The 142944-nt window shown below is 49.1% G+C and overlaps 2 protein-coding genes across 3 annotated transcripts; one reads left to right on the top strand and one right to left on the bottom strand.

The window, feature by feature from the left end:
• Positions 1-42135: 42135 nt before the first annotated feature.
• LFNG (LFNG O-fucosylpeptide 3-beta-N-acetylglucosaminyltransferase) lies at positions 42136-52758 on the top strand. Its single transcript, XM_050906166.1, has 8 exons — positions 42136-42534; positions 49893-49941; positions 50888-50987; positions 51139-51292; positions 51401-51486; positions 51773-51938; positions 52228-52313; positions 52404-52758. The coding sequence occupies exons 1-8, from the start codon at positions 42139-42141 to the stop codon at positions 52468-52470; spliced, it is 1104 nt and encodes a 367-aa protein (XP_050762123.1). The 5' UTR covers positions 42136-42138; the 3' UTR covers positions 52471-52758.
• An 8297-nt stretch (positions 52759-61055) lies between these two features.
• Positions 61056-141082, bottom strand: TTYH3 (tweety family member 3). Of its 2 annotated transcripts, XM_050905814.1 has the most exons (15): positions 140865-141082; positions 100053-100222; positions 92406-92517; positions 91545-91765; positions 90629-90724; positions 87999-88071; positions 87573-87648; positions 79879-79934; positions 78533-78625; positions 78320-78412; positions 77632-77768; positions 75434-75610; positions 74421-74496; positions 72171-72272; positions 66706-66766 (listed from the first exon to the last, which is right to left on the bottom strand). In XM_050905814.1, the coding sequence occupies exons 1-14, from the start codon at positions 140985-140987 to the stop codon at positions 72192-72194; spliced, it is 1584 nt and encodes a 527-aa protein (XP_050761771.1). In that variant the 5' UTR covers positions 140988-141082; the 3' UTR covers positions 66706-66766; positions 72171-72191. The 2 variants fall into 2 exon arrangements, with proteins under 2 accessions (XP_050761772.1, XP_050761771.1); XM_050905815.1 differs by lacking the exon at positions 72171-72272 and having other exon boundaries at positions 61056-66766; positions 140865-141081.
• Between the last annotated feature and the right edge of the window lie 1862 nt (positions 141083-142944).

Genomic DNA, 142944 nt, shown 5'->3' with positions numbered 1-142944 from the left:
ATGCCTTTTTCCTCTCTTTCTTTCTTTTTCTCCCTTTTTCTCTCTTCCCCCTCTAAAACAAAGATGTTTCCCCAGATGCACTGGTCCCCATCCAACAGATCCCTTTGTCTTGTCTCTTTGAATTATTTTTTCTTTGTACGCATTCGCCATCCTCGCAGGCTCAGCACTGGATGTCTCATTATAAGGGACATACTGGTCAGTGGTGCCAAAACTCCTCACAATGCTGACACAGAGGGATCCTTACTAGAGCGACGACGCTAAAAGCTAAATCTCAGCCAAGGGAAGACTGTAGCGTGAAGTCAGAGAGGAGAGATACCCAAAGGGGATTCAGAAATTTTGGGGTGATTTTAGGATTATAAAGAGTAAAAGGGATGAAGAGAAACTGCAGGAGCAGAGCCAGAAGACTTCCCACCCCAAGCGTATCATTTCTTGTGCCAAATGCAGCACCGTCCCCCGGCTCTGCGGGGCCACGTGAGCCTCCTGTGGATGCCGTACCCCAGGGAGGAGTGCAAGGGCTGCTCTGGCACAGGCCACACGCAGCCTTGCGTGATGACAGCTCCTGCTGTCCCTTGCTCTAGGGCAGGACCCCAAAGTGGACATCCCGGGTGTGATGTCCTGGGCTGCCTGTGTCTCCCAGGCAAGCAGGTCCTGCTGAGCAGCCCGGCTGCTTGGCCAAAGCCGCTCTGCGGTGACTGAGGGCTGGCCCTGTACCGGACCAGGGCTGCCCTTCTGTTCCAATAACACCATTTGCTTTTGCAAACTTGCCGTTGGTTTTGACCCATCTCCAGCCACGCTCCGGCCGCCCCACGCTGGTGGACGTTCGGGCTCCTGTTGTTTCCCGACTCTTTACCCCAGACTTGAAAGAGCACTGGGGGCTCAAACCCAGTCCCGTCTCTCCCAGCTGGCTCGAGCTGGTCTAGGAAAAGAAATGAGCTCTCCCTGCAGGCCTGCCCTCACTTAACTTTGCAAGAGGAAATTTTCTCCCAAGCTCTAGGGATTGCAGGACATTTTTGATGTGAGGGAGATATGGAAAGCAAACTTGACCTTTTCAACCAGAGAAAGGCTGTTTCCCCACAAGTCTGTGTCGCAAAAAATGTTGGGTTTTATTTTCCTCCCAACACAGCACTGAAAACAAACATCCAAACCTCAAACTTTGCTACAAAGCACAATTGTCTCTCCAGACCAACTCTTACACATTTCTATCCGGCCCTGCCTCCCCGTGCTGCTCCCCACCTCTCTGCAGGCTCAGGGACTGCAGTGGGATCAGCCTGGGAAGTTATTTTGTTCCCACCAAACACCTTGGCTAGCAGTGGAGTCCTTTTATTGCCGGGATGTCATTCACACTGTGCTTGTTTAACACACATACCAGCTGCCTCTTTTCATGCTACTGCTCTGAGAACGGAGATTCACGAGGACTGAGCTCATCCTAAGTTCACAGGAAGATGGGCTCAGATGGGGACGTGGGATGTAAATCCCCTTGAACGCTGCATATATTTGCATCTGCATCTGAATTTACATCCTCTCTCTCATCGCAAGATTCCCCTGTCATGGCGCGTTGGGCAAATACAATGCATCCCTCACAGGTTGAGTTTGGGAATTTTTTTTCACTGTTGGTGACTGGTTTACTTTGCATTGATTTTTAGGGTCATACAATGACCAACAAGGACTTTTTTCCATTGGACAAAGTGACTGCTGCCTAACCACCACATGGCCCCCAAACTTGCAGCATCTGGAGTGTCACCATCTCCTTGGGCAGCCACAACGTGGCACATGCATGGAGCAAGCTCTTCCTCAGTCACTATGACTGTTTTCCCACTTTAGGACATAACAGAAGATCCTTTCAACAACATTTCCTTTGAAAAATAATCCATCTAACTCTGTTTTTGGAAAGTGCTCCATGCTCTGCACAGGAAGAAGTTAATTACTGTCCGGGGGGTGAGGGCGTGTGTTCTCAAATGTTTTAAATGTTTAATTTTCTTGAAAGAAAAACCATCTCTGATCTCTGTTGGATCCTCTCCCTGTTTATACAGAGGGTTTCTATTAGCAGGGCCAACAGTACATCCCTGACCGCCACGTCCGTGTCCTTTTCTTCTTCCCTCAAAACAGGAACCCCTCCCAAGGGGTGTGTGTCCCACCTCTCCGTGCACCTCTCTCCAGGGAGTGGGGGTGGCCCGAGCCCTCCTGACAGCATCTGCTTCTGAGGGCTGCTCTGTCCAGACCCTGAGCTGGGGTGAAACTATCTCTAACTGCTGCAACTTTTCCTTTTCTGCCCATTTTCCAGAAAGATGAAGAAGGAGGGGCAGTTACCCCCTTCACAGCCCCTTCCGACAAGGGGCTCCGAGCAAAACGTCACCGAGACCTTTGCTGGTGGGTTCAAGCCAACTCCTGCTCACGTCAGCTGGGGATGGGCCATGATGATGAGGCATCCACAGCTATTTCAGACGCGGTTTCCAGGCAGAGGGTGTCCCGCAGACATCCCTGTCTCCCTGTCATGGAGAAGAGTGCTTGCTGTAAGGACATCATTAGCTTTGCTTAGTCCCAACCTCCTCTAATGGGAATTGGGGTCTCTCTTCCATCCCATTTGCAGCACGGAGGGGCACAGGCTCCCAGGCCCGCCCAGGGGGTCCCAGTTGCTGGTCCCCAGCTTGTTGGGTTCCTTTATGGGCTGCTGAGCATCCCTGGCGTGGAGGCCATGGGGAGATGGGCTCTTTGGTGGGACAGCCCTGAATGCCTGGCCGTGCATTGCCTGCCAGGACACCCCGAGCCCCACGGGCTGCCATGGAGGATTGATTTCCTTTTGTTATTGCTGCTTATCTCAGCCCTACTGGTGCCGCTATGAGGGCATTGTTGAGGTCGCTAATTTAATGCTAATGAGAAGATAATGAGGACGGCCATCAGTGCTGTAATACCCATTTGATTTTTAATTTGTTACAGTAAGGAAGAGGTGACTAAGAGGAAGTGCTGGGGAGCAGCGGTCAGGGTGAGCTGAGCATGCCGCCTGCATGCTGTGGCATTTCCAGATTGTGCTGGACTCTGAGGTGGGCAAACCCTCCTGATTTCAGATGTTGTTCCCTGAAGAGCTCAGGACTGGGGCTGTCATCTTCCAGGGAGCCTTCTATGACACCATTGCATTGGGGTGGATGAGTCTCAGGCTCCTACCCACTTCCAGGACCTCTAGGACAGCATGGGCTAGTGTTAAATGAGTGGGTTCCCATGGGAGAGCAGATGGACAGGATTTGCTCTTCATCCATGTGTGTGGAGATGGAGGTGATTAGCTATGGGGCTGCTGAGGGGTGGAGAGGGGCTTTTGCACTTGATTGTGGGCCTGGAGCAGGGGGGACGTTGGACAGGCTGAGGTGAACAAGGGGGACTTTGAAGGCTCTGCAGGCTGGGCCTCATGGCTCTATCTCCTGGGGTGTCTTCAAACCTCTCCCAGCCTTAATTTTCCACTCTCAAGTTCCTCTGGAGCCCTCTCCCAGAACAACTAGTATCTCACACCTGTGGCTTGCATGCTCAAAAGTGTCCTACTTCCCCAAGTGACTGAAGCCCACAGACCCCATCTTCCAGCAGGCTGGATATACTGTGTAGCACTGCGAGCTGAGGAGCAGGCTCAAAACCAACCTCTGAGCTGCCCTTCTACAACGCCAGCTGTATTTGGGCCCAAAACACCCAGCCTGTGCTCAGGATGAGCCGAGCTCAGTTTGCAGGAAGCAAACCAGGCTGGTGCACAGACTGCATCCGCGTCCCATCGAGCGTGTGCGGATGTACCCAGCAAGGAAAGGAGCAATGCTGGGGGAGAAATGGGAGATGGAGAGACTGGGAGGGAGAGGAGATGGGGTGGAGGGCAACGCAGGATCGCTGGGGAGGCTGCGGGGGCTGCAGGCACGTCCAGCCAAGCCCACGTGCTGCTCTTTGCACTGAAAACTGCCGCGGCTGGAGGAGGGGACTGCCTAGGGAGCACTCAAACGCGTCTCTGCTGGGTCAGGGCTCCTCACAGCTTTATTTTGGCCGTGGGGGCAGCAGCGATGCTTTGCAGCAGGCTGTTGGGTGGCTGGTGATGCTGGAGGAGCACCAGAATGACTTTATTTTGGAAATATGTCCCTGCGGAGCACTCAGTGTCCCTCAGCCATCCTGGCCCAGAGCTGGCTGAGCCGCTGGGACCTGCTCTGCTTGTGATTGCGCTCGCCCTGTCTCTTATCGCTCTGCTGGGAAAAGAGCTGGTGAGAAAGCGAGCCAAACCCGCGCGCGCTGTCGCTCCCTTCAGCACACTTGAGCCAAAGGCTGGTTTCTTTCTTCCTTTCTTTTTCCTTTCTTTCTTCTTTCTTTCCTAGGCACATTTTTCAGGTCGATAGCGCGGGTGGAGAGGGTGATAACATAGTGGGGCTTTGGCTGGGGGTGGGAAGCGGGGACGGTGTCATGGCACTCAGCAGCACCGTCTCTGCTGTCGGGCCAGCCGGGTGCCAGGCAGGAAAGGGCGTCCCCAGCCCCGCGCAGAGTGGGACGGGGAGGAAAGGAAAGGGACGGGGACAGGAAGGGCAGAGCGGCGCCCGGGGGGGTCACGCCAGGCGGGGAGAGCACCCGGCTCCCCCCGGGCAGGTTGTGCCCTTCAGCCTCCCTGTGGGCTGGGACTTGGGGCCGGGGGGGACACGCAACGCGCCGTTGAATCTAGCCCAGAATAAACAGCGTTCTGCCACTGGAGAAAACAGCCAACCTGTTTTCCAGGCAGACAGGGAAACGGTGGAGCCTTTTTCCTCTGGCCCCATTCCAGCGGGGAGGCACAGCAGCGTTAACCCGCTCAGCCTGGGTGGGAGTGGGGAGCTTGTCCCGGGGCTGCTGCTGGCGTCCCTGGTGATGGGACTTCTCCCATTTGGCTTGTGCATTGCAGAGCAGTGAGGTTTGGCATTGCCACCAAGTTTCCTGCTCTTACTGTGTCAACCGTGGGTCCCCTTGGATGCTATGGATTAGGGACCTCCTGCCTTGAGTCCTGCTGCTCTGCCGGCAGTGGTGGTGATCTGCCGGGAGGATGGAGGGAGCTGGAGCTGGGTCAGGCTGGATATTCTCGCCCAGCTTCCCACACACCAGGGATGAGCTGACATCGCAAACCACAGGGGGAAGGACAGCAAAGAGCAACCCACACCTTCCCGAAGGACTTGATCTTTAAGGAAGACACCCAAAGAACCACCAAGTCCATTACCTAATAGTATTCTTGGTGCCAAAACCAGAGCCTTCCCCTCCCTACGGGACATGGCAGCCCCATGAAGTCCCTGCGTGTTTGCACTCCGGAGCGGAGCTGAGCTGAGCACAGGCACGTGAGTGAGCTGGCCACAGAGGCCCGGGAGCCAGCGATAGGATGCCTCCCCATGGGAGGAGCAGCTTAGCATAAATATTTAATGGCTCCAGTAAATATTTAACTTCTCCAACATGAATGAGAATGGAAAAAACAGACCCTGGCAGGCAACCTCGCAAAGCCCCTGGGTGAGATGCTTCTAAGCGCTCTTCCCAACTCTCAGCCCATTGTATGGGCTTCTAGGCAGGACCTGGCTTTCATTAGATGTATGTGCAGAGCCTAACATAAGGAGGCTGTGATCTGAAATCAGCTCATTATAAAAATAGCATGCCCTTTGCATGAGTCAAAAAAACACCCGCTCCCAATTAAACAGGAACGTCATCCATCTGAAGTTTAGACCGGCACTTCAGCTGGCTCATGCTCGGCATTAAAATCATCTCTTTGGGCATTTCTAGCTTGAGAGAGTGCTCCTGGGAGGATAAGTTTTTTAGAGGATGTGCAGAAACTGTGCAGCAGAGGAAATTCTGCTCTTCTTTGCTCTTGAAGCTGCTTAATACTGATGTTAACGTTAACAGAAGGGTTTCTGCCCTCCCCAGCTGTGGACAGCACACGGCAGATTGTGGTCAATGCAAAACACCTCCTCTCTGCTGAGGGATCGGGTACTCCCAGAGCAAAGGGAGACCTGCACACCCATGCTGCAAACACATGCAAGCCAACCCTCTTATCTGACACACTGAACCTCAAAATTTGATTGTCAGCACCATTTCCTCTCTTTTTAGATGAAACGCCGCTTGCTGAGGGGATGTCCCACATGTGCAAGATGCTAGAAAGCCCTTGTCCCATGTGTCCTGCTGCCTCGGCACAGTGGTCTGGGATCTCAGGGAGCGGCGGGTGATCCCGGAGCTCCGTCCCAGCCTGTTTTATTCTGAAGAGCCAGTTTTGCTCAGCAAGACCTAGAAATGTTGCCATCTGGTTGGATGTTCCTGTGCTAATAATAGTGCGGCTAAATACTTGCATGTGGGCTTCTTTTAGCACTGGGGCTCCCAGAGGAATATGGGCCACATCTCTGGGGTTTTTAATAGAAAGTGAGCAAGGCCATGAAGTCAGAGGAAGAAAAGGTGTCAGAAAACACTGGGTCAATGGGATGGGGCAATGGGGGGGCCTCCAGCATGAAGAAGAGTCCTCCAAAGCTCTGCGTGACCAGCGACGGTATGGGACTGGTGTGGTGCCACGTGGGTCTGGGCTTGGGTGAAGGTCTGCCTCGTGCGAGGGAGGAAGCTTGACAGGTCAGCAAGCTAAAACCACTCAGACTCATCCTTCCCGAGACACATTGCCCGATACTGGTTCTCTGAACTGTGGTTTCCTGATGCAGCTGTTTGATAAATATTTATCTCTGCTCTATTGCAAAGCAATTAGGACAGCCTCAGAAGTGGGTTTACTCAAGAGGCACCACAAAAATAAGACAATTTGGATAATGAATGTATCTATTTATTTTCCACTCATAAGGACTCTCCTGAAAGCTCCTGCGGAAGCAGGCATTTCCCAAAGCTTCATGTATATGTCCGGTGCCTCACAAAGGTTAAAATTCACATCTCTGTTCTCACTCGTCTCATACTGGTTTTACCCCAGTATCCACCCACTGAAGCTGCCAGCTTGCACCAGTATAGGGGAGCGCCAGACGGACTTTAATCAGGCCACTGGCTGCAATTGGGGTGGCTTATACTTCGGTGTCCACACGTGCTCCCATCTTCAGCCTGAGGAGGGAGGACCTTCTCCCAGTGCAGGCTGTTGGGTATCGCTGTAGGTAAACACCCAGTAACAGCAGTCAGGCTGCAAGGGCTTGGTTTTCACTGCAGAATGAAGATGTGGTGTTGTCCCAGGGTAAGGGCTGAGGGTCTCATACGAGGTGCTTGGTCATGGGGAAGACAGTGGAGGGATTTAGTCTTCAATTCAAGCGGTGAGCTCATGAGAGAGATGGTTTTTAGCTTTCTACTTCAAGCTTGTTTTTAACTTTCTACTTTTAGCTTTGCCCAGGACAGAGAAGGCACTGGGGCCATTCCCAGGCTGCAAACCCATATGGTATGGGGCAGACGCAGGCAGGTTATACTAAGTGCTGCGGGGTTAGCTCAGGGGTCAAGCCCCAATTTCCTGCTCATGCCTACGAGGAGCCTGATATCATTCCAGCCCCAGGCCACCGCTGCTGGGCTGCACCATGGCGTTCCTCAGGTCTTGGTGTCAAACGTGGCTGTATTGCACCCATTCCTGGGCATCAGCCTCAATGTCCCATCCCTGGAAGAGGTGTGGAGGGACCAAAGGGTCTGCACACCCTTCGTGGAGGGACCAAAGGGTTTGCACACCCTTCATGGAGGACTCAAGGGTGCTGCTTGCAGAAGAAGGAGCTCTTTTTATGGACTTGTAGCACAAACCAAGTGAATCCTCCACTTGTCGTGGCCAGAAGATTAACTGGGGCCCATCCCTGGGAGGGTGACAAAGGGAAAGAAGAGGCTGCTTTGATGGATTTGGGAAGAGGCAGCCCCTGCACTCTCCTTTATGGGATCACCGCCTCTTGCATTGCTTTCTTCCCCTCTCCCTTCAACCGGTTGCTCGACACAAGCCTCCCTGGCATTCGGGGCCATCCCACCCCCTCCATAGCGCCCATCACCATCTGCTCGCCACAACCCCGCACAGCCCGGCCCCAATCCCTCGTCCACCACAGCTCCACCACCCTTTGTGCCATTTTATCCCCTCGGCCGTAACTCCACCGCTTGCCCCTCGCTCCCTCCTCCTCACCCGGAAAGGCGAGAGGTGGGGAAGGGAAAGGTTTCCCGAGCTCTGTGCAGAAATGTTCGAGTGTGTCAAAAGACAAAGCCTGTCCCCTTTGCAACCCACCAGCTGCTGCTGCCACAAAAGCAGGGAGAGGAGGGGGGCTGGGAGCGTGGGGGGCACTTTGTGACCCGAAAGGAAAAACCTTGAGAAAAGAACAGAATAAATATCCCCTCCTTCCGCCCCTTCTTAACAAGAGGGGACAGAATTAAACACTTTTGTTAAGTGAGGGGCTGTCCCCCACACCAGTTAACACGGCTCCTGCGCCCTGTCCTGGTGTCGGACTTTAACTCACTCTGTGTCGTGTCTTTCTCTTCACGGGCAGAAAATTCAATTAGTCTCGAGCAAATGCCTTCCTAAAGGACACAGAAAACGAAAATAAAGAGGAGAAATCTGCTTTCATCCTGTACAGAAAGAGGCTTTGGGGGGGAAATACAGATTAGGGAGATAAAGAGGCAGGTTTAAGGCTTTCAAAAGGGTTTTTCTCTCTCTCTCTTTTTCTCTTTTTTTCTCTTTTTTTTTCTTTTCCTTTCTTTTCCTTTCTTTTCCTTTCTTTTCTTTTCTTTTCTTTTCTTTTCTTTTCCTTTCTTTTCTTTTCTTTTCTTTTCTTTTCTTTTCTTTTCTTTTCTTTTCTTTTCTTTTCTTTTCTTTTCTTTCTTTTCTTTTCTTTTCTTTTCTCCTCTCTTCTCTTTTCTTCTCTTTTCTTCTCTTTTCTTTTGGTTTGCTTTCTTTCTCTTTCTTCTTTCTTCTCCCTCTCCTCTCTTTCACTCTCTCTCTCTTGCTCTTTCTCTCCTGCAGCCACCTGATGACCAAAGCCTGTTCCCACACACACCACTGCTGAATCGATCCAAACCCCTACATAAGCGGAGCTGTGTTTGTCTTGCTGTGAGTAAGACTCCAAACCAGCCCTGAGTTTTTGCCTGTCTCCTCCATCCAGGTACAATGATACCCCACTGCCAGGGAAAGGGAAGGACTGATGCTGGGAACACTTCCCTGCTGGGACACCCCTCCTGCAAGCCAACAGGCTTGGGGATTTCTGTAGGAGTCCTGGCAATTAGTGGCCACTGGAAACCAGGGGAAACGTTGCCAGTGGCTCAGCAGCAGGGACCGGCTCCCTGCATACGCAGGGCTTGGGCACTGCCCGCCAGGCACTGCGCCAGGGGGGCACGGAAGGGCTGGGTGCCTCCTCCGCGAGGCACTCGGCAGCTTATCGCGCATGGTCATTTCCCGGCGATCATGCTTCCTGCCTCTTGATTGCAGATGCTGGTGTCTAATCACCGCTTCCTCCTCTGCCTCTCGCTCTGCGCCAGGGCTCGGGGCTCCCTTGCAGCCCAGGGCAGGTTGGCATCATCCCATCCTCCAGGTTCACCTCCCACAACTGGTTTTCCCCGTGTTGTTTACCTCCTCCTCTTCCAACAAGTTCATCTTCGTGTGCTGGGCTGGTCCTCGGCTGCCAACGCTCTGGAGCGAGGGCTGGTGCCTGATATTGCTGCCTGCCAGAGATAAGAGCTAATCTCTGTTTTATGGTCGCGAGTACAACTTGCAGATCAGAGTCTCTGTGCGGAAATCAGGACCGTACAAACACTCGTGGGAGAAGGGAGGCGGGGGCTGGCAGCACATCCCTTTTATTGAAGCTGTTTGTTGTTTTCTTGCGGGCCTGCCCCTACAAAGTACCAGGCTTCATTAGCAGGGAGGTACAACTCCAGCAAGCACTGGGTGAGAGGGACCAAACACATCGGTGAGGCAGAAGACTTCATTTTTTGACTCATCAGAGGCTGGGCATGGGGAGTTCACCCATGAGCTTCCCCTGAACACAGCCTTCTCAAAGGTATGAGGGGGAGAAGAGAAGAGAGGCACAGTACTATATGATAACCTGATCACAGGCTGAAATAGCTCGCAACAGTCCTGCACCAATATTTTAAGGCATTTATAGTGTCTTTCAAGGTCAAGCCTTGGGAGGGAAAGAGACTCCACAAACAACGTAGGAATTGCCTGGAAGGGAGAAAAGCTGGCTGTCCTTCCTTCCAGTATCAGCCACTGCCATCCCTTTAGGTCCCCACATCTGGCAGGATACTTTGGGTTTTTAGCTTGTATCCTTCTCCCCCAACGTCTCTCTCTCGCAAGCTCCCTGCCACACAAGCAATGGATACGCTTGGCTCTTTCTGCTGGTACTGGCTCCATTGCCCAGACCACAGGGGATGATGGACTGGACCATTTTCAGGTTGCTTTTGGAGATGAATGCGTAGCTGTGGTCTCCCAACATTTGCCAGTCGGCAGGAGGATAAGCCAAGTCTCTGAAGTGCCAAAGGACAAAACCACGTGGGATGGAGTGAGGAGATGGCGGAGTCCCAAAGCAAAAGGGTGGAAGGAAAGGAAAAAGTAGAAAAAAGACAGACTGCAGAATCAGAGGGACAAAATCAGCTTGGAGACAGAGGTTTGTGTCTTGGCTTTTCCCTACGTGCAGGTCCCCTCAGTCTCGTCTCGCTCTGGCCGAAAGCTGGAGAGGGACTGGTGAAAGAGCTGTGCAAAAACAGTGCAGTGGCTCTTGCAGCATCTGCGGGGCCCGGCGGCTGCAGCACTGGTTAATCAGTTACTTGCTCATAGCCCCGAGCTCCTGTGAGCTGCTTTCATCTCCAAGCCAAAGGAAAGGATGGATCATTCTTCAGCAGCTTCCTCTGCAACATCTGGGCTCTGCGAGAGCCGGCTCTGCCTTGCCGGGAGCAGTGCAGCGACTGCAGCCTCCCTGGGCACAGGATGCTCCCACTGTCCAGCACCATGGATGCATCCAAGAGGGCTGCTCGATCCTGGGCATAGTCTTGGTGCCACCAACAGCTGTTGTTCTGGCCGTGATTCAAGCTGTGGGTCTCTCCAGCGTGGACAATCCAGTGCACTCCAGCCTCCTGCCCCCCTGCTGAGGTCTCAGGCCATGCACTCTGCACGGCATAAATATACTAAAGAGAGGGGATGGCAGACACTACCTCATGCCGAGTCCCTCCTGGCCATCCATGAGGTCATTGTGGCCTTCTTGTCCATGGCCCTGGACTCTTGTTCTCCCAAGGTCCTTGTCTTCCCTCCCTTTAAATAACACTTTTTTTTCCTGCTCTCCCTCCCGTAAACAGGGCTACCAGGCTGCACACTCCCAGGAAAAATTCCCACTCCTGTTCCCCTCATGGTCTGATGAGACAAAGTAGAAAAAATGATCAGAAGGGAGAAGAAAGGAGCTGGGTTTGAAATGAATAGAAGCTGCTGGTCAGGCTGCCACCGAACAGACAAAGGCTTTCCAGCGTGTAACTGCTTGTCTATGCAGGGAAATTAATTGGAACAGCTTTTCCAAATTAGCTGCATCTGATGATGATAAAAATAATAAAAACAAATAGTGGATTAAGTTAAATTAGGAAAAAGCAGCTTTATTCTGGAATAGGCGTGTCCACATTCCAGCATATTTTATTCCACAATAGCAGCTTTGCTATGCTCCTCTGTGCCGACAAGCCCTGACACCGGCCCCGTGCACACTCCCGCTCCTCCTCTGCAGGGCAATCCTGCCTGCTCGCTCTCCCTTCCTGCTGCCAGAGGCTCCTCCAGACTTTTGCCTTCAGGCTGCCATTTTCCAGCACTTCTCCCTGCCTGAAAGTCCTCCAGAAACCTGGCCCAGGCTGTCTTGTGGACTTGGGTGTTTCTCATCCCAGCGAAAGCTGCCCTCAGCCTTTCCCAAGCATGTGTATGACCCTGCCCTCCTGCTGCCCCTGCTCCCTGCAACAGCCTCCCGGCCAAATTCGGCATCATTCCCACTTTGAAAATTCATTTGGGCCCTTCGCTTAGCACCCAGTCCTTTCTGCTTTGCCTGCAGCCCTGAAAGCTGGCTCCCCTATTGCACAGGCAGCTTGTCTGCCTTCAGCTTAGCTCCTAAATGACATTTCACACACATACAAAAATCCCGGAATTATTTTGGATGGGGAAAGATGAGAATTTGGCACATACAACCAAACAGCGACCTCTCTGACCACACTGCATTCACAGAGCCTGGTTGCTGGATCCCATTTCATTGCTGCCAATTCCGTGGGCTCAGACTCCAGTGGGGCGAGCAGGAGTGACTCCACTGACCGTACAGAGCTACAACAGCTTGCATCAGCTGAGGATCTTGCCCTTTCTGTTAGAAGAAAGACATAATTTTAATTATCTTGACATGTTTATCACTGTGAGCCTGGGCCCGTTATCTCCACGGGTTCGTTCTCAAATGTGCAGAGCCGCAAGAACGTGATTGTCTTTTATTAAAATCCCGGTTGAGGTATTCCTGCAGCTGCACTTTGTGTCAAAGGATAAAAAATGTGCAGAGTGACTTTCCTCACATTGTTAACCAGGAGTAGCTGTTGTGTGCTGTGAGCCATTGCCTACACAATGGGGCTTCAGCTATTACAGCTAATTTATGGGTCTGCATGTGTTTGTCCTGTCAAACCTTCTTGCAGGGAGGGTTTAAAGCCATTAAAAAAATGTTTTGTGTTAGTTTCCCTAAAAGTTGCTTCACTGCGCAGACTGAAATGTAAGAGCTACTGGTTTGCTGTGAATCATGTTGACTCTAGGTCCCTCCTGACCCTGTGCAGCAAAGCTGGGATGCATCCCGGGGGGCTGGCTGTGCCCTGCGAGAAGGGCAGCATCGCTGGTGCCCCCCGTCCACCCATGGGAGCATGTGCGGTTTAATGAGTTGCCCATCATCACTCAAACCCAGCTACCCCATCTCCCTCTCCAGTGTGTCCACAGAAAGACCCTATCCCCTCTTCTTCTTCTTCTTTGACCCTCATTTCACTTCCACAAAGGTTTTTTTTTTTCCATTGACATTGTCCGTGCATATTTGGAGAAGACTTTAAACATCTGCCTTGTTGTCTGATGAGTTACCTGCCCGATTCGGCATCCATCTCACTCTTAGACTGACCAAAGTCATCCCTGCAGATTTCTCTCTCCCCATTTGAAGAGCTGGATAGTTTGTATCAGACATAGTAAATTCTTGCTGAATCATTAATTGTATTTATTATTTGCCACACCAAAGGGCTTAAGCATCCTAAGTACGGGGTCCTTGACCAACGCACAGAAATTATTCTCTCTCTTCCACCAAGTTTTATGATAGAAGGACAAAACACAAGATAACTGGGGCTTAGTTAGAGCCCCAGACCACAGTGTCAGCCAGCCTCTAAATAGTCCCAGCATCATCATCAGGGCTAAAAATAAGCCTAGTGAGGTTTATTTTCATTATTATTCTGCCAGAATATGCCTTCTCCAGCGCATGGCCTCACGCCAGCCCCGCTCCCAAAGCTGCCAGGAGCAGCTTTCCCTCCTCCTCCTCTTCCTCATCCCTGTCCCGCCATCCCCATCCCCTCGGGGACCCCCACACGCAGCCTCCCACCGGCCCTGGGGGACCCGCAGGTTGCAGGAGCAGATGGCAGCCGCGGGGGCCGGGTGACCTGTTAAACCGCCACCGGTCACTGCCTGCGAGCCCCCGCCAGCCCGGGGCTCTGTGTTTATTTGTCTAATGTGGCCGAAAGGGCTGGTCCCCGCCGGCCCCGCTCGACTGGCAGCCTTCATCCCAGCGATGCTCGTGCTTTCCCGCCCGGATCATGCTGTCGATCCCCAGGACCGGGAGCGTGCTTTCCCCAGACAGCAGCTTTCTCTGCATTTTTCTGCCAGGATCTATATAGTGCAATGCAGGGCTGCCAAGGCAGAGCCCAGTCAAACCCAGCTCCAGCAACATGGGAAGGAATAAAGCAGCAATAACTCATCCGGGATAACAGCTCTGCTCCTTGGCAAGCCCGGGAGAGCATCACATGGAGATGGCTCTGTCCCCTCCATACCTGTGCTCGCTCATTTAGGGCAACGTGGGCATCCGTCCCTGCCCTGAGTTGGTCCATGGGGACCCATCTTGGCCTCCCAGCCCAGCGCTGGGGGACGAGGGACCCTTGCTCAGGCAGGTGGGTGAAATGCTACCAGCAAATGGTGGAGTGAAAAGCAAGAGTGGCAATGAGAAAGAGCCCACGATCACAGGGAACGTGCAGGACCGTAACAGCACACTGCGTCGTGTAATTATCAGGAGGAGGTTGGGGAATCAAATAAAGCAAGTGGGTTATGAGAAGGTGAAAAGGAACAATGTGGCCAACAATTTTTAATTATTCCTACAACAATAAGGGGAAGCTAATCTCCAGGCTCAGGGTGCAAATTTCATTTTCCCCTTCGCTCCCCTTCCCATCATTCAGCTGAGCACAATGGCACAGATGCAGCCTGGGATGTTTCTCCTTCCCCTGAGGGATGCCTGCCTGCTCTGGTGTGGCAGAGCCCATATCCTCTCCTAGAAGAGGAGATTCCCTTGGTGGGCTCCTGTCTCATGTGCTTTTCAATTCACTGTTATAAGTTTAAGTGGGAGTATTGCAAGTCTCACTAGCACACTATGGTGCAAGGCGCTGTACAGAGCTGCTCTGCCAAAAAACTGTTTAGAGTTTATATACAGCAGGCAAAAGGCAGAGAGAAAACTAAGGCACGGAGCAGGGACACGACATGCCCAAGTCCGCTTGGCAAGGAGGGGGCAGAGGCTTGGTATCGGCTATAACTCACTCTCTGCTGCAGTGACAAACCCTACGGCAGCACTGAAGCTGAGCTCAGCCCCGCTCACATCATCAGGGATGATTGTCAGAAGGAGTATGGGGAATGCCACGGCGGGCACGGAGCAACCCTGCCAGCCCCAGGGCTCGCCCCACGGCCAATGCAAAGCATGACACCGTGGTGAGGGAAAGCCTTCAAGAAGCAAAACCCTTTTCCCATTGGAGCAGAATAGCTTTCATAGCTGCACCCCAGCACATCCCAGCCTCTCTGTCCTTTGCTTAATTAACTCCAGAGCCTGTATGGTTTTCTTTTTTTTGCGGGGGAAAAAAAAAGTAGAAAGAAAAGCAGAGAAGAATGCAATTTTTGAAAATGCTCCCTGCCTCCGCGGGATAGCATGGGTCTGCAGCCCCGCGGCTGGCTTCCTCCACCGCCCGCCCCCGCAGGACACCGGCGCTGGCCCAGCTCCCCCGCACACAGATGTGGGCTTCCCCCGGGCCCCCGGCGCTGCGCTGGGAAAGGCCAAACCTGCCATTGTCCTTTCGCAGCTCTGCCGAGGGCGTCACTCCCCCCGCCGGGGCTTCCCCCGCACCCCGCGTCGTCCCTGGAGTGGCAGCCCCGAGGGACTGGGAAGCACTTTGTCCCCCACTCCATCTTGCCTTGGTAGGAAGGATCCTGGGTAAATAAACAGCAGCTGCTGGTGAACTGGATCTGACGGCTTTTTCCCATTCTCCGGCTGGCTCTGTGATTGCGTCCAGGTGCGGGGAGCCGAGGCCGGAGGCTGAGCGCTGAGATGCTGGGACAGATTTGGCATCGTTCTGCTTGAACAGCGTTGGCTACGGCAGGATGACTTCGGGCTGACCCTTGATACATACACTGAAAGACAAGACCCCGTTGGGTGAGAGCGACTGTGCCTCGAGCCCACGGGCTGTCTGCAGTAGGGAGGTGTTTTTGGGGAGCTCACGAGGCTGATCACCATCCCCAATGCCCTCTCCTCCCATTGACCCATCTCTCACGCCCCTCTCCACGGAGGTGGTCCCCATCACATCAGGCTGTGCCGAAGCCAGCAGTGGCCCTCAAGCTCAGTGGAAAGTTGGTTTGAGACACAGGAAACCAAACTCAGTTTCACTTTGGGTTGTTATTTTTTTTTAAATGCTGAGCTAGACCTACAGATCTGAGAGCAACCCAAGTTCAAGGGCCTTTGCGGTCTGGTCTCCATCCCTGCCTGGGGAGCCCCCAGGGCAGTCTTGGTGTTGCCCCCCGGTGCGGGTGGCAGACCCGGACCTCCCAGAGCAGCAAGGATGCTGATTGAAATGAGGAGTGAAAAGGCTCATCATAACTCGCCCTGCACACGGTAGCTTTGTGCTCTCCCGTGGGGACCCACAGCACCCACGGGTGAAAGTGCAAAGTTGCATTTTTGCTCCCTGGGGTGGGAGCTCAGTCACAGGTGAAAGGAGCTGGGGTGACACAGGACGCAAGCGTCCCATGGCTGCACCCGATGCCACCTCCTCTTCCGACACCCACGAACTGCCCGTCTTGGTCATGCTGACTCCTCCAGCCGGGACTTTCCCATGCTGGGGTGCAAACCAAAGCCGTTCTCCCTCTGCAATTCCAGCGTTCTTGCCGGACCCTGGCAAAACCCAATGCGTCCCCATGCCCGCTGTTCTCCCACTGTCCAGGGGACACATTGCATTCTGCACCCGTCCTGGCAATGGCACGGCGCCTCTCGGTAATGAATCACTGTCTGGCGTGGACAGCATCCCTCTCCATACCACACCTGCCACGCTTTGGTTCGCCCTTCCCTTGGACAAGTTTTTCCCCCTCCCTTTGAGAGTGGCTCTTTTCAGCTTCCCATGGAAGGAGCCTGTTCGCTGGTGATGGATTGCACCTGATTTCAATATCAATGAGGGCATCGGCTCAGCCTGCACAGCCCCAAGCAGCCTGTTTAGCCGAGATTTGTTAACAGGGTCACCCTCCTCCTCCCTTCCCTCCCTGCCGCCTCCTCCTCTGCACCGAGGAGCCGAGGCAGTGGCGGATCCCATCCTTGGGAATGGATTCTCCTGCGAGCCCGGCGGGCAGCACCAGCGATGGGTGCATGATGCACGGGGCAGCAGAGGCAGGGATGGCGTCACAGTGGGGTTTGCTGAGGGTTGTGCGATCAGAGAAGGGTGGTTAGCACGGGGCCTCCACCACTGAGCATCCCGCCCGAGGAGCTTGGCGTTGCCATGGTGCCTCCTCTCCCTCTGCTGATTTAAAAAAAAAAATGAAAGAGGAGAAAAAAGATGATCCTTTCTTTTCTCCCAGCCTTTTATCTCCCCTTCTAAGGCTGTCGCTTTGAGTCCTATGTCGAAAGCATCCATTGCTAAAGGAGCCAGAGAGTGCCATAAATTCAGGCGGCCCCGAGCGATGCCTCTTGTCCCCCACCCCATCCAACGAGGCGCCTTTGTTTTTCCCACTGGCTGCGATTTATGGCCCTCAAGCCAGGGCTGTTCCCAAGAGTGCTGTTCCCCTTGTCCCCAAGCTGGTGGACGAGCCACTGAGGAAGCACTGGGTGTGTTTTGGCAGTGCAATACCTGCCCCAAAAACAGCAGCCTTGCTACGCGCCAAACCCAGCCTGAACGGATGCCTGCTGCTCCGCATGTTGCATGTCCCACAGCGATCAGAGTCATGATGACAGCCCCCTGCTAACCAGCTTTTTAAAGCTATCCTGTGTTTTGGAGATCCTCGGCTCAGTTCCCATCACATGGGCCAAATGGGTGTCAGCTTCCCAGTGAGGTGCAGCATAGGAGGTGCGGCTGTGTGGTGTTTAGTTGCTGACTGGGGTTAAACCACGACAGCCGGCAACCTGGCGAGGCTGTGAACGGGCTTCCTAACTGCCAAGCTGCAGTTCATTGAGAGCATCTTACGGGTTTCTTCAGCAATAAAAATCCCCTGCTATACTAGTATCTTACCTGATGAGAGCAGAAAGGGCAGAAACTCTATTGATATCGACCTCCTGCACTGAGAAAGTGCAAGTGAAACCATCGCAGAAAAACGCATCCTTCCAAGCCATCCTGGCTGCTGTGCATGGTCAGACCAGAGCCCAGATGAAGAGACTGGTAAGTCCCATGGAAAAGGTGAAGAAGAGCGATGCAAATTTACTCAGCCAGCTCTGGCTGGCCCAAAGGGCAGTCCCCCGGCTCTCCCTCTGCCTGCACCCTGCAGGGCACTTAAAACCATGCCTGTATCTCTGCGGATCTTGCAGAAATGCTGAGCCAGAGTTAGCATCTTGTTCACCCCTCTTGTCTCCCCTCCCCGGAGTTTAGTTAAGCTTCGTGTCACGGAGAAGAGGAAAAGGAAAACAGAGGGCAAGGGGAAGCAACGCAAACTGTAAAAACAGTGAAGGACCTCTCCAGCACCCCGGGGAGCTCAGGAATGGGAATGAGGGTCTAAATTTTCCAACAAGAAAAATAAACCCTCTCGATGGGCCGGAGAGGTGAGTCCCTCCGGATGAGGTCAAGAGGATCTGAAAGTTTGGAGCACCCAGACGGTTCATCCTCCTCTGCAGTCCCCCCGGCTTTGTCCCTTTGGGGCCTGGGCTTGTGTCTCCCATGTCTTTGACTGAGTTTTGGGTTTCTGCGGTCGTTTCTGTGCTAATGTTGCTCCCAGGGATGCGGGCAAGTGCCTGTGGCAATGCCTGTGTAGCCCATGTGGATTCTATTGCTGGGATAACAGCAGAGCTATCCTGCACCAGCTCTCACCAGGACCCAGCTGGTTAAATTTGACCCCATAAACACCCTGCCTGTTGCCCTTCTTTTATTTATTAACTGGCATCTGTTGTCACACACAACACAACGTGCCAGCACAGTTGATGGCGTTGCCTCCAAGCCCTGTAGTGACACCCCATGACAGCACCCTACGTGATGAGGGCACAGCTCAGCCTCCCACCATGGTGCACCTTCACCGGAGTCCCCGTGACAGCAGCCGGGGTGGCCGTCCAGGCTTAGCTCTCGCTCTGCTGATAGCAGCTGAGATGAGTTTTCCTATTCTCCTTGCCTCACATGGTGCCAGCAGCTGCGAGGGCACGGGGACGGGTCTTTCATATGGCTCATCCCTCCTTCTCTCGACTGATCAAGTCAAGCCTTTACCTCTGGACTTCTCTCCCCGGAGCAGAAGGTGGCTTAGGCTGGCTTTTATTGAGATTCACTTTCAAGGCTGGGGCTGAGCAAAAAGCTGGGGAGGTGCCAAAGCTCCTATTTCGGAGACCCGGTCTCCGGCAGAGCCGCGGGGGCTGTTGGCAGCGAGGCGAGCAGCTGCGCAGCAAGACGTTGCATCACGGAGGTGGATATAGGTGCGGCCCCTATGGCGGGCTGTTCGTGCCTTGGGGCTACTCTTTACTGCGGTGTCTGACAGATGCTGGCAGGTAAGGGCTGGCCGGCAGGATCAGCGCTGTCTGGAACGCAAATGCACACCAGAAAAAGGTGCCAGGAGGCAGGGATGGGTAAGCACACTGGAGTCTTCTTGACAGCTGGATTTCCTGTGCCTGTGCCAGCTCCCTGCCTCAGGTCTCTCCCCAGTCCCCGTGCAGCTCCTGGGGCCGCTGCTCCCCTGGAGACGAGGAGATGGAGAAATCCGGGGTGCAGCGAGGGGTCTGCAAACCTCCTGTCATGCAGGCGGCTTTCCCAATGGATTTGCCCCGGTGCTCCCTGCCGGGGAGGGACTGCAGGGGGGTAGGGGCTTGGAGCAGAGCAGCTTCAGCCCTCAACTAGAGATCGGGTGTGATGGAAATACTCCAGCAGGTCTCTGGTAGGAAGGTAAAACCCCTTCCCAGCCCAGCTCCTTGCAAAGGTTGCCCGAGGGCCCAGGTGGAGGCTGTCTCAGGAGCTAATCTTGCATGGGTGAGATGTGCAGCCGCCTTCTGCACCCACTCCACTGCCTCCCGCCAAGCCGCAGTCCACAAGACAGAAGTAACTGGGATCACATGAGCTGTATCTCCATGGGTTTTCCAAGTGAAGTCCTGGAAAAACTAAATAAGGTTGATCTCTCCCCGTTCTTCTCCGGAAATTCCCTGTGTGTATGGGTTTTTCCATCCAGCCTGCACACTGTAGCAAGGAATCTGGTTTTGGTAGCTCCTGCCCTCCCGGTCCATCCCTTGTGGGAAATGTGAGCATGACTTGTACGACGATGATGCTAGGTTGCACCACGTGCCCACTGAGTACTTTTGGCAAGTTCTGGAAGTGAGTAAAACCAAGAAATAAACGTAGGACTGACACGTATAGAAACATCCATAATATTTTCCCGGGCAGCTTTGTGGCGTGCAGGGCATCAGCGTTGTGGTTAATTAAACTGTGGTCTCCATAGCAACCGGGCAGGAATAGGAGGAATTATATATTTACTTTCATTTATAGTGGCAGCCTTCATCCGGAGATTAAATGGGAACCAGCCCCTCTCCCCGCAAACACAGCAGCTCCGGGGCAGCTTCTGCAGCGGGAGAGGGAAGAAAAGGCTGCTTGTTTCTCAAGATGCCCTTTACTATTCAAGCTCCTTCTACGTGGTTTTATTCAGCTGCGTCTTACACCAGGCATCAAACAAGATCTAGACTATTATGTGCTGAAAGCTTTCCCCATGGAGAAAGCTACTTGGATCTGCCTTGTGTTTTCCAGTCCATCTCCCCAGTGAGACACACAGACAAGTTAAAACAGGCAGATTTCGACAGGGCCCAGAAAGAGAACGGTGGAGGATCTGCCAGGCGTGGAAGGGCTGCCTCCCCTCGCTCCCCGCCCTTCCCAGTGGAAATTGGGAAGGTCGCTGCTTTCCCAGCTCCCGGCACAGGGGTTTTCTTCCCCATCGTCACGCACCAGCCCCGATATGAAGGAGCCGGTGCCCGGCAAGGAGGAGGAAACTCATCCCACTGGTGGCGGGGTGGGGAGGTGATGGGGAGCTGCATGAGAGGGCTCCAAGCAAGGGTGGGGACTTTGCTGCTAATGTGAGCTGAAGGGTGATTAGGCGAGGGTTGCTCGCAGCCCTGGCATCCCCATGTGTGCAAGCCCGCCTGCCCCGTTGCTCCCTCGCACCCGGCCCCGAGGCATCCCCAGGGCTCAGGGAGGGGGGGCAGGGGTGGGGCACCTCTTTCCCAGGGGGAAATTTTCCCTTATCCAGGGCTGGAGAGTTTCTCCGGTGGCCAAGATTGGTCCCCAAGGGGAGATTACCCCATCCTGGAGTTGGGCTTTATGATTTTCTGGGCTCTCTGGGGCTCCAAGAATTTGCATTCAAGCCTGGCAGCAGCGTTTATTCACTAAATGACCCAAAAAAAAGGGAGTTTGCAGAAGAAAGAGGTTTAGGTGAGATGTTGATCTAAGCATGGAGGCAAAAAGAGAAGAGACAGTGCAGGAAAAAGGGGAACAGGAAAGGGGAACTTTGTGGGGCGAAGAGGCACGTTTTAAGGTTGTTTGGAGAAAAGGAACTTCACCTTTATCCAGACCAGCCACTTAGTCCATCGTTTTGAAAATTTCTGCTTACAGAAGCTTGGCCCTGGAGCCGAGCTGCTTTTTGGTGAACAGGATTGAGTTCACCGAAAAATGTGCCCTTTTGTGGGGAACCAACAATGTGCAAATCCAGGTCAAATGCAAATGCAGGGCTTCAGCCAAAACAAGTGAGGGAGATCATTTGGAAGATGTCGAAACATCTTGTTTCAACATTTTTTCAAAACAAAACATTTTTTTGGCTTCTTTATTTCAAAACAGCTTTTCCTATTTGAACAGTGCCGCGATCCGAAAGGAGAAGAAGGGTTAAAAAGGTGCAAAAAAGACCCCAAAAAAGGAAGAAAACATTGTGGGCTTGGTTGAAGGGAGGTTTCAGGTTGAGCTGAACTGACTTTTTTTTGATGTCTTGCCAACTTTTTTCCCCTTGGTATTTTTTTTGATGCGGAGAGTGAGCGGAGAAATCCCGTCCCGCAGAGCACCCCTGCGAGCCAGGTATGGAGTTTGCCATGCGGCCACACCAAAATACCCCTCTGCTGCTTAGAAAACCCCATTTTTCCCTTCTCTCTGCCAAATTTTCAGAGCTGTGAATGCAGCATCACACAGTCCTGTCTGCCTGGTGGGGACACACATCAGGCGAAGAGCAAACCCTCCCCGGGGTCAGAAATCCCCCCGCGTCCCCGAGGGGAGCCAGCTGCTCCATCTCAACGGTCTCCCCTCTTCCCTCACCCCCGGCACCGCTCTGTTTTTCCACTCGAGCATGTGAAGCCCGAGCGGCGAGGAAGAATACGGCCCTTTGTGTGAGCTGAATATGGGCCATGTGCTGCGCTAATGCTGCCGGCGAGCCCACCCCGAGCTGCACATTCAGCCCTAGATTAGCGCAGCTATCAGGACACATTTAGATATGGACGATTTCCTCCACCGTCGCCGGCGAGGGGGGACAGAGTGTGGGAAAGCTCTTCTCCGGGCATGGGGCCCTTCTCTCGCCCATCGTTGCCCAATCCCAGAGCCGGGGGCCGGTTGTTAATCGGATTCCCACCGTGCCGGGTGAGATACAGCAGCGGCGTGTGACCTTCCTGGAGGTGCGGGGCGGCTGAGGAGCCCTGTGGGAACCAGGGCGAGGAAGGCTCTGGTAGAAAGGAGGAGATTTTTCAGGGTTCAATAGTCAAGGTCTTTTCCAGCAGGCCAGCGTGCCTTGCAAGCTCCTGTCCCACCTGTGATGTCCCCAGTTCTAGTCCCCCCGCCCAGACAGCCCACCGGAGCGGGGTGGCATTAACCCTTGGTGGCCTGGGTGACTGGAAATGAATTTAGAGGGGCAGAAAACACATCGGGGAGGGAGGGGAGAGGCAGTTGCAGCACCGCGGTAGAAGCTGCATCACCCTGTGTCTGTTAATAGGTTGAAAGCCTCCCTGTCCAGGCAGGAGGGTTGGATCCAGCCTGGATCAGCAGTTGCTCACCTGCTATGTCATGGGCTTCATAGCCCTGAGCAGTACGCAGGTGGTACATCCCCACAGTCCAGATGCTTGTCAGCCCTGCCCAAACTGGGGTGCTGCATGGGAGCACCCTGCCAGGTGGGACCGATACCCCCTTTCTGTCACTGGAAGGAACAGAGGCAATATAGAGTTTATGTGGCTTCTTCCCAATTAGCAGCATGACAGGGGCTACCAGGCAGGACTTCTGGGTCCCTCTCTCCCCTAAAACCGTGCTGTTTGGTGCAAATGTATGTCGTATGCTGTTGCAAATATACGCTATTGCTAGCAACACTGTGCAGGCAGGACATCAGCTGTGACCGGCAGGGCAGACCCAGGCCTCGACCGCGGCACCCAGCTCCCCACGCTGAGCTGTGTGTCTCCCCCTCCCAGCAGCTGGCTGTGGTGTGACTGGTGCAGGGATGGGCTGTGATGGGGACTGCAGCCACAGAGACCTGCGGGCAGCCACGGTCTCTCTTGTCCTCTCCACTAGAGCCAAAGCACCCGGAGCAAACACCGGGTGCCTTCATTCTTGCCCTAAGGATGGGGACCATCAGGATGGTTCATGGAAACCTTGGGACAGGCTTTGGGGGATGGGGCTCAGTCGGCTCGTGGGAATCGGCTGCAATGGAGAGCAAACCCCTGCAGGGACACTTCCAAAGCAAGTGCCAATCCTGCCACCTCCTCCTCCCACCCCTGCAGTGCCTCCGCACCCGCTCCCGTGCTGCCTGCGGCCTCCCCGCCGGGAAGGGGCTCTCATTCCCCACCTTCCCAAAGCAGGGAGGAAGGATGGCAAACTTCACACCACCGTGTCAGGCAAGCTCCCAGCACACCTCCGCAGCATCCTGCCCCTCCGCCCCCGTGCCTTCTCACCCACCTCCTTCTCCTCCCTCAGATGTTGCTATAAAGACATCAGTGGCAGTAAAGAGGTTAATGTATGTGGGAGGAGGAGGCGGGGGAGAGTGAAGCGGTTCCCATGAACGGGGTCCAAGGCTTTTACAGCCTCCTCAGCAAAGCAGAGCATCTGGCCATGGGGTTCATTTGCCCTGGAGCAGATGGTCCTGTCCTCCATCCATGCAGCCGGGCAGGCAGGCGATGGGCTGTGGCTGATGCTGAACCTAAAGAGCCTTTTGTCACTTGGAGATTTCACAGGAGACGAGGCTGAGCCGCATGGGGGGAGGGAGAGGGGCAGGAAAGAGGTGCCTGGGAGAGCTCTGAAATGCTCAATCTGAACAGGCTCTTGTAGGTGGTTTTTTTTAATATAAAAAGCCTCCAGAGCTCAGTGCTGACCCCTTAACCCAGAGCCCCCATCTTTAGCAGTGCCCCCCACCCGCTCACTTCTCGCCCAGGGGACCGGTGTCCCAGCCACAGAGCAGCACTGGGACCTCCTGGCTCTCATGCCATGGAGTGCGTGGGCACTGGTGCAGGGAGGAGAGACTGCTCTGGCTTTGGTCAGCCTGCCTGGGCACGTCATCTCGCTGGAAGGAGGGATGGCACGTTCAGAGCCGCGTGTCCGGCACTCTCTGCCTTGTCACGCTGCCCAGGGAGGCTCAGCTGGGAAAGGCTGGGAGCTCCTGCTGGGAGAGGCCTTGGGGAGGCTGGAAAAGTCACATCTTCTGTCACCTCCCCAGGGCCACGATGCTGGGCTCCTGAGGCCCGAGCGTACCCTGAGGCCTACTTTGGGGCTGCTCTTCCCATAGCAGAGAGATACACCCCCAAAAACAGCTGCCACGTTCACCACACTGCTGAGCAAGGTGTTTGGTGAAGAACACCCTTGCCAAGGATGCCGCAAAAAAGATTTATGACATGATGGTTTAAGGCTGTAACCAGAGCTGAACTTAGCAGGTTCCTGGTTTCCTAAGAGGAGTCTTCTTCCAGTACGCAGGAGGTTTCCATGCCTGGGGCTGCTGGGCAAGGCTGGAGCACAGTCCTGGAGCGGGACCTCAGCATCACATTCAATGTACTGTGAAACATGCCTCTGGTTTGTTTTCTTTCATGTGTGACATCTATCTGTGGTGCCTGGAGGGAACACAGGGCTCCACGCTCATCTACACTGGAGAACAAACTCCTTGCTTATCCCCCTCTGAAGACAGAGCTGAGCTTCCTGATTTACCCATATCTGGGCTTACAATCTCTAACAAAATAGCTCTGGGCCGTCTCCTCGGCAGCTGTGACATAATTATTGTTACCGGAGATTTAAGCAAACCCTCCCTTTGCTCTCCAAGCACTACAGCACTTTCTCACCACTTCTCCCTGCACTGGAGCAGGAGCCCTGAAATAGCCCCTTCCAAATTTCTGCTCCGGGGCTGAGGACCTGAGGTCCTTCTCTTGGATCCTTCCCCTTCCTTGGAGGACTTCATACCATGGCACCATTTCTTTTCTCACCAGTCTCTTAAAACAATAACCCATCCTCAGTGATGCTGGATGTTATGCAATGATTTTTAAAGATACCACATCACTGAGGGTTCCTGAGACCTCTTCTGCTCAGGAGGAGGAGTATCAGCTGTGCTGGCTCCTCCAGGCTTTCTCCTGAGCCTGGCCTGGAGACTCACTGTGCTGCTGCTCCTCTGGGTCTATGGAGGTGGGAGAAAAGGCTGAACTCAACGGAGACTCCAGATCGACCTCCAACAGCCCTTGCCGTCCTGCGGAAACCGTGTCTTCCCCTGGCCCTTTGCCAAGAATAAAGATAATTGATGAAGTCTGTGACTTTGCCAACACACTCCTCAGCCCTCCAGGTCTCCGAGCTTCCAGGACAGCTGTAAGTTATTCTAGGAGAGCCTATATCCTCCCATCCCACTGGATTTTCCTACCTTGGCTCCACCATGTCCCAAAGGGACGACAACACTAGCACAGACCTTCCTCTGGAAGCCTGTTTACCAGAGGATGGGAGCAATTTTCCAGATGTGCTGGAGGGAAGTGGCTTCATCCAGGGACCTGCCCATCGTGCGCTTTGTATCCCTGCTAAGACATCTTTTCCTTGCATGGAGGATGCGCGTGTTCGGCAGCCAGCCTGACTCGCATAAGCCTGGACCTGCTCCCAAACACCTCGGCCAGGGCCACGTCCGACAGGCTGCACGCTCGTGCATGCTGCAGCGGCTCGGTGGCTGTAGGCAGCCAGCCCCGCGCAGCGTTGGGGAGAGACCAGCCTTGTGCCAGCCTTGCTACTGTGCTCCCCAGCTGCTGCACGGACATTTCTACTCATCCAAGAACATCCCTCCCCATCCAGGGACATGGCAGCAGGTCACGTCCCCTCCCCAGCCAGCCATCCTGGACGGCAGCCACCCTAGCAGCATCTCCCACCTGCCTGTCTCATCATCCCCAGAAATGCTCATGATTTCCCACCAAACTCAACGTGCTCAATCACACCGAGCCGCTGAGGGCTGCCTCATGGCCTGGCAGAGGATTGTTCTTCCCAGAAGACGTAGTAAGGAGCCAGCTTGCTTTAGAGAACTGAGAATAATAAAAGGAAACGCAACGAGCTGAAGTGCAATAGGAACCGAATGGCTGGGTGCTAAAGACAACAGGGGAAAGTCAATGGCAAACAGCTGTAGTGCAGATGCTGAGCAGAACTGAAAGCCTCGGCTCCGAGGGTAGACTGTGACTAACCAGCAGATGCAGTCTGGGATGAGTAAATCGGTTTATCGCTAAGGCAGGAGGTCATTTGTCACCTTAGGCAAAACCAGTGTGTCACAAATGGGAAACTGCAAATTCTCCATGACATTGCACTGTAGTGGAGAGAAACCACAGACGATGCCGAGGAGAGCAGCCAGGACACTGGAGGAGGAAGCATTGGGCAGGAAGAGAAAGGTCTTGATCCAACTACATCCCATGTTTAGGTTTAAGCAAGTAAACAGTCCCATTCATGTTCAAGTGCCTTAATGTTTTATTGGGCCAGGATTTTAAAAGTGATGAAAAGTCTGTATGAATCCAAAGCAGAGGCTCAGCTGAGAGAAGATGGAGGAACCGATCAGTCAGCACGAGAAGGCTGGAGATAAGGGATCAGTCAATGACTGGTTTATATCAGCAAGGCTTCACCAGGGTTACGCAGCTCCTTAGCAGAGAGGAGCCAGAAGTGGCTTTACATGGCCTAAATGCAGTTAGTATCTGTACTAAATCAGGCTTTTTAATGGGATCGGGGAGGGGCGAGTGCTGAGTTCTTTGAGAAGAACAGACACTGCAGTCTCCTTGGATTTGTCAGTGCTCTAGGTCATCCCATCCCAGGATGGGCAGGGTCATGCAGCAGCCAGGCTCTGTCTATGCTGGATGGGGCTGGACATCCTCAGATGGGACACCCGGCAGCATGAGCTTGTGCTGCGGCAGAGGCTGAGGACCAATATCCCTTCTTATGTCTCTGGGAAGCATTTAGCATCCCTGCAAATCCCTAAGTGCAAAAGATAGTTGGAGACAGGCACACGTCTCCCACTTTTTGCGAGAGGCTGTAGGTGCTTTGTGCCCAGGACCAGCTCTGCCTGGCCATGCCAAAGGGTGCATGGGAGGAAACGGAGACAGCCCTGGGTTTTCCTCTGCATTTTCCCACTCGCTGCTGAGTTTTTGAGGTTGTTGCTGCTCCCCCAGCGCAGAGCCAGGGACGACAAGATGGTTTCCTTGCGTTGCCTCCTCCTTGCAAATCCAAGGCACAAACCCAGATTTGTACGTGGTCTACCAGTCACCGTCCATTCCCTGGTTGCGCGTGGCTTGGGGACGCTTGCCAAGGGCACAGGGCTTCCATCCATACCTGCTCTTTTGTGGACATCTGAGTACAGAAGAGAAAGCGCCGGGAAGCAGATGTCAACACAACCTCCTCGTTAGAGATCAGTCCCTCTGGACCGCAGGAAGAGCCGCCCATCGGATAGGTCAGGAGCGCTGGTGCCTTTCGGCATTGTCCTACCGCTCCAATGCCAAGCCATGCCACGGGTTCCCACAGCTGCGCTACAATGGAGGCACAACAGGCTCCTCTGGGGACAAAACCTAATCTGAGAGATACCAAGGCTGAGAAAGCTCTTCCTAAAAAAGACGCAGTCAAAAGCTCTCAGATGCCCTGCGTCCACGGATACCCGATACTCCTGCCTGCGGTATGATTACCTCCAGGCAGGCTTTGTCTGCTCTGTCTCCCCTGAATGTCACACTTGTTCCCAAATACCAGTGGGGAACAATGTGGGGGCAACGCAAGGAAAAGCCTCCTCTGTCCCTCCCAGCCTGAAAGTAAATATCAAATGCCGGTGCAGAAGGGGAGGGAGGGGAACGGCGAGAGAAGAGACAAAAAGGAAAAAGCCTGGGGCTGAGAAATGCCTCAGTGAAACTGGGTCATGGCTATAGGGTGACAGGCAGAAAAGGGTCCCTGTTCTCAGGGAGGGTGAGCAGACGCCTCTGCCCAGCGGCTCCTCGCTGCTGGTGGCCTCACGAGCAGACACGGCTGGAGGGTGCCCGAGGAGAAGGGGAAACGCACGGTTATTTCTGCATCTCTCTCCAGCTACCCTATATGGTATTTCGTACGGGGTGAGATGCTTTGATGCTCTCCATAAAATCCTTTCTGGACTCTGAGAAGGGCAACCGTGATGAGATCCAGCAGAGATTGGAGGGCAGTGGGTGGTGGTGGGGTTGGGTTCACTCTGCCACACTCAGACCCTCCTCGTGCCACTGCCACCGTGGCAAGAGACATTACCTTCCTGGGGACAAAGAGGCTTCGCAGGGTCTCCTGGAGGCTCTCCCAGATCCCCCCAGCTTCCAGCCCCTTCACACCACACGTGGATCCAATAGCCTCTTCCCCATGGACTGCCCGGACGTGAGCTGGAAACAATCTGATTTTCCATCCTTATCTTCCCTCCTTGCTGCCAGTGAAGTCAAGTCCTCTTCAGCCCCCTCCTTCCTGTAGGCCACACATGGTTTCTTCCTCTCTCAACGAGTCCCTTTGTCCCTTGAAAGGGATGTGTGTCCAGCTGAATGTGCTGCTGGGCCAGCAGGCTGGTTCCTGACTCTCCTGTGTCCTCTCCCAGACGGGGAGATGGTCCTCCCGGCGTTCCCATGGTCCCTGGAGCTTGGGCAGCACAGGCAGGAGCCGGGCTTTATCAAAGGCTTGCTGGAAATGCAAATAAACACTGTCACGAATGCAGTCACTATCAGCTGTGCGTCCTCTTCAAACAGCCGCAGAACAGCCCCATCCTCTTGCCTGCTTGAGGGTGGAAGGGAAAATTGTCTAAAAACATGTGTTTGTGTTGGCACGGCCGCCCTCACCCCCGGCAGCCCTGGGCCACGGGCCCCAGCAGCAGGTCCATGCCTGGGCCAGCGCAGCCAGGGCAATGGGGCAGGAAAACAGGTTTTTCTACGAGTTCAAGCTCAAAGTCTGACCCAAACTCATTGACCTTAGAGGCAGTTTTTGTCAGGCTTTGGTGCAATCTTTTAACAAATGACTGGGAACATGGGAGGAGGCAGAGCAGCAGGAACAGCGGGCTAATGAGATAGAGAAGCAAATACGACCAAGCACAAGGGACTGTAATGCATGGCCTCCTCCTGAAAGAGATCCGTCGTTCTACAGGTAACTGAAAAAACCAGTCATATTTCAAAGAAACTGGAGAAGTTACTCAATACTGTGTAGGATCCTAATGGGAGATCCCCTAGTGAGATCCTGGGGGCAAGACTGGAGGCATGCCATATAGTCTTCTTTGAGCAGGATGGATTGGTAGGTGGGACCATAAGGAGAAGTCCTCTGCTTTGAGCAATGCCCCTCTGAGTAAGCCACAGCAGGGCCAACTGCTGAAACTGCATTTTGGACATATATAAAGGTTCATGCGTTGCAAGAGTTGATGGAAGACTTCCTGCAAAGAGAAGACAACCCAAGGAGCAGCCCCATCTGTTGCCAGACGGCCACACAGGGAGTGTGACCTTGTCTCACAAGATAATGAGATTTATTCTGCTCCTTTTGATAGGACATCGATTAAGGCTTCCATGCTTGTCAGGGCACCAGGGGTTCAAAGGGCTGAGGGGACAGCATGGAGCAATGAAAGACAAGATTCTCTTGGCTTCACCCAGAGATTTATGGATGCCGTTTGTCTTAGAGCAAGATTGGTATGAACATCCAACTGCTTGTGACCAGACCAGAAAGGCAGAATCCATCAAAATCGCCAAACTGAGATGAACTCAAAATAATCCTCAAGACCCCTGGCATATCAGGAACCCAAACAAACCATGCTGCCAGTGTTCGCAGGGCCACAGGTCAGCTGGCTGCTCTCCCAGCAGTGTGCCTTGCAGTCCGGAAGAGATGAGCTCAACACACAGCGGGGCTGGAGATCAAACCCAAGCCGGGAGGGCGGTCTGTCTGTCTCATGCTCACTCTGACAGTAAGCCGGGGCCAGTTTTGTATTTATTTAAGAAAAATGGCTGTTTTGAGTGGATGCAGCCGCTCGTTCCTCATACTTTTTGGGTGACAGCCTCAACTAGGGCAACTCAACAGGACTTTGCCAATAGAGCAGCATCAATCTGGAAGTACTCCCTTGGAAATAAAGCTCAGCTGCAGGTGCCGTGAAGTGAGATTTGCAGCTTAGGAGCCTTCGATGGACTGAACTCACCACCACTGAGCGATTTTAACCTGATATCGGGCTAGTAAGCCCTTGCCACCTGTGCATCTAAGGCAGGAGGACCAGTGGGGGCACGTGTGCTCTGCCGGCTCGCTGCCTCCAGGAAGCCTTCCCGCACTATTTTTGCAGCGCTGACCTCATTGCTCGTATCAGCCTGCCCTTTTCCAGCTTCCTCTCCCTGATATCTGGCTTTTGCCCTGTATTTCCTTGCACGTTGAGCAATCACCTCAAGCCTCTCTCCACATTTCTAGGATTCTTGTTTATCTCCCCGTGTGGCGTGGGGTTCTGACAGGGCCCTGCCTTCCTGTCCTGCCTGGCCAGTTCCTCTGTTTACCTATAACACAAATTATATTTGTTTGCTTTCTTTTTTTCATGCAGAGCAACAACTTGGTATGAGGAGAGATGTTTTCTTCTCTCCTTTCTACTAATTTCTCCATGGTCCCAGCCATCTTCTCCAGTTCTTACCACCTGCAAAGAGCATTTCTTCTGCCCTCACCACGGGCAATGTTTAAAATCCCTGCTGCAAACAGAAATTCCCAGCTCGGGGAAGCCTGGAGTCTCCCAGAGCCTCTAACTGGTCCCATACTGGCCACTATTGTTTGCAGGGAGGTAAAAACTTCGATCCCAATGGGACACAGAGGGGAAATGAAAATCCCTTTGCCACCCCCACCTCCCTGTGCTCCCCCACTGACCCCTCTCCCCTCTGTGATCCCACACTCTTCCCTCACAAAGCAAATTCTTCCTGGATTATATTTTAATATCTGCAAAGCCTCAAGTTTGAAAGAAAAACAAATGTGAAACCAGTTCATGAATTTTCTCGATGTGAAAAAAAGAGAAACGGCCTCCGTCGCTCCTGAGAGCCTGTACAGGAGCCACATGAACGGATTAGGGTGGGCAGAGCTGACAGCCAGGCACTCTGTTAGATCCCGGGATTGAGACATCAGGAGCTTAAACCGAAAAGAGACGGGACTGTTGCGCAGCGCAAGAGGAGAGCACAATGGCAACCATCTTGGGAGCTTAGTCTGTCTTTCCCCACACATTTCTGATTCATATCTCTGGCTAGTTTGGGCATTTATAATATATGTTCCCAGTAAAAGTGGTTAGGCGGCACTGTAGGGTCTTGGGGCTGGGGATGGTGCACCACCAGGAGCACAGTCCTGCCTCCTGGGGAAAGCCCATCTGCAACAGCATCCCACCCTGCAGAGGCTGGAATCGAGCTGGGAAACAAAGTCTTGCTGTTCCCTGAGCTTTTCCCTTTTGCATTTGACCCAGTTTGGGCTTGGGGAAGTGACAGCTTGTCTGTGCACGGCCCTCGGTGAGGGAAGCTGCAGCCCTGGCTGGCCCCAGCTCAGCGCGTGGGCTCTGGCAGCCCCTACAAAGCCCCGGTGTGTTTTTCTGTTTTGCAAAGGGATGGGGTTGTTACAAAAGGGAAGCAAGGTGAGAGATAACGATATAATATGGTTTCCTCTTCCCTCTCAGCTGCCAGTTTGAATCCAGCCCAGGTCAGTAGTGGAGGATGCCGTTGCCACTGGGTGCCTGTCCAGCGGTGTGTGCAAACCGTGCTGTCTGGCTGCAGTCCCACTTCCTACGGGGCAGGTGGCTGCATCCCCTCCGTGGGCTTGGCACGCTCCCTGCGCCCTGTTCCAGACGAGGAGCCAGTGACCAGCTTATTCCAGAATAAAAGTCATGTTATTCTGAGTGTAAAAACCAAGGTAACTATTCTTGAGTAACGTTCTTTCTCCACCAGAGTGGACAACCCACGCCCAGGATGCCATTCCTAAATGGAGATTGCAGTTACTTCTCCAATTGGGCAACACTTGAAATAAAAGAAATCCCCTTGTCATCCTTAGATGTGGTCCTTCAAGGTCAGGGAACAGGGGACAAAGGCGACTGCCGCGGGGCAAAGGACAGAGGCCGTTCTGCAGCAATGAGAGGAGCGATCACTTTGTCGAGGACGCCTAGTCCCTTCCAAGAGTACAAAACGCGTCGCCTCCACCCTTCCTGATGCAAACCTTTCTGAGCCATGGGGAACAGGAATAAGGAGTTTCCTCATTTTTTGCTACCAGATTTTGATGATGGTCACTGACCTAAGTTTTTCCCAGGTGACAGGGAGTATGCAGAAATACTGCATGGTTCTCCACTACATCTTGGTTTCCCCGTCTACAGTACACTTGCTCTGCTTCTTGGATCACCTTGTTACAGCAGGATAACAGGTGACACAGGCTGCCCAGGAGTTCCGGGGTACCTCACAAACCAGGGCAGCTGCTCCCAGAGCACCCGGTGCAGTGGCTAGGCTGGGTTATTATCTCCCCTCCCAGATGGGAAATTTAATTCTCAGTATTTTGACTCTGTTTCCTCTTTTGTGTAAATACATCCAGGTCTGAAGAAAGGCTCTTGGCCTCTCTGGTGTTGGGAGCATCTTTCCACATCCCTTGGCTGGGGAATTCCCCACTGGGCTCCGTGTGTGGGACAGGCATAGGGGACTGAGGCAGGGACGTTGGCTTGCAATACCCATGGGCTGGGCCTTGCCAGTAGGTCCTAATGTCACCTGGGCTTCCCAGGCACCCTCCTCATACACATGTGACAGTAACTTCAAGGGGACTGCTCAAAACCTCAAATGAGTGACCAGTGCTGAGCGCTTTGGTGTGAGGTTCCAGCACATGGAGGGAGCTGGAAACGTGCGTGGGGTGGGGGGTTAGTCCCAAGCTAAATATCATCTGGGGGTTTGTCTATGACCAACCAATCTGGGAAGAAATGTTCTCAACTCTCTTGTTGCCACATGGATTCGTTCTGACTTGTCTATGTTTTGGGGTTTTAAATATTCTCTTCCCAAAGGGATCATCTGTTCTTGGTTAGCTACCACAAGGCCACCCCATGGCGCTGGTGGATTTCAATGGCTAGAAGGACTTGTCATAGAAGACTCTTAGCTCCCCAAAGGCTTTAAAAAAACACATTTTAAATGAAGTTTAAGAAGTGGATCTGAATGCTTCTGAACAACATGATCCTGGAGCAGCTGGGCTGAAACCGATTCATGTTGGAAAACTGTTTCTGCGTGTGCCAATATTGCAAGAGCAAATATTGACTTACAAGTATTGCATTTGCATCTATGAGGAATTCTTTCTCTCTTTTTTAAGTATCAGTCCTTTTTACCTGGAGCCTTTCTTCTGAATAAATTGCTGTCGTAAATTCCAGTGTTGGTTAACATCCTTGTCCTCAGGGTGTGGGTGTGCTCTTATGGGCTTTCATGGAAACACAAAGAGAAGATCACCCTTGTTATACTGGGGCAGAGAATTGCAGATTTTCTGGGGAATGTTTGAAGTTTGGGTTCCCCGTTTTCAGCGGTTTCCATACCTGCTCATGGTTGAGCTCTGTGTGGCTAATTCCTCCTTCATCTGCAGTTGGGCAAAATGCTTCCTATTTTCAAGAGACCTGAAAGCTGAGGGCCTTGGGTTGGGAGGGATGCAGAGTCCAAGCACATCCCTCGCCTCCGGGACAGCTGGAAGAAAATGCCTCCAGCCACAGATATCGCAGCTCCTCTGCCCGCAGGGGTGTGACAGCCCATCAGCAGAGATCCTGGGGCTATTCTGCAGCACTAGTGGAGGCTGGAGCCAGGCTCACTTTGAGATTTGCACTTTGAACTGTGCTACAATCTTTTCACACCGATCTGAAATGATTGTGCGGAGTGCCCAAACCCACCAGGAGTATTGCTTATAAGGCCAAGAGCTGTTCTGACATGGAGGCCACCGAGCAATTAAACTTGCCAAGTGCAAATTGTATTGCTGTGATCCTAAGTGCTGGGAGCACTTGTGGGAGGATGAAGGATGGTACAGGCTGCTGTGAGACCAGTGAATCAGACCCCTCTTGCATGAACAAGGCTGGTGGCTTCTTGCTGGTTGCTCTCACCAGAGGAAGATGTGTAGATGAGCAACGGAAGAATCCCTGGCTGTTTGTATTCACAGGGACATGAAATGCCTCCAGGAGTTACAGATCAGCTCCATCAGGGTCCACCCTAGAAGATGCTGCATATCAGTGTCAGATCATGTATATTAAGCAGCTTTCTCTGCCTACGAAACCACGCAGCCTGGATGAAGGCTTCCCAGAGGATGCTGTGGAGCAAGTGGCGCTCTGTAAGATGGATGGGGAGAAAGGGAAGGAAGTGCTAATATTAAACTCTGTGCACCCACCCCTGTTTACAACATGGGGAGTGGCATCCCCTGCAGCGCAGAGGTGGGGTGAGAGGCAGCAGAGATGCTGTGCTGCACCTTGGAGGAGACAGTGGCACCCGTAAGCAAACCCTTCTCCCCCGGAGGGGATGTGCTGGCACCCTGCAGTGTTTCTGGGTCGCTGCAGTCTCAGAGGAGCTATTCAAGGGGAAAACCACATGCACATTCCTCAGCACAATGGAGCCCAGCGCCAGACGATGCTGTGGTCCAGGCGCATCCTCTGAGGATGAAGCCGTACAGGAATACCTGAAAGAGGAAGACTATAGTTAAACTTCCAGTTCCCCCAGAAGGTGGAAGACAATAAGCAGCCACCAAAAGGCATTTCCTGCCCATCTATTGTTTCCCTCTCTGAGTCCTGATCAAGCTTTGCACATGGTCTGCAAACAGACAGACCTTCTAATTACAGCACCAGGTGAAGAGCTATGCACACCCTTGTTGTGTCCATGAGCCCTGGAGCAGTCACCGAGCAGCTGGATGAAGGTGTTTCTTGCGAACATTTGCTGCTGACGGTGTTTCTCCATCTCACGTTTGGTCTCACCAGCCTCAAGAGCCATCCCAGCCTCCCACTCCTATCCCGGGTGCCTGCACAGCTTCAATCCCGCTGGAGGCTGGTGTGGTGTAGAGGCTGTTCTCTGCCCGCTCGCCTGCCGGAGCACACATAGCACATCTCCTCTCCAGGTTAGGGCACTCGACCTGTCCTCCATCTCTGCCTGCCTTTATGTCATCCCGTTTCCTGGCCCCAGCTTTTCTTTCCTAATTAAATGGTAAAAACACGTGGGATGCAGGCCAGGCAGAATGGTTTCAGCGAAGCAATTAGCCCGACGTGAGCGAGGAACAATTAGAGCCGCTCTCTGGAATTCGGCCATTGTGCGGCTCATTGTATATTTTTGCCTTAAAAGGGGGCCAGCGTGTTGGGAGGAGAGTGAGGGCCTCCGTTCGCAGAGCTGGGCTGACATTTGCACTATGTTAGTCATGCTACATGTCAACATTTTTGTGAGCTTTCCAAAAACAGAAATTCTAATGGGATGTTTTAATCCCGTCTTCACCCCCGCATGTCCCCCCCGCCCCCTTTCCTCCTTTCAACTCCCACCTCCCTCCTCCTCCTCCCTGCCTCGCACAGCGCTAATACCACCCTCTCTCAGCTTTGGCTCCCGGAAACCAGGCGAAGCCAGAGCAGCAAAATTCCTATTTAAACTAACATCAGATGAAAAATGAACTGTTGCTTTTAATCCCTTTTGCAGGAGGAATGGGAAGGGAGCGAACGATTTCCCAGGGGTGTAGTGGGGAAGGGGCTTTTGGAGACCACCAAGGCAAGCTGGGGGAAGCGGTGGGTGAATATTGACTCACTGATCTACCCTTGAAGAACCAGTCAGCAACTTCATCGGGACACCCCAGGGGCAAGGAAGAAGCCAAGAAGCTGTGGGGCCCAGAGAGAAGCCAAGTTCCCTGGGGGCAGCCAGCGTTTGGAAATAGTCTTGGCAGGAGCATATCGGGGCCGGGGTGACACACGTATCTGATCTGGGTTGGATGCAGAGGGTGTGCGCAGGGGGCTGTGGGAGCTACCGCTGCTCTGGGGCGAGCTGCAGGCACCGAGATGCTCAGGTCTGGGCAGGGAGTTAAAACGCGTCCCCGATCCTCTCCCTGGCACCCTCTCCCTGGGAGGTTTTGGAGACCTGGAGCTGTAGGTAGCTGTGGGCAGGAAAGGAGTGGCCGGTGTCCCATCGTGGGGGGCGACCAGCCGCTGCATCAAATGTGGACCTTAAAGCAGGAGATTTAGGGAGTTATTAAGGCAGGTGCTGAGCTGGAGGGGAGCCCCAGGGGCAAGCAGCCACCTGGGCTCATTTCAGCTCCCCGATGCAGCATCAGGGCTCTCCCCAGCAAGGAGGGTCCCGGCACTGCTCTTGCCCGTAGCTGCTGGCACAGCTGGGCACAGCTGGGCTCTGCCCTAAGCTGGGCTGAGGTGCGGTGTTTCGGGGCCAGACCTCACCTGCTCCCGCTTGCTGCCTCCCTCGGTTCTCGCCTCCGCTCCCGTCGCACAGGACCCACAGCGGCGGCTGCCAAACGGTGCGGGGCTTGGCTGGGATGGGGTCTGGGAGCAGCCTGCCTTTATTTGCTGTTCCTTATACTCCAGTTCTGCTGTTGCTGGAGATGGGACACTGGGTTCACTGGGCCTTCGTCCAGTCCAGTCCAGCCCAGTATGAGACTTGATTCCTGCCTCCTCCTTGGGGTAATCTCTAAATGCTTGCCCTGACATCAGCTCCTGGTGCATCTTCAGAAAGGCAGTGGGGAGAGGGACAGCTCAGGACAGCAATGTGAAAAAATTTGAGGCCGGAAAGAATGAGAGGCCAGAAATTAAAGGCCAGGAGCTGCAAGGTCCTCTGACCCCACCTCTGGATGGAAGGAGCTTGGGACAGGCGGGCTGTCATCTGCAGCAAACCATGACCTCAGCTTGTTGTGCTCTGGCCCTGCCTGTACAGATGGACACATACAGGCTCTGTGGACCGCCCATAAGGGAATCTCCCAAACAGGCAGCTGCCCAGGGGACAGGGACCATGGGATCTCTGCCGGAGGCATGTCACCTCTTGGGAAACTGAGGCACAGTGAGCTGGGCACAGTCGATGGGAGCCTTTTGCTGCCCCACTCGCCTCTGTCTGTCTTTCTGTCCACCTAGCTGACCACTGCTGAAAGCTCTGGCTCCGCAATAGCTCACACAGTGCAGGGTCACCAGTCACTTTTAAACTCTGCTTAATTAATTATTTTCTTTTACCATCTCAAACCCACACTGCCAGTTAAATCTAAGCAGTGTGCGACAGCAAGCCTCCAGCCCAGGACAGCTCTAAAGCTCCCTGGTTTGCTGTCAGGGTCAATACCAAACGAGAGACCTGTAGCCAGAGACAGCCTGCATCCAGCCCAGCATCCCTGCCGGCAGCAGTGTCCCCCACTCCATGGCCCTGCGGGTATACCCATGAAGAGGGGGTGCTCCTGCCCACCAGCCCAGGGATTTTGGGGTGGGAGAGCCAGATCTGTGAGGACAGTCCTCACCTGCCCCAGGAGCTGCTGTTGGGAGGAGAGAGATGCACAGGCTGCGGGAAAGTGGGGTTGGATCCAGCTGGTTTCACTAGTTCAGGTTCCCTTTCCCTCCTGTTTTTACCTTCATTCCACAGTTTTAACATTAAAAATTCACGCCCCAAAGGAAGGAGCAGAAAGCTCCCCTCACACACCTTACACTGCCGAAACTCCCCCGAGATCCACCTCGACCGTGAAGCCCCGAGAGAGGCATTAAATCAGCGGCGGCTGCCCCACTGCCCTCCCCTCTCCCCACATCTACCTCCCCTCCCTTGGGTTGAATAGGGAGCATGAGAAACCAGGCCGAGCGGGGACGGCCCCGTGCCCCTCGCTTTCTTTCAGGATCAGTGCGTCTACGGGGCCGCTTCTCTTCCCCAAGCCCCTCTCCCCCCACAACACTGGGGCTGTAATCTGGGGCAGCGGGCTTGGAGATGGAGAAGAATGCGGGAGCGGGGAGGGGAGGACGGGGACCGTCCCCTCCCGCCACTGCTACCGCCAAAGCCCCAAATTCTTAGACCTGGAGGAGTCACCACCAAATTCCATTCAACTGACAGAAAAGAAATCAAATCCTTTTAAAGAGAGCCCACTTTCCCCGCAAGAATGCTCCCTCGGCCTTTTGTTGCAGGGCTTTGCTTGCTCCCAGCAGCTCGGAGGAAGCTGCTCCAATACATTAACCAGTTTAACTTGCTCGTGACCCCCTCTGCCCAGCGCACAATGAAGCTCTTCGCCCGCTTTTTTCCCCGGCTCCTTTTCAGGAGCTAAATCCCCCGCTGTTCCCCACTCGCTGCCTCTCTCGCTCAACCTTTCTCAGGCCTCTGCTTCAGCCCCGGGAAAATAATAACGCTTTGCATTTGTATAGCCCCCTGGCCCCGTGAGATCTCAAAGTGCCCTGCACGGATCGCATCATGTCCCCCCCGCCCCGCTGAGGGGACTCGCAGTCCCCCGAGGTGGAGGGGGAAAGTGATGTAGGGTCTGAGGCCACGGAGGGTGGACGGGGTTTGCAGCAGGTCCCGGCATAGAGCGATACAGAGCTGGAGCACATCGGGGGACAATGGGGATGGGGACAGTTCAGCATCAGGAGATGCATCATGAGCACCCGTTGCAGGAGATTTGGGTGCTGGGCAGAGAGGCACCGATGTGCTCCACTCTCCGCAGCCACCCCGATGGCACTGCCAGACCCTCTGCTACAAGGGCAGGAAAGTTTTTTGTTTCCAGGGTGGTTAAAAAAACCAATAGATGAAAAAAATGAGCCCTCGAACTGGCCCTGAATAGCGGAGCCCGTCAGACAATGGGAAGTTAACCAAACCTGGGCTGGGGAGCGGGGAGCGCAGAAGTCTGCCGCGGGGCACTGCCATTTTCCTACCAGTAATTGATGCAAAGTCTCTTTTGTGCTCTCAGAAAATCCCAGAAAGAAAAAGCGAGGGGTGAGAGGGGGACCGCAGGCAGGATCCGGCTCCCGGGCTGCCCTTCTCCGACGTCTCCCTCGCACACCTCGGCTGCGCAGTTGGAGCAGCGGCCGCCCGGTCGCACATCGGGGCCGAACCCCATTAAATACCCACGACAATACGATGGCGGCAAAGTCAGCGCCTGACAGAGCTTTTAACCCCTGTCCGACGAAGCGCGTAAATCGTTCCAGGCGGACAATGCAGCTTTGCAGCCCGAGTGCGGCGTTTCTCTCGGATGACCTGAACACTTTATTGCTGGGGATTTATTAACCATTTTTAGCAGCCCTGAGAACCTGGGAGCCTCTTAGGGACCACCTATCGAGCGCCAGGGTCAGGCTGCGAGCGGGGGCGATGCGGAGGGTTTAAACCAATTTAAACCAACCTAATACCACGGTACGGCTGAAAGGGAGATGCCCCACGTGCAGCCCCAGCCCTGGGTCGGTGCGGGGCTGAATCTAGCCAGCTCCAGTGGAAAACTAGTATGGGGCTTCGGCGAGGTTAATTTGCAGTGGGAATGAGCTGGTGGGGTTCCTCTGCAAAGGGCATATCCCTGAGATTTGGGGGTCTTGGGCAGCGGGTTCTGGCTCAGACCCATCCCTGCGGAGCTGGGCAGAGCAGGGAGCACACCACCACCCCGCAGCCACAGCTGGGCTCACCCTGCGACATCTCGGTGGGGTGAGTTACGGGCCGTGTCCAAAATGGGATCCTTTTTGGGGGAGGAAGTGAGATGCCCCTCCCGGTCCAGCCCTGGCACCCCTCCTGCAGAGCAGACGTGACACTGTCGCTCTCCCCTGGCACTTGTATTTATGGGGCCCCCAGATTTGTCTGATGCTGGGGCCACCCCAGTTAGGGTTAGGCTCTTCGTACCCAGAAGAGTGGCTGAATGCCAACGAACCGGGCACAGGGCATTCCTGAGAGCATCCTCCCGACGGCAGCCTCCTGCTCCCTGCCCCTTGGGTACCATCCTGTGCCCACCGCGGGGTAAGCAGGGCGACCGCTTACCCCATCACCATTTCCCCAAGGGGGACAGTGCCTCACTGGGGACGTCCACGTGGCAGGCGAGGGCTGAGCCAGGAGGCCAGGCGCCTGGAGAGGAAGCCTGCAGGGACGAGGCCAGCGGCCGGACAATCTCGGAGGAGTCTCGCTCCGGCGGGACAATGCTGCCAAAAGAACGGCTTCCCCTCACCGCCGCAGCTCACTGACCCTGGGTGGCCGGGCTGAGCTGAGCGCCAGCTCAGGCAGCGCCGGGGGGCTGGGAGAGCCCTTGCGCCGGCGCTGGTGGCGGCACGGCGGCTCGGCAGACCCCGCCGCATCGTTCGGGGGCCAGCGGCACACAGAGCCCGTATTGTCACTCACCCCGCGGCGCCGGCCGGGACCCCAACATCTGGCCCCGGCGCGTGTCCCCGGCCAGCGCCGGGGCTGCGGGAGTGGGAGAGCAGCTGGTCGGGGGAAAAGTGCCTTTCCTTCTCTTTTGGCTCCTGGAGAAAGGGGCTCTTTCTTCATTCAGGGTTTTGCCGATCAGGCTTTTCAGCTGCCTCTTGAGCTGCGGTTGCTGTGCCATCGGGTTGGAGACAAAGGGTGCCCGAAAAAAAAAGCAAATTGAGACTGGAAGGCTGGGCTCTGCAGCAATAGCGGGAAGTGGGGAGTGTGGGATTCGGTTCCTGTGTTTGTACGGTCTAACTGCTTTTTTTTTCTTTTATTATGGGAGGCTTCTTTGGCAGCACAGGTCTCTCCCCAGCCACGGGCAGTGCCGTGCAAAACCAAACCCCACAGCCTCCCTGAGCATTTCTAGCCCAGGGCCATGGTTCAAGGGCTGGCCGGGGGAATGTATAGCCTAAAATCAGGAGAAGGCAAATGCTGGGGCTTGCCTGAGGAAGCAGCCTCCCTGCTTCGTCCTGCCTGGTATTATGGTATTGTTTATGCAGTGCCAGAGATGAATGGAGCACGTGACAGCAGGAAAAATGCAAGTTGGACAAGATCCCTGCCCAAAAATGCAGCAGCCCCTGATTATGGCATTACATTGCAGCCCAGGCCCAAACCCAAATCCGCCTCCCTGTAGCAGCACACACGCTGGGAGAGAAAACCCCAAGAGCTCCCTGCCTGCAGAGAGGGGTGGATAAGGGGGGAAAAGAGGCCCCGGGGTTTGGCGTCAGTAAAATAGCAGGTTGGTGGCACATCCAGGACCAGATTTCAACCCAGTTTTCCCTTGCAGCCGCCACTTCTCCCACTGCCTGGCTGGAAAAACGGTGTCTCATTTAACAAGGCATCGTTATCATGGTTAGCGATCACTGGGGGGGCTTGCTTGGCATCTATGTAGCAGTTATTTTCAGACACCCCTGCACTTTGGGGCTGCCCATCAGCACCAACTCCAAAGCATGGTGCTGCACCCGGGATGGGATTTGCCAGGTCTGGGAGTGTCTCCAGGTCTCCCCGAGCAGGGATGGGAACAGACCCCCCCCCCCCAGTGCCCCATTCCCAGCTTTACCCACCAGACTGGAGGTTGGTGGGAGTGAGAGGAGTGCTGTGGTTTTTTGAGGGGTTGTTTTGTGGGTTTTTTTTTTTAAATTATGCTTGGCCTCAGAAGAGACTGATGGGAAACTGCCTGGAGTTTGGTCAGGCTGGTCGGCTTTCTGGTAACCTCTTGGACACGGCTGTGAGAAAACCTCGGTGCAGGGCTCTGGGAAACGACAGCCCAGGACGAGCGGGAGGGGGAACGTGCCCGTTGCTGCTGCTGAAGCAGCGAGCGATGCTCCGGGCATGCTGGGGGGCTGCAGGGACCCGTGGACCCCCATCCCGCACCCTGCCCACCATCCCCCGGGACCTCGATGGGAGAGAAGGAGGAGCAGGCAGCCTGCCTGCACCCTGCCACGCACTCCCGGCCGTGGGCAAGGCAGGGCAGAGGCCAGCCACGGGCAGGGGCCGGGCAGGAGGGGGCCAAGGGGCGGGCAGGACGCGTGTAGGGGGCTGGCGGGCAGGACGCGGCGGGGGGGACAGAGCGGGAGCGGGCGCGGGCAGGCTGCGGGCAGGGCGCGCGCTGCCCACGCCCCGCGTGGGGGCGGCCCCGGGCCCGTCCCTCCCCGGGCGGGGCGGGGGCCGTTTAAAGGCGGCGGCGCGGCGGGGGCCGGCGGTGGGGCGGGCGGAGCGCGGCCGGTGGCGGCGGCGGGGCGAGGAGCGGAGCGGAGCGGAGCGGAGCGGAGCGGAGCGGAGCGGCGGGAGGATGCTGAAGAGCTGCGGGAGGAAGCTGCTCCTGTCCCTCGTGGGCTCCATGTTCACCTGCCTCCTGGTGCTCATGGTGGAGCCGCCGGGGAGGCCGGGGCTGGCCCGGGGGGAGGCCGGCGGGGCGCAGCGGGCGCTGCAGAGCCTGGGGGCGGCGGCGGCGGTGGCCCCCCCGGCGGCGCAGGGTCCCCCCGGTCTCCGCAGCTTCGCCGACTACTTCGGGCGGCTGAGCCGAGCCCGGCGGGAGCTGCCCGCCGCCCCGCCAAGCCCCCCGCGGCCGCCGGCCGAGGACATCTCCCCCCGCGATGTCTTCATCGCCGTCAAGACCACCAAGAAGTTTCACAAGGCGCGGCTGGAGCTGCTGCTCGACACCTGGATCTCCCGCAACCGCGACATGGTAAGGGGATGGGGACGGGGATGGGGACGGGGACGGGGACGGTCCCTGCCGCTGGCCGGGATGGAGCGGCATGGCCCGGGCTGCAGCCCACGGGTGTCAGCTGCGGTCCTGGCCCTTTGTCGTGTGGGGTCCGGGGGGGTGCTGTGACCCGGCAAATGCCACCTGCTCTTTCCACTCCCACCATATCGCTGAGCAGGATGGTATTTCGAGGCTGTCTGGGCTGTTCTGGAGCCAGCCATGTTTTCAGGAGGGTGAAATGCAGGGCTGCAGGATGAGTTTGGGATGGGCAAGTGATGGAGACAGCCTGACCTGGACTCCTCACTCAGCACCCCCCCCAAAACTCTGCTCTGGGGTCCTTCCTGCTGAGCGGCTCCCATTGCAGAACTTGCCCCGAGTTGCTTTCCACTGGGGAAACTGAGGCACAGTGTGGGGATGCAACCCAACCCACTGGTGCCACAATCAGGGCCAAGTCCCAGTGGGTGCCCTCCTGGGCTGCAGGGCCCAGCTGCGGGTGAGGTTTAGCAGGGCCCCACAAGGTGCCTGCGGTTGGGTTGCCCAAAGGACTCCCAGTTTAGCAGCCTAGGACTGGGAGAGCACTGGGACGTGCCAAGGCTCTGGGTCCCCTTGCCAGGAACTGGGCAGGACTGGAGTGGCTGGGAGCTCTTGCAGGTCTGCTCTGGCTCACCCACACCAGGGCAGTTCCAGCTAGTCCGATTCCTGACCTTACTGATGTCCTGCCCAGAGCCCTGGCAGTCCCTTACTCTGTCCTTCAAGTACTGAAGCAAAATTGAAAAGGAAAAAAAAGCTGTTTCCTTAGGAAATGTGCCTTGCCATCTGCTCTTAAGACACTTTTTCTATCCTTAGGCAGCTTCCAAGTAAGTTATGCTTGGTCCTAACCTTTCCATCCTACTGTCTTCACGTGTTTCCTCCTGGCCTGGAATCATGTTTCTTGCTTGCAAACTGTTTTGGTTTTTTTTTTTTTATCTATCTGGAGTGGCTGAGGGGGGAGGCGGGGTGGGATCGACCTGCCCCTGCCTCCTTCACCCGAGTCTGCCGGACCCTGTGGAGTCTTGGCTCCTGCAATTTACCCCAAGCATTATCTTGCTTTTTTTCCCCCCCCCTTGTGAATCTTGTCCCTTATTTCTGCTCAGGTCTCCTGGGCTTGGCAGTGGCCCTGCTGTCTCTCCTTGGTACAGTTATTTAATGGAAAACTCTTTTATGCTCTGCTGTCACTGCGAGGGGGTGGCGAGTGGTGGTGGTGGGGAAAATGCTCTTTGAGCACCTACAGATGATCCTGGGAATGGCTGCTCTTTTTTTTTTCCCCTCCCTCTTGTGAGCTCCGGCTTTCTTCTAGGTTTTTTTTTGTTGTGCTTCGTTTGTCCGTTTGGATTCCCAGAGACCCGAAGCTCGGCTCTCACGCTGTCCCCCTGGGCAAGCTAACAAAGCCCCTTTTCTCCTGGCGCAGAGAAAAGGCTTCGCAGCCTCTTGTGTGGCACTTTCCATGGGAACGGGGGAGCCGGAGCCGGCCGTGTCCAGGTCAGGTTGCCTAGAGATGAGGGCCACGAAGCCAGGGGGGCCGCAGCCCGGCGAGGTGCCCGCCTGACAAGCCAAGCCGCTGAGTGACGGCTCTTGTACAGCACTTGAGGACAAGGAGCTGCCGAGAGAGCCGGAGGCGGCGCAAACTCCTGCGGAGCAAAGCGAGGGCTGGGGGGGACATGTGGAGGCAGAGGGGATGAACCCGCGCTGCTGGTGGCCATCGGCTCCGGTCTTCCCCTGCTGACCTGGCAGCTGTCTCTGGGAAGCTTTGGGGTACTCCGGGCTCCCCTGAACTTGGCATCAGGTTGAGTTTTTTTTGCCTGCAGAGTGCAGGATTGGTGCCATGGGGCTCCTCTCCCTTGCTTCCCTGTCCCAGGGGGCTGTGCAGTTCCTGCATCCCCTTCTTGCCTGGCCCCATGGTTTCTGCCCCAGGAGGGTGGTTGGGTGACAGCGGGGTGCTGCCTCTGCTCAAACGTCTCTCTTGGTCTGAGTCAGGCCCGTCTCTGCTCATCCTGTCCCTCTCTCGCTCGCGTTTCACTAATGGTGCTCAGGCACATGTGCTGCCTCGCTGACACGGGGAAGTTCCTGCCCAAGGGCTGAGAATCCCCCATGCCCAATGCCGCATCTCTCCTTCCCCTGATCCTCCTCTTGCATCAAACCCCATCCTCCTTCTTGGCTGTTCATTAGCCAGGCAGCTCGCTCTCCGGGCAGGAGGGATGCAGGGACTGGTGAGAAGGGGTTAAATCCAGCAGGTAACTCCAGGCTGGACCCTGGCAGATAGGGAGAATAGCTATTGTGTCCTTCCTTGGCTGCTCTTTGTTCTGCCCACAATAGTCCCTGTTTCCTGCCCTCTGTCCCCTCTAAGACACTGCAAAGGGCACCCCCCTTCTCCTTCCTGCTTATCTCTGCATGGGGAGGGCAGATCCCTATTCCCTTCTAAATCTGCTCCTCGGGTTGCACAATCCAGGCTGGACAAGCTGCTGTTGGAGAGTTATGGGTTTTCCCCTCCTTGCTTTGGGGAGAGTTTCCAGCTGTCTCCGTACCCTTAGGATGCTGGAGTGTAGTCTAGGGAAACTTTACACTTGAAAGAAAAGAGAAGGGGGAGGAAAATGGCCATTAGGCAGAAATCCTGGACAGGAGCGAGTCCAAACCCCCTGCTTTCCTGCTGAGTCGGCTGATTTGCAGTGGCAGAGTTGCATAAGAAATGTCCCCTGTCCCCGGGGCACCCCGAAGGCGGCCGGGCGCCTCGGCACACGCCGCTGTGCCCACGACAGGGCTGGGCTGGGCTACCGTCCCGCCGGCGTGGGATCTGCTGGCTTCCTCCAGCTCGGCGTGGTAATTGTAGGCTTTGAACAATTCCTGCTCTCAGGGCAGAAGGAGTGGGTTTGCCTTCCGGAGAGCACGCTCCTCTGATGGCGGCTCCCAAATTTCTCTAGCACCTTGGCCAGGGTCCCCATCCTCGGAGCGTGCCGGCATGCGTGTCCCGCTTGGGCTCCCACCGGAGTGGCTGGGACCTGGGGGCTGCTGGTCCCAAACCAGCTCCACAGTGCAGCTGGCTCCCCCCAACCCTGGGCTGTGCGCCAGGTCCTGCTGAGCACTGCTGAACTCAGCTCATGTGTGAGGGTCCGTCCCTGCTGTCCCCCTGGGCAGCCTGTGTGGTTTTTGGCAATGGGGGCCCCTTAATTGCCTGCCCCAAACGATGCCGCTGTCCTTGTCCATAAAAGCCTCGGAGCCGGTGAGCGGCGCGCGTGGAGCGCCAGGCGGGAGGGTGGGGGACCCTTGCTGCACAATGAGCTCATTGTTTGCGAGGAGGTTATTAAAAAATTATAGCATTTAAAATTACAGTGAAAGATTCTTCCTCTTGCCGAAAGGAGCTGGGGGTGGAAAGGCCCGCAACCTTGCAAGCCCCTTCACCGCCTCTACAGGTCCCAGCCCTGGGACCCCTGTGCCAGCACAGACCCCCCAAGTCCTGAGGAAAGCCACCGCCACATGGGAGTGGGGATGCTGCCATCGCAGGGACGCTGCCATCGCACTGCTCCCAACCCGTTGAAGCCGGATGGGGATTTTCCCTCCTAACCCCCACAGGCTGGAGGGAAAACATCTGCTGCGGGGGACACAAATCTGGGCAGGGACCTGCTCTGGCAGCACCCTTGCCTCCCCCTGGAGCCCCTTGCTCAGCTGGAGGCTGAGCACACAACCCCCCCAGCACCTCTTTGCCTCCTTCCCCCTGCACCCAAGCGGGGTCACTGCTTCCCCCTTATCCTTGGGGTGAAAGGGGGTGCAGCCCCCCCCCACCCCTGGGTGCTGCGTAGGTGGGTGCCAGGGTGCTCCATCCTCTCCCAGCACGGGCAAGTAAGACAAGGCGCAGGGGCAGGATTTGTGCACCACAGGGTCACGGGAGTGTCTGCCTAGCCAAGGTTCCCCTTTTTGGCGGGTGTGCTGCCGGGGAAGGTGGGGATGGCGGCGGGCGCAGGGTCTGCTGAGCGTGTGTCACCCCGGGGAAGCCGGCTGGACCGCTCGGCCAGGCAGTGCAGAAGGGAGCAGGATGGCCCCGGCTGGTGGGACGCCTTGCGCAGCACCCGGGCATGAGCAACCCACGAGCTCGGTTGGTGGAGGGGGAAATGAGTCACCGTGAAAGAAGAAATGAAGGGGACGGCAAAAAAAAAAAAACAAACCAAAAAAAAAAACCCCAAGAAAAGAAGTGGGCCCTCCTCAAGGGTGAGGAGAAGGCAGGGGGCTGCCGGCAGCTGCCTGGCTCCTTGCACACAGTTGCGGGGGGCTGACCCCATCCCGGCCGTAGGGACCCCGGGTGCCTCTCAGTCCCTGTACGCAGAGGCTGTGCATTGTGCGGGGCTGTATGGAGCGGTGGCAGCTATTGTTCAGGAGGGATTTGGCATCCTGTGTTTCTTGAAACTGCAGTTTTGAGAACAATGAGGTTTCCTGCAGGGGCTGGGGGGGGGGGCAGCGGGCCTTTCCTCTCCTGCACCCCGCAGGAAAAGTTACTGCGGGGGGGCCCAAGAGGTCCTGGCACCCCTCAGTGCCATGGCTGACATGGGGGCCAAGTGGGAGAGAGGTGGAGAGGGGTGGGTGTAAGGGCTTTGGGTGCTTTCTGTCTGGGAGAGAGGCTGGCCCTGCTGCTGTTGGGTCTGGAGATGGTGGCTTGGTAGGTGACAGCTCAGGGACGCTGGCTGCAGTGTCCCGTCCCACTTGCACCACTGTAAACTGGGCACTGCCCTGATGCCCAGTGCCCCACATTGGGGATGCCGAAGGCTGATCTGTGGTTTTTCCTTGTCACACAGACACGGTGTTTTCTTGTCCCCCTCCTTTCCTGGCCTGTCCCCTCCCAGGCTCGGCTGGCACCTCTGCTCCTCTCCCCTGCAGCCCCAGGCGAGAGGGCTGTGCAGGAAGGCTGCAGCTCCCCTCCAAGAAATGCAGACAAATCAATTGAAAAATAAAGGCTTTAATTTTTTTAGTTTTAATTGAATGTCGTGGTGGGGCTGGGAGGGAGGTGGGGAACCTGTGAGGCCCCGATAGCCCCTATGAGGTGACTTGCAGGGCTGTGTGCCCCTGTCCTGGTCCCCAAGGTGCCACCTGGTCCACCCGCACCAGGAAAATTACGGGGATGTATGTGGGGAGAGGCCGGGGGGAAGATGCCTCGTTAGGATGAAGCCTTTCGGTGCGGGTGAGTAATAAACAATTGTCCCTGTGGTCTATTTATAGCGGCTGAGCCGGAGGATTAGTTGCGGGGTTATTTTTGGAGCAGCTGAAGGCAGTTGCTGGATGGCGTTTCTGAGCTAATCAAGCAAACATTTTCTGTCTCGCCTGTGCGGAGGCTGCGTGTCCCCCGCCTCCCCTGTCCCCCTCGGGCAGGGCTGGAGCCTGGGTGGGGGGTGCCGGGGCACCACATGGCTTGGGGTGGATGAGAAAGGGCTTGTGATGGGGTCGTCTTGGGTATCCTTGGATGGTCTCCTGCTGCCCTGGTTCAGCTCGTACCCCCAGCAGCTGCCTGACCCCTCCGTGAGCGCCTGGGGGAAACGGGGACCAGCAGTGAGGTGCTGGCTGGACCCCACGTTGGTCGGGGGTGACATCCTCCTCCTCCATGCACAGCACTGACCCTGTCCCACCCCAGCAGTGATGTGTCCCTGGGGTCACAACGATCACGGGCACCCTTGGCCCTGCAGCTGATGGGCTGAGGTCCCCATCTCCCGGCTGTCCCCTCCTCATCAGCGGGTCCCCCATCCCCTAACCCTTTGCTCAAGGCCATCCTGACCCCTTGGGGGGGCTGACCTCTGTCCCTCCCCAAAAGCTGGGCTGCACAACAGACTGTGTGTTTGTGAGAACTTGCCTTCCCACCTCCTCCATCCTTTTTTTTTCTTTTTCTTTTTCTTTTCTCCCCAAGGAGAAAAGCCCCAAAGGTCACTTGTAGCCCTGTCCCCAGGAACGCGCCCTCCTCCCCTCCCATTCAGCCTTCCTGCAGAACCGGGCTCTCCCCACCAGCCTCCCCGCTCGGGACCTGAGCAAACACAGGCCGGCCGGGTTAACCAGCGCAGCTGTATGCTAATGACCGCCGCTGCCCGCTTAACTCTCCTCCGCTGAGTAAAGTCAACCCCGCTATTGTACCCACCTCCTCAAATAAACCACAAAACCCCAGCGCGTTCCTGGGGCCGGCCGGCTGCGGGGTGGCACCCAATTTCCAGCTCACTTGTAATTCATCATCCCCAGTGCTCAGGCTCCATCGTCCCCCCTCCGCCGCCTCCTACCTCCCCCCCCCCCCCCCCCCCCCCCCCCCCCCCAGCCCTTTTGTCTTTCTTCCTTTGCCCTTTTGTGCACGTCTGGTTTTTAATAGCGCTTGGCAGCTGGTTGTGGTTTCTCTCCCCCAGCTTTGTTTGCTGCCCGCTGATTGATGGCAATGCCTTTCCCACCCCCTGCTCTCTCCTCTTGCTTCTCGCCCTTCCCCAAATCCCAGGCCAACAGCAGCCCCCTCCAATCCTCCTTCCTGGGCAGCATATGCCAGGAATTAGCTGTGTAAATAGAGGAGTGCAGCCCGGCGGGCAGCTCGGGTGCCCGGGGAGGAGGTAGGGTGCTGCCTGGCACCGTGGGGGCCATGCTGGGGTGGGCAGTGAGGGACCGTCCCCTCCGTGGGGCTGGCGAGAGGCACCCACTGGCACCAGCTCAGTCACCCTGAGGGGGGGGAACAGGGAGCAGAGAGGAGCCGTGGGGGTGTTGTGCAAGTGGCCGGGGACGGCCACGTGCTGTTGACACAGGTGGGGACGCGGTTGGCAGCCGGCGCTGCGGGCAAACACACCTGCCTGGACCGAGAGAGCCGCCAGGCAGCTGCTTTGGCATCCCCGACCGCACGTGCCGGCTGTGCCGGCTGAAGTCTGAAGTCCCCGCTCAGATCAAGCCGCGCTCTGCACCCGCTCCCCATCACCTGCTCCTCTCCGCGCACCCGCCTCGTGCTGGGGATGGCCCTTGCATCGCCCAAAATCCCCCTGCCTGCTACTGCCCCGTGGAAAAGGCGAGAGGATGGGGATGCTCAGCGCAGGCGCTGGGAGAGGGCTGGGGTTTGCACCCTGGTGAGGCACAGCGTTGTGTGCCGTGTCCAGGCGGGACGGCTTGGCACCCTTCCTGGTCTGAAGCTGAGTGTGTTGCGGGGATGCCCAGCTCTCTGGTGCCGCTTTGGGTTTTGGCGAGGGGGAAGAAGTCACCGCCGGCATCCCAGAGGGACTGATTCCTGGTGCTGCCCAGGGGTGCTGTGTCGCACCCAGAGCCACGTGGCTTCAGCCTCTTGGTCCTCAAAGGTGCCTCGTCTTTTCTTTCAGACCTTCATCTTCACGGATGGGGAGGATGAGGAGCTGAAGAAGCAAGCACGTGAGTCTGTGGCCCTTGTCCCTTTGCGTACAGGACCTGGCCAGGTCCCCTGAGGAGCCCCTGCCCAGGGATCATGGCTGGCATGGAGCCTGCCCTGGGAACTCCGAAAAAATGGTCAAAATGCCAGTGGTTAGACACTAATCTCAGGAGCCCTCGCCATAGGGACCCGGGCTGAGAACGAAGCAACTTGTTTCACTGATTGTGCCTAAAGCACCCTCTGCCTGGGAGGTTCCCACCTGGGGACAGGTTTCCCTCCCAGTCAGCCCAGCCCATCTCCTGCATGATGCTGCTGGGGAGCACGCTAACAGGGTGGGGTGCCTTTGCACCAGTTTGTCCCCAGGAGAGCTGGGATTGATGGGCAATGCGGCCAGGGTTTCACGGGAGCATTTCCCTGGCAGCCCTTCCCCGGGGCCAGGGTCAGTGTGGTCTATTCTCCCCATGCAAATGACTCCTTTTCAGGCTGGGAAGCGGTTGCCTTTGAGCTGGGCTGGGCGAGCAAATAACAGGAGTAAATAACAGGTGGCCGCTGCAGGAAAAGGCAGTGGGAATAGGGCAGGATTTTGGCTATCATGTCCTGGAGAAGCCAGCTCACGGACACCCCCTCACTCCCAGGGTGGCTGGTACATGGCCCCGGGACTGGCAAGGTGATGTAGGGTGGCATCATGCATAGCACGTGGGATATGGCTCAACCCTGGTGCATCTGCTGCATCTGCATCCCTTGCTCATCCCTTCCATTCTCTCACGTGGACCCAAAAGCCATTCCCCAAAAAATTCATTCTTTCCCCAAAACAACGTGGCACGGAGGCCACCGAGCATCAGGGACATCCATGGGGTTTCCACCCCCTTGGCACACCTGGGATGTGTGTGGTGAAGCATCGCCGTTCGAGTGTGTGGGGAGGCGCGGGATGCCCCGATGCCGGGATTTGACCCCCGTCTCTTCCCGCAGGAAACGTCATCAACACCAACTGCTCGGCCGCCCACAGCCGCCAGGCCCTGTCCTGCAAGATGGCCGTGGAGTACGACAAGTTCATCGAGTCCGGCAGAAAGTAAGCAGCAACCGGGGCTGCCGTGGGGGACAGTGGGGCTGCGAGGCAGGGGGGACGGTGCAAGCAGAGGCCGTACGCATTTTTGGGGCCGTATCTCAGCGTGGGGTGTGAGGAGCTGCCCTGGCCCAGTGTGACACTGCTGCCACCGCAGGTGGTTCTGCCACGTGGATGATGACAACTATGTGAACGTGCGGACGCTGGTGAAACTACTCTCCAGCTACCCCCACACGCAGGACATCTACATCGGGAAGCCCAGCCTGGACCGGCCCATCCAGGCTACGGAGAGGATCAGCGAGAACAAGATGGTGAGGGGGGGCCGGGGCGAGAGGTTGGGGCTGGCTTAATTTGGGCTGGGGTTTGCTCCCCGGTTGGTGGGAGGAGGTCTCACTGCCGTTGCTTCCCCTCTCACGCAGCACCCTGTGCATTTCTGGTTTGCCACGGGCGGAGCGGGGTTTTGTATCAGTCGGGGGCTGGCGCTGAAGATGAGCCCGTGGGCCAGGTAAGAGCGTTGGCGTCGCTTTCCCGTGGGGACTTGTCGTGGTCCCAGCGGGGCACAGAGCGGCGACATCTTTGGGGATGGACGTTGGACCGTGTGCCACCACCTTGCTCTCTTTGCCTTGCTGGGGCTGTCCGCAGGGCGCTTGCAAACAAGCTGGGAAGGACTTCGGTTCCCCCTAATTGACTTTTAATTAGAGCTGGGCACCCACTGGCCAAGCCCAGACCCCGCAGGGTGCCCACGTCCCCTGGGCTTTGCTCCTCTGCAGCCCCTCTCTGTCTCCCCGCAGTGGGGGCCACTTCATGAGCACCGCAGAGAAGATCCGCCTGCCTGACGACTGTACCATCGGCTACATCATCGAGTCCGTGCTGGGGGTGAAGCTCATCCGGAGCAACCTCTTCCACTCACACCTGGAGAACCTCCACCAGGTGCCCAAGACGGAGATCCACAAACAGGTATCCCTGTCCTGATGCCCTGGGGTGGGTGGAGGGGTTGGGGTGGGTGGTACCATCATCTGGTTTCATGTTGTCACCTAAAAATTGGGCATCGCGGCTAAGATATTGATTGACATGCGACCAAAAAGTCAGCAGAGGGGAAAAGCCCCGTCAGCCCATCCCTGCGGGGTGATGCAGAGCGTGACTGGAGGCTTTGGGAAATGGGGTGAATTTTGCAGCCCCCTCAGGCCCCTGCTTGATCCTTGTGGCCACTTTGGCCGCTTGACCCCCCTGTGCTTCCCCCCCCCAGGTGACGCTAAGCTACGGCATGTTCGAAAACAAGCGCAACTCCATCCACATGAAGGGAGCCTTCTCCGTCGAGGAGGACCCATCCAGGTGAGATGGGGGGCCCCTGTCCCCGCCACCAGCCGGGGTGCCACGGGGCTGCTGCCACCCCATGCTCAGCATCGCTCCTCTCCTCCGCAGGTTTCGCTCCGTGCACTGCCTGCTGTACCCTGACACGCCGTGGTGCCCCGCCAACGTGGTTTACTAGGAGGCGCGTGTCCCCTCCAACCTCGTCCCAAATTTCCCCGGTATCCGACGGGCGTGCGGGACCTGCGTGCGGGTGTGTCAGTCCGGCCTCGCCGTGAGGCGGACGGACGGACATCGTTGCTGTGGTATTGCACAGTGTGTGTGTACTGAAGGCTGCTGTGCGGCCCCTTGTCCCCTGCCCTGCCTGCCCTACCTGCCCGGCTGCCCGTGCCCGCTGCCTGCTCTGGCCGGGACGGTGGAGAGGGACGGGTCCTGAGCACTTAACCGTTGGGCACCCCCGTGGCGCTGGTGGGCCCCACGCCATGCGTGGGGAGCGACCGCAGGCACTGCGAGGCTCTGCCTCCCCCGGGCTTGCTTCTCCTCTTTTTTTTTTCCTTTCAAATGTTAAGTTTTTTGGTGTGTGCCTCCCCCCCGCTTCCCTCTGCCCCCCACCCCGCTCCTGTAACTCCTCACCCGCCCCATCCTCTCTCCCAGCCCCAAAATCTCAGCAGCGAAGCTCCGGCTCCCGATTCGGATGAAGGGTCACTGGCGAGTTTTGCTCCCCAGCTCGGCAGGCAGGCAGAGGGCAGGCAGAGGGCGGGCAGGGGAAGCCTCCCGGCCATGGCGAACGCTGCTCCAGGGTGCTGCAAAGCTGCTGGGTGCTCGATGGCTGCACTGGAGGGAGATGGTGGGGTGGGCTGTGAGCCGGCGTTGGTGTTAGTTCCGTTTCCCGGAGCTCCTCCCATCTGGCTGAACTGTTGCCGGCAGCATCAATCTATGCACTATTTATAGAGACTAATGTAAAGACTTTCTATAAATAAGGGAGGTGGGAGGAGGGCTTTTCCGGAGCTGGCGGTGCGGCGTGGGCACTGTGTTTGTACAGAGTCTCCCTTCAGTGCCGCCTCCCTGCCTGCTCGCGGGCCGGCAGTGGGCAGCGGGTGCAGGCAGGCTGAGCACGGACAGCCCTGCACCTTTGCAAAGGAGAACTTCGAGGTCCGGCCGGGGGCTGTGTGGGTGTCCCCTCGCCCCACCATGGGGCCAGAGCATCCTCCAGCCCTGGCCTGGCCGTGGGTGCTGCTGGGGTGGCCGGAGCACCCGAGAGGCGCCCGGCCGGATGGGCACCTGCCATGGGCAGGCAGCGTTTCCCAGCCCGGCCGTTGCTCTCTCCCTGCCGGGGAGGGATTTAGCCAGGGAGGGAGAGGGACCCCGCATCCCCCCGTGGCCGCCCTGCCTGCCGCCACCGGCCCTGCGCCCCTGGGGTAAGTGGGCTGAGCCGGAGCTGAATGTTTCCAACCCGAAGCTGAGTGAAAATAGCCCATAATGGGTGCGTTGTAAATATGTTATTGCGCCAGTATTTTTTTTACTGTGCCTTTTTTTAAGAAAAAAACCACGTTGAGAAATATGTAGATTTTAAAATGCTTTTTATACATTTTCTGTGGATCAGAAAAAAAAAAATCCCCAACCTTTGATAATCTGTTTAAGAAAGAAAAAAAAAATTGCGTTGTCTTGTAACTATCACTTACCTTAATTTATATGTTCCAGTATCTGGAACGTCACTCTGTGCTTTTTGTAACTAGGATGTGTTTAAAGCAATAGATGTGGGATGGGGAACCAGCATGGACAGCGTGTTCTCAGGGACTTGAACCCGATCGCTACCACGGGGTTCCCGTGGGAGCCGTCACCAATAAAGCAGCTTTTTTGCTGACCACAGTCACCTGGTCCTGGCCTCCAGCGTCTCTTTATGGATGAGCTGCCCTGAACACCCCTTGTTCCCCCCGCGGATGTTATCACCTCTAACGAAGCTCTCAGGGATGCACCGAGGAGGGGTTGCGCCTGCATCCCTCTCTTTTCCCACGGGTACTGGGATCCGCCAGCCATTTGCATCCCAGGGCGCGAGGGTCCTCTCCTTCTTCCCCTCCCCAAAAGGCTCCGGCAGGGCTTGGCGCCTCGGGGCTGGTTTTTCCCAGGCTCCGGGGTGGGAGCGGAGGCAGCGGGGGCGAGGTGAGAGCTGGTTGTTAGCAGGGTGCTGTTAACAGCCGGCGGGCAGGCGTGTGCGTGGGAAGGTTGGGGGCTGCGGGGGGCCGAGCCCCTTCCCTCCCAGCCCTCCCTTCATCCTCTCCACCACCATTTCAGCCGACACCGAGCACCCACCTGCCGGTAATAAGTGCCAACTTTCATGGGCTGTGGCAACAGCGTTAGATCTGTCCCCCACCTCCTAAAACCAGCCCTGTTTGTGCTGCACCAGTACCAGCTTTCACCTGCGCCATCCTCTCCTCCCCCCGCCTTCCTCCATACCCAAAATCTTTTTTTTTTTTTTCTTTTCAAGGCACACTTACTTCACAGTTTCACTTGAATCTCTACGTTATCAGGGGTTGGCCTTGCTAAAAATACAGCCTAGCAGGAAGTCAGCGTGTGCTAAAGCAACACCACCCCCTCCTCCCAACACCCGCACACCCTTCAGACAGCCCCAAAAATCAAAAGTCCCCCAAACTCTGCAGCCCTTGGGCTGCTGCAGGCAGAGGGGGAGGCTCTGGATCCTGCCCCGGGGAACTGAGCATCACCCTGACCCAGCTCCCCCCAAAAACCCACAGGTACCCAAAAAGCTTCCTGGAGAAAGGGGAGGGTGGACAGCCAGCCCTGCAAAGCCACCGTCCTGCAGCACACAGGGGTCAGGGCTGGGACCACATGGTGGGTGCAAGATTTAGTGCCCCTTGGCCCCCCCCCCGGCACGGGGTCAGCAAAGGGGAACTGCGTCAGGCGCAGGAAGCTGTGCCACCCACCGCTCGCCCGCGTATTTTCCTATTGCTCACGGGGCTGCGGTTTCAGCAGCGCGGGCACTTCCCGGCAGCGGTGCCGTCACCCTTTCTGCAGGCTGGCCCTCCCTTGGCCCCCCCCCCGGGAGGGATGGGGAGATTCAGCCAGGACAGGGCAGCACCCATCTCGTCCCAGGCAGGGCTGGCTGCAGGGGGCCTGTTCACTGCAAAACCAGCCCAAACCTTGTGTTAAGCGCCCACTGGGGAGCCAGGGGCTGTGGCACGGGGCTGGGATGCTGCTGCAAGGAGCAGGAGTCCCTTGGCAGGCATAAAAGCTGGGGAGGGTGCTGGGTATGATGCAACACCTAGAGGGGGCTTAAAAAATAAAATATAACAAAATAAAATAAAAATTAAAACAAACAAACAAAAAAGCCACCCCACCAGGCCTTTGGGAGCGGGGGCAGGCAGCACACCAGCCCTCCAGTTTGTCCCACACCAGGCTCTCAGCCTTTCCCTCCTCCCTCCCTACTCGTGGGCCGAAAACTAAATAAATACATGCATTAATAAACAAAAGGAAAACAAAAGCAAAGCCTGCTGCTCTCGCATACTTGGCAGGCTCGTCCGGCCAGCCTGCTTTCATCTGCACCCCGGCGCTGTTGTGGGACGTCCTGTTTACTCTCGCCAGCTCGCAGCAGCTGATAAGGTGGCTGTACCTTTTGTAGAGTGCTGGTGTGTGGCGTCAGGGTGGGAACAAGCCCGGCTTGGTGGGGGCACTGCTGTTATGTAGGGACCACTGCTGTTGACACTGTCGTGCTCAAGGGATGCTCCGGCACTGTGCCGACACTACCATGCCCAAGGGATGCTCCAGTGCTGTGTCCAGCCAAAGGCTTTCCTGGTCCCTGGGTAGCTGCAGCGTCGAGGGCAGAGAGTAACACGCTGTTTTAGTCCTTTTTGCTGCTCCCCCACCTCCTTTTTTTTGTTTTAATTTGCATTTGGGTCACTCGGTGTTCTGGACTTTGTGTGAATCACTGTGTTCCCAGCCCGGCTGCAGCACAGGAGCTTCATGGCATGGGGACTTCTCACTGGGGAGCTGTGTGTGCACAGCGATGGGACAAACACCAGTCCTGGCACTGACGGCAGCAAGAAATATTTGTGACTCGGGGCGGGAGAGGGTGTTGGGAGACAACAAAATTTGTGTGAATCAGCTCCAAGCGCCACTTCCAGCCGCTCTGGCCCAGCAAACTGGAATATTTGTGGGAAACGAACATAAAAGCAGCCGAATCACAGGGCCTGAGCAATGCACACAATGCTCTAGCTGTAGCTTTGGGAGTTGCCCGTCCCAGTGCTGGGACGGGAGAGAGCTGGGTCCCTGTGGGGGCATGAGCTACACCCCACCACCTCTGTGCAGCTGGAGGCTGCTAAATCCCCCCACTAGCACTGTCTGTCTTGGAGCGAGGGGCTGCAAAGCCCTGCGGCAGGGAGTGATGGCTGCAGGATGGCCGAGACACAGCGCTGGGGTGTGCAGGGCAGCCCCCCAAAAAGCAGCTCCCAGCCATCGCCCACAATCCCTTTGGGTTTTTTTCACCTTTCTATTTCCCACCCCTGCATCACCTGCAGGTGGTTAAAAGAAATACCCCCCCCAAGCCCTCCAAAGTTTATTTTTCTCTTCCTGACTTTTAAGACCAGCCTTGAACCTATCAAAACCAATTGCCTCCCCCCCACCCACCCCGGAGCTCCCAGTAACCGCTGCTTCTGGTCTGCCTCAGCCGCCCAGCAGAGCCGGCTCTGCTCCTGCAGCCATTTGGCAAGCCAAGAGTGGAGGAGGAGATGAATTGAGCATCTTAAAAGCAGCTGGAAACACTTCCCACGGCGCTGCCGGACGAGACCCGTGAAGCTGCGGCACCGCTCCCAACCCCTCCTTCGTCCTCCTCAGTGGATGTGTCTCCCTTCATCCCCCCAAACCGGGGTGGCTTCACTGGGGAGACGGTGCCAGGTTTGTGCCTGTCCCTGCTGAGGGCAGGGGACTGAAAGCAGCAGTGACTCCACACAGCAAAGCAGTGGCACCGCAGTGGTCAGTGTCAGGTGATGTTCTGACCACATCCACATCAGCCCAAGGAGTCCCTTGGATGGGCTGTTGTGTTAGGAAACTCCTTGGGGAGCAGGGGGCCATGCCAGCTCCCTGCCCAAGCAGCCCTCCACTGGCCCTGGAGCAGCAGCATTTGGAGCGGATCATGAGTGACCGAGTGATTTATGGGGTGCAAGCGCCAGGTCCCGTGGTGCTCAGCTGGTGGGAAGAGGAAGCGGGTGGGAGAAGGGCTCCAGCACCAGCATCTGCAACACCTCGCAGTGAGAAGGGAGTTGTGCTTCCTCCCACTCCCCTCCACGGACCGGAGAGGGATTAAAAATCCCTGAGCAGGGATTTTCACTGAGGTCATGGTGAGAAACGCTGCCTGCTCCAGGCAAAGACCTTCCTGCCTGCAGAGCCAAGGCAAACGGCCCTCCGGTCCCGCCTGCAGCAATAGAGACATCAGCCACAGAAGGAAAACTCCTTCTGCTCCTGCCACCATCCATCCCCTCTCCACCACGCAACGGCACGAGGGCACGGCAGTGTGACTGGCTGCGCCATTGCAGTGGCTGGACCCGTGACCCGAGGTGGCCGCAGCCAGGCCACCCTCCTTCCCTGCCTGGAGGCTTCACCTGAGCAGGTGAAGGTTGCCAGCAAACGTGCCGGGTGGTCACGTCCCTCTATACCGCCGTGCTGTGACCCACCAAGCTGGTCCAGGCCGGGCTGCAAACGTGGGGTGCGGAGGAGCCCTGCCGAGCCCTGGGGCTGCAGCGTGGCTGGACGAGCCTCTCTCCCCTTGCCCCTCCTGTGGCTGCCTCCGCTTGCAAACCCTTCCGACTGCCAAGAGCAGGACTTCAGCATCCCCATGCGGTCAGACAGATCGGAGTCTCCCCGTTCAGGCTTTTCTTTCAAGCTGACGGGCCAGTGGATGCTCAACTCTCTGTCCTGGCCTCCCTCGCAGTGCAAGGAGAGGCCACAACCTCCTGAAAGCAGAGGTGGTCCGGCAGAGTGGGATGGGGAGATGGGGTCATTCCTCGGGGACAAGGGTGCTTCAGAAGGGGTTAGAGAAGATGAGATGCAATTTCAGCTGCCTGCTGCCTTCCCGGACAGATGGGGAGTCAGAGTCCCGATGGGACCCTCCCAAAAGAGAACCATGAATCCAGCTCTCAAGTGCATTTGATGGAGGAAGCTAGGCAGATCCAGGCTTCAGCATCAGCAGCAGACGCTGCATGTTCAGTGCCACGTTCAGCAGAAAACATTACCTGTAGCACGGACTATTTCCCACCCCAAGAGGTGACAGGAGATGGGGGCACGTAGTCAGTAACTGCGTCCCAGCAAGAACACTACAGCCAGAAGCTCTGCGTGCCGGTTTCCCAGCCGCCAACCCACAGACAGCTCCCAGAGGCAACACTCCTGTTAGCACAGCTCAGCACACCACAGGAACAAATACATTTGAAAGCATCTCCCCCGGGCATCCCTCCCTGCCTTATCTTCGAGGACAGAGATCTAACGGACCACTACTGAAGGCTGATCAGAAGGCAAGGTTTATTCAAACACATACTTCACCCTTCCCTCTGTTTTCTCCCAGCTCGGCATTGCTCAGGAGAGAGCCCTGCCCTGCTCCGGCTGGGACAGGGAGCGGTGCAGCAGGGTGAGCGAAGCCTGCCACTGCAGGGGGACAGCTGGCTGGAAGGCACTGGGAAAGGTCACCGGGCAGGTGGTCTTTGCATGTTCCCATCCCTCGTTGGGAGTCCATAAACCTGGTAAAATATTTACGTGCTGACTCTGATGGAGGCTTTCTTTTCCTTCATGCCATCAGATTCCCTTGGCTGCTCCAAGCCTTTTGCACCAGAGAGCAGGTTTAATCATCTCAGATCAGGGATTAACATGGAAAACATGGGTTCCTCCTTTAGGTGGAAAAAAAAGAGGGGAGGCAAATCTGTCAATTATTAGTGAAGGGAGGAAAACTGGCGTCTGTTGAGATTCACAGCCATGAGGGTGAAAGGCACAGCAAGGAGCCCTCTGGGGTTCTGCACTGTACCAATGGGCAGGACTCGAGAGCATGGGTGTGGGTTTCAGCCATACAAACACACACAGCACTTAAAAAAACAAATAGCATTAACAAAGACAGAGTTAAATTATTGCTTAGACCAGTCCGGCCTTCCACGGAAACAGGACATACCTGTGCACACATGCTCCCATGGGGAGCAGGGCAGGACCAGCAGCACCAAGGAAGAGGGTGCCCGGGAGCCCAGCTCAGGTCCCCTCTCAGTGGCCTTCAAATTGGCTCAGCTGCTTTGTAGTGACACCCAGGACTGTCAGCCTGGTCCTTACAGCATCACTGGGTAGTTTGGGACCTTTCTGCTTTAACGTGCAGTCGGATCAAGAGCAATCAGCACTGCTGGAGCTATCTGCTGTCACCAAACCCTGCCAAGGGGCTTTTCCATGCCCCTTCCCACCCCACAGTTGTTTCCTCTTCCCCCAAAAGACCCACACTCCTGCACGAGGAGCTGCTTCACTCCCCCCAGCTCTTGTCCTAGGGGGCGAGTTCAGGCGCGGGGGCCTCCAGCAGCAGGAGATGCTGTTTGGCTTTACCACCAAAAACTTTGTGGAGTTTCCCAAAGACCCACAGTTGGTAAGGGATAGGCTGAGGTCAGGGGCAAGAACAGCGCAGGACGGAGGCAGGAGACCAATCCCTCAATATGACTGGCAGGATTGGGCAGAAAACAGATCAAGAGAATTGCAGGAAGGTAAAGGTTTTAGTTCACTACTTGATAGAGATGCAGCAGAGTGGGCCTGCGATCAGAGAACAGTACAAACGAAGAACTACAAAGAAACTCAGGATAGCCTAAGGCAGAGCCGAGAAAGATGAGCCCATGCTGAGCTGCACCAGCTCCGCCAGCTCCCTGCATGATGCTACTGAAGGCACATACATACGTTTCATCGTCTCCTGAAGAGGGACGCCTTTGCAGCGGCTGAGCTGGTGGCGTACCCTCCCATACCATTTTTCCACACTACTTGTACTTCTGCTGGTGACAATGAACCGCTTGCATTCACTGCTGCTCCAGTGCAGCGTAAGAAAAGAGGCAGAGGGGGCTTGAGGGGGTCACCCACACCATGGCACCCTGCATAAGGGTGAACATCTCCACAGGCTGATGTCCGCATCCCCTAGCTGCTCCAGCATCTTCTGCAGCGGTGCCTCGTACCGAAGGTCCCTGGTACGAGGACGGCCCCGCAGCAGGCACCAGCCCGGCTCCGTGCCCCCATCCAGGCTCCCCCCTGTGACACCTCGCCCTCCCAGGCCCCCAGCCGCAGACCGCTCAGGAGGGGCACAAGCCACATCGTTTCTAAAGCAGGATTAGCGCAGCTTCCTCTGGAGGAAATCTCCGCATCCATCATTTCCTTCAGAGGTTCTTTTGAAGCTGTCCAATTCAGTTTTAACAGTCCAGTCTTCAAATTGGATTAGAAATCCCAAAGTCTATGATTTCTAGCAGCAACCAGATTAGGCTGAGACCTATACGCAAAGGAAGAAAGCAGCCCTGCTAATACCTGTGCACACACTTCGTCTCACACAGCAGGACTGACACTAATAATTTGATTTCTGTAGTACAGGGCACTCGCGTTCCTATTCCTCCCACCCTCTACTAGCTATTAGACTTTATGGCTCTATTACCCATCCTCACTTCATGGATCTGCCACAATGTATGAAAAGTAACAAAAATTCAGGCAGGTTTATGAACAAGGAAAAAAAAAAAAGAGAGAGAAAATAAGAATCAATAAATAGGAACAGTGGTTTTAAATTGTTTATTTTTAAAACATGAAACCCAAGCTGAATAGAAACCACAGAAATTACATTTTTTTGTTTAGTATTTGCAAACCAAAAAGTTACAGTAAAAAATAGCTACATTACAATCAATAGAACTACAGAATTAAAAGTAAAGATACAAAAATGGGCTCAATCCTCTTTAACCCTCACAATTTAAAAACATTTTGGGTAAGTGCAGGAACACTTGAAAGAAACTAGCAGGTCCAAAGTTTTAAAAAAAATTATATATATTTATATATTATATATGTATATAAAGTGGTATGATATACAACCATTATGGTTAAGAAGAAAAAACAGAAAAGTTACAAAAAGGCCAGGTACATGTTCACCATTAGGTTTCTGTGCACAGTGTCCAAGAAAATAAACTTCCCTCTGAACGATGTGAATAAAACTCACGGGGCCTCCCGTTAACAAGGGACCTGAGGCACGCGATGTGACGGCTGGGCAGCTGGACCCAATGCAGAGGACAATGAAAGAAATACAGCTTTTCTGGGACTTCAGTGGCCTCCTGGGCAGAGGCCACTGGAGAAGTCTTGGTGTAAGATTAGAGGAGGAACAGGAAGGAAGGAGTCGGGAATTGCATAGTGAGGAGCAATGTGGTATCAAATATGCAGAGCACCTAAGAGCTTCATGCTACAGTTATCCTCTTTAGGAAAGGAATATTTTGAACCTTCTGGTTGTACATCAATTTATGTTCCACTTTGTTCATGCATGCAGCCACAGGGGCTGGGTGAGCACCTGGGAGCTCCAGACCACCAGTAACCCACCCCTTCTCTCTCCCATCTGGGCAACACGCTCACCATCACGGCTTGGCAGGAGATCCCACTCCCCCCAAAAGCACAGATGACTTGCTAGCCATCTAGGAACTGCTACCAAAACACCCCACACTTCTGCTGGGCCTCCTGGAATGACTAGAGAAGCCATCCATAGCATGCACACAAATAATTTCTAGAAAAGGGGAGTAGGCTGTGATGAAAGAAGCCACCTGGTTAAAGGTACAGATTAAGTCTTGTCAGGTCTCTTCTCTCAAGGCATTAGATCTATTCCTTGGTATCTCCCTGGAGGGCTTTTCCCCTCCCACCCAGAGATGTTCACTGAGTTACACTAACAGACTTGTTGAGTTGGGGAAGAGCCTGGCTTCTACTTGGTCCCCAGGTAGGAAGTACTTCAAAGACAGCTCCTCTCCCTAGCTAAAGGAAAACCCACCCACTTCATCTACTCCTGAATCCGGTGGGGTGGCTAGAATCAACAAGCCAAGACACTTCCCTCTTTTTCAAAGGGCTCAGCATGGTATTTCAGTTGCTGCGAGAAGGAAGAGAAGGTGGGACCAGAAGTGAAGCATGGGTTTATCCACACAGGTACCTGTACCTTGCTCTTACGGGCATTCACCCACTCCTGTCTGCTATCACCCTGCAGCACCCAAAGCTCTCATGAGCGATGGCTAAGCAGCCCCCTGAGAAACAGTTTACTCTCAGAAAGGCCAGATTTTCCATATATTTTCAGGGAACTGCTATGGAAATCCTAACTTCGGATCACTTAAAACCCCATGCACTGTGTCCCCCTCAAAGCACTCAAATGAACATCCTTGCATCTTGGCTGAGATGACTGTACACGGAAAATTAACGCCTATCAAATGGAGAAAACTTAAAAAGGACAGGAGGGGAAGGGAGCACTCCATCCTTCACATTTGGATACATGGATGCACGCTAAAAATCTTAGCTTGAACCCTTTTATCAGCACATAAAATGAACTCAGTTTAATAATACATACAGGATACAAACACTACAGTTATATTCCCAAGACAGCACAAGAAATTCACAGCCAAGTCTTGATTCGATTTCCTTTACAATTATAATGCAGTCTTGAACACTGGACACAAGAGTCCAACATGCTATTTACATTTCACATTGTGGAGATGTTTGTGTGCTTGGAAGAGTTCTCAGTTCCAAAAGAAAGTGTCATTCACACATGATGATGCAGTGGAAATAAACCAAGCCAACCAGACAAGCCAATGACCACATTTGTGCTTCTGAAAAAGTAACATGAAGTGTCTTCACCAATGCAGTCACCTTCAACCGGGCAAGCTGCCTTCCATTTTGCAGTCAGCGAGGTGTCCAGAGGCCAATCTCATCTCCCCTGAATTCTGGACCCTTTTGCTAGCAACCAGTAACATGAGTAATGTTCCAATAAGGTCAGCTGGGACACACCAAGTGATATGGCCTTGGTATTTTGTCACATTAAAAACAGAGACACACAATGGAAGAGAGAGAAGTCTCTACAGCTTTACCTCCTACAGCTTGAAGAGTTTGGACTCCCTCAACCATGAATGCCATCTAGAACAGATGAGTCTTCGCCAGATAGCACCTGCTGTTCACCCGAGAGGGAGGCACAGAGTCTGGGAGATCTTGGCTTTTGAAAGCCCACTCCTCAGACAAAATGTGACCATATGGATGAGACTGATTATGTCGCAGCCATAAGAATAGGCAAAGGCCATCTGTTCTTCAGCAGATCTGTTCAGACCAGCCTGCAGAAATGCCACACTGTTGCTCAAGGTTCCAGTAAAAAAAAAAAAAGTAGTAATAATAATAATAAACCAAAAGAAACCCATTTGTCTGTGTTTCCTATCCAGCGCTCTGCACAGCATGCAGCGGGGCAGCAGAGTTCCAGGATGCTTTACGAAAGTGCAATATCCATGTCAAGTAAAGGAAGTGCTGGCTGGACAAAGGTACACAGCTCACACTGCAGTCACGTTATGCTGGCCTCCAGAGAGCAAAATTATCTCCGTAACATTCTTTCCAGTTATATTTTGAAGTCACAGAGCACATATCTCCACATCTGTGCCTTGCTGCAAGCCCCAAACATTGTCAGAAGTTGTTCTGGGTGTTACAAGTGGCTATGCCAAACCTTGGAAGGAAGCAGGTCAAGGTGGCTGCTCCATTAGATGCTGCAAACAAAAAGGCATAGGCTTGCTCCCCCGTTATCCCTGCTGGCACAGACAATACCACTGTGACAATTTAGATCCAACCCAAAGCGCAGTGACATGCATGTTCAGGATGCATTCTGTATACAAAAAAGTCAATATACAGAAGCACTTGTTTTCACAGGGTTCCCCACACACTCCAGCCTTCAAAACACTTGCCTTCAACGAGTAGGACTGGGCCACAGATTTTAGGGCAGCTCCCCTAAAACTGATAGTGTAAGTGGCAATCCGAGCACATCCTTGCAAGGAGAGATGATGGCAGAACAACTCAGTCTTAATAAAGATTATATGGCTCTTGCTTCTTTCTTCAAAGCGAGTGGAAGGTTCAGTTCCCCCCAGATAGCAGTTGCATGCTTCAGGCCCTCCAAGCTAACCATGCCACATGCTTGCACACCTGGGTCTCCTGGTAGGCTTTAAGACAGGGTGGAAAACCCAGTGCTCATGAGCCACAGTGTCCCTCCAATACCACCTGTGACTACGTTTCCCTGCCCTTGTTATTTGATAACACAGAGGTATGTTTCAGTGTGAAGCCCATCAAACATGTCTGAAAAGGCATACTCAGTCCTGAGCAAGAAAATCCTGCTCCCAGAGATTTACGGCGAAGTGTGAAGTTTTCTCCAAAACCTTCTCTTCCTGTCTGCATGGTGCTGCCTCCTCCCCGTCTCCCTCACTCCTTTGAATGGAAATAGCTTGCCTACAGCTTTTGCAGTCTGTTAGTGGTTTCTATCTTAAGAGGAGTCTCAAAGCTTGCTCTTCCACAGAGCTGGTACCATTTTACAGGAGATACCATCATCCTGGTTAGCTACCTGCTAGGAGCAATTCCTACCTCACTGCAAGAAGGCAACTGACTTGAGTAAAGGCAGATTGGTAGATTCTGTGCCCCGTACAGCAAACGTGGGGTCAGCAGACACCGAGTCTGAACATCACTGAGGTGAAGACTAACTGCCTCTGCCAATGGCTCAACTCCAGTTTGAGAGATGTTTCCCACTATTTCCTCTACCAGTTATTTAATATAATGCTCAGCAGCTACACTAAGATGCCCCTGCTCAGAGGTAAAAAGACAAAAAGGAACATCATAGTTACCCTACTGAAAGGGCAGTACTTGACAGTACCTCCCAAGAGGCAGTCTCCTCTTCCAGTAGGAAGCTGTCAGTGCCCTTTGGAGCACTGCTCTTCAGTGGAAAGTACAGCACCAATGGAGGATGTTGCCCTCTGCAGGCACCCAGCTGCCTCTTTGCAAGCCTTGTTCTGCCTCATGTCTAGAAAAATACCTTACATGTGCCTTAATATGGTCAGATAGTGGTTAGCAATGTGCCTTGAAAAACAAAATGAAATAAAACAGAATAAAATAAAAACCTGTTCTGACAGTCACAATGTTCTCCAGATGTCATTTGGGTTTCTGACTCTGGAACACAGAAGACGACATACTGGCGATCTTGTGAGTTTGTTAGGACTGAGGCTCCAAAAACCTCCTTCAATGCCAGTTCAGCAACCCTGTGCTGTAAATTATGATTATTTTAAGAAAAAAAAAAAAGAAAATAAAAAGTCCAGCAGAGTTCACAGGTCACTCCTGCAGGGAGAGCTTGCATTTGCTATAAATCCATTGGTGCTTCCAGTCTCTCTTGCTTTTGCAAGCTGACTGTCCCATAAGATCTAGCATCAGAGAGCTGAAACTCTTTAGTGCAAAAATACCCCCCCGTAAAGTCTTACAAGTCTTTTCCTGGAAGAATTTGGCACCAAGTGGGTGGCTGGCTCCTGTTTGATCTGTGTGTCGGCCTTGTAAAGGCAGCACCCAGAATGCCATCTGCAGGTACCTGCGCTTCCCTGATGGAGCAGAGAGGTCAGGTTCAGAGCAATGGACAAGGTAGTTGATTGGTGCTGGGACCCCCTGCTCCTCCTCAAGAATTCACATGCTAGATTTAGTGGGAAAGAAAAAGGCATTTTCTTAATGGATCTTTTTTAAAAAGTTAACCAGGGTAGTGGAATGGTTTGCTCTAGCAGAGCCCCAGGCTCCCACATTACAGTGGATATGCAGTGACACCATGAGGCAGGAGTTTCCCTCCTCCCTCACGCAGGGCACCGGACCAGAGGACTCCCACCAAAATGCTGCATTGTGCCTTGACTCAGCATTCCCTCGTTGTACGCTAGTCATAGGCACCGAGCCTATACTTCTTCAGCGTTTGACAGACTGCTGATCCCACTGCAGAAGTGAAGATGATCTACCACCATCTTTCACCGAGTCCCTCTAGGGAACAGAAGGGGAAAAAAGGGGGCAGAAGATATTCACCTACTTTTTCTGATAGGCTACTCTAATAAGTTGGCCCCCAGGCAGGTGGACCCAGTTTCTTGCCTGGGTGCTCTCAGTTGCTTGCCTGCACGTGCTTGCGCTCTCTCACACATCAGGTACAACAAGGTGAAGGCTTAAATTCAAAAGGGGCTTCCACTCCAGTAGGCAGGCACCGGGTTGGAGGGGTGGTCTGGACTGGAGAAACAGAAGGAGCTGCACTGGATTTTGGGCAGAACAGCAGGTTGTTCTACGAGGACAGCACAGGGGCACAGCAGTTGGCACATTTAGTCTGACTGCACATGTGGGTTTTGTTTTTTTGCTTTTGTTTTTTCATTTTAATGCACACTGCCAGCATCTGGACGAGGTTGGTTGGTGGCGAGGTATTTGGCTCTCATGCTGGAGGTGTACTGGAGGAAGACAAGACAAAAAAACAAAACAAACAGAACAGAAAAGTAAGTCAGAATGACTAATGTAAACACAGAACCACAGATTATGACCTTTCTGAGCATAAAATGGTCTGTATTTACAGCAAGCACATCAAGGAGCTGCTGCATAGTCCACTCTGAATAACATACTGTCAAGCCTGCTGCAAGGATGCTGGCCAGGTCAGTGCAGATGGGCTAATGATTTATCCAAGCTCTCTACAGAGAAGGAAATCCAATAGTCATTGAGAGGAAATATGCCATACTTCACTTAGGAGAAGAGAGGGAAATGGAAATGATGCAGATGTAAAAACCCACCTCACACCTTCATCCTCTCTTAGTCATGTTATTGCTTTCAACCATGCCAGAAAAGGAGGTTGAAAAGAAAACGGGTGTGCACTGCATTTTCACATTGCATTTTATGGCAATGAGGGCATCAGAAGACTGCATGCATCACAGATGGGCAGTTTGAAAGAAAAGTGTGGAAGAATGAATCTCTGAACAATTTATGCCCAAGAAAGAACAGACCCTGCCAGGCTGGAAACAGGCTGCCATCAAACAAGATGATATTAGCTAACAGTTATCAGATGGGTAATAATCCACTGTGGCTTGGGATCCAACCTGCGTACTGTGCAGTAGTAGACAAGACTCCAGCTTAGGGGTGAGAAAAGAAAATTAGAAAGATGAGAGGTTGTTTTGTTTTTTTTGGGGGGGTTGTTTTTTCTTATTTTCTTTTTTATTCTAAGCAAGGTAATCCAAAACAGCTCCCAGAAGCTACTGAGGTAACATATGCCATTCAGCTTTCAATAACGAGCTGAAAAGCATGTAAATAAAACCCAGCAGTAAGAACAAAAGACTTTGTCTCTCTATGCCAATGTGTTCAATGCCTTCATCATGACCACATTACTGCTTCTGGGATTCTGCTACTATGATACTAACAACCAAGCAACGAGGACAGACATTTTATTCCTCTTTTTCTACCAGCCGGAGCTTGAATAATTCTATAATACCCACATCTTACTTCCCAAGAGTGCTCTTCAGCACACTGACTTTTTATCACCTTTAAAACTGAACCACATAAAATAGCCAGTTAAGCTGGCAAAGAGACAACTGAAAGGCAGTTCCACACCAGGAGGTATGATTTATCTTGCCCACCGGGAAAGAACATTATTAGGCATCTTTAGGCTCTCAAAAGCTCAGCTGTCCAAAGGGGTTTTCAGAGAATCAACAGTATTTTATCAGTTTTCCTTCAAAGACTGACCCGGGCTGAACCTCTGCACAATAGAAGACAGAAACTGCTCCTTTGGCAGAGCTGACCCCGTTGGCACAAGATGAAGACACCTGCGGCTTATTTGCACACTCATCTTTTAGCGTCTTCCATAATTGGAAAACTTTCTGCAGAACATGGATCTTAATATAAAACTCTGGCCTAGAAATGGCATCTATATTTAGAAGACAAAGGGTACACCTGTTCTTTCTCTTTTTAAGATGTATTTTTTGTCAGTGAGAAGGAAAAAGGTAGAAAATAGCAAGCTGAGCCAGTTTAAGGACTATATTCTATACAGTTTATTAACTGTGATTACTGTTTCAGAAATAAAGTTTAGGGCATTATTAAAACATATGAGACTAACCCAACAGGCTCAGGGAGGCTTAGAAGTCAGAGAACTTTCTCACAGAGTAAGTAGGGTACGTTTCAGGTAGTGCAATGCTGAAATTACCAGCCAAACATCATGCTAAGAAGAGGGTCTTAGAAGGAAAAATGCATTTGATTGCTCATTTTCCATTTGTATTCTGTATGGTGACATGTGATAGGAGATGATTATGAACAGAGAACTTCCAGGCGCTAAGGTTCTGTAAGAAGTATTTAGAAAAAAAAATCTCAGATCACAGAAGGTTATTGTGCATCTTCCTGGACAAGTCATACAGGTTCAGCACACAACATGCAACATCAACTTTCTTTAGAGCATTAAAATCAAGAAGGGCCACTTGATGAACTGCATTTCAAGGATGTAAAAAGTACACCCACCATGGAGGGAGAAGTCAAAAAGAATTCACTCCTTCCTCCACCAAGAAAACAGCCCACAGTTGTTTAAGTGTCACTAAAACAAAGTAATCAGGAACAGGAGATTTGGACAGTCAAGCAGAGGGCATTTTACATTCAAACCTACCTGCAATCCACCACAAGGAACAAATCAAGACTCAGAGTAGTCAGAGTTAGGGCTGATGTTCTCTCCTTAACTCAGGATTTTTGTGCCTTTGTACCGTTTCCCATTACAGTTTGAACCAGTTACTCCTGATACAGTGTATTTTTAATGACCACGATAAGTACGATTGAAACCTGGAAGCAGAGAGCTAACACTTCACTGCGCACCTCTCGTAACCAGCACAGCTCTATCAGCATGCACTGGATCTTCAGTCACTGCATTAGACTCCATGTACAAATGCTTTGCTCCACATGCTGTTGACAGTAATCCCTCATCCAAGTTCTTCAGTGCATCCTCTGCTGAGAAGCAGAGGAAAGATGCTGTGGAATACACAGATCCCAACATCTGGACAGGCCAGCAGATGAAGATGTATCAGCAGACACTTGCCAGTCACATGGATATGAAACCAAACTATATTACCCATAGTTAAAATAACTAAGTCTTTAGCTCCTTTAAAAAGTAATTCTAAAGACAAAGCCTGAGCACAATTCAGAGCCAAGGAGGTCTTGGACTCTACTCTGAGGTAACCTGGATACAGTGCCTGACACAGCTGTAAGGTATACAGTTGCATTTAGTTTCCTTTAAAGAGGAGCTTTCATAGAAGGTTAAAGAACATGCACAATGCAGTCATTCTTCCAGTACTCTCGCTGGAAGTACCCATGTGCCTATACACCCTCATTTACCCTTTCAAAAACAGCACAGAGGACAAGTTTCAACCCATACCTTCACCACACTGTCAGCTACCCTAAAAAGAGTACCTAAAAGACTTGTTACCGTTTCTTCTGGTGGCTTGTGCTATTCAACACAGCACACCTCTCAGACACTTACCAGTCAGCTAGGACAAACACAGCTGATTGCACACAAGTTCATTTTTGTTTTTCTCCAAAGAAAAAAAAAAGTCTCTCCTTCACATTCAGCCTTGCTGAAGGTATAAACTTTCATAGGTATGGTTTGCCAGCACATACTAGTTAGGTGCTTAACACATATAGCCTGTGCACAAAGGAATCATTGGTTGCAAAAAAAAGTTAATGGGAATAATCAGTTAATTTTAGAGACTATAAATTCTACCAACTCCTGTGAACTGTGCAGACCATGAGTACTTCACAGCTAACTGAGCTATGCTGGAAGATCACTTACCATATGAAACCATGACTCCGAGTATAAACCATTTACTATTTGTGGTTAAAAACCCCACATGTATCTCTCCTTCAGCTACCTTGACTTTGATTTCCTGCCAGAGCTATTCAGGTAATGCAATAAAGACCAAAGCTTCTGGATTCAAGTTCTTAAAGGTTGATCCACCTCTCAAATAGCTAGAGCACAGTAAACACACAGGGTTTGGTATCATTATGTATGGGAGATACCAGATGCAGGGAAACAGCCAATTCCAGCCAATGGGTTCTGAATTCAAAGGGACTTAAGTTTTCCAAGTCAAAAGAACAGAGCTTCTGTTTGTTTTGTTCTTTTTTAAAGTCTTGGAAAGAATGTAATGCCTTTTTCTTGGCCCTGCAGACAGCCACATTAAACTCTGGGTGTGACCTTCGGTAAACAGAAGACAGTGCAAACTGAGATCAGGTCATGTTTCAGCCCAGAGGAGATTTCAAGTCCAGAATGAAGACACTAGAATCTTGCCCCCGACAAGCAATATTTTATTTCATGGAATAGACCCATCTAACATCACTACAATACCATCTGTAGGAACCAAAAAGCAGAAAAACCACCATAAGCTGACACCCAAGAGCAGTCTTTGCAAGACTTAAGACTGAAGAAAGTTGTGACCCTTTCAAGGGTGCTAGCACCATGCTTCAAGACAAGTTTGTTTGCGTTCATGCACCATGGCAGAGGGCATCAAGACAGCACCCTTCCCAGCATGTCACAAGGCAGGCAGACAAATGGCAAGAGGCAGCAAGAATGCAGACCAAGCAGCAATATGACAGAAAGGAATCCAATGCAAGGCTGACAAAAGTCCCAACAGGAACAGCAGAAAAGAAGGAACAGCAGCTTTATGGACATGTATTTCTGTGAACAGAATGTAAGATACAGGTCATTGATTGCATGAGCCAAAAGCAACAGGCCCTCTGTTCCAATTGGAACCAACACCTTCCAGTTACTGTGTGACTGTAGTTCCCTTGAAGGAGCACTGTCCTTCATCCCAGGTGAGTTGCCTAGTAGCTCCAATTATACCCTATATTCAACCAAGCTAAAAAACTACAAGGCCTAATGCAGACCACCTACTCTTTCTGTAGGCACGTGGCTTTGTCATGGACCACTGCGAGGGAAGAAACACTGGCTATCTTGGAGATCAACAGCAACTACACCCCATTAGGAATTCAGACAGTGAAATGGCAGTAGGAGGGCCCTGTTCACAGAGCCTGTGGGACATGGATGGGATGATTTGGACACACACAGAACAAACAAAACAGCAAAAGGTTTTGAAACAGAATGAAACAGATCTTAGTGCTTATGTCTGGACCCTTAGGGAAGTTTTTTTTTTTTTTTAAAACTTGCTCCTTTCCGACTTTAAATGCAAGGATAAAAGGAGAAGCTGCACACAGATCTAACAGGCAATGAAGTAACTCTTCAGGACAGGCCACCATTACCAGCCAGGATCTTTCAACAAATTAAAAATCCTACTGAGGAGCTAAAAGCTTGTGGCAGGTAAGTATCAGTGGTTTCGGGCACATGCTGTTATGACCAGTCAAGACAAACAGAACAGCAGTAGGGCTAAGGGAAGCCAAAAGCTGGATTAAGACAACCAGTCCCGACTGAAAAGCCGCTAGATTGGTTCTCTTTACTTCTAGAAAATGGGTTCTTGTGACAGGAGAACTTCTATTTTGCATTTGAAGTGCAAGGTTAGTTCTACATTCAAGCAAAACTCAGTACTAAGTGTTCAAGCCGTTCTCAAGTGTGGACTCTGAGTTGAAGCTGCTGTGAGTTAGCTTTTGTGAGGCATGGGCGCCTATAATCCTCACAACGTGCACCAGAAGCCTTTACAAGGTTGAGTCTGCACCAGAGCAAAAACTGATTTTAATTTTAACCCTTGGCAGGAGGGAATGGGGTGGGAGGTGCAGAGGGAAGGAATGTGAAGAAATAAAAGGCACTGGCCTGGGATAAACAGTGCAGGGATGAAGGGAGTGGTTGGGAGTGGAGAAGGGGTTGAGCAAGAAGGACCTTTTTTCCAGTACCTGTTCCATTTGCGGGCGCTGTTACCAGTATGTCCGTGCACTGTCCGAGGGCTTAAGCTGCCAGCTCATATGGCTGCTACTGTCCATGGCAGCCAAATACAACTGTGATGACGCAAGAGAGAGAGAGAAAAAGAGAGTGCAGCCTCAACGTGCATGAAAAACACAGTGCAAGCAAGTGAAACGCTGTGGTGTGTGTCAGCGACAAGGTGGGCTCTACAACCCTAAGGGAATAGCCCTGTGGCAAGAAGGAGAAAACAGAAGGTATGAGAGAAGGAAAAAAACAACCAAACAAACAAAAAGCCAGGAAAAGTAACGGACAAACAATGCAGCAGGATCATCACATCTTAGTTTTCACCACCTGTTCACAGAAAGCTAAATGGAATGTATCAGCTCTGTCCACCCACTGGACATAACCTATTTGGATGGTTATCCTCCTCTCCTCCCTCCCAAAAAGAGGCAGGGACACGTGTATTGGTAGTCCCTTTTCATCTCTCTCCTCCCACAGATGATTTGCTATGAAAAGTTACAATTTCTTCTGCCTCAGTACAGTTTCAGCCACCTGCTAGGGAGAGCTGCGAATACAAAAATCCCAGAAAAGCCCCCTTCCCTGCTGCCTGCCAATATGAGAGTAGACATCATTTTTCTTCTCTCCACTGCCCCTCTTACTATGTCCCTCCAGAAAACACATTTATCCTATAGCCTGTTCCTTGCCTTGTCTAGGGAGAGGCTCCCCTTGTCTATAGGTGCAGTGCTGCACTCTCCTCCTCCCCCCCAGCTCCTGCGCTTCCCTATAGCCCATATTGATGGCTGCCAAGTCAAGTTACTCTGGGGAAAAAAAAAAAATCTCATCTTCATCTACTCCCAGAAACCAGCCTAAGGCACCAGGACTCAGATCCCCCCTCAGGGTATTAATGCAAACAGCCACCGAAGAACCAGGGAACTTCTTGCATAACTAAAGCCCCTGCGGAAAGAAGTGTGCTTTCTCTGAAGCAGAAGAGCTGTAGGGCAAGGAGAAGCAGGACCTTGGTCTACAGACATTGAATGAACGTATGCCTTGGCAGTACCAGAGGGACAGTGCCCTTCCTACTACAGGAAACACCAGCGGTAAAGCATTTGCCACACTGTACTGTGTGCAGCAGATCAGCTCTTCTCCTGAGGACCACCTCATTGCTGGAGCAGATAATGCTACCAGAGCTTGTGATCAGAGTACCAACCAGGGATCAGGAAAAACTCTTTGTGAAGGTTGAAAGAGGTCTGGCCAAGTACAGAGACAAGGATCAGCTCTCCACTTTTTCACTTTCTCTACAGCAAGATGAACTGGTCCTTTTGAAGTGAAAACATGAATGTGATGTCCTCTTCTCCACCACAATTCCTACTCCCATCATCCAACCTCCTCTTCCTCCCCTTCCCATGAATTTGAACCATGCACCACAGAGTGTATTTTCTTTATGTATACCTGAAGACTGGTTGATTATTAAGCCTGCTATTACTCATCCTCTGTAATCACACCACCAAGTTAGTGAGCACTGCGATGGCGTGTTCTCCAAGTTCTGGTGTAAGTAAGGCTTACAGGATCCAGTGAAGGAGGGCAAGATTCATCTAGTTCTTACACAGACATGAAGGCAAGCCCATGTTTTATCCAGCATACAGAAATGGCTATCAGGCCACTCCAAATACCAAAACCTTCCATGAAAGTTTGTTTTTTCCTCCATAGGAAATTAAATACAAAAATAGATTCTAAAGAAAGTAAAACAGTTGTGAAAGAAAGATTTAAAAAAAATCAAATCTCAACCAAAAAAAAAAATACAGGTTTCATCCTACCATCTCTTTAGCGCAGATTAAGGAGAGAGGTTCAGCGATAACTCTGAATTTACTGTTTTAACAAGTTTCTTTTTAAACTTGAGGAACCAATGCCACAGATAGCAAGTACACTGCATGCAAGTGAATCATCCTGCTGAAGTCACCCACCAAGACACTCATGCACTTCAGTAGTGGCAGGACTGGGCCCATAGGATTACCAGTGTTAATAGATTGAGTTCTATTCTTTTTACGTGCAACGTCCAAAGTAGCATAGCAGGGTTTTATTCTCCATGGCAGGTGAGACATGGCTTGTCTATTCAAACTGCTGCCATTTATGGGCCAGATCCTGTGTTTGGCTGCACAATCAGCTCCCTTGAGAGTATACAGGAGTGGTAAACGTGTATTCCCCAAAGTTGCTGAAGCAGAGAGGAGCAGTAAAGAGAGACTTACTGAGGGAGGTGGGGACTCCCGGCCAATGAGCGGGGTATTCTCGCAACGGGGGTTCTGGAAATTTGCATTCTGGCTCCTAGGAAAGGAAGACACACATGGTAACAGGGGGTACGTGCCATGCTTCTCTGGGGAAGGTCTCTGATGGTGACATGGGACAGAGCATACGCACCCCCAGAACTACCGTATCAGGTCAGTCTCCCTCAAAGCTTTTCTTACAGGCCAGCTGGGTCCCCCTTTTTCAGGCAAGGGCACAAAACTAGCATTATTTTCCTCAGATTGAGCACTATCTTTACACTCTTGTTCAGAAGGGCCCACAGTGAATCATGTCAAGTGATTTAAAAATAGGTCCATGTGAAAATCTGCCTCCCTGCAGCGTCAGAGCTGCCAAGCTGCAGAAATGGAGATAAAATGAGGACAAAGTCTAAGGGCAAGAACAAAATGATGTGCCATCCCAAAAAAGACGGGTCCTGAAGGTAGTCCAAGTGTGATCAGGGTTAGGCGCTTCTGTAGAAAGCTCTGAAGATCCCACCTGGACTACGTAGCTCTGAACTGCAGCAGATGTCAGAGCTGACTGCAAATATTGTGGAAGGACAGAGCCTGCAGGTTTTGTCTTGGCTCTTAGTCTCTCAGGAGGCTGAAAATCTTCTGGCAAGACTGCTCTGTCTGAAGAATTAAGTCTTCTGGTGATCAGAATCATTGTGTAATAAGGAGCCCAGACAATACTTCCCTACTTCTTTTCTCTAGACAGATTTCTAAATCCTGCAGGACAAAGCTGTTCACATTTTGGAGCATGCTCTCTAATACAACTCTTTCTACTGCAGCACTTTTAAGCTATTCCCTTCTCCCAGGAGATGCCAATCAGAAAACATGCCTTACGACACTGTGGACAAAATCCTTCATCACTTTCTACTGCTTGGTCGAAAGTGCCAGCCCCATAGCACTTAGCGACAACAGAAATCAGAGTGAAGCAACCTGGACAAGCCGCAATACAGCCTTCTTGTCGGGATACTCACATGTACTCTGTGACGGGAGCATTGCTGACTGTGTGTGCTGCTGCTGGAATGCTGGTCTCACTGCCATAACTACTCCCACAGCTATAGAGGCTGGGCATGTGCACTCTGTAAAGATTATCGTGTGTTTGTCTACTCCCTTGAGCAGCTGATTCTTCTTCCCCATCATCATCTGAGCTTCTGCAAGAAGGAGAAAAAGTTCCTCCTAGAACCCTACAATTACCCCACATGTGGGGTTTGCAGGAAACCATGGTAATCCTAGGAACCTCCCAACCATCTTCCACACCTCCACATTTATACCCATTTGGGATGCCTCAGGGTGGCAGTGTCAAACACAGCCTACACCACAGTGACTCAGACCTCCCACAGATACCATCTGGACTTTTACACTGTGTGATCCCCTACAGTCTTCTCTCGGGGCTTGGCAGACAGCACAGTTCTGCAACTGCCCAGTCATACAACCAAGGGATGGACACACATCCTGAAATACACAGCACTTAAAAAAAAAAAAAAAAGAGGCAGGCAATGGGGATGTAGTGCCATGCACCCCACAGAAAGCATCCTCATCCTTCAAAACTGCAATCTATGTCCTTCTGTTTCTTGCAGCCATGTCCAAAGAGCTTTTAAGGATAAGTCTCTGTAGACTTCTCTGAACTCCCATTCTGGTTACAAAGGGTCTGCTTCAGCTTCTAGCAGAATCTCAGAAGTCTTTGTAAAGACTAAGTTGCAACATTTGTGTCTGAAGGCTTTATTCTCTCAAAAATGCCAGGATTTTAAATCAATTTCAATGCAGAGCAGAGCTGTTTGCCAGCCGGTTCCTTCCCCCCTTCCCATAGTATTCTCTTGTCCCTCCTATATAATATACACTGCTACTTTTTCTCCCTAATTATGGGATGAAGCACCAAGGTTTGAAATACGTTATAGCAACGCTTGACAAAGCTAGTAAAAGGCTCTACAGGAACCTTTGTTGCTGGGGGAGACAGCATGGACATCGCTAGAACATCCCAAACATCACCTGCAGCTTCTGTACCACAAGGTGGCACTGAAGATTTATTCAGGGAACTGCAGCCTGCACAGTCTCTTATAAGCAATAAGTATGACATCCTCCACCTCCTGGAGAGACGCAGAGGAAGAAATGGTGCTCTGGGGAATGCAGGAGGGAATCCTTCAGTTCACAGCAGCAGCCTGAGCCTGCTGAGGTTGGCCGGGTACAACACAGCAGCCCACATGGAAGGTAGCACAAGAGATAGCACTGTGTAAACCTTTCTCCTTCAAACAGGCAGACTACCTTTCTCTTCTTGAAAATGTCTCTGCAGCTGCATGTGGAAGAGGTAAGGAAACCAGCCATTTTCTTAAGTGCTATTCTGACACATTTCTCAAGGCCTTCTCTGTGGGCACTGCAGCCCTGGAGGGCTCTGGCTTCCTGCTATTGTTCAGGATGTTCCATTTTACTTTGAACCTTGAGCCTGGGCTTAGACCACAAAAATCATGTTTCAGGGCCACAGAAGAGAATTTGCTGCACAGTCTACTGCTCTTCTGCAAGAACAGAAAACTCAAAGCTATTTTAATAGCTGCATGTGGTGCAGCAGCCAGTCAGTGAAGCGAAGGTTTGCTCAAGATTTACTGATCAGCCTGGTTACCATCATTAATACTAGTTCCAAACAACTCTGCTGTTAGATGATTGCCACCAATCTGCAAATCTCTCATCTGCACATGCTACTGCCAACAAGACAGTTCCCGGTTTCTATTAGCTATGCAAGTCAGTCGCCCCAGTGTGAGCAAAGCCAAAAAGGCAAGTGTGAACTGCTTCTCATTCCAATTCTCTTCCCCGTACTAGAACAAATGCCTCAAAGCAATGCAAGAGAATAGGTATTTTACAGAGATGGCACATAGTTCAAGCATTACCTCTTTCTACAGCTATAATTATTCATCTCTGACTTGACTCATAGTCCTACAGTGTACTGAATACTCTGCACACATACTATTCCACTGCAATAAGGTTCAGATGTAAATATTAACCACAGCCAGAGCAAAAGCCAACAGGTTTTTTTTCTGTTGGATCTGTGCTTATAAAGCCTCATCCCTCACAGTCCTGGGATCATATGGGAAAGAGCTCCATACGCTCATGGGCACAAATCCAATAGCCAGTCTTCATTAGGAAGGAGCTCTACAATGCTACAGGATCTAAACCCTCTCTATACCTCTTTTGCTGCCAAGTGTGTGGGACGCTGCACACAATGGAACTGAACATGAGGGCTGTGACAAAGGAGAAGAGAACCAGGTAGATGAGGCCTTCCACTCCATCATAGCAAAAGCCCGTCAAAGCCTGGACGTAATCCTGGAGAGAGAAATGAGCAGAGTTTCCTGATCACTACAGAGTTAACATTGAGCTCTAATTCAAAAGCCCTTCCCCTGGACTACGTTCTCTGAAACAACTTAGGAGATCGTAGTCCCTTTTCCAGAGCATACTTCTATTTTAATTTCAGGGACCTCAAGTGTTTTTCATAACTGATCTAACTCTTATTTCCCCTCACAAAGCCCAGCTCAGATTTAGATGTGGAAATATTTTCAACCCCACACAGTAACACTTTAAGAGGGAAAAAAAAAAAAAAAACCAAAAGGAGAAAAAAGCCAAGGCAAATTATCCATCCAACTTAAGATACTACATTTTTCATTAAGCCTCTCAGCTCCTTCGCTATGTCCCATTGCCCAAGAAACACAAGCATGATCCAAATTCCCTTTCTCCTTTCTGCTGGAGTCAATAAGTAAAAGCTGTTGTAAACTGTTTTGGCACACCAGAGATTTGAAACTCCAAAATAATCACTACCCTAACAGGCTCTATAACCCCTTTGTTCTTTCTTAGCTCAAGCCCAGTTACTGAGTACTCACCAAATGCAGACTCCGACAGTCTACTAAAGCTGTCAGTTGCTGCAAGTTGATCTCTGTTGAATTTAAAACCTCCTGGATCCGAGTAAGATACTCCTGTAAGCAACAAGCTAGTGATTACTGCAAGGAAATGGCTTAGCAGGAGCTCATCTTGGGCTTTGCACAAAGGTAAGGGAAGCCAGAAAGCACAGGGAGAGCAAACTTGAGGAGAGTTACCTTGGAGGTGGGGTGCTCTCTGCTCGCTGACCTCATGAGTTCCATAACATCATCCTGCATTTCTACCAGAGCCTTGTGACTTCCTGACAGCTTCTGCTCAACACAAAACATGGAATGTTTCAGCAATTCAGGCCACATGCACCAACAGAACTCCTGGGGAAAGACTTAAATCCTACTTCCCAAATATTGAAGCATCATCTGTATGGTACAAGTTAAGGATGTCTCAGCTGACATGGGTGCAGCTGCAATAGGGTTAAGTTTGACTTTTACCAACCTGGAAGAAGTACAGACAGAAAGAAGAGGGGAAGGGAAGAACCAAAAGAAAAAAAAAACCAAAACCACATACACAAAACCCATACACACAGCTGGGGTGAGCTCCAGGACAGAGGGGAAGAGAAAGAAAAGACACAAAGCACTCATGTTCTCACCACAGAGCTCAGCTAGATTTTTCTACCAAATCAGACGGCTGAGAAAGACTTAATGTTAACACTAGAAGTTGTTTGTATTAGGGTGCAGCCTTCACATCCCATTAAAGCATCCATGGGAATTTCACATGCAATAGCATGTCAGAGAGCATACTGAGCAACCAGAACTGCAACAGATGGCAATGGTGCATCATACCACAGCTTGAAGTGTTCTTACCCCACCCTTTAAAAGAGAGGAAGACAAGACTTAAAAATTCCTAAATATAAATGGTGAAGCAGCTGGTGTCTGCCAAACGGTGGGTGGTGTGGGTTCATTCTGGCCTCTGATACATAAGACAAAGTTTGGGATGGGCCCAGGTGCTGTTCTTCAGCCCACACACAAAAGAATAATGACTCACATTTATACTTCAGGATACAAACCCTTCAACATCCAAGGGATTTAAGAGGCATATGTGAGAATCACTCCCTCACCCACAGAAGTGGCTGCATTTTGGGAGTGGAGTGTTGCCACTCTTTAACCCAAAAGAACCTGCAAGAAGAGATTCAAAGCAGAAAGTATGTAGTTCCCCACCCTGGCATTAATTGTGAGTGCTGTGTCTCCACGTTGCTGCTCTTCAAAGAGTAAACAGAGGTACCACAAAGCCATGGTTCTCACCACATCACACATGGGCCCTTCTAAGAGGGCATCCTGGACCTGAAGCTATGCAGGTAGTGACACAGTTGGAAAAAACTGCTCACTGAATCACAGTGCCACCTCTTGCACAGCTGGAAAGTAGCTACCAAAGCTTTACCAACAGGTGGAGTGCTCCCTAAAGCTAATTCCTTGCAACTTGCTGCATGCTGGCTGGCATCGAAAGCATTCAACCTATATCCTGCAGGATGCTGAGAAGGGGTGAAAGGAGCTAGGATGCTTACACTCACCTGCTGGAAAGGGTTGGGATATCCAGCACTACAGGTAATGTAATAGCGGAGAGTATCTACAAAGACAAAAGAAGAGAAAGTCATGCTAGATACATTGTTCCAGCTTTGCAGTATTTTACAACTGCCACAAGGGAGGTGTTAAGTTCTGAAAGCAATACACAAAATGAAAATGCAATACAAACAGAATCACTTCCCTCTCTCCATGTAGGATTATAGTGCATGGATGGCACTAGAGAAAGGGATGTAAGCTGCCTTTGGGGAGAAAAGAAAGATTTGGGGGGTTTTTGGTTCGTTTGTTTGGGGGTTTTTTTGAACAGTGAAAGGCAATGGGACTGCCCCACTTACTTAGATGAAACATCCAAAAAGTTTTATTCAGAAGTCAGCACTATCCCCTGTATAAACACAGACAATTCAGTTCACGAGCTAGATATCTCCTGTGCTAGTATTTTGTGGCTGTGTAGTGACAGTAGTGGTAATATAAATACAGGCTGCTATCAAAAATACCTGTGGAAGCATGCTGTTGGGCCAAAGGTGCATACAGCACATCCCTGTGCTACTACACAATGCTGAATGTACTGCTTCCTATATGTACAAGTTCAAGCGTTTAAAAGAAAAAAGGGCAAAAAAAGACATCTTCACAACTGGGGATTCTTCTGTCATGTTCAGGGAGAGACTGGTTTTAGGCAGTGTTCTGTAGAAGAACATAAGAAAGTCCTCCTAATTCAAGAAAATCATAACTTTCAGTAATATAATTTCCTAAAAATGCTATCACTTTGAAAGCAAGGGAGGAAACGGATGGAAGACAACAAGTTCTTGTCTTTCTGACATGTATTAGGGATGCACAAGTAAACAGTAGTCTGTTTTCTGATGGATGTCACTCGCACACAATTAGATTTTAATTAGAAGGCTTTAATTAGACTTCAGCTAAAAGAGTGCACATCATTTGTTTTGCATCCTTCTTTTGACTTAAGCAAAAAAGGTATTTTCGGTATTGAGTCAATACTGCAGACTTGATCAGGAAAGAAAGGTCATACCATGTATTAGGATAACAGCAACATGTGTCTGTTCAAGGGACCTCAGATCATTTGCTCATAACATCCCAAAAGTTAGTCTTAATACTGAGTAGCTCTACCAGTAATGACAGTAGAGTGAAGACGTACTCGTAAACTTCCAGATAAGACTGTTACAGTGCTCTGCTAGCAGCATCATTTATTTCCAGGCTTGAAGACAGTTTTATTCCTCCTTATTCAGATGTGTATGAAACTAACCTGGTGCCCTCATGAGCCCTCCATAATACTACACCAATTGCCAGCACACACAAGTTACAAATATCAGGCTTTCCCCTGCCATTCTCAATGATACTAGCGAGGGAGGGAGGTCTGAAAGACTTGATCATTGAAATACCTTTAGACTATTTCTCAGACATGTACAGTTCCTCTTCAGGTGAATGGGAGTGCGCCAGCTCAGCAAAATCAAGGGTGACATTGGCTCTGTAAAGACTACAAAAGCCCCAAAACACACATACACTCTGCACTTTCCTCCTCCACTAGCATCCTTCTCTCCATTCTTTTTAATCTTCTGTCTGCGACTTTCAGTAACACATATTCCAGGCTGCAAAGCCATTCTAATCAGTCCCAACTCAGAAATCGGTAAAAGGCACAGCCACAAGCGAGTGGAGCCGTGAAGGAAGCAGACCTAACTGTATCCCGACTCTGCCACGCCTTCCATAAATATTGGATGCACCTTTCGGCAAGCCAACACACTGGAGACCAAGTGGTACAACACAGACTGTCAGCTCCTGCACACTGGCAATGCAACCTGACAGCTGTTATTTATAATTCATTAGCCTACTTTGGGTCCGCTTCTGCCAGCTGCTCCATCTCCCATCCACCAACTCTTTCTCTGGGATGACTTACATCTCCCCAGCCAAGCCTCTAAACAGCAATTAGCAAAATCCGGACAGATAGGAGGGCAGCAAGAGCTGCTTTGTGTGCCTCACTTTGGGCAGACCACACAAACGACTGTCCACAACTACTGAGCCAAGGAAAGGACTGCTCCTCACAGGCTCATAAATCACACTCACTGGCTACGGAAAAATGGATTAAAATGCATCTGCGCTGAGAGAACAGCATAGCAACAGCAATCCACAGCATCACACATGGTGACCTAAAGGAGCTGTGATCTTGTCACCTATTTATTCTAAACCAACAAACCACTAAAAGTTTCTCTTAGGGTCCCACAGTGGCATCAAGTTTACATTACCTTTATCAGTGCATTAAGTTGCATGACATGCCGCTAATACATAGCTCTAGAAGTGTTTCCTGAGGGCATTCTGGATCATCCCTGGTGGGCAGACTACAGATGAGTGTTCCTGATATCATCATAGTTTGCAGCTTGTAAGCCCAGGATGAAGATTGCTGGTTACAAGTGAAGGGAAAAGCAGTACAGTGAAATAAGTGCTTCCCTTACTTCACCCTGGAAGGCAGGATCAACAAGGCTTCACTGTGGTAGCACTGGCTTTGCAGCTGACAAGCGTGACACACTGTACATAAAACGTGCTTTCCAAAATGGCAAAGCCAGCAGGAAAGCCAGCTTTCCCCTGCACTGAACCCAGTGTGCTAATAGCTGTAGCGCTTTAAAGCTAAAGCTACAACAGGCAGTGAAGCTGCCTTAAAGTGATCCTGTGCTACAAAGCCTGGCCATTAAAAGGAGCATGACCCCTGCCTCCATACCACCAGGACAGGAAAGAGGAAAGAGCAGGAGGCACCTTCACCAGTTTTAAACCTGCTGGAGGCTATCCTGTACAACACCAAATCTCACATTTCTGTCCAGAAAACAGCTATACTAACCTGTCATTTGCACTCTGCTAACAGTTCCAGGCAATTTCTTTCTATGATTATCTTTCCAGTGCATTTTCCTCTCAAGGAAACTTCCTGAAGGTTGGATGCGATTTTTGAAGCCAGCCTTTAGGTGATCTAGTTCATAGGAGAAGGGTTAGGCAGGGTCACAGCTGCAGCTGCCTATGCCTGCTGTTGCTAGCAGCAATCCTCCTGACCCACTCTCTTGGTGCACAGGCAGTGTGGGAGCAGAAGGCAAAGAAGGGAACTACCCAAAATGCTTTATTTTTGCAAAGTCTGTTTTTCCTAGAAAGGAAAGTAGAACTGCCTACTAAAGACAGCTTCAGCTGTTAGAACTACTTATTGCTTCTGCAACTGTGGAGACTTACTATTCACTTCAAAGCCCAGCCAAAATGCAAAAATGGCATTATGCATCCGCCAAAAGGCAGCCAGAAGGTCTGTAGGGTAAAGAGCAATCAGAAAAAAAGATCCTAGTTAAAATAAAAAAAAAAATCCCCACACCTAGAACAGTTTTTCCCAGCCCTTCTTCATCTCTACTTGAGCATGCTCTAAAGCAGCTTGCATTTTAGATATACACCCAGATGAGGCTGTCTCTGTGGGTTCAATCATCAGAGAAAGCTGAAGTATATTGCCTGTGATGTCAAAGGAAGACGACTCTTTTGGCCAGAATTTCTTGCCCAGGTAACATGTTCTCCACCAGAAGTTTTGTTTCCCTAAGGCAAGTCTGACAGCAAAGGGAAGTATCTGCATAACATTTATATTTCTCTCATATATGCCACACTTGTACTGGTGAAATTAGTCATTGCGAGCCTTTGGCAAAGAGCTCACAGCCATCCCACATGCCCTCCACTCAAAGCTTTCTGCTAATCAGGAGTCCAACAAAACCACGCAGCAAAACATAGCTTCTCAACGCCGACATCAGCTCAGCAGGATTCTCGAGAGCGCTTCTTCGGGCAAACTCTTTTCTGCAGTGCCTGCTGAGCCCAAGTAATAACTGCAACCACCACATGCCCCACATGAGGTTTTGTCCTGACCTTACTTCTAGAGAGGAAAGGGAGGTGGTGGTGGTGTCAGTCCTCCAGTTCATTCAGCTCTGGGCTTCCAAGATGAGAGTGAATCAGTGAGAGGCCAATTAGAAGGCTCTGCACAACAAGAACGCTTGCTGCTTATATCTGAGCAGCTAAGTCTCAGCATCCAGCCTGACCAACTTGGCTGGACTGGAGGTAAAAGGCTCCATTATCCATTCCCTGAGGTTTACAGTTCCTTCCGATGAAGCGAGTGGCTGCTCACCATGCAGATTTCTAGTAAGAGAATCTGGAGAAAGCTCTTCCTGTTGTTTAGACAGATTGTGCCTTTTTATTTAATTTTATGCAACAAGTCATCTGATAACAACATAATATCAATGAAAAAGAATGAGACTAGAAGATGGCCTCCTGCTTTGAATATAAACATCTTGGCTACACCAAGTCTTTTTACTAGCAGCAGGAGCTGATTATACAGCCACTGTTCAACTCCATTGGCTTTATCTCAATTAATGAATACAGGGTGAGTTAGGCACATATATCAGCCTCTTCTGCAAAATGATTTAAGTCTCTCCTTTTCCAGGAAACCTGCGTTAAGGGTCTTTGCTCCCCCTTCTCCCCCCCTGCCCTTTTTTTAATGCAGCACATTTTATCTACAAAACAAGGACATCTCCTCTCCAGCTAAAAACATGACAACAATAATAATGCACTTAATCAGATTATTCTCAGCTCCATTAATTCTATTTAGATTTGCAAACAGCAATTAATACACAAACAGGAATATTAACATACTAGTTGCCCAGTATCCAACATAGCTATTTTTCCTGTGAAAACTACTATAACCACCACCAACAAAAAAGCATTGCAAATATGCAAGTCTAGATGACTTAGTCCTAGTCTGAATGCCAGAGCATAGGGCTGGGAATATTACAACACATTATGTTTAAAAACAACAACTAAAAATAGTGATTAAAGGGAAAAATTGACCCAGCACTACAAAAGCTTTTAAGATTACTCATTCATTCTTATATCCTTAAAAATACATGGCAGCACTTAGCCCACTATGCCATCCCCAGCACTGGCCAAAAGCAGATACCTAGGCAAGACTGAAAACACGAGTACCCTCTCAGCCCAACTTCAGCTGAAGTGATTCCCAAGTTAAATGTGATTCCTACATATATGGTAACTCCCAATGGATTCTTCTTCCATGGACTACCTGAGCCCCTCCACCCACTCACACTGTCTCTTAGTCACCTCTTTTCTGAACTGAAAAATTCATGGTCGGGTACACTCTGGTGAAATTAGCTGGAGCAATCTTAAAGTGTTCCTACCTCATCTGTCTATACTGCTGTTAATGTTGGAGAACATCAACCAAAGAGCAGAGGCAGCAAACCAGAGAGCGTGAAGAGTCCATGCACTGGAACTAGGAACCTTCAAACAGGGCATCTTCCTCTGAGAGGACAGCACTGATGTTGGCTCCCAGCTGCCTGCCCTGTCTCCTCGAGCTCACCACTCTCATTGTATGTATGGCTCAACTGATCACAAAGCAGCGGCTACAACTTACAGCCAAGCGTATTAAGGGATGTTAACACTCATTTCAGACTTTTAAAGATGTTTCTAAGGAGCCATTATTGGGATTAAAGTGTCATTGAGCAGTGCCACACTGACTGCAGTGATTTTCTTTGTGATTTTCAAAATCACTTCGTGATTTTCTTTCCTGCTCAGGTGCACAGGATGGTCCTGACATGAGGGACCAAGAGCTATTTCTGTAGCTTCCTGATCATAAACTATGACACAGCAGTGAAAATCCACATGGGAAGGCAGCACATTCAATCATCTCCCAACCAGCTGCCTAGTGTGACGGCAGGCTCAGAAATTAGACTGATTTCCTCCTGAAAAAAGGAAAAGGCGCTCACGAACGCTCAACGGCTGCCTAACAGCAGGGAGCTGACACACCAGCAACCCACGGAAGGGGCCATCCTTCCAACTCAAGCCTGTGACAACACCTGCTCTTCCTCCTCTTCAGCATTTCGCTTAGACCCATTCACTGTTATTTATGGAGCCTTAACAACTGTTATAGCTGGCGGTGCTGCCAGAACAGAGCCTGATTTCACCCAGGGGAGCTGACTGTCCCTGCCGGGGGAAGCAGGAGGAGGGACAGAATGTCAGCCCTGCACTCACCGTTAGCCTCTAAATGAATGATACCGATTAAGAAAAAACTGCAGGAGCCAAGCAGACAAGGAGAACTGAAATGGAGAATTAGCACAAAGGGGCATTTCTTCAGTTTCCCAGGGTCAATCTAATTGTTACCAAACATGCTCCAGAGCTGCTTTGGGTTACCAAATCATTACAGCACACAGCTGGCATTAGCATCAGATATTTCCCCTTGGCCTCACTGACCTGTTTGCCTCCTTGAACAACTAGGAGGCTAGCTTGGTATCTGAAGCCACATCTTCGTCACCTTCACAGCCAAGAGAGGATTTTCATCTTGTACAGTGTTAAACACTCATTCTCTTCCCTTATTGCCTCTCTTTGTTACAAAGAGAGCTGCCTGGCTCTATCCTCTCCTTCCCAGGAAATCAATAAATAAGGCATTCCAAAAATAAGCTGTAGGGTGGTAATATCAACCTGTACATACTCTTTTATACTACATTCTGCCTCCAGACATAAACATTTCTTATTGCTTCCAATCCTTGCATCCTCAGCCACAGCTACATACCTAATTTCTTATCAGTTGCACAGTAAGGGGCAGCATTTGGCTAAGCATACAGCCATACACTAGACCTTCTGTACACAAGTCAAAGATTCTCTGATTCTACTAAATAAGAACCAGGGAAAACACAAGTGACTCCTTTTGCAAATCAGTGTCATGGCTTATTTGTGTTTTATCATACACAGAACTATATAGAGGAACTATCAGGGGGAGAGAAGGTAGGAGAAAAGAAAAGTTAACTTTGTTATCTAAGCAGCAAACTCAGTCCTGAAAAACACTTTTCCTTTTTAGCACTTATGGTATCTCTGCTGGCAGGCACCCAACCACTTTTTTATTAAGCCACAGTTCTGAATGCCACTTTTGCTCCCCTGAGGTCCAAACTGGAGGCACTCCTCATCTCACCAACCACTTCAGTCTAAATTAGGAGCAACAAACCCAAAATCCATCAGTGCTTCAGCTGGACGTCACTGTGATGCAGGCATATTGCTTTAAATGGAACAGGATAAACAAAGCAGTCAAAATACTGCATTTATAGTGGAAAGGGAAATTCACACTTCTTTGTAGCAGTTTCCATTCATTTACCCTTTAAATTAGCTTTAAAGAGACTACTATTTATAGCCACCATTAAGAGAAAAAATTATATATATTTGTTGATAACAGCTATATAAATAAATATTCTAAATTCAGGAATACAGACCCAAGAGCAAGTTTTAAAAATGACAACTCAAACTGCACGCTGCTATTGCCACAGTTCTGTCACTTAGAGAGGAGAACAAGATTCAAGAGTGCTACATTTAAAACAAAATAATCCAGGGACTTCTGTTGTTCCATCTTATCAGTTATTTCCACCTAAGGGCCAAGACAGAAGAAAGGTTCTGAAGGCTCTTCTGATAAAAAAGTGTACATGTGCACTTCTGACCAGGGTATAAATGCTTCTTTGGGAAGAACATTGGTTTTCCAGAGCTCCACACACATATGCTTTTTCCACTGTATGCAAGCTCCTCTGTTTGAAACACAGCCTTAAATTCTCAGCTACTGCCATGCTCCTATGTGACAGCTGGAGTCGCAGTACCCCGTGCCAAAGCCAGTCCCAGCACTCACCAGCGCTAAGCACCGCATTCTCTTCAACCACTTTGGAGACGTAAGCATCGGGGTTAATACAGAAGTCACTGGAGCCCTAGACAGATGCAAGACAAAAGGGAAAAGAAATATCAAACACCACCAGTATCAAAGAGCAGTTGAGCCAGGTCAGCCTCAGGGAACCCTCTACTATAGGCGTGTTTCAGATGCTGAAGTCTCTCATCGTCATCCCCACTAGCACTACTTTACACAACCGCAGCGGTGCTGGAGTACCAGCTAGTGCACCACACCATGGAGCAAGGAGGAGCTCTGTACTTTTCATAGATGGAAATTGCTAGGACAGCTACTTAGAACAAGATGTACTATAAAACAGGCACAGCGTAACGTTAATCTCGTGTCTGACAAACCTGCAGCAGACTGAATGGGACTTGGGTCAGAGCCACTTACCACAGCAACAGCCAGCTCCAGACCCAGGGATCCCCAGCTGACAATCAGGGCAAACACCCCAAGCAAGCACACCCTGTGGGAGACAGACAGATGGCAGATGTAGAAGCTCTGATTTCAAGCAGATCCTTTCACAAGATGTATTATTTGGAATCCAAAGCAATTACCAAACCCAAGAAATTATCAACCACTGTATCTTCAGATAAACACCCCATTTTATATGTCGTGGACAGCAGCAACCAGAGAAGTTTATGTCCAGCTGTTAGTTCCCATGTTATCTGGCCCTGGGGCTGCAGGGGAAGGAAGAAGAGGGTGGAAGCAAAGCTTTACCCTGCTTCTAGCAGGGAAACCAAAGGCACAGAGACACAGGGGTGGCTGTAGGGAAGGCAGATTGGCAGATGGATGACTACAGTCCCATCACTTTCACTATTCCTATTCTGGACTTTACTTTCTGGGTCGAAAGACAGTCAAAGAAAAATATGCCACATCAAAAAAACCCACAAAAACATACTGATCCAAAACTGGACAAATCCCTCCTGTTTCTAGAATAAATGAGGTTGTCAGGTGTAAGCACTGCATGGCTACAGACGGTGGGAGGGAACGCTCAGCCCCTGTTAGGACACCTGACTTTGGTTCCAAGCTGCGCGCATCTGAACAGCACCTAAGCATCCCACATAGCCCCAGGAGAGAGACAGTCACCTGCAGGCAAACAGTTCAGAGCAACAGTTTAGGTGCCTACCACTGCCACGCGAGTCTATCTCTGCACAGATTCAGAAGTTTTGTTCTGACAGCTGGACCTCATTACTGACAGAATAGTGGGAAGTGTCTGCTATCAAGCAGACACAAGGCAGAGGGATCATAGAGCAGTGGTCTCAGTGACATTCAGCTATCGCACATGCCAGCAGAAAAGGCTTTTGCACTTCCCCAGCCAGCACATTAGCTCTTCACCTTTGCTGTCAGTATGAGTGCTAGAGATATTTAGGCCAAAGTGCTCCTCAACTCCCTCAGGTACGGGGATGCAGACTAATAAACAGTTTCGTTTTATGTATCCCTATCTTCAAAGTAAAGGGACACTGGCTTGCTCTCTCAGGGATGCTTTTTCCTTCAGGCTTTGAAACACAAGTAGGTTCCCTCCCACCTACACCCTGAAGAAAACAAAACAAAAACCTGTTCATAACCAAGATATTTTTTATTCAAACCTAATGCAAGCATCTGAGGAAGGGACGTATCTCTTTTCTGCTACATTTGTCTCATTAAAGATTAGAGCTTTAAAAAATAAATCTATGGGTCTCCATTTAAAAAAAAAAATCTATCCCTCAGTTTACCAGCTTATTTTAATTCTGAGTGATCCCTATTCTGTGAATGGATCTGTGGCTCATCTTGCAGAAGTAGTGGAGCTTCGCCAGACTGACCTCTGTGCAGCACTCTGGAATAAGATGCTAAAAACTTTATTATGCTTTTTCCAAATTGATGCAAAAATTATCAGCCATGGATCAGCAAGGTTCTGTGGTTTTATGACATAAGGACAACATGGCTTGGTGCCTCCAGCTGAGCATGGTAATCAATAAGACACATTTGTTGTTTTACTTTAAATGAAGATGACTGGGTCAGTAACTGATTGCTTGGCTAAAAGATCTAAAACTGGCATTTCACCATCTTGCTTGGCTGTGATACACTTGCTCCTTTATGCCATGTGCTCCCTTTGGGGAATGCCTTAATATGAACTTCTGGCTAACAGGGAATGAGATTCTAATTTAAACCCTAGGTTTACCATCTGTGCATACACTTGGACTTTTGTCTGTCTAACCTGCCAGGTATGAAGTCATCTGGCAAATAATAAATCTGAATACACATTCCAATTATTAATGGCATCACCATGTACCAGGATAAACTCTTGGCCATATCAGTTGTCAAACTGTCACTATGTTTTTGATACCAGTATCTTTGCCAAATATGCCAAGCTAAACCAAGCTACAAGATAGCAAGAGGAATATTTTTTTCTTGTAATGGGGCCTGAGCATGGCAGCATTTGCAGTGGTTTTTAGCAATAGACATGCATTAATATTGCAGTACCATGGCGACAAGACTCCTCCTCATAACTGTACAAACCATTGCTTGTTCTCAGTTTAACATTTCTTCAAGTGTGACAGCCAAAGGTAAACAAGAGCAGATCGTGACACAAAAGGCATGTTACCAGGTTGTGTAGACACATGCAATGCTTATCATCGATTAACAAATGCCTTCACAACTGTAGAGAATTAAAGGGAGATTTTTAAAGCCTGTAAATTTAAGGGAGAAGGTTCACATTACTATCTCCCAGCAAATGGAGGCTACCAATGCTATCCAGTGGAAGGCAGACTGCCCAGATGAGTTCCTCATCTTTGATGAGAACGCAATGGACACCAGTACCATCACACTTTATAGCTCAAGAACCTTCCGGTGAACATCTCATGTGTAGCCCTAATCCTATCCACAGAGCTACACTCTACAAAGTCTCTCTACATTGAGAGGCAAATTTAAGATGTTCAGTCTCAGAAGTCCTTGCTATCAACTGACAACAGCCTAGAGGTTTACTGGCAGGCACTTGTATTCAGCTGGCCTTCCTTATGCACTGTGCCTGGGTCAGGACTTACCCCATAAGAATGGCCCTCGAGTTTCTAATGAGCCCAAAGAGCACCAGCAAACATATCAGGACATGGAACAGGAGCAGGCCCAGGTATCCCAGCCACCTGCAGCAAACAAAAACATAGTCTGCAAAGGAAAACTGGTATATAAAAGGCACAGATCAAGAAGCTAGTGTGACTCATGGGAAAAACATAGCCCTTCTTTTCTTTAGGTAAATGCCACCACTAATGATTAATCTCCAGAGAGCTCTGGATATTGGCTGGGTCTGGAGTCAAGGCAGGTAAAAAGCATTTACACAACATGCCCAGCATACACAGTTGTTGAGCAATGAGACTGCTAATCTTGTTCTAGGGTAAAGTTACATGCAACTGGACACCATCAGGTGAAGAAGAGGCATTGCAGCTTCTTGAACTTCCTAGACATTTGTTAGAAAATGCTTCAGTTATTTATTCCAAATGCGTGGATAGAGGTTTTCTTTTGCGGAATACAGCTGATGCAATCTTTTACTAAATATGTTTAATAAAAAGGAACGTTAGGGTGTGATGTTAACTTACAGAACCAGTGCAGTTTTCTACTCTATCTAGTTAATGTGTCATACAACTACAACGCACTTATTAGGACACAACAGTAGCTATCTCTGTGGCTGTTTTTTTCCCCAGTGTTAGAACACAAGCTACAGATTTTGTACACTGAGAACACATTTCCCTTAGCCAGTAATAAACACAGTTAAAAAAAAATTGTTGTCATGCATTTTGATTTAAACTGAATGCAATTTTGCTATGAGAAACGAATCAGCTGGGTGGGCCAAGAGCACCTGCAGTAATATATAGAGCCTTTGGCTCAGCCACCCAGAACAGACACATCATTGTTGCAAAACAGGCCAAAACAGATGCTACAACCACTACACTACAGCATGCTACGCACCTGTACCAGTCATAGAGGTCAATCTGAATTGCCAGCTCCTCCAGAGACAGCTCTTCATTCTTCCAAAAGGGGATCTCGGTTGTTTGCCTGACCAGATCATCCAAGAGACCTTGCAGTTTCTGGATAACATGCAGGTAGTCCGTCTGCTTTGTGAACATCTCCTCCAGGATGAGCAAGTTTGGTTCCACTGTTTGGTTCAGGGCCACTGTGGTATCTAGTACCTATAGCATGGGAAAGGAGAAAAAAAAAAAAAAGAAAAGAGAAAAATAATTAAAGGACAGGAAGTCAAGGCAGTAAAAGAGGATTCGTTCTTACTAGCAAGTCATGGACAGCTTCCAGATTACCAGTCCTCTGTCTTAAGAGGCTCAGACTGCTTACCCTTCAAAAGCAACTTATAAGCATCTATAAAGCAGATTGTTTGCAAGTAGTCCAATGATGGCATCTCAGCTGTGCCTTTAACACATGTACACGTTTTGCAGCCATCAGGGTTGCAGTATGATACCATGAAATTAGAGGTAGCAGAGGAACAACTGATTGTACTAGAATGATACATTTTACTAAGAGACTTGTCTGCTTTGGCCTGCCTCCTCTTCTGGGTGTGGAAGAGAGCTGATCAGAAGCTGTTTTTAAAACCTAGCAAAGAGAATACTTCATGTAACAAGCTGTGTTTGCTTTGATATTTTTAGAAGAGCTGAAGAAATCACCACTCCATTAACGGAAATTTTAGCACATCTCTAAGCCCAGAGACTAACAAAAAATAGGAAGAGATACAGGCACAGCCAGATTCAAGAGAAGAGGTGCTGAGCAAGTCTGCTCATTCCCACACTCCCCATTTGCTAGCGTGTCTCTCCTAGTGCTTACTCGGTCTTGGACACCTGCCACAGTACGGTTTGCATGGCGTAGCGAGTACGTCAGCCGGTGAATGCCGTCACTGGTCTCTCCATTCCCATAGAAGCCAACAGCAATTCCAGCACTGCAGACAAAAACCAAGAAAGGGTAGAGTTAAAGCTAAAAGGCAAGCTATATAATGCACGGCTTAATGCTACAGCACCCTTGGTAGTCACATCAGCACTTCCCACAGAAAAATGGAAGCCACATGCCTCCCAAAGAGTAGCTGGGGTAGTCATGCTCCTCAACAACCACTAAAAAAATTCACCTGTAAACATTCACCCATGTTTTCCACACGGCCACCGATTCTCTGTATAGCAGCCATATGATGAACAGTGGAACACCATCGCTTCTCAATATGTATGTTTCATTTATGGCACAACAATGAAAATCTGCTAGAGAACTGTTAGAGAGTTCAGACCTAGCCATGGGCAACCAGAAATCCAGCCAGCCACGCAGCTCTCCAGTGGCTCCTGCAAGAGCTACCATTGCTATGTCAGGAGACACTATGCCTTCTCTGGACATGAAATACAGATTGTTTGTTACATTTTTTAAAAGCAGGACACAAAAAGCTTACACTATCTACTTGCCCATGGTGGTGGTTCCTCTAGATACATTTTCCATGCCCTCTTCTCTACGCTGTGAGACATCTATGAACATCATCTATCTTCATTTATCTTCCCATTAGAAGCATTTGTGTTACACTGATTTAGAGTACTGGGAAGGAAGGCTTAATAACTTACTGGGACAAAAGGCTTATTTATTTTTAAAGCAAGCGAATTTCAAGCTTGCAGACACAATTCAACTCCAGCTGCTTTGCAAATTACCACCTATCAGCTGATTTGCCATAACTGTCCACACATATCAGTCTGCCCCAATTATGAAGTAAACCATATTAGCTTAAGCCTCACTTAAAGGAGGAAGATCCTGTAAATGAGTTGCAACCAGGAGATTATCTCATGCAAGTCAGCGACACCTCTTCTATTAACACATCGCTGCAGGAACTCACAGTTCCTCTTCCCAAACCCATTTTTCCTAATAATAGAGGAGGAAAGAACTTGTGAAGGGGTCACACAACTAAACTGAGGGCAAACAAACGTTACCAAGATACAAATTACCTATTCTCGTGTCATTTAGCTTCAGAGCACCCAGGATCTTTTCTGGGAAGGTTCTCAACACACCAAGGTTGTTTTTGTGGTAGTCAACAGGAAGGTGGTGGCGGTGGTTTTGGTGTAGATCTAAAGTTATTCCGGATGAAACATTTAGTTTCTTCACAACAACTTTGTGCTTGAGTTATAGCACTGCCCTCACAGAGTTGTTTTGAAGGAGGAATAAGAGAGGAAGGAAACAAGCCAAACAACAGCTTTCAGAACAAGTAAGTGTAGTGCCTTTGTTTAACAGGAAGGGTCACTAAAGGACATTAGGCATTCTTCACCACCATCACCAGCTGGGAAATGAACCCAAGCAGGCAGGCCAGAGTGGGCTTTGTCTAGATAACAGACTCTTGCACAGATTTGCTCTGGCACATACATCTGTATGTATGCTCTGCATACATCTGCAGTCCAAACGACCATTTCTGCTCTCACTCCTCTCCTGCAGGAAGACAGCATCCATCCCTCCTCTCCTGGGCTCATCCACTTCAGAAAGAGCGAGCAGAACAATGTAGTTCACCTGCTTGCATTTCTACTTTCTCCTCATACATACAAGAAACAGAATGAAAGATCATGCACTGGAAGTGGAGCCACTATGAAGATCTGTGTCAGCCTTGCACTTTTTCCAACAATTTAATCTCCATAAATTATAGAGAGCTTGGCCCATAAAAGCCTCAGCTGAAGAGTCTTCCAGGGACAGCAGGCAGCCTACATCATATACAGAAAGAGAGGTAGTAGGTACGTAACTCTTAAATATTTAGTGTTAATACAAGAACTCAGTCTCTTTCTTCATGAACACCATTCCTCAAACATTTTCCTAATGCAAGGGATGCTGATAATTAAAGAGAGAAAAGCTCTCTGCATTCCTCCCTGGTTGCAGCCATTATCAGAGCTTGATAACGCATGCCTAGGATGCAGGGGGGTGGAGGGGATAAAGAGACACACACACCCCCTGAACTAGAGAGATTGCAGATCCAGAGGTATGCCCAGGATAAGGCAACTCAGCATCCCATCACTGCAATCACAAACCTCTGGCTTGAATTGCCCCTTGTCTTATCAGAGCAAGCAGTTTCTGACAGACTCTTTCACTCTCCTGAGCAGCAGAAAACTCCAACAGTTTTTTCTACTATAGACACCAAATAAATTCCAGAACATTCCTGACATTGAATATGCAGATCTGACCCCTTTAATTGGTAAGCCATTTTTATTCAGCCTGTTACAGCTACTACAAGCCTATTCTTTCAGCAAAGGCTTGGTAAGTGCCCAAAATCTGCTGCTTGGCTCTCAGTATTCCCAGCACAGTAGCACTGTTTTGGTGGAAGAGACTCAGAAACAGCACTCTGAAGTAGCAGCAGTCATCTTATCCTTAAAGATGCAGCACAGCTAGGTACATTAGCCAGTTTACTCAAAGGTACCATTTATGAAGTGCTAGCAACTACAGGCAAGTGACTTGAAACTCATTACCCTATTCAAGGCAGAACTACTCCAGCAGCCATCCGTAGGCTTCCTATCCAGCCCTATACGAACCACAGCTTTGACTGCCCTTAACTCTCTAGGCACAGTCACTATTCCTGAAAGAAAACACTGGAGCAACAGGAACTGGGATAAAAGCCATTTAATTCAAGTAACAAATTCCTCTATACATGCGTATCACACATTCACTGGAAACTACACACGAAGCATTAATTGTTCCATTACTGCCCAGCAAAAGCCAGCTCTGCATTCACGCCCTGTGCTAGCAAGGGCCACTTACCCAGACATTCCTTCTCCTAGGAGCAAGCTGTACACTTTTGTGCCAGTTCCCCTTTCTATCACGCTAGAGAGGGAAGGAAACCATCCCTGAAGCCCAGGCTGGGGGCAGCTGCCCAGACCCACGCTGTGACTGAGGAGGGGACAGAGCTGAAAGGCCAGCAGTGGGGGAACTGCTGGTGGGGGAAGGGGAAAGAACTGTTGCTGTTTAGTTTTCTGTTTGCATTTGGCTTCATCTAAATCCAACAGTTGTTTCAAATCCCTGCCTACACACACTGGTGTAAGTTGCTATTGTTTAAAGCAGATTTAAGGATTTGCACCAGTTTTTAACTACCTTTTATTTGATTACAGGGAAACAGAGGGGCTCCTTCTATTTAAGCACATTCTTTTAAAGTAAAAATAGATCAACTCATCTTAACCCAACAGCGTAAGTTCTTGAGGTCAGGACAAATCACACGGCTTCTTGCACAAACCCCGGGAGGTTCTGTAGCCTAAGATATAGCAGATCCATTTCCCAGTACAGGATGACAAAATCATCACCCAATGGGGAAGTCTGCATTTCTGTCACGCAGCGTGGATACGAGAACAGCATTCCTGAATGACACAGCTTTTTCTACCCTAGCACCCTCTGGAAGATACTCCAACGCATTTTCAATGCTTCTACAGGAAAGTCATCTCCATTTCTGCTATTCTTTCTTCTGCGCACTCTCCTCCCTAGCACACACACATCTCTCTCCTCCTGCATCCACGCTGTCCCATCCTCAATTCTTCCTCCCAAACCTACCTTTGTCAGTCTCCTGTCACTTCCACTACCCCCACCTCTCCCCGCCTTCCTTCTCACTCATATTTTTGAATAAAAAAAAAAAATCTTAAAAATCAATCTATCACGCTCTTACAGGCCATTTTAAAAAGTTGCTCCTACTGTTCAATACTGCATTTAAAAAGCCACTTGGCTACTCAGTCATTTTGGTAAGTTTTAGGAAACCCACTTACGTTAAGTCAAGAAAACACTGCACTCCTGAGCTTAACACTATCATCACCGGTGTGCACCCACAGAAACACACTAGAGAGACAGTACACTATACCAGCTCTTCGAAGAGTTATATGACGTGAGACAGAAGAGCAGCATGCCATGATTTCTATGTATTCCTACAGATACAACAGTATGATTTAAAGTACTACAGGTTGTGTACACACGCTTCAGTATCACTTTTCAGCAAGATTCAAGAAATTCAAGTCTGGAGAATAGCTTTCCTGTTGTTTGTATGCAAGAGTCACATGGGCTCAAGACATCCCTTGATAAAGAACCAGAAAAGAAAAATCAATTGTAATTCCGAATTAGCTTGCAACGCGACCTGCAAAAAAATGTTTTCTGGATTACACAAGGTATACATGAACAGTAGAGCGTTAATCTGATACAGAGAGCATATACATGCCTTCTGTGGAGAGATTCTCCCATTGTAATACCCACGCACACGCAGTGAAAACCTCTCTGGGTACCCAGTCACCAGTCTGAAAAGATGAACACTAGCCATTCACATCACATCCTTAGAAATGAATAATCTAACTACACCAAGTTATCTTTAATTACAGGAACTTCATAAGGAGAGCCCTTTTTAGACTTCATGTTCTCAGGAGGAATGTTAATTTGTCTGTCTAATTACCACCTTACACTTTCGCACCAAGTGAAAGCACTATTACTGGCACTTGAGAAAGCAAGTTTTCACTATCTATTTGTAGCCATTTCTTTCAGGCACCCTCTCCACAAAGCTTCCTACTCACCTTCGGAGCTGAGCTCCCTTCTGGGAGAGTTAGGGTCATCTAACTGGTGGATGAGACAATTTATAAGACAACTCCCCATACACAAAAACCAATCAAAATTAGTAAGGGCTAGAATTGAACTAAGTATTCAAGGAATAATCTAGGCAAATCATTCCTGCAGCTTTGTGGCTAGAGCAACTAGGAAGACTCATTAGAGAGACATTTTGTTGGAGAGCGCCTGTTAACCAGTTATGCCTTCCTGCTGGCTCAGCATTCTCCCTTTTGCTCAGCAGGAAATATCAAGTCATTAGGAAACAGTGATCCTCAGCACTCAGCAGGATTCACAGTACAAACAGTCCTCTGGGATTAAGTACTACCTAGAGAAGCATGTACTAGGCACAGCTGGACTTAACCAGAGTTAACTAGTTCTCAGCTAGGAAGACAATACTCCACTTCACAGTACTCGGACCAGACCAGCTGCTGCTTGGAACCTCTCACTGCTTCAGCATCCAAGCTACTTCTCTACTTCTCTCCCCTTGCATATGGTGCTACAGACTGCCTCCCAGGTCAGCCTACTGTCAGGCACACATTCAGAACAGCCTTATTCCCCGTCACTCTGAAACATAACAGCATCTGCCGGTCTGGCGCTTCTGTCATGTGTAACGCACAGCTAGGATAGGATATATCCAGTAGACTAATCTTTAACTGTTGGTATCTAACTGGGACTTCCTGCTAGCACAGATTAGATTCCTTGCTTGTCAGAAGCCGTACCTGCATTCCCAGTCAGACACTGAGCACAGAGCACCAAGAGGCACCAGTTCAAGTGCACTGTCGCGTCCAACTGCTGTAAGAGGGGCAGAAAACCATCCTCAGCTTTGCAGGAGAGCAGCAGCACTTGGACAGCACCTTCACTCACCATGGATGGTACCAACCTGCTATTGCTCAAGTGCGCCGACTTCAGAGTGGAAATTTAAAACTTAATTAAAAAAAGTCAAGACAAATATTCATCCAATATCACTGTAGATTCAGGTAGAATCTTAGTTTTAAGGATACTCCTGCATTTAATACTTGCAAAAACAAATGGTACACCAAGGATGAGAACCAATGGTTCAGATTTTGAGGAAGCCTAAGCAGTTTTCCAGCTTGCAGACTTGACTGGGAGTCGCATCAAGTTTACCAGAATTTATATGCTGACCTTCCAACTTTAAATTGTCACATGCACGCTCTGGGAGACGTGCAGAATACCTCCTTCTCACCCTTTCTACAATTAAAACCAAACACAACTACCACACTCTGCAGCAGCTGTCTTGGACACATATGCTGCATAACAACAGCTAACAAGAGCCTGTAGCAGCAGCACAACTATAAATAGCATCAGCTAGAGCTTCTGTAAGAAAGGGTTAGGACCACAGTACTTGCAGTGGATTGGAATGGATGCAGCTGAAGCTCTTGAGATCACTAAAAAAAAAAAAAAAAAAAAGGTGAATGAGGCTGAGATTTCTTCTTTGCAAGTTGTTCTCTGGTTTGTCTTTCCATTCCAGGCACCTATTTGCAGTCAGCAAAGCCCGGAAGAGCTCCCTGCAAAGACGGCAATATTGGCTAGTGCACTAGCTCTGCTCCTCAACACTGAGCCCCTGCCTCTACAGGCAAATCCATCCCCAGCTGCTAAACTCACAACATAATGTCTGCTCTGCAGTGTTTGTTCCAGTACTTCAGGGGTTTTCTATTCTCTTAAGTATGTGCCTCAAAAGAGCAAATACACAAATGCATTAGTAGCACAATCTAGCCCTTGAACAGCTAAGCCTGGCCTTCAAGGAACATACCCGCCTCCAACAAGATCACATACCAGATCTACCACCTACCAGCAGGTTAATACAAAAAGTGAGCCATGAGACACTGCAAAATACAGTCGTCTTGTTATCTCCTTTTTGAACAGGGGACTGCTCCCAGACCTGCCAGCCCTGCGGAGGGGCAACTAAGACCACCTGGAGTCTTGGCAAGAGTAGATGATGCTTGGAATCAGTAAGAAACGCAGTGCTCAATCTCAGGGCATATGTCCATAGAGCTCAGAGTATTAATTTTGCCCAAGTCAAACAAACTAAGTCCAAGGCCCCTTCCAGAAGTTTGCAAACATGCCCCTGCTTTCAGATGCCCCATCATGAACTCTCCAGGAAATGGAATTCTCATCTGTGTTGACTAAAAAAAAAAAAAAACACCACAAAAAAACAACAACACCCCCCCCCAAACAACAACAACAAAAAAACCCCAAACCAAATGTAAACTGCCTCCTTTTAACTTCTTCTGCACAAGTTCTTGTTGTGCAGAATTACTTAATTTTGCTTGTTTTTCAGCAACCCTTCTTTTCACCTCACTTCCAAAAGCTTCTGTTGCTCAGTCATAACATGAAACGTTGCTGACACCAGCACCATTACTAGCAACCCTTGGAGATGGCACATTAGTACAGATAATGAAATGCAGCAGTGTTTTACACAGGCTGCAAAATTTGAATGTCCACTCCAGTCAAAACCAATACTTCCAAGCCCAAAAGAATCATCTGTACCTCTTTCCTCCTAATCTACTCTCCCACATAGTCATTCTTTTTGGACACCAGATTCTAAGAAATCTCCACCTAGACCTGATAAATATTTCAGCTGTATCCATCCTATTTAAGTGATAAGCTCCCGAGGGCACAGTGTCCTTGATTTACCACTTGCAAAGTATCAAAAAGCAGGACATTAGCTATTCCTTTTCACATTGCTCAAACCATTAGGCAGTTCAGCAAGTAGCAGAAAGGAAGAAAATATGTTACAGATATTTAAAACATACATATACCAAGTGGGAAGAGGGATTACTGCTAACATTGATTAACTACAGACACAGCATACCAAGCGTGAAAATGCACGCACAGGATACGCCACCTCAAGTAACAGGGAAGATCCCTTTCAGGCATCAACCGTACCTGCACACCAGGGTTGCGATGATGACACACCATGCCGTACAGCAGCAGTCAGCATTTAGATGTTCTTCGCTCTTCCGATGGCGGCAACACAGCCAAAACGAGTAGAACAAGAGAAAGAGCAGGTCCAGAGCGAGGCAGGAGAGAGCAATGCCACCCAACAGCAACAGGGCCTGCGGAAAACAGACGGGTGTCACATCTGACCACGGCACAGCCATAGCAGGGGATGTGATTCAGGGCCCAGATCTGAGGGTTCTACAATAAGACAGCACTGAAGGTATACCTTGAAAACAAGTTGTTTTGTGGGTTTTGTATATTTTTAAGATATAAACAGGAGATTTTTAGCCCCACTTTCTCCCCTCTCTGCATCCCACTTGATGAAACCACGTTCTGTACCTAAGCAGTAAATAGTTGAGCCATTGTCTGTCCCAGTCTGCAAATGGCCTAAGTGAATCAGAGAGGGTTTCCTCTTTACTCCTGATCAGAGGTCAGCAGATTTACAGGGAAAAAAAAAAAAATAGTTCAGCCAGCTGCTTCTATCTGTACAGTTCTTTAATCTTCATGAATAAATATGCAGGCTTATTCATTAGAAATCCAAGTGCATGAGTGGGTTTGAAAGGGGGTGGAATTTATTATACATGCATGAGATTGATTTAAAAAAAAATGAATCCCCATGCAATGCTTCTGTTCAAGGTAGACCTAGAATAAATGCTAAACTTCTCCATATACCATCCATCTATATAGGTACAACAAACATGGATGCTACAGACACACTGGCTTGAAGCCATCAAGCTGAGTTATTGTGTTATACCTATTTCTAGTCAGATGTTCCTGGGGGGAAAGGGAAGCAATAAGTGTTTAACTCCATTCCAATTTCTTTTTATTCAGAAAATTCTGGCCAAAACCCAAAAATGGAAAACAATTTTGCTAAATTAAATAGAAAAAATTTTAAAATCCATTCAAACACCAAATCCAGCCACACTTTCCCATGTGAATGAATGAAGTATTTTACCCATAAGCTTTTTTGGATAAACCCTTGGTAGTGGTGACAAATGCCAACTTATTAGAAATTACTTAAATATCTGGAAAGGGCCTAAGTCACCAACTGCTGCCCCAATATTAGGAAGGCAGACATAGTTCTGCATCAAACCTAAAACAAAGGTTTGGGGTTCTTTTTAATCAGTATCTCTTTTCCTCCCCATGCAGAAATTCCTTAAAGAACATTTATACGCTTCCTCCTGATTGAAACAATAAATTCCTCCTGGTCAAAGAAACGAAACAAAGAATACTGCAATTAAAGTAAGACTCTCAACAAAACTGGTGACCATTTCTAACAGGGTCCGGTAGTAACTTGCTCTTCGTAGGCTTTTCTTCCCCTTCTTTCCCCCCGGTCTGCTCCATAGGTACTCCCTGCTGAGTTATTATCCTGGCAAGCTATACGAGCCACACAACATACTTTCCAGCCAAGCAAACGTCAGTGTGTACAGACTGTAGGGCCCATTGCCATACATAATGAGAGTCACGCTAGTTAAACCTAACTGCTGCATCACAGATACTCCACGTAGCCATGTGCTGTTTGCTTTCCCAGCCTTAAGAAATCCACCCAAAAGCCCATCAAGCGCACTGGGATGGGGGAGAGCTTACAGGTGCTGCTTTCCCAAACTAAACAGCAGAAACTCGGTCCCGTTGTAGAAAGTGAACTTTGGGATCTTTAACAGAGAAGAGTGGGGGTGGAAGGGAAAAAGCCCTATCCTCCTTTCCCATGATTACGCCAGATGGTGCGTGCGCTGCTTGAGCTCCTGAGCAGAAAGGGGCCTTCGAGAGGGAAGCTGTGTTCAGAGCCCCACGTTCTCCCACTTCTGAAGGCTTGCCATGTACGAGCACTCAATAGTAATTTAACTAACACATTTGGCATACCAAAGCTCCTCAGGGATATTCTTTATTTTTTAAACACGTCAGGCTGCTGTAATGCAAAGCTTTCCGGCGCTGCTCGCCTGCACTTCTTTCTTCACACCCTCAACCTTCCTGCACACGCTAAAAGGCATTACTGCTGGAAAGATGAAACCAGCTGAAAACATCTTCCCAGTAACTCTTTATCAGCAAAAAATTCACACTGTGGTTCCAGATGTAGGGGAACAGCTCCCATTAAAAGGAAAAAAAGGAAATACTAAAAGGAAAAAAGAAAAAAAATAAAAATTAAAGACTGCCATGTAGCAAGCAACCTGAAGTTCTCACTTGAAAGGACACTTAATATATGCTGTAATTTATGCATCTGGCCACAAGGACTTGGCTGGCCACTACACTACGATCTGTGTTTCATTTTCCAGAGAATATTTGTTTTCCATTAATGGATATGTGCCATGACAACAAGTGAAATCATCCAGCAGAGCAGTTATTAATCTTTCTGACTGATGAGTCAGTTTAGGACCCAGAGACCGGCTAGCAGTGAAAGCCTGGTCGCAACCAAAGATATGCCTGTGCCCGCTTGTCAGGATTAAATGACAGTATTTAAGAAAGGGGGGTTGAGGCTGGATAAACCCTCAGACACTCTATCCTGCAACAGTAAATCTGGGACTCGGTTATCCAAGGCCACGTTATCCCAACTAAATGTAAAATTATGCACTGGGCCTTTTGCCACAAAAGAGCATCAATTCGTCTTCAAACATTTGCTGAGCTATCAGAACCTTTATAGCAAATGATGCATGAACTACCCTTACAGGAAAATGGAGACAACTTGGAGGAGCAACATTTTACCACTGTGCTGACACTAATGGCAGAAGTGGAGACAGAGCAGTCCCTGAAAATGAGTGTAAATCCAAGTGGTATCAGCCAGACTGGCAGGAGATGAAGCTACAGTGTTAGGAAGCACTTTCAAAATAAAAGTTAATAGCAGTACACTGGGAAGTAACCATGAGCAGCATTGCTAGCTTGGAAAGGCACCATAAAACCTGAATACACTCGGTCTTGTGCAGGGACAGTGCTCGACAGCCTGCTGCAGTGTTAATGGCCTTTCTCAGCTCCAGCATGGTTGCCAGGATTCATGGTATTTACTCTCTCAATGGGAGTAAGAAGCCAAAAAAAGGGGAAGAAAACATCTAGGTCCCCACGCACGGAGAGGGGCACCATCACAATAAGAAACACAGGGCACGGCAAAAACATCCCTTGCAAAAATACCCGGAGGCTGCTTAGCTCTTTGTCCTGATTTCAGCTGGGATAGAGTTAATTTTCTTCCTAGTAGCTGGCATAGTGTTATGTTTTGGATTTAGTATGAGAATAATGTTGATAACACACTGATGTTTTTAGTATAAACACTACTTAGCAACAACTAAGTCAAGGATTTTTCAGCTTCTCATGCTCAGCCAGCAAGAAGGCTGGAGGGGCACAAAAAGTTGGGAGGGGACACAGCCAGGACAGCTGACCCGAACTAGCCAAAGGGATATTCCATACCATACAACATCATGCCCAGTATATAAACTGGGGGGAGTTGGCCAGGAGGGGCATATCACTGCTCGGGAACTAACTGGGCATCAGTCAGTGAGTGGTGAGCAATTGCATTGTGCATCAGTTGTTTTGTATATTCTAATTCTTTTAGTATTATTATTGTCATTTTATTATTATTATCATCATTATTTTCCTTCCTTTCTGTCCTATTAGACTGTTTTTATCTCAACCCACAAATTTTACTTTTTTTCAATTCTCTCCCCCATCCCACTGGGTATCCCCATCATCCCCCACATACACAGATCAGCCTTCAGTTTGCACAACCTTGGTCTCTGAGACCATGCCTTATGTTACTGTAGATCGATTAAACCAATATACAGCCTTGTCTACTGGACGAAAAAGTCTCCATACAGAACAGCCGCTTTCAGCTTGCAAGTTCCAAACTGTGATCCACATCATTAGTTACCTGAATATATCTCTGGACTGTGGTCCTGGAAGGCTAATTTTAGCTGCCGAAACTGCACTTAAGGGATGTATACTCCATCCCATCCTACATACATGGTCACAAAGAGAAGCGATCTACATAAGGACATGAGAAAAGGGATATACAAGATACGTTTGAGTATATTTCCTTAGAATGGAAAGCCTAAAAAAAAGCCATGACGCTCTGTAACGCAGTAGGTAAACACTGGGTTGCATTCACGTTAAGTGTCAAGGTTTAGCACTGCCTTAAGCGCTGTTTGTTCGTCACTTGACTGTACAGAGGAGCATTGGCTTAGGGACCCTTCCTCACACCACCATGTCCCCTCTGCCATGAAGGTTACTTGGCACAAGAAGTCCTGGCAGCAGAACAGGTTTAGAAAATTAATTCTGGATACACAAGCTCAAAATAATCCATGTGTCTATTAAGTACAAGTTTTACCAATCTCAACTTATCCAACTTCCAATTACTGCATTCTTTAGACCTTAACTGTACTAACAGCAGCATGGCATAGTGAGCAGCTTCCCATGGAATAGACGATAGCTATTTCTGGATAGCACTGCTATTTCACTACTAGTTAGAAAGTCCACTAAAACCTCATTAAGAAACTTGAGAGTAAAGCTGAAGCCTTCAGGTGGTTCCTGAACAGCATGCAGTTTCGCTTTTTATCTTCCATCAATAATTTTAAAGTTATTTCATCTTAAAATTTCATAATTTCAACCCACAGGACAAAATAGCTACAGCTTTTGAGCATCTCAACAACACAGCTGTCTTAATCATTGCCAGATTGAGAACTGTTTATAGTTTTACCTTAAAGTTAGCTTTTGCCAAAAAAAAGCTTTCCACTGAATCTGCAACTAATGTTCCTTCTGGATTTCCATGCAGCAACTTGAGATTGTGGTAATAAAACAGAGAGAAGAGGTTAAAGGAGTGTGGGAAGAGAAAAACGTTCACCCAGAAGAACAAATGAAGCAAACTGGGCTGCTGCCAAAGGAGCACTCATCTCTATTTATTCCACAAAGGACGGAAGTCTTCTTAGCAAGAAAAGAAACTGCTGTGGGATAGTGTCATGCCTACACTACTTCCTACACTGTTTTTTTGCAGACTTCAGGACATCTCTGAGAAGCTTATGTACTCAGAGATGATAAGTTACTATGTACTACCAAACTGATTTTTTGTAACACTGGCAACATAAGGAACACACTCTGACCCCCTCATCAACTTGTTCTGAACCCCTCATCAACTTGTTCTGAACATACTGTGTGTTCAGAGACTCGATTTCCATTTCTGAAAAATGCTGTACGTGGTGTTTGTTGAGATACTTAAGCGTCTCAGGATGTCATTCATCCCACAGCCTCCACAGAAGGATGCAGGCTTTGGTAGGGAATGCAGCCAACCGTGTATTGGCAAATGTGATGTGGGGGGAGGATGTGGAAACCACTGCTGATCTCAGCACTAAACCATCCATATCTCCTCTGCCCGGGGGACAGGCCTTCCCAGGCCAATTACTGTACTCAACGCAGTAGAGGAGCAAGGCTGGGCAGGAAACGTGCTGCAGAAGAGGCTTTTCCCACGGTACTGAGATGTATTCTCCTTCATGAGGGATCCCTCAGCAGGATGGAAGAGCACCATGGAAACAGAGGACAGGTTCCACCATCTCATCTCCTTATACAGACATCTCCCACAGAAAGCACGTTGTTAAGGGAGTGCAGTAGATTATATATATATATTTATTTAGGGCAAGTCCACACTGGAGCAAGCAATATAGGCCAACACCTTGCCTTCCGTGTTTTTTGGCTATTGGCTTTCCTTTCTGGAAAAGAGAAAATGCCAAGGATTATGTCAAGCTTTTTTTTTTTTTTTAATCACCTTAAGACAATACAGCAGACACATCAGAATAAAACAGATCTACAGTTGAAACATTTCCTAGCATGACTAGATAGCTCAAATCTATTTAACCAAGTTGGTTACATAAACAGGCTAGCTTCCTCAACACTGAAAAGCCATCTACAGAGGCAAGGGCATTCCACGGTTAATTGGTATTAGAGCTGTGAACTAAAGCCACTTTAATTACAAATGAGTGTTCACACAGGGTTTTAATGTAGTTTAACTAGAATGGCCTTAATTCAGTGTAGTTTAATTCACTTTAGTGCATTTAAAGTGGTTTAACTAATCTGCTTTGAATTTACTCCTCCAGTTATTTCAGATTAATTTCTCAAGTGCCCTTGTGCAGGCAACAACTGAGAACAAGGTTAGGTTGATTAAAGATTCATCATTTCCTCCATACTAACATTCTGACCCCTTATTTCATAATTAAAGGCTTCCAACGCTGCCTTTATATTTGGTCCAATTCACCAAAGCCTCCAGCGCAGAGGACACAACCTTGCTGATACTTGGCTTATTGCAGTAACCAACACGCCATACAATCCTCGCCAGAGTTTTGAGAGCTATGGTTAAACAATATATAGCACAGGCAGGTCTGCACACCTCACTTCCACAGGTTCCACAGGGGCAGGTGCTAGAATTCATCAGAGCATCTCATATCAAACCAAAGAGAGATGGAAAGCACTGAGTAGAAAGGATTTGCTTAACAATTGGGTTGGATTTTTTTTTTCTGCCCATGACTGCAGATCTAAGCCGTGCTAAGCAGCAGTGAACACTGGAGTCCTATTGGGTTGAAGTCAAATAACAATCCATTTATTCCCGTAGCTGTTACCAACTCAGCAATCTCCATCTTACACAGCAAGGAAACGTTCCCAGAGGTAAGGGGGTCCTCTAAATTGGATGTTCTTATCCCTAGTTTCTCCATAATGCTGGCTGAAAGCCTCTATGCGCTACAGCGATGAAAAGAATGAGACACTCTCTCCAAATTCAGTTTCCACTGACAGGTCCCCACAGACTAAATCTTTATTAAATGAGGCTTAGCTCAGAACTGGCAGCTTGTCAAATGAGCATTCTCGCTGAAAAGGCGGACTTCCTTTCTGGGGATTCTGCAAATTCCCTTGCAGGGCTCTAAAAAAACCACCACGGATGCATCAGTGTTCATGCAGGTCTTTGCCCCAAATCCCAGACCACCAAAATGTGTAAGGAATCCTCTTAGGAACAGACCTTCAGTTTCAGAAGTTTACTCCTTTCTAGTATCCCCAGTTGGACACAGTTAAAACCATTAGTTAACTTTGTTTAAAGGCAAGAATCAGATAAATATTTGGAATATTGAGGCGAAGGGCACCGAAAGGATAGCTGGAAGAATTCGGTGGGTCTCCTGCACCGCTCGCATCCACGCTCAGCTTGCCCAGCTCACCCATGGCAGATCTGCACAATTTCACCAGACATTCCTTTCCCACAACAGATTAGCTCACACATTCCCGCCCGACAGCGGCGCCTCTACTCAAGGTCTTTTAGAAGCAGCTTTATTTCCTTGGTTAGAAAGCTGTATCATCCATTAAAGTCTTAAAACACAATCTCCTCACAAGGTAATTTTCCAGCAAACTGGATAATGGAAAGAAACCCCGTGCTATAAAGGAAGTATGAATTTAATGCTCCTACAACTCAGGGATAAGCAAGCACTGCCTGTGTTACCTGGCTCAAGCCCAAGTGCTGTATAAATTCCCATGCCAAGACAATTCCCCATCCCCAGCTCTGCAGCAGGAGCTCAGCTATGCTCCCGCTGGCCTGGAACTCCCTGAAGGCAAGACGTGGCACTGCCAAGCTGCCTGTTGCATGCAGGCAGGGACCAGGGCACACTTGCACAGCCCAGCACGTGAGCTAGGCAGCACTGCTGTATTTAAAAAAAAAAAAAAAAAAAAGAAAAAAGGCAGGAAATGCTTAGGCCTGAAGCCCAGTGACTTAATCCAATTTCTATCCTTTTTCCCTTCCCCCTCCTACAATGTGGGCTCTCAGAGACAATACACTTCATTTAGAGGGGAAAAGAAAAAAAAAAATCTCTCCTATGTGCCTGTCCTTACACACTATCAAGCAAAGCACTGAGACCCTGCATTTTTTTTAATCTATCTATGCTGACCATGCAGGCTCCGGAGTGGACGCCAACCTCAAGGATTTTCTTTCAAGATGCCAGCTGTAAGGAGTTGGTGCTTTACTGCAGGCTAGCTGCTCTTTAGCTGTTGCTGTTTCTTATTAGATATGGTTTGAAACCCAAGTATTTATACTGCTCCTGTGAATTTCAAGAGTTCTCCACAAAGATAGGATCTTTCAGTAGAGATCATTACATGCATCATCTACAAGTCTCCTGTTCCTCTGTAGGACCTAAACCCTATCCTTTCCAGGACTGGATAGGTAATGACATGGCACCAGTTAAGACTCAATGTCGTATTTAGACTCACAACAGGTTCTTGATTTTCCTAATCATCTCCTCTTAAACCAGCGAACCAAATCAGAAGAGATCAGCCACTACAGAGTTTGAAGACACTGAGCTCAACCCTCAGCTCTGATGTCCAGAGCAGGAAAGGCCTGGCAGGAGGTCACTGCAAGCTGCATACACCATGCAATACCCCCTTAGCAGGCAGCCACCAGTCTGCTTTGAGAGAGGCTTTCACACGCCATTTCTATTTGGAAGAGGATAAACAAGGCATTGGGGAGGGAGGGGAAGGAGAGCAGAAACAAGCAGAGCCACCCCTAAGTGGAACAGAAAACAAAAACTTGTCCCATTTGTGGAAACTTTCCCCAAAGAAACATCAACCCCTCAATGGGGTTAGCCTGTCCCATCATCAGGGATGGCAGTTTCCATAAGCATGACTGCTGTAGATAATGCGGTTCTGCTCACTTCTGCCATTATTTTGCATTACTTTGAACTTGCTGGTTTGTCTTCAGTGATACATCATCATGTCAGTTGTGTTAGTTAAGAAGTTTTGCTGGGCAAAGATTTGTTTGAATTTCTTAGCAGCATACACATTCAGTTGCACAGGACACAAGCACAGACGTCCAGGCACAAGCATTCTTCCTCCCACTATACTTTTCTGGTGTCTTCTCTATACAGCTCGTGACTTGCAGACACACCAAAGCAGCTGAGAGGAAAACAGTTCGAGTATGGTCACTTCCCTCCTGTCTACCCCAAGTGATATAAAACTCACACTGAGTTTCCAAATTTGTCTCCAAAATTTCCACATGAAAGAAGTTCATTTTTAGAAAAGATATTTTTAACCACCACACTTGGACTGAAGTGATTCTGGAAAGCCAGGGCAGGCTGCCTTTCACAGGTTTCCACTACAGGACCGTGTACGGCACCTCATTCCCTTCGCAGCATCATTGCGACCTTCCACTGTCAAGTAATTTTGGTGAGACTGTAACCAGGATTTGGTAAGGCTCACCAATTGGGCCCAAACAGGTAGGGAAGCTCATTCACTTTGTAGAGAAGCCCAACAACAGCACTAACAGAAGCAGAAACTTTACCTTGGTTCCCAAACACTGTGTGCAAATAACATAGTCCAATGTCTACTCAGACCTACCAAGCTCATTTTTAAGGAGACTATTCAGGGTAGAGCAATGATTTATGGCAAGACCCATAACTGATCTGCAAAGAACATTAAACATGTTTTGGGGTTTTTTTAAAATCAGCTATACCTGGAAACAAGGAATTAGTACTCCTTGCAATCAGAAGGATTACAAAAAAGTGTCCTGACCATGCCACAGGAACACAGAAAGTATGAAGAAACCCAAGAGAGATGAAAAAATTTAAGACAAATGTAGAAAACGTGATCATTGCTGGGCCAACGGAGTTGTGTCCTTGAATCATTTGCAGAACGATGTCTTGCCCAGAAAATTCTCAATAGCAACATCTCTACAGGCACCATTTTAAGCCCATTTATGTCTTAGGAGTTTTTGCGCCATGCATCTACTGCTGCACGCTATAAACTCAAGCATAACATTTGCTGCATTGAACCACAAAAGTGATGCAGAATAATTTGAGAGAGAGTCCAAATTGGAATGGAAACTCCAACATCAAATTGTTACCAATCTTAGACTTGAAAGGCAACTTAAGGTGCCTGCTAACATTTATACAACTTTTCATATCATTAGCACCATGAAGAGGTCTTTCTAAACAGCAGCTATTAGGAAAATGTTTAAGCCATGGTAAGAAGCTCTAGCATACACTTTGGCATTTGGAAGCACCTGAGTTGAAAAAAAAAAATTAATTAGGAGGAAAAGAGGTACTTTCTGGCCAAGATAACAAATCCACCGCAAATGGCTTCGTAAACTGCTTCTGTTAGCACTGAATGGACAGTAAGGCAAGTTACTATAATTGGGCTTCTGCATCTATACGTCAGTGATGGGAATGGGCTAGATTGGTGCTACTCAGGTGTCTTTAACATGGAAATCCACGTCCAGTTTGTACTTCAGGTTGCAACCTGAAGTACATCTTCAGAATCAAGAGTGAGAAGTTTGGAACAACAAGAAAAAAACAACAAAAATAAAAATGGGGCACTGCATTTCCATTGATATTTACCCCATTCAGCTTCACTGTCATTTGTCTACACAACTGAAGCAGGCCAAATGGCTATTTACAAAGCAAACAAACTTAGTATAGTTCATAATACACATTAAGCCTAATACAGGGTGAGAGAAATAGCACTCTCGATTACATTAGCAAATTACAGTGGTCTAGCTGCCCTGATGGCTGACCTCTGGAAGGGGATAAAGAGCAAAATCAAAAGGCAAACTGCCCTACATCTTTAAAAAGTCACAGCCCACTGTGCTACAGCTAGCAGTTCACATGACATCTTCCTTAAAATAATTTGTATTTGAAGTCAGCTTTAATGCAGTATGTCAGTCATGTGGAGAGGCCGCAAAGAACTGGAAAGGGGCAATATCCCATAGGGATATCTTCTGTAATTTGGGGAAGGAGGAACACAGACCTCTGATCCATCTATTGACTGTGGACCTGAACTGACCTCCTTGCACAAACAATGCAAACATGCCACTTAACTGTCAGAGACAAAAAAGTGCCACGCTTCTCACCATAAATTCACTCCAAACTTCCTCTTTGAAGACTAATACAGTCAGGGTTAAAAGAAAAAAAGGGGGGGGGGGGGGGGGGGGGCAGGAAAAAAAAAAGGAGGAAATCTCTTCCTTCAACTTAAAGCTGTACATTACCCTCCCCAAAAAGAGGCTCATTCATGTGCAGGAAACATTTCCACATTGAGTCTTCCTTGGCTTTATCTTGGGGTTTTTTTGAGTTGGGTTTTTTCCCCTTTTCTCTCTTTAAAGAAGGAGGAAAAAAAAGCTCTCAAAAAAACCCTCAGGGACAAAGACAACCAATATTCACTATTGAGAACCTTCAAATCCAGGAAAAAAAATACCATAGAGAGACTAACAGAGGAAGCAGATCAAAAAACTATCCAAGCTAGCCAAGACCCACCACAGTCACAGCTGGAGCCTGTGTTTCTGCACCACTGACAAGACTGGGAGCATCATTAACCACTTCTCTCCGCTCAGCACTCCAGCCTGCGCAAGGGAAGCTACAGAGCTAAGAAAGGCCTCATGCAGGCTCCTCGCCAAATGCCGAGAAGGGATTAGGGCCTCCGGCAGCTATACTGAAGGGAGATACAATTTGAATAGAGATGCTTTCTTTACAGCTTTCCCCATTACGCAGTGCAGAGCTGCAGATGGCCCTCTCAGCAACCAGGGTAAAGTCAGATGCTGCCCCCTCAAGAGCAGCATTCTGGCAAGTGGTCACAGCCTTACCCCTCCACTTCTGCTGCCCAGTCGTCATGCTGATAAAAAGGGGAGCACACGGTTTTTAAATTCACCTCCTGAATGCCATTCATGAGAATAGGGGAACAGCTAACAGTAGATGCGCATATAGATTAAAAAACCTTGCAGTTACAAGTCAAATAGGGTGCCACAACATCTCTTTACAGAGGGCATCCCACCTTGCAGCTTCAGGTCTGAGCAGCTCTTCTCACAGTTTCTCCATTTCCGCACAGGGTCGGGGGAAGAGAGGAAACTGTCTCCTTTCAACTAAACAAAGCCGTTCAACTCTCTTCAGGCTTGTCTGCCTGCAAAGCTGAAAGTTGTCCTGGACCACTGGCCTAAAAAAATTTAAAGTACTGGGTTTATATCAGCTATTTAGGGACAAATACACCTCACTTTTAGCTTCCTTTACCACCAAGTTTTGGGAATACATAGGACACAGGGTTGTTTTGCTGTAATAGCAGTTACATCAGTTAAGAGAAGCAAGTGTTTGCCCTACTGTGTCCTAACAGGATTTTTTGTTAGCTGCTCTGCTTTCCCAAGACAGACACATGATTTCCACTAGAAATCAATGCACTTTATAGGTAAACTAATATGCACACAGCCTTCCTTCAGAGATCCTTCTATCCTGCTCATGAGATGAGAGCTCGTAGGATTCCTCGAGCTCCTGCGCAGGTACTCGTTCATTCATCAATTCTTCTGAACTGCATCTTGAGATTGATTTTTCAGGGAAGTTCCCAGAGCTCTCTCAGAGGTTCTGCCTACACTGATGTCATGGCTATATTTAAAGAAGGAATCCCACTAAAGTGGTTTATAATGCGCTCTGGCAGGACAGTGTAGACAGAGCTAAATCCTATTAAGCTACTTAAGTTGCTTTCCCCCTCTAAAGTCATCCGTCAAATGCCGGCCCTACACATAGCAGCCAACTATCAAACTAGCTTATCAAGAGTCATGCTTAAAACACCAAACAAAACAAAACAATTCAATCATCACACACATGAGGAAGAGAAACTGGGGCAGTGTGCTGCTCCAGTAACCTCCTGGGATCCCAGAGGGTGGAGAAGGCTGGCTATTAGGTTTTCATTACAGTTAGATTGTAACCCACTTGCACACTACTGGACTTTATTAAAGATAAAATAAGAATGAGTGTTTCTTTACACGTTAGTCTTGACTATCTTGAAAGGACTATATGGAGAATATGTGAATGTAAGGCATACTTTTTAAATAGAGATCACACTAACGGGGGGGGCATATCTGGGAAAACAAAGCACCGTTCAGCCTCAACTCAGCAGCCCAGGGAGAAGGGGGAAAGCAGTGTTCATAGTCATCTCATCTCCTTTCCTAGTAACTTGAAAATAGGCAGAGTCCTGAAAGATTAATTCCCATAAATGTTAAATGTCCACATTTAAAGCTCCAGTTTTATAGCATTCACTCCACTAAGTTAACATGTTACTGCCACGAGATTTCGGATACAAACCTCAATTTTACAGATTCCATAAAATAATAGAAAACAATAGGCTGGAAAAGACCTCTGGAGGTCACTGTAGTGCAGCCTGCTGCTAAAAGTAAGGTTAATTTAATAGATAGGGCTGCTCAGAGCCTTGCCCAGGCAAGTTTCAAGTGTCTCTAAGGCTAGAACTTCCAAAGCTTCCCTCAGCCCCTGCTCCAGCACTACAAATTACAATGTTCATAAGTGACTGCACCCAAGCGCCATTTCCCATTGCAACTTGTGGTTGCTGTCGCTTGTCCTTTTGCTGAGTGTTGTCTCCAAGTCCCTCCCTCAGGTACACGAAGGCTGCTCTCACGGATCTGTCCTTTCACCTTCTCTTCTTCAGGCTGAAGGGTTCCAAGCCTCCCAGCCTCTCTTTGCAGGTCAGGCTCTAACCATCTCACTGGCCCTCCCCTAGGCATGCTCCAGTTTGTCAACATCTCTCCTGCACTGGGGGCCCCAAATCATTATGCAGTTATACAGCATTTACGCTGGCACACGTAACTGGAGGAGAGCCCATGCACGTGAAATGGCTGATGACCCCATTTTAGGGCTATTTTCAGCTTTCTTAGAGGGCTAAGCAAAGCACAAGCCTTCAGAGCTCAGGTCTGCCTCCAGCTGCATGACCTACCCCACCTGATATAGTCACAAAGCACCAAAAGATGACAAATCTCCCCCCATGCTAAACAGCACGGACAGTCGCTCTGTGGGCGTGAGAAATGCAGCAAGTACCATTTGAGACTGAGCGAGAGACTCAACAGCATGAATGTTATTCCTCATAACAACAAAATGAGATAGCTGATCTCCCCCCAGGAAAGGAGAGGTAGGGAAGGGGAAAAAAAAAAAAAAAAAAAAGCAGCAATGGAGAAGTTACATGCTTCAGACTGAAAACAAGGCACCTTGGGAGTTATTCGGCGAGCCCAACTGCACGGATGCTCGTGTATCCCATTGGCTGCCGCCTTCCAGAGCTGCACAGCAACGAGCCCGGGAGGTGGGAGGCTGCCAGCACGCATGAGAGCTCCCTGCTCAACCCCTCCTCCGCATCCCCACAGCCCAGCCTGACAAGCACCGATACTGCTCTAGCTCTCCAGCTAATCGCAATATTGATCGCTCTTCCCCCACCAGAGGTCAATCAGGGAGAGACAGCCAAAGCAGGCAGGACCTCGGTTAAATGAATGACAGGGTCGATGCAGAGCAGCCACACCAGGCTATTTCAACAAAAGCAGTATAGGACAATCCCATGTTCTACCTTGGTCCGTGGCTCAGGTTTTCCTTGGCGAGCGGGAAGACGGTATTGCAGAAATAAGGACAAGGTGGAGGGCAAGGGGTAAGATGTGCAGTTGTGCTTGTGTCTGACACAGGTCAGAGAAGTGCTGACACCCAAAAGGTATTAATAACCCTCAAAGGCAGCACTGCACAGCATGAGTGCCGCTCTTGTAGCTGTTTCACTCCATTAATTTAGGAAAGTGAGGGAGGAAATGGTCACAACAGAGAAAGCTACCGAGCCTCAGCTTCCCTACAAAAGGGGCTCCAATCCCAGGGTCCTAGACCACACCGACACTTACAAAAGGAGATCAGAGCTTCTCGCACAAGGACAAGCAGGAGAGAGTACAGAAACTGGCATAATGTGGAAAAGCAACTGATCGAGATGTTGGGCTTACCACCACCGCAGCCACAAAACAGATCATGAAGCGTGCTATGGATGTGGAGGAGGGAAACTAGTTCTAGTGCCTGAGCACGACAGCTCACAGCAGGAGAGCTTGTTACAGCTTTCCTCTAGCACAACCACCTAAACCAAAATGTTAGATGTGAGCAAAAATTAATCTCTAAGACACACACACAAAAAAAAAAAAAAGGTTGCAAGTGGACAAAGAACTCAAATGCAATGGTTTGCAGGCTCTAGGCACAAGAAAGGTCTGGAATTCTTTCTGCCCAGACCCAAAATCACTACCTCCCAGCAGCACTTAGAGCCAAGCAAAGGATACCCCGAACTCCTCTGCCCCGCTTGCCAGCATGCGCAGGAGAAGCTCGTCTTCCGAGTAGTCATTACTGATCAGGTGCATCTTCGCAGACAGCGCCTGGTCACACAATGCTGACTCTCAGCTTAGAAAAGCAGAACTAACGGAAGGAAGAAGGCTGAAAACTGAACAGCAAAACAAACAGCCCAACTGCTACCATTTTTGAAAGAAAGCAAATCACAATTCTCTGTTGTTACATTCCCAAGTTGGCCACTGAAAACAAAACCAAAGACCATGGCAAGGTCTTAGTGCAGCATAGTGAATGTACAAAGAGTGTGACAAGTTAATGCTGGCTACTACTGAGGCCCATACAAGATCCCAGGTAGGCTAATTTTGGGACAGGGAGAAGGTATTTTAGAACATAGGCACGTACAGCTCCTCTAGCTTTTTTCAACGGTCCAGCTGCTACAAGCCTCAGGAGTCCCATCACATACAACACTGTCACCTTCACCTCTTCACTGGCAAAGAAAAGTGTGGTAGAGGGTGGAGAAGCATTAGCATCTCTCCCTTTTGCCATCACACAACTGGAATTACAGCAATTGTTTATGCAGCCTATAACAACTACCTGCTTCCAACTATTTATAAACTAAAAGTCAAACCACTGCAGAAACAACTGTGTTTTACATCACTGCCTCCCCTAAATTGCCTGCCCCTCAGCTGATCAAACTGCGCTGAAGCAGATGAGAAGTGCTAGCATGAAGTCAAATAGATAAGCTTGGCTCCTGATGACCAACCTCTGCACTGAAATGGGAGGCCCTGAAGCAATCTGTGCTGCCAGCTCTGTTGGGGATAGAGCAAAGAGCACATTTAATATCTTAAAGACAAAACCCACAGATTCCCCGCATGCACACATCCCTTTCTGCTATAGTAGTCTCAAACAGAGAAAAATCTCCAAGAAATATAGCACCTTCCCCATACACTTTCTTGTCAGAGAGAAGTGGTAGATCCTGCCAGCACACCCAGTACAAAAACATTTTTAAAGTTTTTAGAGACTACGAGTACAAATTCATTTGAAAATGTCACATCTTCTGTTAGTTTCCTTGAGTTACGTAGAGCAAAACTAGTTGTAAAGACATTTGATAAGCAGACAGCTAAAGATTAGATTTCTTCGTTATTCAGCAGTAGCCAAAAAGCTTTGTAATCGTTTACATGGGCATAGTTCTCAAGTTTATAAATTACTGTTATTTCTGCATCAACTTGCTTTTACTTCAACAACAACAACAAAAAAAAAAAGAGGTAAAAAGCATAGTTTTAACAAGTGTGATCTCCCCAGTATTGACAAAGTACTACTTTCCCCATTAACAGCTGCCGCTATATATGAACGTATCCGAGATTTTTTTTCTTTCTCTTCTCCAGCATCACCGCTGAACATTCAGCAACAGAAGAAAAACAAGAACACCAACATGAAAAATTGTGACAATTCAGCACTGTGATGGGTAGGCTGGCTCTCACTGAGCTCAAGCAATCACTCAACATGCCACTGGTGTGGTCTCTGAGCCGTAGACAATGCCACGCTTACTAAAACAGAGCCAGGAAAAGAAGGAAACAGTAGGCAGCATAGCTGCTTCTAAAACTTGCCATTTACCCCATCCACATGGGGAAGATAGCAAGGTTTTCCTCCATTTTCCTCTCGTCTTACAAAAAGGCTATAAATCCCTATGTCCTTCAATGAGAGTCTGACTTCGATATCCACTACACAAAAATATTAAGATGTGTTGTTTAAGTAAGATATCCAGAGTTCATCATCTATCCAATCTGACCTGCTAGAGCAATGAAGCACAGCAGACACAACTCCACCCTAACGAGCAAGGCTATTTTTGCTGCTGTGCTTGAGGATCAAAGTTTTTCCCTAAAAAGCTGTGATCCCCCAGGGGCTAAGACGACTTTGGTAACAGCTAAAATGGAAAGAAAACCCTCCACTTTCAGCATACTTAAGACTCAAGCAAACACCAAGTTCAGGGTAACAAGCACCATGCAAGCTATGTGTTAAACTAGTATCATTGACAGCACAGCAGCAAGAATGCCCTATTAAAACCTGTAACTAAATCAAGGAATTCTAATATTCATAACTTAAAAGCACCACCCTCTGGGATACTAGAGAATTTCCCCTCAAAGACTGCTCACCTCGTTGGCAGTCATGTTGCTTTTCATAATCTTGTCCACAAATTCAATCAAGCTCCAGATAAAATCTAATCAAGTTGGACAAACTGAATTGCAAGGGCTGTCTTTTCAAGTCCTTTAACAGGAAGTCAGCTCAAAGTAAACCTCTGATGTCCCAGGACTTGAGCAGGCTTATTTCATGTAGTTCATTGCTGTAGGCACCGAAGACCATCTTAGCTCCTCAAACTATTTTTAATACTCACTCTAGTGGAGCATTTGATCTCTAGACAAGCTAGGTTTAGTCTTCTGTCCTTTTTGCTCATATCCTTAGTGATTTCTCCAGGCACAAAAATGTCTCCTAGGTATAGGAAAGACCTGCTATTCACAGAACTTCATTACTATAATCTTTCCTCAACTTAAGTTTGTCCCTCTGGAAAACAGGACCATCCCTGAGAACTACTGCTAGTCTGAAGATAGCAACCATCCTAAAGCAAATATAAAAGCACCCATAGATTGCCAGGGCACAGCATTTACATTTAGGAATACCTCATCATTCACATTTAAGACATGTTGGTCACTTCAGTCTGTCCTTCAGAGACACCCTTTTTCTTCTCTTCTCCCCTCGCAACTGAAAAGACAAACTTTAAGCCATAGCCAAGATCTAGACCCTTTGGCTACTCCCTAGCAAACAGGCATTAGGAAAAGTTTACTCCCACAACAATTAAATAAGAGAAGAAGCCCTTTTATGTTTATGCACTTCAGACTAAAGCATTCAAAAGTATCAACATAAGTTATGATCTTTAAAGTAAAGCCACTCTTTTGAATATTGACCTGTATGCTGATATTGTAAGAAAAAAATAATTCAAGAGGTTCTTGGTTCTAAAGTTAACTTAAAATTTCATCCATAGAGCCCAGGAATAACAGCATAACATTTAAATACCATACGTGACCAATGTGACATTGCAAACCAACGTGATCGGGGTTAAAGCATGTCTAGCCATATACCATGCATAGCTATCATATGACTGACATTCTCTGGTTCACCAAGCATGTAGAAATCTTTATTCAGACTAATAGTTCCGATGCAGATTCAAGGCAACTCTCTCTATGAAGGGGGGGGAGGTTTGTAACCATATTAGTTACAAATGTTCCTATAACTAAAATCTTACAAGGGGAATACCACTTTTTCCCAGCATCATACTTCCATAGATAACAAGACAGCAAATGCTCCCACTAGCCAAATTCCTAACATTTCAAAAGTAATTATTTCTAAGCTACTGAACAGATAAACAGAACTAACAAGTTTCCAGCCAGCAAGCCACTCCCTATCTTCCTCTCGTTCAGCATGTGTAGCTTGGGTCATTTCCGATTTCGATTCCAGCAGGAAGAGCTATTTCAACCAGAACACAGAAATAAGATGCCCAGAAGCCCAGACTCACTGACTCTGCACTGCGTTAAAAAAGCACTTGGAAAAAAGGCTGCTGATTAAAGGAAGGGTGCTGTTATCTCCAACACACCAAACATCTGAAAGGATGTTCCCTCCCAGACACTTCAGCGTATGAAGTTCAGTTCCCTTCCTCTTTTTTTTTTGTTAAAGTCTTTATAAAACAAAAGAAACTGTTTGTTCATTTGACTGTTTATTCAGCCAGCTTCAAAATTAAAATATTCCTGCCCTGTCTCCACTCCAGGTTGGTCCCTGGTGAGTATCTCCAATATTTTACATATCAATATTTCTTTCTAGAAACTAAGCTCTAGAGAGAATGAAGTAGTGAAGAAGCTCAAGCATATTTATCACGCTTGACACTTTCTATCGGTATGCAGCACTAGAAAACAATTTCCCTGATAAATGGATGGGCCCAAACTAGTCACACAGCCCTGTATCTTGCTTTCGACCTCATTACTCTTTTAAAGAGGTACAGCTCTGCGAAGGGCTTCAAAACACAGATAGACTTGCCACAGAGGAATTTGCAGGGAAGGTGGGGACTATAGCTACATCACAGACATGCAATTGAACTCCAGGGGTCTAGTGAAGACAGTAATTTGTGTTACTGCTTGTCCAGCTGTAAAGCAGCATTACACCACCACCTTAGACACTCAATGTCAACAAAATATGGCTGCATGTGATTTCACAGGTTATGTCCAAAGCTTTAATGCACTTTGGTGAGGAGGAGATGCACACACACCACCCAATGAGCGCGTCAAATCACACATAATCTACTGCTATAGAAGTGAAAAATTGATCAGCTGCTCACGTGGCAACAAGAACAGCTCAAGACTGTTAAAGTGATGGAGAGTGTGGTCTTCAGGGCAGAGATAAACAAAGAAAGAAAAAGCTCTGAAAAGGATGGGTTGATGCTAGCACTTTAACAGGAATATTCCCTGCTCAGCTACAATTCTGCAGGTCAAAGTAACCAGAAATAAAATGCTTTTACAGACCCCTTTCACTAGTAGTACAGTGGTTTGTTCTATCAGCTTTCAGCATGGTTTCCGACTCCAAACCAGAAAGAAGCCATAAAGGGTAGGAAACAGCTAATCTATAAACCAAACCCAGAAGTGTGTTCTTTCCATGATGGTTTAAAAAAAAGCTATGGTTTAGAAAAACCTATGGGGTCACATGAATACAGAAGTCAGCCAGGAATCTTTTATTTGGCTCCTGAATTCTGCTTATTGATTCAACACCCCAAAATATTCCAAAAGGGAGATTCAACACAAAGCCTTGTGTGTCCCGCACTTTTCCACCCACCTCTCTTGGCGCTGAAGCACTATGAAGCACAGGTACTTTGTTCCTGCCCCAGGTTTATGCCAGACCAGGGTTACAACAACTCGTCCGACAAGAAGAAACAGCGTTTTACGCCTGGATCAGGTGCTCAATCTGGTTCACTGGGCAGCCATTCAAATACCCTGGCCTCTAGTTAGCAGGACTCCTCCTTTTCGCACCAGGGCTAGTTACACTATAACTTGAATCAGACATACCTCCGCGCTGGTGTTGAAACCTGTTTTCAGCCAGGTCAGTTCCTTGATTTAATCACTGAGCAGCTCCAGAGTGCAAAGTGTTCCAGCCACCATCCTAGACCATGACCTCAGGAACCACAAACTTCCACTTCAGACAGGTATGATTAAAGGGTCTGAAGCTGCAAACTTTTTTAGGGATGGAAGAGTTGCATCAATTTTAGGATTCCCCATGCAGGCCCTCAGGTTTAGGTCCCATTTACACAAACACAACGTTGAAACTAGTTTTGCACTATTTCTCCACTGAGGTCTTGCCTGAAGAGGCCTAGCAGAGACCAACATCCATGTTCACAGCCCAAATCTAATTTTAAATCATGCTCAGTACGTTAGAATACAGTACTATCGATTTTTTCTCTTGTACAGAAATATTGTCCAACAAGGCATATGCATGTATTTATTCCAAATGGGTGCTGGAAGCAGTTTCACCAATGCACACAAGTCTTAGCACTGCAGCAGTGATACAGCAGTGCCATTCCACAGGAGTTCAGGAGCAAAAAAAGTCTTTGATGCCATTAAAAAAAATAAACCGGCTTTCCAAGGCTGCAGCTCAGTGCCAAATTTTGTGCAAGACTTCTACAGAGAAGAAAAAGCTAATAAGGAGACTTGAGCACACAGCTACAGTTAATGCCAGAAAGCACTAGTCAGAACCTTGCTCCCTGTAAACACAGCTTAGCATTGCAGCTTGCGCACTCTTGCACAGCATTCACCACAACCTTCTTTGGAGATTTCTATTAACTTTTATTTACTTTTTGCTTTACTTATAATTTCACTGACAAATAATTGAGTACGTACTACCTTGGACTTCTAGGTGGTTTAGGAATCGCCAGCAACAGCATGCTCCACCCTTGCTGTTTGCAGCACAGCTACCTTCTAGTGCATTCAAACCGCGCGCACTGTTACAGAACCTGGACATCCAGTTCAGCCACAAGCAGAGGTTACCTGTGCACAGTGCATTATCACTTTCTCCTGTGCATTATGCAAGTGCAATTTCCAGTGTGCATTTCAAAGTCAGTCATGGCCTGCCTAGCAGAAGCAATTTGTGGATGTTTAGAAAAAGATCTGCCACTCTGTAGAGAAATGGACTCATTCTTCAAACATTCAGATAGCAAGTACAAACCATGCAGCAAAGTTTGGACTGCATATAACTATGGTATTTCCTGGGTTTTCAGCGTACGAACAGGCAAACCTAAAGTCAACTTGTTTGCATGGACTTCTACAATATAAAGGTGGCTTTTTTGTTGTTTTTAAACAACTTCAAAACTTCTGTCCAACTTGTAAGGAAAGCGACAGTAGTAAGTTTTTCTCTTGCACCCTTTGAGCCTAAGCACCTGCATGTTGCAAAAAAAAAGTTAAATAAAAACCCACCACCACCAAAAAACCCAAACTACACAGGACTTGAGAACACCCTGTTTTTCTGGGTTATTAAAAAGAATAGTCTTTCCAAACACAGCACAAGGGAGGAAACATTTTGTAATGCTTCACAGTTCCCAGAACAAAGAGTGACCTCTTCTAGCACTAACCCCAGTCTGTGTGCTGCAGGCTTGGACACCATCAAATCCTTCTGCAATTTACAGATGCAGAAGAGGAAGTGGTGACACTTCAGGCAGCCAAAGCTTTCCTATTAAGTCAGGGATTGAAAAATATGCAAGACAGCAAAATTATAAGTCACTCTGTCATAACTTTAGCAGGAAACACTCTGCTGTTATCGGCATTGCTTCAAGCCACCCCCGTTATGCTAATCCAGTAACTTGTGAACACTGAAGTGCCCTTGATAGAGAGGACCATTGTGAAAAAAATAAGTCCTTCAACATTTGTTTTCATAGCAGCTACATCTGGGGAAGAAATTACTGCAAAGCACCTACTTCTCAGTAGAGCACTACTTGGATCAGTTTTAGAGGCAGAAATGCAACCACCACGTGCTCTGCTGAAGCTTTTGCTACTTAGAACTTCATAGACCCATGCCTCATCCATATGTGCCACCCCACCCCAGCCCTCTGTGCTAACTGAACCATGTGTGTGTCACCTGGACACAGCCATTGAGCATGCTTCACTACTTGGGATTGCTGCTCTGAAGCTGGGTCTGGAGTACCAGTGTTAGCACTGAGATAACAGCAAACAGCTCCTCTGTAGTTATTGTCACACCTGATAACCGCAGAGAGGCAAGCCATCATCCTGACATGCCTTCATCTGGCAACGCTGTTCTTTTAGGACCACTCAATGCATGATTTACATACTGCTACTGATGCAGAGGTGCACTAAATGCCAACTTTTGTCTAGGAAAAAAGTGATCCCCACAAGCTAAAAGCAAAATTTGTGCCTTTTATAAAGGCACTGACTGCAAATTGGTTTCCCCACTTGTGATCAATTTATCCTTTGCAATCTTTCACCTTATATTTCATTGGGAAATTTAAGCCACTTTGGACACTTGTTGTTGATATGGAGACTTTCCCCATTTCTCAACCCACTAAAAGGCTATTCATCTCACCACTGCAGTTCTGCATTTTGAAAGCATCACATCCTCCCACCAACGGACAGTCTCACTGGTCAGCAGCCCTGTGCCTTTGACCTTGAAAACCTTAAACACACTGAAGGCTTCCTTCAGATAGCAGCAGCAACACTACTCACTGAGGACAAAATTATAAAGAAGTAGAAGGAAGTACATTTTCTTTCACATCCTAAATTGGCTGATAGTTCCCCCCTCACAGTGTAATCCTGAGCTATGCTTCCCACCAACCTCTTTTTCTTTTGTCTCTAGCTAGGTATACTGTAATTACTGTATATACTGTATATTTCCATGTCTTCTCAATGCTACTTTTAGATTAATAACCAGTGCTTCAGATGAACCCTTTCTGTCCACGAAGAATCACAAGCCAGAAGTACTACAGCTGAAGAGCTTAACAGGTCAAGTCCAAGGTGTTGCACAGCCACCCGATAAACGTCAAGGGAAAGGCTTCTTCACTCAAAACAGCTGCTGTGAACACCCCCCCGCCACGGCATCTGCATCTGGCACATGAGTAAGAGCAGCCGCCGGAGCAGGACTCAACAAGCTGTCACACCAGCGCCAGCTGAAGAACCAGGCTGCAGGGCTCCCTGCTCACCAGGTCCTCACGTGGCCATGTGAGGGACTTTAACTTCTAACCACAAACCAGGCTCTTCTCCAACATCTTCACAACTACTGACTAGCAGAAGAATGGCAGATTTTGGATTACAATGTCTTTCAGAAAGAAAACCCAGGAGCACAGACTTTTCACTCTGCTGTTTTGTTTTTAACCTCGCATCTGGGGTTAGAAACACAGGCCCCTGACATTCAAACTGCAAGTACGAGGAGGGATCCAGCAAAGGAAGAAGAAATCCAATGGACAACAGCCCACTGCCTTGTCCGCTTACTATTATGCACTCGTGTACTACGGCACTTTGAAGCAACACAGAGTCTGGATAGATTCCTAGCCTGAAAACTCTTGGAAAGGACTATTTAATCCAGTCCCCCGTACAACATCCAGGCCACAGCCACTGACAGCCAAGCAGCGGGCCATTCGTGCTATGAACCATCCTTGTGGTTCCTCTGACCTTTGGCTTGGCAAGCCATCCAACGTGGACCTCGTGGTGCTTTACAATGCCTTCAGTATGTTTGCAACGTCACCAAGGTTGGGCACTTCCACTAAACAACAACAACAACCACCAGCATTTACCAGTCCTCCAGGGAGTGCTTACAGAAACTTTAAAAAAAAAAAATTGGGCTATTTAAAAACAGCTGTTAAGGCTGCCACCAGATCTGCATTCTCAAGTTAGAGGTTCCCCCATGCTGAATGCAGAAATACATGATCTCACCTTTTCTGGCTGTTGTGGTTCCTGAAACACATTTTCATCAGATCTACACCAGGAACTGGTGCTAGTTACTTATTTGCTATTTGCCAAACATCTCCTGCTTTGTTTGTTTTTAATTCAGTGTCTTTCAGTTCACTACTGCGGCTGGATGGACTTTCAGCCAGCTATCTTGACTGGTGAATCACATTCCTTAGCTTTATAATAAACTTCAGTGTTAATACCTACATTTATCTTCATAGTTAACTTTGCATTTGAAAATAGCTCTTCTGAAGCACCAAGTACCTTGTTACCTGTCCAGATCAGCAATTTGCCTGTTTGGAACATTATCACAAAGCGGGATTCACCGATGTGTAAGCAGAAATCCCCTAGGCTTGTTTATGAACTCTCCCATAAAAGATGCCACAGAAGGGAGCCAGGTGGATTTTTTTGCGTTTGAGTAGTTTTATACATACTTTTAAGCCAGGTTGCACCAGACATTCAACTTGCACTTGAAATATCTCAAACATAAGATCCACCCTTCCCTACATGGAATTTTTCCTTCTACTCTTTATAGACAGGTATTTTAAGCCTCATTTGTGAACTTATTTTTAGAGAACATCCTAATCAGGAACAAAGAGAAGCAAAAACTATAAGCTCCAGTGTAGGACTCTCAATATCTCTTACTGAAGCTTATTCTCTAATCAGGTGGGGCTGGCAGACTTCACTAACTACAGGACCAGCAATAAAAATACATCCATTGCAGATTCTCTGAAGCTAAAAAGAAGAAAGCCATGGCCTCCTTAGCTCTATCACCTCTTTCGCATCACCACTAGTGATCACAATCCCTTGCCACAAACTCAGCTCAGCTCACTAAAAACACCATCAACCAGAAAAGTAGTTTGGGCAACAATACAGAGTTAGATCCGCTCCGACCAACCGCATTAGATTAGTGGGGAACACTATCTGACTCCCAACCTATAGAGAAAACTGGATCTTTGACAAGAGACTTTTCACAGCACTTAAGGGCTGGCAGCAGTTGCCTGGAATTCTTCACCCTTTTAGCAGGTGTTAAAGCTTCTGGGAAAGAGCCAAGCAGTACTTTTGACTCACTGAAGCAATCGAACCATTCGTTACATCATCCAAACACTGCAAAAAGTGAGAGCAATTCACTAGAAAGAAGTTTTGAGCAGCCCCAAGACAAGATACCCTGAAGCCACAAAGCAAATATCTGCAATAACTCTCGTGTCTTCATGTTGCTTTTTATTGAATGAAAGCAAGTGGTGCATAAACTGCAGAACAAAGTAGAGCAGAGCATCTGCTCAAACACTCTTACAAAGCATTCAGTAACTGTTCTCACTTAACTCTATGCAGCATAAAACCCACCACAATACCTCTGGCAGTAACTGTGTGCAAGTAAAGTAGCTCTCTTTCCTTTATGGGTCTGCAGAAGAATGTCACAAGACACCGTTACTCTTCACTGCAGAAGGAGCTGAAGAGAGAAGCTTTTGATTTTGCTGGTTCTTCCCATCATCGTTAACAATAAAACAGCCAGCTCAAGTTTTTAGTAAAAAGAGAAAGCAAGCTTGAATGTGTATTGAGAAAGCATTTTAATTTAACTCTACAGAGAGTACTAGTGGGAAAAAATGCAGTACTTTGTAGCAGACAAACCTTACCCTCTCCAGACTGGAGGGTAAGGGTGCTCTTGATGCGGGAGTGGAAAGAAGGAAGGCGGGAAGAGAGATGGCTAGAATATGTCCCTGGTGTCTTCAGGGTTTTAATCACATTAGCTGAGACAAGGCAGCCTGCCACACTTGCACCTTGAGATCAGCAACAGGCTCTCTGCAGGGCTTACCTCAGCTTGCTAACGACACAGATTCACCTTCTTAAGGCCTTGTTGCATTAGTTTAAGGACACACCTCATGCCACACAAGTGCATGTGTGCCCTTCCTCCTCCCCTGTTCTCCGGGTGACATGGCCCCTAGGTGCCACGCAGCACGCGAAGCAGGATGCTGCTCTCTGCACATACGTCACTATTTACCCCCCTTTGCTCCACGTTTATGAGGGTATTTACATGAGAGGATACTTCCTTCCTAAATTCTTTGTGCCCTCCATCCTTACTAGGCACCATAATCCTGTTTACGATATGCTGGTTGCTATGGAAGTGATAATATTGTCACTAGATTATAACTTCAGGTGGAAAACGTGTAAGTGAAGGAACACAAGCATGTTTTTGCATACATTTAAAGACACGATAGTGCAATCCACATGTAGTGACTAGGAGCTTTAACAGTAACTTCCAGATGCAGAATATGACCACGAGGAATAGCATGGCATCAAGTTTTCATTTGGTTTTCTCCTAAAAATCAGATTTTTCATCTTCCTGTCACTGGCTCCCACTATTTAATTTTACACAGTGCCCTGCAGCTGAACAGTACAGTCCCAGCCACTTTCCCAGGTCCCTGAAAATTTTTCTGCACTCAAAACACTATCTCCTTAGTCCAAAGATCAGGGTGAAAGAAGTGACAAGATCATATAACCAAGCTCCACAACTGTAACTGCCCTTTTGTTGATTACTGTCTTTTACAGAGCAAGGATTCAGAGAGCAGAAGCAAGAGAGACAGACAGTCTCAGATCTGACACGCTCGGTGAGACGCATGACTAACCCAGCTTGAGCTAGCAGAGCAGGACAGCGTACGTGCCTGGAATACATAAGCCCACTTGGAAGCCTGTTTACCAGGGGCACAAGCATAGGGGGTTATCTGGGTGCTGCCTGGAAGTTAAATACATGACAGCTAAGAGTGCAGCATAAATAGCCCAAAGACCCCATTCCTTGCAAGCAGCTGGGAATCAAACAACACTTTCCTACCAAGACCCCACTGAGCAGCACTGGAGGAGCTTTAGATCTTTAAAGCCAGGATTGTACAAGGAGCCAGCACCTCAAGTGCAGCATTGATGCTCACATGCAGTGGCTAGCACCCTTCCCCCAACTGATGGTATGTATGTATCTATGTATGCATGCCTGCCTCTGAAGTCTTCCTGGCCTATAGCAGAGTTTCAGCCATCAGGACACTTACGTAGATCAGGTGATACAGAAATACTGTATTAGAACCCAAAGAGCCATTGCACAATCCAAACCACAGCTGCACCAAGAACAATATTCTTATCCCAGTATAGTTAATGTTTTGACTACAAGAAGAACATATAGCTTGCAGTTAACATCAAACTTTGCACCATGTAATACTTCCTTACTGCAGCATTAGACAACGCTGTGGTTGTTTCACATGTGTCCTGTTCTAACAGAAAAAATACTCCTCACTGAGAATAAAGCTGAGGACTACATTGTAGTTTCCAGAAGCTCTCAGCCCTGTTTACAGTTAGCCTATGTTCATAGCACATGGGAGAGACCGCACACTGACCAAGGTCTGAGTACAGCTACACAGAAAACACTCAGGATCTCTGTTTTCTCAGGAGAAGTGACCAGTGACTTGTCAGAGGGCAATAGCATGTCAAAGGCTAGTTGAGTACATCCCCAAGGATGAAAGTCTTGTAGGACTAGTTTTAGTATCAAAGAAGTGGTGGTGTATGTGTTTGTGAATAGGAAGTAAAGAACTAAATCGCTGGTGGATCCCATCTGAAGGCACAAGTGTGAGAAAGAAAACTCAGCATTCACTACATCAGACATCAAGCAGCAAATCTCACTTTGGAAGGGAAAAGAAACACAGACATGCCTGGTTTGAACTTGAACCTTGAGGAGCATTCAAGACCTATCCTTGAAACTGGTTCTTTCTCAGGAACCTTATATTTCATTTATTGCATCAAATAATCAAGATCGCTCTTACAGCACAAGTAAACCAAACCTAATAAGTTAGTGCTGAATGTCCTGCCCATAGGTTATACCTGCAGAACTACATTTCACCTGTTGGATACGCCACTGCTGTGGTACAGGAGGCACGTCTCCTCCCAGGCCACAGCGTAGCTGACATCAGCAGATGATTCAGATCTACCCACCAAACAAACTTGGATCTGCAGTCCTCTTCAGCACTGGGAACACATTAAGAGGTGGGTCAATCACAGGCAGAAGACGCAATAGCTAGCAAAGAGCTATTAAATGTATTTAGGAGCAGTAATAAGACAAGCAGCAGTCTCTCAGAGCAACATTTTCTTGATAACAAAATTAACAGCAATGAAATACTATAGCAGCGAACTGCATTTTAATAGCTGCAACAAAACCCACACAAACACCAAAAAGGTTGAAAGGACACTGGAGTGAGACACACATGTGACCCAGCAAGCAGTCACCCCACTAAGAATTTCAGACTTAATATACAAGTACACAGACAAGAAGAATTAACACGCCAAGGGGGGATTAGTGTAACAAGATCCCCATACCTTCTCATCATCTTCTGCTGGGAGAGGAGGCAAGTTCACAGCTTGTCCCTTCCTCCTTCTCCCATAACCTCCACATCGCCCAAGGCGAAAGCTAAGCTGCACTAATAAAAACAGCAGAGCTAGCGTAAACTGTCCAACCTTGTTATTTACACCTCAGCAGAACGCTCCCAGCATCTACTATCACTCACACTGCTTCTCCAAGAGTCACCTGCTAACGCATAGGTGTTGGCAGCACGCCCCAGAGCACCACTTGTCCACGCGGAGAATTTTGTCAACAGCACTGGACATATTTTAATTTCATTACCTTTAGTTTACCCTTTAATATTAAAGCATTTAAAATGCTTTTGAAGACCTTGTGTTTGAAGAGATTTTAACTTGCAGCAGGTCAAGCTGAAAATGCTTGAAAAACAACCCCTGCAGTGATCAAGATGTTCACTGTTAGAGCACTCAACCTGCCCCAGAACATGGTCTTCGAGACCAGCTAAGAACTTTACCAGGATCTTTACCTGGTTGTACTTGTGAGAATGAAAGGCTATTTTAACCTTGTAAATTTGTTACTCCCACTAATTTGTCTACTCAGGTTGATTCAATATCTGTTGTCTAACCCATAAGAATTTTGGATATATACATATATAAGGAACAGCCAGTGATCCGGCATATTTGATCTCAGAGACCAGGGATGAAACCCTGTCCTACTCAAGCTCTATGCACTACGCAGTCTCGTAAGCCGACAGTAACTCAGACTGTGTGGGGAGAGGACGAGAAGGACAAGCAGAAGGCATCGGTCACATTTTGGAACACTTAAGAGGCACACAGGAAGCGTCGTACAGTGATTTCAAAATAGCACTCTCATCCAAAGTAAAGATTTCTGTTTAGCTACAGGAGAAGTGTCAAGCAAATCATTCCATCCTCACTGGATGTGCTATCTGTGCTTTCCACTAAATCCAGACAGAAAAAGACCCAAAACACAGCTGATCCATTTTTTCCTGCCACCTACTACAACTGAAGCGGTTTCCCTCTTAAGGGAGCATGAACATTAATACTTGCCATTGACTAGAAGTACCTCTAATCTAGTCTTGTGCAATACCTCTCATTTACTGAAGTCCAAGGTATTCAGTCTAACCTTACTCAAGTTCAAATGCTAAGGAAAAATGCAAGCAAACCTATCTTTTTAATCGTATCTGTCCAAGCCCAGTAACAGCCAGCTATCTCTGACCCCAGCCTTTTCCTAGGTCTGTGCCTTTCGATATTGCTTGCACTTGACAGCCTGTCAGTCCAAAGCTAAATGGAGATCATGTTTTCAGTTACCATTGCATTAGCAGTGATCATAGCTACAAGTAGAGTTGCAATAGAGTAGAAATAACAAGTCCTTCCCTGAAGTCCTTTCAGTCTTCCCTCTAGTTCTCCTTCTGGGGGGGGTGTGGGGTGTGTGGAAGGCACAAGTATTTCAAAGATACCAGAAGTAGCACAAACTTCTCTCACAAGACCCTAGTCATCTGTTGCCGGGGTCACCCACACAAATTAGTTCTAAAAATTACCTTCCTTCATATTTCAGAAACAAGAAGAGATTACAAAATAATGGAAGTTTACTATTGATCTTTTTTTCCCCCCACAGAAGACTCAAAAAAAGTACCTGGTACTTTTTGTTGTAACACACTTGGCCATTCCTTAGGTTCCAAACCGCAAAACAGGCACTGTTTGCAAAGTCTGCAACTGCTCCTGTTACACCCTTACTCCAAAAGCAAAATTCCCTCAGGTGCTAAAGTTTTAAGAAGAGATGTTTGCGTAACTTTTCATTAGATTCTCCTTCCTCTTTTCCCTCCTTGAAAGCTACATTATTACACCTCCCAAGGAAAAAAAGTATTTATAAGCCGGACAACTCCACCCTTTCCTCTTAGTTCAACACCACGAGGCAAAATTCAGCCAGAGGTCAGCCCCTATGCACTCTCAGCTACTTCCTTCATTTCTATGCCCTTCCACGTTCCTCACCAAAAACCAAACCGAGTAAGAGCTCACCACATCTGCATTTGCCAAAAATCCATCACTTCTGCAATTGATGCAGCACAGCTTATTACAGCTGCAAACGTTCCAAGGCTCTGATAATTATAAGCCCATGGCTGGGTGTCTAATTAAAGAAGGAATGAATTAATGAGTTTTACCAAAGGCTTTTGAGTCACCAACATAATTCTCACCCTTAATCGGCAGCAGGACACTCAAAGGAGAGCGTGAGCAGGATCAAGAGCAGAGAGGGGGGATAAACCACCCCCCATCACGTTCCTCTCCAACATGTCACTGTCATTCAGACCCCGACACCCAGATCAAACCCAGCAGGAAAACGCCTGGGCCTTTTGGACAGCTGAATACAAAAACGCTTCCTGAAGCTGCCACAAAGCACACACCAGCCTTTGAATGCCGAGAAGCGGTGAGATGCCGGGCGAGAGGCTCTGCAGAGCGCTGACTCCACCGCTTTCATTCATCCACAGCCCCAGCCCCCACCCAGCGCCAACAATTACAGTTCAGTCTCAGGCTCCCAAGGAGGCAGAAATTGAAAACACATTTTCATTGAAGCACAGCTTGAATTTCATGAATTCCATTACTCTCTACTTTCTCAGCATTTCCTGGAGTGAATACTGTAAAACAAGGGAGAAATGGGGCAGGGGGGCCATATGCGAGGCAGCAATCATATGCCACCCCTCTGGCCATGCCAGTCTGAGAAGAGACTACAGAGGCACTTGCAGCGAGGATGCGACATAAAGGAGGACTATTCCTAAACTGAAGAAAATAAGTATATGCTAAACGTAAGTTTAGGGAGGAAGGAAAGTAACAAACTGCCAGAGGCCTCAAAACAGTAACATCATCCGTTACAACCAGCATTTGAATAGCAAGGCTACAGGCACAGCCCAGATGCAAAGCATTACAATTTCAGCAATGCAACAGAAAGCATCTCTTTGGTAGACTGAAGAAATCTTAGCTACTATAGCAAGTATCAAAATTACCAGTTTATCAGCTACAGGAACTTGAGCACGCTGTTAAACTGTGAGAAAGCTTACCCCCAAAAAAAGCATGAAGTATGGTGAGGTCATACTCTGCCCACCACATTATTCAGAAACCTACTATTCAACACTAAAGCAATTACAGTCATCAGAGAAAACAGGCAGCACCAAGCAATGGGTCATTTTTTCCACACATACAGTTGTAACCCAATCAACTTTGGGATTATTCAGGTTTGCTAATTAACACCCTATGGATAGCTTTGATACCATTACCAATACTCTTAATGGTTCCTTCACCGACACCCTCTTCCCTCTCTCCCTGCCAGCTTGGGCCTTATCGTAAGGAGCATTACATCATCTACTGCACTGAATCCTCCTTGTAACAGACACTATTATGCAACTGAAGTGCCTCCATTTGGATTTTGGCGTTATTTTGAACTTCAGTGTTGAATAGAAGGCTTGTTTAAATTCCCTGCATGAAGAGCAGCATTTTATAGACTGAAAAGGGTGTCCATGCACAGACACCAACACTGGCATAACAACGCGTCTGAATGTGTTATACATTTGTGAAACATCCATTCCCCACATTCCTGTTTCCCCTTGTCCAGGAATAAATCTGGCATTGTTAGGACTGATTAGCAATATCTTTCATCCCTAATCTCACACTACAAAGGACTTTCATGCATATGCACGTGCAGCACCATTCTGAGATGTATCAGCCAGAAAAAGCATTTAGCACTGACCAAGGAAATCACAGTCTGAGGGTGCAGCTCCAGTTTAAGTGAGGGTGAGGGGGAGTGTCAGATCTTTCCCCTGGCTGGTTTCAATGCTGCTCTTACTATTGACCAAAAAATGCTCATTTGTTAAAATAATAACTTCAAAGAAGTCTGGCACACATTACATCTGCTGAAACAAGCAATCTGATAACCATGTGAAAGCACACATTATTATAAATGTTACCCTCATATCCTAGGGCTTAGAGAAGGGAATTGGTACAAGTATCATGACTGAGTTACACCAACTGCTGTGTCCATGTATTGCATGCTAACCTACTTTTTTTTTTTCCCCAAGAGAATAGCCTTGCAGCCTAAAGCACACAAATGACTACTTTGCAAGAACATGCACATTCGTGGCTTACCAAACCCTAAAGCTCAAAATTATAAGATCAGACTCAAAAACTACAAGTGGCTCATTACCCAGAAATCTAAAAAAAAAAAAAAGTTTGACATCAAAGCCTTTGCAGCATGAAAGTGCATTGTGTTTTGTTCTTTCCTAGTTCATCTAATATAAAAAAAAAGAAAAAAAGAAATGGCATCAGCATGGCACTGCCCCACAATGACTATTCACTAGATAGCTGCAGACCCTTTCACCATGCAGCAACAGTTATTTCTGGTTTGAAGATAAGTGTAACCAATTCCTAGTTTTTCACCACTGCAATACAACCAACAGTCTCAGCCACCCCTTGAAGTGGAGCAAAGGGAAGGATTCCTAACAGTGATGGCTTTTTCCTTTTTTTAGACTGTCATCTGAGTGCATCCCCAGGACTAAAAATCTTGCATGAACTTAATCCTCCTTGATTTTAGCTCACCTGTCTTGTTAATCATCATTGTCAGCTAAAACAAAGAACTGGTAGGATGACATACCCAGAAAGTACAGACAGCCTTGCTGAGAGAGGAGCAGGGTTACCGGGTTCTGTTTTTATTATTATTAGAGACAACTCTTCAGCATATATCAATATGTCCCCGAGTATTTTGAGTCTTATCCATGTCTTAAAAGCAAGAATTAAAGTTCAGTACAGAAGGTAATCCTGGTATGTTCCAAAGTTACTCAAGTCTCATCTGAATCTTAGAACAAATAAATTCCCAGACATCACGTCCCTTCCCCCAGCTACGGGAATTACATTCAGTTGAAAACAAGCCAAGTTCTCCTACCCACTCAAGGGGAATGGGAAATCTCAATGTAACTGGTGGAAAGTTTACTACTAAAAGATAAAACAGAAACAAGAGGAGAACTGACAGTCATCAAGAGGTTAGTTGTAAACGAGATGCTGACTCCCCTCCATCTCAAGAAAATTAAGAGTGAGTACCATCTTACTCAGTGCTTGCTTGCAGCCACCCAAGTATATTCACTTGACATCAAAGAACGTAAAAGAATGACTTCAGGAGAAGTGTTAACCATCACTGCTTAGTCTTCAGCATACTGATCCTTACAGGTACAGAAGTGTCCCCAGAAAGGAGTCACACAGAGCTGACTGGGCAAGCTCTGCCACAACAAACTCTTACCACATCAAGACAAATAGCATGAACCATCGATTCTGGACTTCACTCTTTCCATCAGTAAGTGTGCTGGTGGGGGAGAAGAAGAGATGTAAAATTAGCCTTGTCCTGGAAGGAAAAGGAGAAAAAAAGAATAAAAAAAAGAAGAAAGAGAAATGCCAAGGGATTGGAGGGTGCTTGCCCCTCCAACTGTCTGTTCTGAAGACACGTATGTCAAGAAACCTGATGTGACAAAGGCCCATAACTTTTGTCTATCTCATTCTCAATAGACAGATTTTTGTTTACAGGTTCAAAAACAAATCTAATCCCAAAATACAAGTGGTCAAGAAGACTTGTGGCACAGCTCCTTAATCCACATTCAAAGCCTTGTGATTAAGTCAGAGGAAAGCACCTGACTTCCCACCCTTAATCTCCAGAGTCATGCCTAATGGGATATGTTCTTCTGGGTGAGAATTTCTCACTTTCCCTAATAATGAAAAATAAGGAGCTCTAAAAATGCACACCAACATCTGCTTGAAGCACTGCTTGTTTTATTGGATCAACATTTAAACAAAGGCTTTTTGTTAACCTGAAGAGTGTGGATTTTCCTCTGCTCAAAAAGGCATTAAGAATTGAGGGAAAGGAAAAGAAAAAAAAACCCAACACAACAGGGAAGAGATTGTAAGACTGAACTGATTTTGATTAGTCCTTTCTCCAGAATGCTAGTGATCAGGTTTTGCAGCTGGACACCAAGATAAGCTTCCTAAGTAGCTATATCATTTTAGTGGCAAACTGAAGGTTAGAGACCCTCTTCTGCATCTTCAGTTCCTCTTTAGACTCCCTTTTTCCAAAGCAAATGCAAAACGTAAGGTTCTTGAATGTCAGCTCCTCCAAACTGATAAACACTTGTGTGCATACAGGTAAGTGCAATATATAGGCAGTGCTCAGAGGAGGTGGATGCATTAGCCAAGATTTGCTTCATGAGTACTTAAATCCAGACCAGGAGACATAAGCTGTTACACTCATGTAGAAAAAAAATAGAAGATTTTCAAGAGGACAAATGTTGTCTTGGTGCAGAAGTGCCAAGGTGCCAGTGGCTGGCCACCACCTAACCAGACTAATGCTTTTAACTCTGGTTCTACTCTTCCAGCTAAGACCAGCATGATACCTTCAGAGCACCACATGCTGCACAGAGGTCTCCTAAGACTGGGAAGCTCACCAGGCCTGGCAAAAACATCTTGTCTGTGCAGGATTAATACTTTTAGGATTCTACCCAGATGAAGCAACCATGGTTTACATCTTTGCACACTCACTCGCATCTCCTTCCCTCCTCCCCCCACAACGTGTTTCACATTTCTCCAAGTCACCTTTTACCCTTCTGTGTGTACTTTGGTCTGCTAAAACCATACATTCAGAACAGCTACTTTTTTTTTTACTAGAGTAAGGTAATCTACAGTCAGGGTTTCCAGAAACTGTCAGTTCTCAGGAGACCATCTGAAAATGCAGCAGCACAGCATGGGTCAGCAAAAAAGTAAGGCTGCAGACAGAAAGCTGGCAAAGGTTGACTTTTTTCCTGTCTGTATACCATATGCTGCTGCATGACTGGATGTACGGTCAACAGAAACCATTGTATGTCTACCTTTGGTAAAAATCAGCCATCAAAAATTGTCTTGATTCTACATTTTTGGTTATTCATTACGCTGCAGTTCCCTAGTAAAGGCTCTTCCAGATCAAACAGAGAATAGAGGAGTCAGACTACAGCACCAGTTTGCTGATAGGCGGTATTACTGCATGGTTACTCATGCAACTGAGACTGATGAGTAAAGGGAAGAGGGGATTTACCATCAGTTCTTAAAAACCTAAAAGCAACTTCAATTTAATTAGAAAACATTGGATTCTACTAACCGGCATCACCTAACCTTTCTGGAAATACAAGCAAACTAGTGCTACAGCAGGATAGCTGATCAGAACTTGGAAGTGGGCCATCTATTCTTGAAAGAAACCTTCAGTCTAACCCCTTTAAGAAAGGCACATTACCCTCTGACTTTGAGCCAACTAGACAAAAACACGTCATCCAACTTGACTAATACACATGTTTCCAATTTACAGAAAGACTCTTGGTTTCAGAATTGAAATAAGACGCCAGTACAGTAGAGGAAGTTCTAAAACAATCTCTCTAATCTAAGTTTTTTGGCAGTTTAGGCTCCATCATGTTTCTCCAGCCAAGAAATAATTCCAAAGACGACATTAGCTGTTATGCGTAGGGAAACAGCCTCACAGAGCCAGAAAGTACCTGACAGAATTAATTCCTTGCTGAACCTTTGCCTACAGGTTCAAACACACATGCCTTGGATTAGAGTCTACAAGCCAAAAAAAAGGAAAGTATCATTGGGCTTACACAGCACCTTTCACTGCTGGATCCCCCCTCAACACACATACAGTAGTAGAAAAAGAATGTTACAACACAAAAGCACTGACAGATGTATGATAGGAAATTCCTGGGTGACAACACTAAAGAGACCATCTCAAAACCAAGGACTAGAGCATATCCCTGTTCTTATCAATGCTTCCTTTAGCATGGTTCTCCATCTTAATTGGTGTGAATCAATCATCCAGTCTTTTTCCAAAGCACATACAGTTGCCACTACAACTACTACCCATGCATTTGCAGTTCTGACTCTTGCAGAAAAAGCACGAGTGGTACAAGGAAAGAGTTTCAAAGATGCTGGAGAATTTTGCTTTGTTCTAGCCTGATTCACGCATAACCTATGCATTTACACAGATTCAGGTCAACATTGCCATTTTCCAGCAATTAAGAAAAGGCAGAAATTCAAATCAAGGTGCTCTGTAGCTTAGCTTTTACAGCCTCTTTTCTTCTTCACTGTTTATAGTACACTTCTCAGCACACAGTGAGACTTAAGACCTACAATAAAGTGTTGTAGGCTCCTTTTCTGTCAGTACCAAAGACACCCTGTCTCAAGCACATATCCTGTTAGCTGTTGTTGTGCTGTTATTAAAAAGCTATTCAGCTTTCCTACTTCCTTCCAGCATGTAACCTCCACGCTACCTCAAGGCTCTTAACCAACTCTACCCTGAGAAATACAGTGAATTCAATGCCATGCAACTAAGTAAGCCACAAGCAGAAGTACTTACATTACTAAACAGATTAAACTAGTGACAGCAGCAGTCTCAGGACCATCTTACCGGTCCAATTAACTGAATTGGAAAGTAAGTGGACAGTACTGGCAAGATCATCACCATTTGTTCAGCAGCAAAAGGCATGGAGACCAGAACTGGTATTAGCATGATCTTGTCAGAAGGAACAGGAGCTTTGCTCCATTTTTACATTCCCTTCACTCCAGAGTTTGTGACTCACTACACAATGAAAAGGCTTTGCAGAACACTGCAGTATGACTCAGATGAGAATACAGCCAGAACAAAACTGTTCATATCAAGATATCTTCAACTCCAATGATTCATGGGAGGATTAGGAAAAGAACTGGTCTGATAAGATCCTCTATAGAGATGACTCAATGGAGCAAGTCCTGCAAGCAGTGCATGAAGGCAGCTCTGACAGGACTCACCAGCATGCCAAACCCCCTGGAGAAGAAGGATCACGACCCCAGCTCATTCTACATGGAAGCTCACCTCCATTCCCCCAGAAAAAGGAAACAACTAGTTGTACTGCTGTCCACAGCTTCTCATGATGGAAGCGAACATCTGAAGGACATAAGTATACACATACATTTTTAAACAATCTAGTCCAGAGGGGAAGGATCTGTTCTGCTCTTCCACACTTGCACACACTGTTCTAATCTAATGCAACAAGATACACTGTAGGAGAAGATAAGAATTAAGTAATACCAAGAGAGAGCATTTTAGAGACTGACTCAGGTGAAGAAGGTACACAGCCAAAACCTGCAGCTGCATTGATCTCAGCCCTTGGCAACAACATTGCCACAAGTATTTCTCATGCTCTCAGACAAAAGGAGGAAGCCCCTGTAGGTTGGTACACAATGGATGCAGCCGCCTTGAGACAGGCCGGTGCACAGTGGGTGTCCCTCCTGCTCTGACGAAAGGGACTACACGGGACAGAACAGCATAACTAGCCATTAGATCTACATCCTTCTAGATATTCCCCATCATCTAGGGTCCCAGAAGACACAACAAAGACCCAAACTTCAAAGACGGGCACTATGTGCTTATCTACGAGCTACACGCACTTCAGAGAGGTTTCAGGGGACAATAGCTTGTCTGCTGCTTCAGTGGAATAGTGGCTTGCGCATTACAGTAATCCTTGCTAGGTAGAAGTGGAAAGACTGTTAAATCAGCAGCCTCCTCACCTGCAGGAGCACATGGCACTGCAACAAGTGACATGACAACATTCAAATCCAAACCACTGTATTTCACTTTTGGTTGAAGTGGGATGTTCAGTTGATGCACAAGTTCAAAGCCTATCATCAAAACACGACTACAAAAAAAAAAGGTAGGTCTTTAAGAGGTTACTAAAGAAAACAGTTTTATAAGAAAAGCAATGTTTCCCTTGGTCATGGGTTGGGAAATCTTTTCTAGAGAAGCAGTGAAGAATCAGAAAGGATACATTGCTTCCTTCCTCATAACAAATCAGAATGAGAATGGACACTGAGCCCTGCTGTACGCCAATTTATGACAACAGTCTAGCTACTCGACAACTTGAAGTCATGGAAACTTAAAGGTATTTTCAGTTTAGTAAAGGTAATCATTCCTTACTACAGCTAGGGACACTCTGCCCTCTCCCATCCCCCTAAACTCCCAGCTAGCATCCCCTACTGACCTCTCTTCAGCCACAGGAGAACTCACATGCAGTGTGCAGTTTAACAGTTTATACTTAAGAATCGGGGTATCAAGCACTAATGGAATAGAAAACAAAAAGTACACACATTTGTGCCAATGAGACCTACAAAGAAAATAAAAATATGCAGAATTTAAATTAAAAAAATGGACTTTCTTATTTTCAGGACATATACGATCTTACCTGCTAAATACGAAAAGTTCCTAAAGAAAAGGGAAGACTATGCCAGCATAGGCTGCAAACAGAGCAAGAGATGAAAATTCGTAACAAAGCTAATAGAAAAAGCTAGAATTCAAACCAAAAGGCCTTCAGAACAATTTAAAGCATGAGAGAGCATTTAGCATTACAGTTGCCACTCCTGGATTAAGTTTCCCTGTTTCACTGCATTAGAATTAATCTACGTGGCTACGAACTCGAGAGTCAACTTGCAGAGCCACAGCAGCTTCGTTATATAACCGGCAACACCGATAACACGGGCTGCGTTACTGGAGCCTGCTTGCTATCCCTCACCAACGCCGAAACCAGCAAAGCTGCTGCTACTCAAATCATTCTCTTGATGACAGACGCTTCAGTAATCCAGACATTTGGGTTTGGATTTGATAAGATGTTTTCTTGCGAGCTGATGTTAAGACTTAAAAGGCCATCTATGCTGTGCAAGAAGTCCTTAATATCACCAAGGGAGGGAAGGCAACTACACAGGAGGAAAACAGCAGAGGGCTTTAAGTCAGAACACGATTACTGTGGAAAAATTATCTGACAAATGATCACAACCCCAGATTGTTGCAAGGAACCTTTTTAAGCAATTTAAGTGAAAAACAGTACATCTGCTGTCTATTCAAAGGTCAACGAGTGCTTGCTTCATGATAACACACTCCCAAGAACATCTTTCCATGAACTCTTAACTTCTGATCTTCAGCATCTCATATCGCTTGTTTTAAAGGCAGCTACCCTCTGAGGTCATGGAAATACAGTTAAGCTGCTGTGCAGCGTTACATCTGTCTGTGGCCATCTTGAACTCTGCTAAGCCAAGGGAACTAAAACAAATTAACAAATTGAAGCCCCAAATACAAAAGTTGGGTCAAAAGTCTGTTTTGTTTACTGGTTTAAAGATGTTTCTTCATATCCACCCATTGCTGTTTAAACACATCTCTCACATTTTGCTCTAGCTTCAGCCCACAGATCTGTTCATCTGTTTAAAACAAAAAGCCAAAACATACTGCTTTCTCAAGTATTTCTAATATCTTTTACTTCTAGGATACACGAGAACCATTTAGATGCCCTAGCCTTTCTGCCTGTGTGCATGATAGCAGGCTGCGTATATAGGACGCTGCAAGTATGTTCAGGAAAGCAAAATGGTGTTTTCAAAACCAGAGACCGTGTCAAAACGAGGCAGCAGAGTCACTGCAGCTCTGTTCCAAGATGACAGCAGAGAACACAGATGTTAGAGCACACAGATTCACTCCACAATCATTTTAATTACATGCCTAGCCAACCAAGCACAGCATACAGGCTAAGCAGCATTAAAAAAAAAAAAAAAAAAAGCGGCACACAAGTATTCTGCGAGCATCTTCCCGTGCACTTGATGCTAACGCCACTCTCATGCATTAAGTCATCTGTTTTCCAGCAGGCAGTTAGTCGGTTTTGGAAAGGCACTGCTGGCCTCTCTGCAGGTCGCAGCAGTGCGGGGCTGGCGGGACCGATGACGAGCAGTCAGCGCTGCCTGCCCAGGGCAGTGCGGTTATCATCGGCGATGAGCGGTTATGATCCGGCCAGGGGCATCGGGACGGTGCCTTTGCCTGGACAGCGCAGCTTGCGGCAGCACAGGGACCTGGCGAGGGCACTTGGCCAGAGCTGCCTCCTGCCTCCCCTTCCAGGGGGCCATTTCACCTTCTCCCAAGAAGAACTTGGGCTTCCAGCAAGCTGGAAGCAGCTCGGGGCTCCTGCTCATCCCGCCGGGGGGTAACGGCCTCCTGCCCCCGGCCCAGGCCGGTAAGACCCCCCGCATCCCAGCCTGCCCCGACCCAGCAGGGAGGCAGCCCCCCACCTGCCCCTCGTGGGGTGGGCACACACCGCACGGAACAGGGCAGACATGGCACCCACGCATACCCACCCGAGGAGCCTCAGCCAGGGCCGGGCCGCCCCCCCCCTCCTCCTCACGCCCCAGGCGGGCCGAGCCCCCTCCGCCCCGCACAGCCCACGGGTGTACAAACACCCCCGGCCCGGGCTGCGAGGGGCCCCCACGCGGGCCACAGCCTCCCCCCCCACGCACACACACAGAGACCCCGCGCGGGGACCCACCTGCTGGTACTCGGCGTCGTGCGGTCGGAAGTCGGCGGCGGTGAGCTCCCAGCGCAGGCTGAGGTGCGGCAGGCGGTGCAGCAGGCTCACCCACCAGGGCGGCGAGTAGCTGACGCCCGCCATGCCCGCCGCGCCGCCTCACCCCGACCCGCCGGCCATGGAGCGCCGCTGACTCGCTCGGCTGCCTCCCTCCTTCCCGCTTCACCCGCGCCCCGGCCGGCGGCCCCGCATGGCCGGCACCCCCCGCCGCCTCGCGCCCTTCCTCCCGCCGCGCCGCTCGCTCCCTCTTTGTTCGCCGAGAGGCTCCGCCGCCTCCGCGCCCGGCACCGCCCGCCCGCTCCCATTGGCGCCGCCGCGCCCCGCCCCGCCCCGCCCCGCCCCGCCCGCCGCGGCCCCTCAGCGCCGCCCCGGCCCGTCGGTTCAGGTGGGCTCGGCAGCGGGACGGCGGCGGCCGGGCCGGGCCGGGCCGGAGCAGCGTTGCCTTTCGTGCCCCCCGCCCGTCGGCAGCCGTGCTTCGCCGCCACCGCGACTCGTGCTGTAACATGGCGCCTTGGCGCGTGGTCGCGTGTTGCGGAGGGTGGGCGGCCCACACCCGGCATCACACGACGTCCCCTTCTCTCATACCAGCACCTTTCCCTCCAAAATAACCCCAAAGCGGACCCAGCCGCTTGGCACCTTACTTCTCTGGGTGCTGCCGCGGAAAGCGCCGTTCCCAGGTCTCGGACACCAACGTGTTCGCTCGAGCGGATGCAGGTTGTGCGACGCACTTGTTCCTGGGGCACTGGCTCCCTGTTTGCTTCCCCAGCCTGTCTTGGCTTTTCCAAAAGCCAGGGGGAAATTTCTAGAAGTACCAAGGAGTAACGATGCAGACGGGCCCCCCGTGTGATTTTCAGGTGTGCCCAACCTTCACCAGTTTCATGGAGACAGGGAGCACGCTGGTTTAGCTTCCACCATTCTCTCTACAGGCAAAGGTTTGGCCTCTTCCAGACCATGACCCAAAGCCAATTACATTGCTTCGTTAACTTCAATGGGCTTGGAATTGTCAGCTTGTTTTGATGACCACGTAAATCAGAGCCGTGACTGAAACACCTAAGTATTTAAGCAACGACAGCATCTTGCTGCATAACGCAGCGTTGTTGCGCATAACGTAACAGCATGCGTTGTGCTCCCCACAGAGCCACTCAGACACAACTTTCCCAAGGATTACACTCTGACCTCATGGGAAAGGCTTTCCATTTCTTTCTAAACAGAACATAACCAAACTATTTTTAGTCTTAAAGGTACAAAATACGAGCATACCCTCTTGGGAGGATGTGTCAGAAACCAGTAAGTACATAAATACTCTGGATAACGTTAGGATAGCATGGTAAAATAGAAGAGATAACAACAGTAAGCAGCAGCAATCCCAAATTCATTTGCTTCATTACAAAGATTGTGCTGTTCCTATTACAACTGAAACATATGAAAATTCTCTTTTAAAAGGAATAGATCAAATAATTTCATTCTTGCTCTAACTACGTAGTGTGGCCCAGCATTAAGGCAGGAGTTCCTAAATTTGGCCAGTCTATTCAGAGCGTCTCCTGGGCCCTTACTCTCTCCACACAGCCATATGAACCAAAGTCTCCCCATCCCAGCTCTGCAGCAGCACACCTCACCCGCTGCCGATTTGACAAGCTAAAAGCAATGTGTTTTAAATATCACCCAATGCAACTTGGAGTTGGAAGGGGAAAAAGGACCACCCGGCCTTCTAAAAAACTTCAAGCAAATGTCTCGCAGGTCTTACAGGCTTGAGAAACCTTCATCTAATTAGCGCTGTTTAGAATTAGAAACCGTTTTAGCCCATGAAAACTCAAAAAACATTGGAGTGCTGTGTATCCCATTGGAAAAATGATACCAACTGCTTTTTTTTCCTAAATGGTGACAGGTCAGTAGATATTATAGAGACATCTCTTTTGCAGGTATGATTTTATTACTTTTCCCAAATGCAGCTAGGACTTTACACTGTCCTCACTGATGCATTTTATAAATAAGGAGAGCAAAAATGCTAAAATGGGCTATTTAACACATTAGGACCAAATAA

The sequence above is a fragment of the Gymnogyps californianus genome, chromosome 15, assembly GCF_018139145.2.
Source record: "Gymnogyps californianus isolate 813 chromosome 15, ASM1813914v2, whole genome shotgun sequence".
Taxonomy (NCBI): Eukaryota; Metazoa; Chordata; class Aves; order Accipitriformes; family Cathartidae; genus Gymnogyps; species Gymnogyps californianus.
This window is presented reverse-complemented; position numbering and strand designations above follow the sequence as displayed.

Excerpts from the sequence above, each read along its gene's own strand:
- LFNG (XM_050906166.1), top strand. The coding sequence starts at position 42,139 with ATGCTGAAGAGCTGCGGGAGGAAGCTGCTCCTGTCCCTCGTGGGCTCC. Across the intron at positions 49,942-50,887 it reads GGAGCTGAAGAAGCAAGCAC|GAAACGTCATCAACACCAAC; the intron begins GTGAGTCTGTGG and ends CTCTTCCCGCAG. Across the intron at positions 52,314-52,403 it reads GTCGAGGAGGACCCATCCAG|GTTTCGCTCCGTGCACTGCC; the intron begins GTGAGATGGGGG and ends TCTCCTCCGCAG.
- TTYH3 (XM_050905814.1), bottom strand. The coding sequence starts at position 140,987 with ATGGCGGGCGTCAGCTACTCGCCGCCCTGGTGGGTGAGCCTGCTGCAC. Across the intron at positions 90,725-91,544 it reads GACCTCTATGACTGGTACAG|GTGGCTGGGATACCTGGGCC; the intron begins GTGCGTAGCATG and ends TGTTTGCTGCAG. Across the intron at positions 78,626-79,878 it reads ATCCCAACCCTTTCCAGCAG|AAGCTGTCAGGAAGTCACAA; the intron begins GTGAGTGTAAGC and ends TGTGTTGAGCAG.